The 133,052-nt window shown below is 39.4% G+C and overlaps 3 protein-coding genes, 2 non-coding genes and 2 pseudogenes across 27 annotated transcripts; 4 read left to right on the forward strand and 3 right to left on the reverse strand.

Annotated features, from left to right (window-relative positions):
• Positions 1-624: 624 nt before the first annotated feature.
• Positions 625-49,597, reverse strand: ZNF565 (zinc finger protein 565). 11 transcript variants are annotated; one of them, XM_071209567.1, is made up of 9 exons: positions 49,341-49,463; positions 48,316-48,377; positions 40,578-40,610; positions 39,623-39,717; positions 34,848-34,920; positions 29,444-29,570; positions 23,060-23,130; positions 14,882-14,977; positions 625-3,076 (listed from the first exon to the last, which is right to left on the reverse strand). In XM_071209567.1, the coding sequence occupies exons 8-9, from the start codon at positions 14,901-14,903 to the stop codon at positions 1,809-1,811; spliced, it is 1,290 nt and encodes a 429-aa protein (XP_071065668.1). In that variant the 5' UTR covers positions 14,904-14,977; positions 23,060-23,130; positions 29,444-29,570; positions 34,848-34,920; positions 39,623-39,717; positions 40,578-40,610; positions 48,316-48,377; positions 49,341-49,463; the 3' UTR covers positions 625-1,808. The 11 variants fall into 11 exon arrangements, with proteins under 11 accessions (XP_071065668.1, XP_058135349.1, XP_058135350.1 ...); XM_058279366.2 differs by lacking the exons at positions 23,060-23,130; positions 49,341-49,463 and adding an exon at positions 49,477-49,597; XM_058279367.2 differs by lacking the exons at positions 23,060-23,130; positions 49,341-49,463 and adding an exon at positions 49,477-49,562 and having other exon boundaries at positions 39,623-40,020.
• Positions 25,192-27,442, reverse strand: LOC139436914 (zinc finger CCCH domain-containing protein 15 pseudogene; annotated as a pseudogene).
• LOC111758844 (small nucleolar RNA SNORA31) lies at positions 41,707-41,836 on the forward strand. The gene has a single exon (XR_002792996.1). It is a non-coding gene; the product is annotated as a small nucleolar RNA SNORA31 (small nucleolar RNA).
• On the forward strand, positions 45,614-45,719 carry LOC111758836 (U6 spliceosomal RNA). Its single transcript, XR_002792989.1, has one exon. It is a non-coding gene; the product is annotated as a U6 spliceosomal RNA (small nuclear RNA).
• Positions 49,598-49,735: 138 nt separating the features above from the next.
• Positions 49,736-72,599, forward strand: ZNF146 (zinc finger protein 146). Of its 10 annotated transcripts, XM_058279389.2 has the most exons (4): positions 49,964-50,041; positions 53,921-53,964; positions 63,259-63,355; positions 69,544-72,599. In XM_058279389.2, exon 4 carries the CDS (start codon positions 70,327-70,329, stop codon positions 71,203-71,205), a length of 879 nt encoding a protein of 292 aa, XP_058135372.1. In that variant the 5' UTR covers positions 49,964-50,041; positions 53,921-53,964; positions 63,259-63,355; positions 69,544-70,326; the 3' UTR covers positions 71,206-72,599. The 10 variants fall into 10 exon arrangements, with proteins under 10 accessions (XP_058135373.1, XP_058135367.1, XP_058135374.1 ...); XM_058279390.2 differs by lacking the exons at positions 49,964-50,041; positions 53,921-53,964 and adding an exon at positions 49,736-49,867; XM_058279384.2 differs by lacking the exon at positions 53,921-53,964 and having other exon boundaries at positions 49,802-50,041; positions 63,132-63,355.
• A 16,364-nt stretch (positions 72,600-88,963) lies between these two features.
• On the forward strand, positions 88,964-116,623 carry LOC101416741 (zinc finger protein 383). Of its 4 annotated transcripts, XM_058279352.2 has the most exons (8): positions 89,143-89,298; positions 90,523-90,623; positions 92,640-92,824; positions 100,748-100,821; positions 106,392-106,479; positions 108,483-108,609; positions 108,893-108,988; positions 112,556-116,623. In XM_058279352.2, exons 5-8 carry the CDS (start codon positions 106,471-106,473, stop codon positions 113,944-113,946), a joined length of 1,623 nt encoding a protein of 540 aa, XP_058135335.1. In that variant the 5' UTR covers positions 89,143-89,298; positions 90,523-90,623; positions 92,640-92,824; positions 100,748-100,821; positions 106,392-106,470; the 3' UTR covers positions 113,947-116,623. The 4 variants fall into 4 exon arrangements, with proteins under 4 accessions (XP_058135336.1, XP_004448969.2, XP_058135335.1 ...); XM_058279353.1 differs by lacking the exon at positions 100,748-100,821 and having other exon boundaries at positions 88,964-89,298; XM_004448912.3 differs by lacking the exons at positions 90,523-90,623; positions 92,640-92,824; positions 100,748-100,821 and having other exon boundaries at positions 88,964-89,298.
• Positions 89,104-104,586, reverse strand: LOC131274159 (STE20-related kinase adapter protein beta pseudogene; annotated as a pseudogene).
• Positions 116,624-133,052: the final 16,429 nt, after the last annotated feature.

Consider the following 133,052-nt stretch of genomic DNA (forward strand, 5'->3'; position numbering starts at 1 on the left):
CATTAATGACAATGAACTACCATTTGTTTTTCAAGCACTATCTTTATCTAGTTTTGTTATTGGTATTTTATTTAATCTTGAAAATGAACTGGCAAGCTTCTCTTAGGGATTATCTGGTCCTTGAAATTTTTGTAGGTTAAACTGTTTTCCTGAAGGGACAGAGCTTTAATGACCTTTTATTTTTCTACAATCACTGATTTATTTCTTGAATCAATTTTGATATTTTTATAAAAAATCCACTCTCTAGATTTTCAAGAATATTTAAAATATCTCCACCCCCTTCCTCATTCAAAATGCTAAATGTGTGTTGTCTTTTTTCTAAATCAGACTTGTCTATAGTCTTTCTTATTGTTAAATAAACAGCCTTTGGATTAAGTCTACTATTTTGTTTTGCATTTTATTTTTCTTTTATTTTTAATAAGCCTTCTTACTGTTGACTTTAGGGTATAATTTTTTTCTAACCTTTAGAGTTGACATTCATTCATTCATTCTATATGCTTACTGTGTGACTGGCAATGACTATGTGTAGAAGATTCATACTTGCCTTCAATCTTTGGGTTCTGCTAGGAATACTGCTTTAGCCAAACTGAACCGTTTTTGATATACAGAATCCACAGTCATTCATTTCAGTTTGTAATTTTAGTGTGTTCTTTTTTTAATCTTTAACCATCATGCCAGGTACAAATCAAACAGTAAGGAAATTATGAGAAGAAACAAATTGTAATGTTAGGTATAAATACATTGATAAGTATTATTTTTTTCTTGAGGTACTGGGACCTGGAATTGAACCTGGGACCTTGTACATGGGAAGCCAGTGCTCAACCACTGAGCCATATTGTCTCCCCTGAGTTGTTTTTTTCATTTGTTTGCTTCTTATTTGTTTTTTTGTTTTTAGGAGGCACCGGTAACCAAACCCAGGACCTCCCATGTGGGAAGCAGATGCTTAACCACTTGAGACACATCTGCTCCCAATTTTAGTTTTTATTTCCTTTAATCTAAGTTATACTTAGAAGTGGTTTTAGATTTCTGAATGGCAAATTTCTTTTGGCTACTCTTCATTTCTTTTCTTTCTCTCTCTTTCATTTTTCTTCTAATTTCTAATCTTCTGAATTTCTCACCTTTTGAATGAAGGCCTTCTAACAATAATTATCCTTTACTAATGTTTTTCAGAATGAATTATTCTAACAAGTGGTTATAAAGGCTTTTTGACATTCAAAAAGCCCTCCTCTTACATGAATTCCTTAACAGTAATACTGAAAACTTAATAAGAATGATAGCTAATATTTACTGAGGACATGTATGTCCTAGATACTCTTCCCAAGGCTTTATATAAAATATCTGATTTAGTTTTCACAAAAACCCAGTTAGGTAGGTGTAATTAACACCACTTAAAAATAAGTAAACTGAGGGCCAGAGAGATTGTGTAATTTGCCCAATGCTATACTGTCGGTAATTGGTGGAAAAATATGCCAGGGCTAAAGGCACCTTCACAGAATATTTTAGTAGGTCCATTCTCTGTTAGGAATGCTTAGAAATCTAATAAAATTTGAATGGTAATAGAAGACTTTTCTACATTCATATCAATATTTATCACAAATTCTCTGATGCTTAGTAAACAGTGAGTATGCAGCAAAAAGAATTTCTTATACTAAATTTTCCTCTGGTCTGAATTATGTGATGTTCCATAATGGAAGTGAAAAATCAAGGTTTTCTGACATTATCTACATTACTGTAAGAATTATCTAATACTGAGTGAAGTGTTAACTCCATATAAAAAACTTTTCTATATACTGAACATTCAAGGCTTTCTAACCAATATGAATTCTGTAATGTTCAATGAGCTGTGAGCCAAGAATAAAGGCCTGCCCACATTCTCTACATTCATAGGGTTTGATACCAGGATGAATTCTTTGATGTTCAGTAAGTTGTGAACTACGAATAAAGGCCATTCCACATTCTCTACATTCATAGGGTTTCTCACAAGTATGAATTCGCTGATGATGAGTCAGTTGTGAAACACGAATAAAGGCCTTTCCACATTCCTTACATTCATAGGGTTTGTCACCTGTATGAATTCTTTGATGTTGAGTAAGATATGAACTACGACTAAAGGCCTTTCCACACTCCTTACATTCATAAGGTCTGTCACCAGTATGAACTCTCTGATGTCGAGTAAGCTGTGCATGCTGTCTAAAGGCCTTCCCACATTCCTTACATTCATAGGGTTTTTCCCCAGAATGAATTCTTTGATGTCGAGTAACTTCTGAGCTATGAATAAAGCCCTTCCCACATTCTTTACATTCATAGGGTTTTTCACCAGTATGAATTCTCTGATGCACAGTAAGTTGTGAATGCTGTCTAAAGGCTTTCCCACATTCTTTACACTGATAGGGTCTAGCACCTGTATGAATTCTCTGATGCACAGTAAGTTGTGAGCCACGAATGAAGGCCTTTCCACAGTCTTTACATACGTAGGGTTTCTCACCTGTATGAGTTCTTTGATGCAGAATAAGTTGTGAATGCTGTCGAAAGGTCTTTCCACATTCTTTACATTCATAGGGTTTGACACCAGTGTGAAGTCGTTGATGTAGGATAAGTTCTGAAGTACGACCAAAGGCCTTCCCACATTCCTTACAGTCATAAGGCTTCTCACCTGTATGAATTTTCTGATGTTGAACAAGATGTGAGGCACGACTAAAGGCCTTCCTACATTCCTTACATTCAAAAGGTTTTTCACCAGTATGAATACTCTGATGTTGAGTAAGATGTGAGCCACGGCTAAATGCTTTCCCGCATTCACTACATTCAATCAGTTTCTTACCAGTCTCATTTCTCTGATGAAGAGCTAGGGAAGTATTATGTTCAAAAGAAGGCATGTTTTCATAGGTGATTCTCACTTCCTTGAAATAGCACTCTTGATTTACTTGTCTCTCAAACTGGCCTTTGCATTTCCAGTCATCTCTAAACCTGGAGTCCTGATGATCACAGCATTGAAGGCTTTCTATTATCTCCCAATTGAATGACTCTATTTCAAAAATATCTTTCTGTGGGAATTTCTCATACCGGGACTCCAAGTCTGAAAAATAAGAACAAAAGTTAATACAAGCTGTTCTATTCTATGTGAAAAAACTTCTACAGTAGAATAGGGAGAAAAAATGAAAATAATAAGCATAAAAAGTAAATGGCTTAGATAAGTCTCGCATATTGCTGTGCAATTTCTAAAAGGCACATGAAAGCACAAATATGATGAGAGCATATATGGTGCTAGAAGGGAGCAAGAAAACAAGTTATGCTAAGGGTTCTCAATTTTTATATGATCAGAATCACCCAGGAAGCCTGTTAACAATACAAATGGCCAAGCATCCTCTTAGACTGACTGAAGATCTATAGCAGCAGGGCCAAGATATCTCAATCTCAATCTCTCTCTACCTATTTACCTACTGACCAATCAGCTTACTGACCTAGTGATTTATCTATCCATTAACATGTGTCTGATCCTGGTCAAAATGAAACTCTCAACTTAAACTTTTCCACTGCCTTCTCACTGCACTAAAAATAAATTCCAAACTCATTGCCATGGTTCACTCATTGCATATGACTCTGCAGAGCTAGTCCCTCCTCGTCTTTGTTGTCACTCTGTCTCAACCAAGGGCAATGCATCTTCATATTGACCATCCTTCCCTTTCTTCCATGTGTACTAAACCACAGGCCTCTTCCGTCTCCAAACTCTCATCAGCTTCTTCCATGTATCAGAAATCCTGTCCTGGACTCTTTCTATGGTTGCTCTTCTCATGCTTTAGGTTTCAGATTAAAATTCACACTTTCTCTCCCATGTCTTGTGCCCTGTCTCCATAACACTTTCAGCGATTGTAATTATATTTTCATTTACTTGCTAATCTGTTAATCTGTTCATTTTTTTACTCCCAGAGCTCCTCAAACGCAGAAGTAATGCCTTTATCACAATCAACTGTAACCAACATGGGAAGCAGGCACTCTATCACTTGAGCTATACCTGCTCCCACCAAATAGAGTTTTAACATTAAAAGACAGTAGAGGGAAGCGGATGTGGCTCAACTGATAGAGCGTCTGCTTACCATATAGGAGGTCCAGGGTTCAAACCCAGGGCCTCCTGGCTCATGTGGTGAGCTGGCCCACACATAGTGCTGCAGTACGCAAGGAGTGCCATACCATGCAGGGGTATCCCCCATGTAGAGGAGCCCCACGTGCAAAGAATGTGCTCTGCAAGGAGAGCTGCCCCGCGTGAAAGTACAGCCTGCCCAGGAGTGGCACCACACACATGGAGAGCTGATGCATTAAGATGATACAACAAAAAGAGACACAGATTCCCGGTGCTGCTGACAAGAGTGCCATGCCATACACGGGTGTCCCCCACATTGGGGAGCCCCAAGCGCGAGGAGTGCCATACCACACAGATTCCTGCTGCTGATAAGAATACAAGCGGACACAGACGAACACAGCAAATGGACACAAGAGAGCAGACAATGGGGTGGGGGGAGAAGGAAGACAAAGAAAAGAAAATAGGAACCATACAGATACTAGAAGGAATGTGGATTTTTATTACCTAGGTGTGGGAAAACGTTTATAACAATGAAACAGTGACACACAATCTAAAAGCAACAAAAGAAGACTGATAAATTCAACTATGCAAAGGTGAAAAAACAAACTTTGCACATGACCCAAAACTCCAAAAGCAAAGTCAAAAGATAAATAACAACCAGAGAAAACATTTGAAACTGACCTCATGAATAAGGGGATAATCTTCCTGATTTATAGAAAGTGCTTAAAAACTGAGAAATAAAACCACCAAAATCTAATAGAAAAATGGGGAAAAAGACATCAACAGAAAGTTCACAGAAGTTACACAAATGAAAAGATGTCCAGCTTCACTCAAGATAAGGGAAATGCAAATTAAAATTACACTAAAAGACCCTTTCTCAGCTATCAAAAAGCCGACAACATAATTTATTAGTGAGACTGTGGGAAAATAGGCACTATCACAAATTACTGAGGAGAAGTAAAATGGTGTGACCATTCATACTGGAATGAACTTTACAGTGCTCAGTAAATTGCAGCAGTTATTCTCCCATCGCCGAAAGTATATGTGTGGTTTCACTGGAAAAAAGCATAAAAACAAAACAAAATAACTGTTCATCAGTAGGATGTGTGAGTAGTAATACAAAGTCAAGTGAAAATAAACCTTCTCAGTACAATAGTTGAAATAAGGAGATAAAGAAAAGACAACTGTGTCTTTACAAGTAAGAGAATAAGTGAGTGGTTTTGGCAGTCCCACTCTTATTAATAATTAATTTTCCTATCCTGCTCAATCATCCCTACAGACATTTGAAAAGTACTATATTTTCCCAGAAAAACCTTCTCAGATTGTGGGTCTCCCTCCAGTTCCTGCCTAATTTTCTGCATGAGAAAAATGCTCTAGAGACTTATCTACCCTCACTGTCACCACTGCTTCACCTATCACTTTCTCTTTAAGTCTCTCCTCAAAGGCACACACCTCAACATCCCAGTGCACCACTCCTGCCAAAGCTGTGGACACCTTCACTCTTATTGAGGTTGACGATCTCATTTGCTTAATCATCATGTTGCCAAATTTAACAGACAATCCTCAGAACTCATCCTAGTAGCAGGTGACTGCTCTCCCTTTGCTCAGTTCTCAGAATTCTGCACTCTTCTGGTAATCCTTCTACTTCAATGATCACTCCTTGGTCTCTGAGGCTGCAGCCTTCTCTTTTTCCTTCTAATGTCCCAATGCATATGTGCTCCAGGGCACAGTCCTTGGTCTCTTTCACTCCTACTAGGTGATCTCAGCCACATGGATGGCTTTAAAAAATCACCATCATTTCTATCTCTGGTACTACTTTCTATCCTGAGCTCTGGACTCATTCATTGTGCTGCTTGCTACCATCCCAATGTGAATGCCTAACAGGAAGCTCTAAAACAATATGCCAGAAGCAGAATTCTTGTGTTCTCCCTTCTGGACCCACACTTCCTCTCCCTTACCCCATATCTCAATATGACTACCTTTCACAAGGCTGTTCAAGTCTCCAGAAACTAGAGGGTCATTCTTTATTCCTTTCCTTCCCTCAATTATGGTAAAAATTTAATTGGAAACACTAACAGAACAGAAATATAGAATATAACTTGAAAACCAATAGAGAAAAAGGGAAAAAATTCAGTGGGAAAAATGAGGAGACAGAGCATATTTTGCATAGTCTCAAAGTATCTCCTCCTAAGATATTTACCAATTACAAAGGGAAAAATATAGGGGAGAAACCTGACAGAAATGACCTTACCCAAGTGATCAAAGTTAACACCAACAGTAATAAGCCATACTGACATTAGGTAACTCCCGCTATGATGCACTGAAAAAGACAAAATATAACTTCTGTGGAATTCTAACAAAAATGCATAACCTCAATCTAATAGTGAGACATCATCAGGCAAACCTAAAGTGAGAGACATTCTACAAAATAAAATTCATCAAAAATATCAAGGTCAAGCCAAATGTAGAACTGCCACATGACCTGACAATCCTGCTACTAGGAATATATTCAGAAGAACTGAAAAGTAGGGATGCAGATATTTGCACACCGATGTTCATAGCAGCATTTTCCACAACTGCTAAAAGATGGAAACAACCTAAGTGCCCATCAACCAATACATGGATAAACAAAATATGGTATATACATATGATGGACTACTATTCAGCTATAAGAAGAAATGAATTGGGGAAGTACATGAAAACATGGAGGAAACTTGAGGACATTATGTTGAATGAAATAAGCCATACACAAAAGGATGGATATTGTATGGTCTCATTGATATGAACTAAATATGATGAGTAGACTTATGGAGCTGAACTATGAAGTATAGGCTGGTGGGAGACAGAATATGGGTTGAAGTGGGGAGCTGATGTTGGATGTATATAGAATGTTAAATAAGGTCAATTGTAAATAATGGATGGAGTTGATGATAGCATATTATAATGAGTGTAACAAACACTGGATTTGGATGTGATTGTGACTGAAACAGATAGTCTAGGGAGGTTAATGTAGTTGGAGGACAGCTGGAGGATAACCTAGGGACTGTATAACAGTGATTTTGGCTGTAGATGAGGATTGTGGTTAATAATATAAATACAGGAATATCTACTACAAGGTGTTAAGATGGTAATACATGGGAAAAATATAACTGATATAACTTATAAACTTACAGTTAATAATGTACTATTTTGCAGCAAAAGCAAAGAAAGTACTATATTAATGCTAAAGGTAAAAAAATATGGAATTTAGTTTTATGAGATATGAATATGATTAAGCATTTTCTCTTTATTTTCTTCATTAACAAGGAGAACTTGAACATGCTATTTAACCAATTTGTGTTCATCTGCCTATCTTTCTAAATACTCGAGGAAGAACTGAATATGTTTTTAGGATAAAATGCCTAGACAGAATTTTTTGGAGTAATGCTTCTATATCTTGTAAAGCTGCCTTTTGTTAGTTATTTTAATTTCTGAATTTGAAATAAAGTTTACTAAAAAAAAAAAAAAATCTACCACACTAATGAAAGAAGTTGTCGATGTGGGAAAAGTGGGGAGTGGGGAGAGTGGGGCATATGGGAACCTCCTATATTTTTTAATGTAACATTTTGTGATCTATATATCTTTTAAAAATTAATTTAAAAATATTTTAAAAATATATCAAGGTCATGTCATTTGCATCTATAGTTATGCTATCTGTAATAACTTGTCAGTGCTTGTGGCTCAAGCAGTTGACTGCCTGCCTCCCATATGGGAGGTCCTGGGTTCAGTTCCAGGTGCCTCCTTAAAAAAAACAAAAGAAAACGAGAAAACCAACTCAAGGGAGCTGATGTGGCTCAGTGGTTGATCACCAGCTTCTCATATACCAGGTCCCAGTACCTCAAAAAAAAAGATATTTTGCTTCTGTGAGAACATTTATATACTCACAACTATGTTTCTGTAAACAGCTGCAGTTAAAAATAAAACACTGAAAATTTTCATTTAAAAAAAGTATCAAAGTCATGAAAGACAAGGAAAGACTAAAGAACTGTCACAGATTGGAGGTAGCTAATGAAACACAACTAAATGTAATGTGTGATCCTGAAACAGAAAAAGGATATGAGAGAAATAGAGATAAAATTCAAATAAGATTGGTAGATTAATTAATAGTATTGTAACAAGGTTAATTTCCTGGTTTTGATAACTGTACTATGGTTATACAAAATGTTTACATTAGGGGAAGATAGGTGAAGGACATATGAGAATTCTCTAATAATTTTGTAAATTTTATATAAGCCCAAAATTAATTCAAAATATAAAAAGTTAAAAGCAAAACATATCCTTATCTTGAAATCAATTCCATTTCCAATAGGATCTAAAAGAATAAAATATCTAGGAATAAATTTAACCAAGGATATAAAAGATGTAGACATTAAAATCAATAAAACAGGGAAGTGATGGTTCAAGCAGCTGGGCTCCCATCTACCATATAGGAGGTCCAGGGTTCATGCCAGGGCTCCTGGTGAAGCCAAGCTGGCCCGTGTGGTGAGCCGGCCCACGCGGAGTGCTGGCCTGCGCAGAGTGCTGTCCCATGCAAGAGTGCTAGCCCACGCGGAGAGCTGGTACATCAAGAATACACAACAAAAAGAGACACAGAGGAGAGAGTAAGAGGCACAACAGATGACGGAGCTGAGGTGGCACAAGAGAATAATCGCCTCTCTCCCCTCTGGAAGGTCTCAGGATCAGTTTCTGGAGCCGCCTAATGAGAATATAAGCAGACACAGAAGAACACACAGCAAACGGACATAGAGCAGACAATGGGGGAAGGGAGAGGAATAGATAAAGCTTTAAAAAAAAGAAAACTACAAAACATTGCTAAAAGAAATTAAAGACCTAAATAAATGGAAAGATATCTCTGCTGATGAATTGGAAGACTTAATATTGTTAAGATGACAATATAGGGAAGCAGACTTGGCCCAGTGGTTAGGGCGTCCATCTACCACATGGGAGGTCCGCGGTTCAAACCCTGGGCCTCCTTGACCCATGTGGAGCTGGCCCATGCGCAGTGCTGATGTGCGCAAGGAGTGCCGTGCCACACGGGTGTCCCCGTGTAAGGGAGGCCCACGCGCAAGGAGTGCGCCCCATAAGGAGAGTTGCCCAGCGCGAAAGAAAGTACAGCCTCCCTAAGGATGGTGTCGCGCACACGGAGAGCTGACACAACAAGATGACGCAACAAAAAGAAACAGATTCCCATGCCGCTGACAACAACAGAAGTGGACAAAGAAGATGACGCAGCAAACAGACACAGAGAACAGACAACCGGGGTGGGGGTGGGGCAGGGGGGTGGGGGGGGGAGGTGAGATAAATAAATAAATAAATCTTAAAAAAAAAAAAAGATGACAATATAACTCAAAGTGATTTACACAGTCAATGCAACCACAATCAAAATTCCAGCAGCCTTTTTTGCAGAAATGGAAAAGCCAATCATCAAATTAATATGGAAAGGCAAGGGGCCCCAAATGGCTGAAACTATCTTGAAAAAATAACAAGACTGAAAGACTCACACTTCCTGATTACAAAATTTACTACAAAGCTACAGTAATCAAAACACTGTGGTACTGGTACAAGGACAGACATACTGATCAATGGAACAGAATTGAGAATTCAGAAATAAACTCACAATTCTATGATCAACTGATTTTCAACAAGGGTGCCAAGTCCACTCAATGGGGGAAATAATAGTCTCTTCAACAAATGGTCTTGATAAAATTGGGATATCTACATGCAAAAGAATGAAATTTCACATCATATTTAAAAATATTAACTCAAAGGGGATCAACAACCTAACGTATAAAAGCTAAAACCATACAACTATTAGAAGAAAGCATAGGGGACCTTGTATTAAGCAATGGATTCCTAGGTATGACATCAGAAGCACAAGCAACAAAAGAACAAATATACACATTGGACTTCATCAAAATAAAAAACTTTTGTGTGGGAAGCAGATTTGGCTCAACTGATAAAGCATCCACATACCACATGGGAGGTCCAGGGTTCAAACCCAGGGCCTCCTGGCCCATGTGAAGAGCTGGCCAACACGTAGTGCTAATGTGTCCAAGGAGTGCCCTGCCATGCAGGGGTGTCCCCTGCGTAGGGGAGCCCCATGCACAAGGAATGCACCCTGTAAGGAGAGCTGCCCTGCACGAAAAAAGTGTAGCCTGCCCAGGAGTGGCGCTGCACACATGGAGATCTGATGCAGCAAGATAATGCAACAAAAAAGAGATGCAGTTTCCCAGTGCTGCTGGATAGTGCAAGCAGATGCAGAAGAACACACAGTGAATGGACACAGAGAGCAGACAATGGAGGGCGGGGGAGAGAGGAGGAGAGAGAAATAAAATAAATCTTAAAAAAAAATAAAATAGGGAAATGGACTTTGGCCCAGTGGTTAGGGCGTCCGTCTACCATATGGGAGGTCCGCGGTTCAAACCCCGGGCCTCCTTGACCCGTGTGGAGCTGGCCATGTGCAGCGCTGATGCGCGCAAGGAGTGCCGTGCCACGCAAGGGTGTCCCCCGCGTGGGGGAGCCCCACGCGCAAGGAGTGCGCCCGTGAACGAGAGCCGCCCAGCGTGAAAAGAAAGAGCAGCCTGCCCAGGAATGGCGCCGCCCACACTTCCCGTGCCGCTGACGACAACAGAAGCGGACAAAGAAACAAGACGCAGCAAATAGACACCAAGAACAGACAACCAGGGGAGGGGGGGAAATTAAATAAATAAATAAATCTTTAAAAAAAAAAAAATAAAATAAAATAAAAATTTTTGTGCATCAAAGATCATTACCAAGAAAGTGAAAACATAACCAACAGAATGGGAGAAAATTGTGAACCCTGTATCAGATAAAGGTTCAATATCCAGGATATATAAAGAACTGCTGTAACTTAACAACAAAAAGACAAACAACCTAATTAAAAAATGGGCAAAGACCTTGAATAAACATTTCTCCAAAGAAGATAAACAAATGGCTAATGAGGACATGAAAAGATGTTCAACATCATTTGTCATTAGGGAAATACAAATGAAATCCAGAATGAGATACCACTGTCTACTCTCTAGAATGGCTAGTACTTAAAGGAAAATAAGTGTTGGCAAGGATGCAGAGAAACAGGCACCCTCACACATTGTTGGTGGGAATATAAAATGGTACAGTTGCTAAGGAAAACAGTTTGGCAGTTCCCCAGAAAGTTAAGTATAAAATTACCGTATGACCTGGCTATTCTACTTTTAGTTATATACCCAAAGAATTGAAAACAGGGACTCAAACAGATATTTGTACACCAATGTTCATAGCAGCTTTATTTACAACAGCCAAAAGGTGGTAGCAACCCTAGTGTCTATCAACAGATGACTGGATAAACAAAATGTGATACATGCCTACAATGGACTGTTATTCAGTCATAAAAAGGAACGAAGTTCTGATACATGTTGCTATGGATGAACCATGAAGATGTCATGTTGAGTGAAATAAGCCAAACACTAAAAGGACAGATATTGTACAACTTTACTTATAGAAATAACCACAATATGCAAATTCAGAGACAGAAAGTTGATGACAGGTTACCAAAGAACGGTAGAGGGGAAATGGGGAGTTAATGCTTTAATGGGTGCAGAGTTTCTGTTTGGGGTAATGGAAAAGTCTTGGTTTGGATGATGGTGATGGTAGCACAATATTGAGAGTGTAATTAATATCACTGAATTGTACACTTGACAACAGTTAAGGTGAGAAATTTTGTGTTACGTATATTATCAGAATAAAAATTTAAAAACAAACAAAACAAAATAAAACTGCCAAATCCTTACAAAAGAAAATATAAATTCTATTTTGGACTTGAAGTTGGTGGAGAAAAAAGGCTTAAGCACACTTTTAAAAGTCAAATTAAAGACTATTCTATTACAAAGCAATAGGAAATAAGACTTCAAAATCACTTGAAAGAAGAAAGAGCAAAATAGGAGTAGCTGGAAATAAAGAACATAAAATATAAAACAAAATGGCAGGAATAAGAACAGACATATTAATGATCACAATAAATGAGAATTGATTCAATTCCTTTATTAAAGTCAAGAAATGTCAGATTATTCAAAGAGGAAACTCAGAATCCTGTTAATCATGAACAGACACTTAAAACAAAGTGGCACTGGGAAGCGGACGTGGCTCAACCGATAGAGCATCTGCCTATCATATGGGAGGTCCAGGGTTCAAACCCAGGGCCTTATGGCCCATGTGGTGAGCTTGCCCATGCACAGTGCTGCCACATACAAAGAATGCCGTGCCACGCACAAGGAGTGTTGTGCCAAGCAGGGGTGTCCCCCATTTAGGGGAGCCCCACATGCAAGAGTGAGAAAAAAGTGCAGCCCACCCAGGAGTGGCACCACACACACGGAGAGCTGATGCAGCAAGAGAGCGCAACAAAAAGAGACACAGATCCTGGTGCTGCAGAGAATGCAAGCGGACACAGAAGAACACACCGCAAATGGACACAGAGAACAGACAATGCTTGGGGGCGGGGGGAGAAATAAATAAAAATAAATTTTTTAAAAAAGTGGCACTAATTTAAGAAAAAGGATACACAAAGATATGTCATCATTATTTAAGCCAATAAAAGGAGGGCATTTGATATTATTATCAGAAAAAAGAATAGCAATCAGGTTAAAAACAGTAAGTAGGAAAATAAAGGATGGAGTCTATTGATAATTTTCATCTTTACAAAAATGTAAAATGTAGTAGCAAAATATATAATGTTAAGAAACAGGGAAGTGGATGTGGCTCAAGGGATAGGGCTTCCACCTACCATATGGGAGGGCCCGGGTTTGATCCCTGGGGCCTCCTGGTGAAAAAAAGAAGAGAAAGTATGCCTACACAGTGAGCCAGTGCCCACGTGGTCAGCCAGTGCCCACACAAGTGAGTCACGCAGCAAGATGATCACACAACAAAAGAAAGAAAAAGGGAAGAGTCAAGGTGAAGCACAGCAGAAACCAGGAACTGCAGTGGTGCAGCTGAAAGGGAACCTCTCTCCACATCAGAGACCCCCAGGATTGAATTCCAGTGAATCCTAGAGGAGAAAAAATGAGAAGACCAAAAAGAGAAATAGATACAGAAGATCACACAGCAAATGGACACAGACAGCAAAAACAGCAGGGTGGGGGGAGGGAAGAGGGAATCGATCAATCAATCAATCTTTAAAAAAAAACAGTTCTCAAAATCTAACAGTACAAGTACAGAGAAAGCTAAAAGGATATGCAGATTCTAACTAATATAATCACAAGGCTCAGCGTTAAAAAAGTGGCAAGTACCCTATCCAAGGAACACTCTTTTTAAATATGCAGGGAATATTTTCCAAATCTGGAACACCTTGACTTATGACAGGTAAGTGGAAGAGAGAAGGTGGTGAAATGATTTCTTCTCTGGGCTGAGAAAAAATACCTGCCACCAAAGAATTCCATACACACTGGGAAGTATCCTTCAAGAAAGAAGGTGGGATAAAGACATTTTCAGGTAGTCAAGAAACAGAGAATTTGCCAAGAGCACATCTTTTTTTTTTTTTTTTTTTTTTAAAGATTTATTTATTTATTTAATCCCCCCCTCCCCTGGTTGTCTGTTCTCGGTGTCTATTTGCTGCGTCTTGTTTCTTTGTCCGCTTCTGTTGTCGTCAGCGGCACGGGAAGTGTGGGCGGCGCCATTCCTGGGCAGGCTGCTCTTTCTTTTCACGCTGGGCGGCTTTCCTCACGGGCGCACTCCTTGCACGTGGGGGAGGGCCCCACGTGGGGGACATGCCTGCGTGGCACGGCACTCCTTGCGCGTGTCAGCACTGCGCATGGGCCAGCTCCACACGGGTCAAGGAGGCCCGGGGTTTGAACCGCGGACCTCCCATATGGTAGACGGACGCCCTAACCACTGGGCCAAAGTCCGTTTCCCAAGAGCACATCTTGAAAGGAAATTTCAAGGGTGAAAATAATCTTGGATAAAAATAAACATGACAATAATAGCAGAGAAGTCGGAAGGGGGTTAAATGATAATATTAAGTATTCTAAGATTTTAATATTGTCCAGGCAAAGAATATAAATGCCAATAATAATGCCAGCCAGCATTTAGATAGTTATCATTGTTAGCTGCCATTGTTGTAGGCACTTTCACATCCTTATCTCATGTAACAGCCCCAATAACTATATGAGGTAAATACTATTTTTATCCCATTTGCAAAAGGAGAAAACTGAGGCACAGAGAACTTAAATAATTTACCAAAACTCAAAGAGCTACTAAGTGGCAGAGGCAGAATTTGAACTCAGCTGACTCCATGCTGTGCCCTCAACTACTACACAGCCCTACCTCTCAAAGTTAATAGAAGTGAATAAATGAATTGCTTAAGAAGGTAAAATGAGAAGCAATGTTAAGAAAACAAGTATTTTAAGGAATGAAGATACTTGTGTAAATCTACATGCAGCAAGCAAAAGGATCCAAAGTACCAGTAAAGGGCAGCCACTGGGGAAGAAGTAGGAGCAACGTGGGAGGAAAATGCGAGTGAAGAAAAGAATAGAGGGGAATGAATGAGATAAGAGGGAGGTTTCTTTAGTCGCTCATGCTGACAAGGACTTCCGGACTTCCATCTTCACATCTTCACATATCAGGCCTTTATTCCATAGCTTTGGGTAGGGCTTTAAGGAGTCCTTCCCAACAATATTAACTAAAGTTCCTGCTATCAGTTGACTCGCCCACTGGGCAATTATCCCCAACAACCTCCCCCCCCCCCCCCCCCCGGATCAGCCAGTTCTTGCTTACCTGGGCACCACTGTCCTGTCATACCATTTGCAATCACCCAGGGCTCTTTCCCTTGTTCCAATAAGGAGATGACATCAGGCTTAGAAATGGAAAGTCCTGTTTTAGGAAAAGAAATGGGACATGATCATGCTGTTCAAAAACTCGAATCCAGTTCCTTGTTCACCAGGGAAGAGAGGAATGAAGATGGGCAGGTGGAGGTGCCCAGTGGAATTATCTATTTCCAAATCCCGCAAAATGGTTTTTTGGTTTTTTTTTTAGTGTTTGATGTTATAGCTTTTATTTTATTAAAAAAAAATTTTTTTTAAAGATACATAGATCACAAAAAATGTTACATTAAAAAATATAAGAGGTTCCCATATACCCCATGCCCCACAACCCCTACTCCTCCCACATCAAAAACCTCTTTCATCATTGTGGCACATTCATTGCATTTGGTGACTACATTTTGGAGCACTGCTGCACCTCATGGATTATAGTTTACATTGTAGTTCACACTCTCCCCCAGTCCATTCAGTTTGTTATGGCAGCATATATAATATCTAGCATCTGACCCTGCAACATCATTTAGGACAATCCAAGTCCCAAAAATGCCCCCACATCACATCTCTTCTTCCCTCTTCCTGTTCTCAACAACTGCTGTGGCCAGTGTCTCCACATCAATGATACAATTTTTGTCCATTGCTAGAGTCACAATAGTTCTATAATAGAATACCAGTAAGTCCACTCTAATCCATATTTTATTCCTCTAGTTTAAAGTGAATACAGGGAAGCGGACTTGGCCCAATGGATAGGGCATCTGTCTACCACATGGGAGGTTCGCGGTTCAAACCCCGGGCCTCCTTGACCCATGTGGTGAAGCTGGCCCACGTGCAGTGCTGATGCGCACAAGGAGTGCCGTGCCACGCAGGGGTGTCCCCATGTAGGGGAGGCCCACGCGCAAGGAGTGCGCCCCATAAGGAGAGCCGCCCAGCACAAAAGATAGTACAGCCTGCCCAGGAATGGCACTGCACACACAGAGAGCTGATGCAACAAAAAGAGACACATTCCGGGAAGCAGACTTGGCCCAATGGATAGAGTGTCTGCCTACCACATGGGAGGTCCGCGGTTCAAACCCCGGACCTCTTTGACCTGTGTGGAGCTGGCCCATGCGCAGTGCTGATGTGCGGAAGGAGTGCCCTGCCACGCAAGCGCGAAAGAAAGTGCAGCCTGTCCAGGAGTGGCGCTGCACACACGGAGAGCTAACACAACAAGATGAAACAACAAAAAGAAACACAGATTCCCAGTGCCACTGATAAGGATAGAAGTGGTCACAAAAGAACACAGTGAATGGACACAGAGAGCAGACAACTGGGGGGGGGGAGGGGAGAGAAATAAATAAAAAATAAATCTTAAAAAAAATAAAAATAAATAAAAAAAAAAAAGACACATTCCTGTGCTGCTGACAACAGAAGCAGACAAAGAAGATCATGCAGCAAATAGACAACTGGGGTGGGGTGGGCGAGAAGATGGGGAGATTAAATAAATAAATGTGAATACAAATGCCCACAAAAGTGTTTTGACAATTCCCGTGGGAACAGAGAGCTGGAATTCAGTCAGAAACATGTAAGTCTCCGTAGACATTCATAATGAACTAGAAATTCCAGAAGGCCAGTCCTAAATTATTTAGGTAGATTATCTATGGTGGTTATTCTCCATTTGCCTCCCTCACCTGCAATTCATTCCTTGTGGCTGCTTGTCCTGCTCTGTGCCCCAGACAGCTTATCTAAGGACTATATTACCCTTGCCCTACAATTTCTCTTTGGGTCTGACAGATGGGAAGTGTCAGCAGGAGGTCAGTGGGCAAGAGGAGAGAGAGCCAAGTGTTATTTCTTATCCTCTCTCTCTCCCTACTTTTAAAAAATTTTTGCTTTAGTTGTATTTTTGCCTATTATTAACATCTTCTAACATTAACATACATTTGTTTAGTTTCAAGGAAAAACAGCCTTATATATGCAATATTACACATATTCATATTTCACATGAGGTTTTACAATACTACAGTCCCGTGCTACATTTTTTAGCTTTCCTTCTAGTAATAAACATGACCTTAGTTCTTCCCTTTCAACCACTATCATACCCATATTCTAGCATTGCTGGTTACAAACACTATGATGTGCTTTCAACATTTCTGTTCATTTCCAAAGATTTACAAACGATGTTTTTACCAATTCTGCACATATTAACCCCCAGCTTTCCATTTGCTAACCTCATTCTCCTTCTGGTGACCTATATTCTAGTTACTAATGCCATAAGTTTACACAATATATTTAGTTCATAATAGCACAATCATACAGTATTTGTCCCTTTGTGTCTGGCTTGCTTCACACAACATAATGTCCTCCAGGTTCATCCATGTTGTCAATATGCTTCACAACTTCATTTTTTCTTACAGCTGTATAATATTCCATCATATGTATACACCAAAATTTGTTTATCCTTTTGCCGGTTGATGGACACCTGGGTTGTTTCCATCTTTTGGCAATTGTGAATAATGCTGCTGTGAACATCAGTGTACAGATGTCTGTTCATGTTACTGCTCTCATTTCTTCTGGGTAAATATATATCTAGCAGTGGTCTTTCCAGGTCACATGGCAAGTCTACATTCAACTTTCTTAGGAACTGCCAAATAGTCCTCTGTAGTGGCTGTACCATTGAACATTACCACCAACAGTAAATAAGCATTCCTATCTCTCCACATCTTCTCCAACACTTGTATTTTTCTGTCTTTTTGTTTGTTTTAATAGACTATAGATGATTTTTAAATTAAAAAAAAATTTTAAATAGAACACAAGGAATGTTAAATAAAAAACATAAACAAAAAACGTAAGAGGTTCCCATAAAACCCACTCCCCACATCATTTTTGTAAATTGTATTTTTTTGAAGATATGTACATCACAAAAAAACTGTTACACTAAAAAATATAAGAGGTTCCTGTATACCCCCCACCCCCCACCTCACTCCTCCCACACCAAAAACCTCCCTCATCATTGCAGCACCCTCACTGCACTCAGTGAACACATTTTGGGGCACTGCTGCACTACACAGGTAATAGTTTATCCTGTAGTTCGCACTTGCCCCCATTCAGTGGGTTGTGGCAGGATATATAAAGTCCAGCATCTGACCCTGCAATATAATTAAGGCAACTCAAAATCCCCAAAATGCTCCCACATCACATCTCTTCTACCCTCTCCCTGCCCTCAGCAACTACTGTGGCCACTTTCTCCACCTCGATGCTAAAATTTCTTCTACTACTCGTCACAATAGTTTTATAGTAGAATATCAGTAAGTCCACTCTAGTCCACATTTTATTCCTCCATTCTGTGGACCATGGGATGGCAATGTCCCCTCCACCTCTAGATCAAGAGGGGCTTAGATTTCACATGGATGATGGATGCAATTCCTCTGCTTACAGTTGTAGGCACTCTTGATTGCCTGGTGTGGTAGTTGACCATCTTCACCTCCCTGTTAGCTGACCTGGGTAACACCAACGAACCAGAGAGTAGGCGTCACCACTCTGCTAAGGCTCAGGGCCCAGCTGGCACATGGGCAATCCAGAGATTCAAGTCGCCTGAGCACGGACCATCCCTAGCGCCAACCACAGGTTCAGTAAAAGTGACAGAAAAGGCATGTGTAGAAAAGCCACATCTGAGTCCAGCTCCGTCACACTCAGGAGCACAAATTCCAAAGTCGGGCCCTCTGTCATGGCACAGAGCTCCAAATCCATCTGCCATGATGATATACCTTGTGGATCTCCACAGCCTTCAGAAGAACCAGTACCTAGGCTTGTATCTATTTTGGCTTTTTCTGGGGTCCTGCTGAGGTGTGTGTAAGCGCGACCCCTTGGATGACCGCCCAACTCTTTTTTGAAGACTTAGCCATATCAGCTCATTTGTCTTTGTCATTACCCCCTTTTATTCTAGGTCAAAGAGCAGTTTTTAACACTTGATCCAACATGTAGGCTGAGATATTCTGCTGGTCTGAGTTGACCCTTTTATTTGAGGTCTCTTTGTCTTTTTAATAGAGGCCATTCTAATAGGTGTGAAATGATATCTCACTGTAGTGATAATTTGCATTTTCCTAATTGCTAGAGATGTTAAACATTTTTTCATGTGTTTTTTCATCATTTGTATTTCTTCTTTGGACAAATGTCTGTTCAAGTCTTTTGCCCATTTTTTAATTGGTTCATTTGTCTTTTTTTGTTGAGTGTAGCATCTTTTTTTTTTTCATTTTTAAAGAAGTTTTAGATTACATAAATGTTACATCAAAAATATAGGGGATTCCCATATACCCTACTCTCTCTCCCTCCCACACTTCCCCATTAACATCTTTCATTAGTGTGGTACATTTGCTAAAATTGATGAACACATATTAAAGCACTACTAGGCATGGTCTATGGCTTACATTATGGTTTACACTTTGCACCACACAATCTTATAGGTTTTGAGAAAATGTATAATGGCGTGTATACATCATTGCACTTTCACATATCATCTCTTTATATATTATGGATATTAAACCCTTATCAGATATGTGATTTCCCAATATTTTTTTCCCATTGAGTCACCTCCTTTTTATCCTTTTTTTAAAAAAAATTATTTTTATTTATTTCTCTCCCCTTCCACCCCTATCCCCACCCCAGTTGTCTGTTCTCTGTGTCCATTTGCTGTGTGTTCTTCTTTTTGTCCACTTCTGTTGTTGTCAGTGGCACGGGAATCTGTGTGTTTTTTTTTGTTGTGTCCTCTTATTGTGTCAGCTCTCCGTGTGTGTGGCACCATTCCTGGGCAGGCTGCACTTTCTTTCACACTGGGCGGCTCTCCTTACAGGGCACACTCCTTGTGCGTGGGGCTCCCCTATGCGGGGGACACCCCTGCGTGGCAGGGGACTTCTTGCATGCATCAGCACTGCACGTGGGCCAGCTCCACACGGGTCAAGGAGGCGTGGGGTTTGAACTGCGGACCTCCCATATGGTAGATGGACACCCTATCCACTGGGCTAAGTCTGCTTTCCCAGCCTTTTTACCCTTTTGATAAAGTCCTTTGAGGTACAAGTGTTTAATTTTGAGGAGGTCACATTTATTTATTTTTTTCTTTTGTTGTCTGTGCTTTGGGTGTAAGTTCTAAGAAACCACCATCTACCATAAGATTTTGAAGATATTTCCTTACATTTCTTAGTAGCAGTTTTATAGTCCTGACGTTTATATTTAGGTCTTTGATCCATTTTGAGTTGATTCTTGCATAGGGAGTAAGATAGTGGTCTTCTTTCATTCTTTGGGTTATAGATATCCAGTTCTCCCAGCACCATTTGTTGAAGAGACTATTTTGTACCAGTAATGTGTACTTGATAGATTTGTCAAAAAATAGTTGGGAGGGGGAGTGGATGTAGCTCAGTGGTTGAGTGCCTGCTTTCCATGTATGAGGTCCTGGGTTCAATCCCTGGTACCTTCTAAAAAAAAAAAAAACCAGTTGGCCATAGAGGTTTTTCTATAGAAAATTCTGTTCCACTATAGAAATTCTATTCCACTGATCAATGTGTCTATCTTTATGCCAATACTATGCTCTTTTGACTACAGTAGCTCTGTAATATATTTCAAGATTAGAAAGTGAGAGTCCTTCCACATCACTCTTCTTTTTTAGGATTTTTTTTTTGGCTGTTTGGGTGCCTGTTCCCTTCCAAATAAATGTGGTAATTGCCTTTTCTATTTCTGTAAAGTAGGCTGTTGGAATTTTGATTGGTATTACATTGAATCTATATATCAGTCTGGGTAGGATTGACATCTTCATGATGTTTAGTCTTCTGATCCATGAACATGGAATGTCTTTCCATTTGTTTAGGACTGCTTTGATTTTTTTTTAAACAGTGTTAGGTAGTTTTCTGAATATAGGTCCTGTACATCTTTGGTTAAATTGATTCCTAGGTATTTCAGTCTTTTTTGTTGATATTATAAATGGAATCCTACCCCTCCCAATTTCTTCCTCAGATTGTTCAATATTAGTGTACAGAAATATTTCTGATTGTTACATGTTGATCTTGTATCCTGACACTTTACTGAACTCATTTATTAGCTCAAGTAGCTTTGTCATAGACATTTCAGAATTTTTAAAATATAGGATATTATCTGCGAATAGTGAAAGTTTTACTCCCTCTTTTCTTATTTGGGTACTTTTTTTTTCTGTCTAATTGCTCTAGCTAGAACTTCTAGTACAATACTGAATAACAGTGGTGACAGTGGGCAAACTAGTCTTGTTCCTCATCCTAGAGGTAAAGCTTTCAATTTTTCCCCATTGAATATGATGTTGGTTGTGAGTTTTTCAGGGATGCCTTTTATCATATTAAAGAACTTTCCTATTATTATTTTTTGAAGTGTTTTTATCAAGAAAAAATGCTGGATTTTTCTCAATGCCTTTTTTGAATCAATTGAGATGATCATGTGGGTTTTTTTCCTTCAAATTCTTAATGTGGTGTATTACGTTAATCAAGTTTCTTCTGCTAAACCACCCTTGCGTACCAGGATAAAATCCACTTGGTTGTGGTGTATAATTCTCTTAATATGATGTTGGATTCTATTTGCAAGTATTTTGTTGTGAATTTTTACATCTATATTAGAGAGACTGTACTGTAATTTTTCTTTCTTGTAGTATCTTTATCTGGCTTTGATATTAGGGTGATATTGCCTTCATAAAATGTGTTGGGTATTTTCTCTTCTCTTCAATTTTTCTAAGTTTAAACAGGATTAGTGTTCTTCTCCAACTGCTTGGTAGAATTACCTGTAAATCCATCTGGTCCTGAACTTTTTTTGGACTTTTGTTGATGAGTTTAATCTCTTTAAAAGTGATTGTTATGTTGAGTTCTTATATTTCTTGTAGAGTGAATGTAGGTTGTTTGTGTGTTGCTAGGAATCTGTCCATTTCATCCAGGTTGTCTAATTTGTTAGAATTAAGATTCTTTTTAATTTTGTGGGGTCAGCTGTAACTTCCCCCTTTTAAATTCTGTTTTGTTTATTTGCATCTTCTCTCTTTTTTTCTTTGTTAGTCTAGCCAGGAGTTAGACAATTTTATTGATCTCAAAGAACTAGTTTTTGGTTTTGTTGATTTTCTCTTTTTTTGTTATTGTTTTTGTTGTTCTCAATTTCATTTATTTCTGCTCTAATCTTTGTTATTTCTTTCCTTCTACTTGCTTTTGGGATTGATTTGCTGTTCTTTTTCTAGTTCCTCCAGGTGTTAGTTAGGTCTTTCATTTTAGTTCTTTTTCTTTTTTATTATAGGTATTCAGAACTAAAAATTTCCCCCACAGCACTCCCTTTGCTGTATCTCATAAGTGTTTTGTTTTGTTTTGTTTTAAAGAAGGTACCAGGGATTGAACCCAGGACCTTCTACATGCGAAGCAGGCACCCAACCAATGAGTTACACTCGAGCCCTGCCCATAAGTTTTGATAAGTTGTATTCTTGTTTTCAGTATCTTGAAATATTTCCTAATTTCTCTTACAATTTCTTTTTTTTCAGTTAGGCCAGTAAAAAGAATTTATTGGGAATGGGGGAATAGAACAAGCTTGCTGAGAAGTAAGAGAGAAGGACAGAAATATACACCGAGATTTGGTGCGGGCTCCTCTTGGCAGAGAGAGAGAGCTCTGCCTTGTGTGGTTACCTTTTAAACTATTACTTAGTCCTCCCCCTTGCTAATGCTAAGTGGAGGGACCCCAGATGTTATTGGTTACCTCTCCAATGGTAGGGGCCAATAATGAAGCCTGTTTGGAATATCCAGCGCCAAGGGGAGGTCCCAAAAAAGAAACTGAGACCTCAAGATTAAACTCAAGGTCTCAGCAGGGTTTTTGCAGCCATGTTGTCTGTGAACCATGTTGTGGCTTGTTCTCTCCTCATTTCCCTGGCTAACCTGCCTCAACTCCCCCCTCAGAGAGTTCATGCCCTTACTCTTAAGGAGGTGCTAAGGGACAGTGGTTATTATTCTGTAGTTACTTCCTGCTGTTTACGGCAGTAGTTCCTGCTGACAGGGCGTAAACCTCTCTGGCTATTCTATTGAGGTTGAGGAAGGATGGGTCTGACACTGTGGTTGATGCGTGACTAATATCTTATTCTACAAGGTGTTAATTCAGTCTCCAGTGGGGGTCGGGGAGCACCACTCACTTATCTGCCTCTTCGCTGGCTTTCCAAATGAGGACAGGAAAGTGTTGGATTCCTCCAGGTTCTTGGCTATGCTGCATAAAAGAATTTAAGAACATGCCAGTTTAGTTAGGCCTGTAAAAATAATTTATTGGGAAACAGGGGAAAAGAACAGAGCTTGCTGAGAAATGTGAGAGGAGGACAGAAATACACACCAAGATTTGATGTGGGCTCCTCTAGGCAGAGAGAGCCACAATTTCTTCTTTGATTTACTGATTGTTTAGGAGTGTGTTGTTAAGCCTCCACACATTTATGAATTTCCCCCTTTCATGTCTATGATTGATTTCCACCTTCATCCCATTATAATCTGAGAAAGTGGTTTGTATAATTTCAGTCTTTTTATGTTTATTGAGACCTGTTTTGTCACCCAACATATGATCTATCCTGGAGAAAGATCCATGAGCACTTGGGAAGAATGTATAACTTGCTGATATGGGATGCAACATTCTGTATATGTCTTTTAGGTTTAGCTCATTTATCATATTATTCAGGTTCTCTGTTTCTTTGTTGATCTTCTGTCTAGTTGTTCTATTTAATGATGAGTGGTGTGTTGAAGTCTCCAACTAAAATTGTAGAGCAGTCTATTTCTCCCTTCAGTTTTACCAATGTTTGCCTCATGTATTTTGGGGCACCATGGTTAGGTGCATAGATATTTATGACTTATTTCTTCCTGGTGGATTGTCCCTTTTATTAATATATAATGGCCTTCTACATCTCATAAGTTTCTTGCATTTAAAGTCTATTTTGTCCACTATTAGTCTAGCTAACACTGCTCTTTTTTGGTTACTCTTTGTATTGAATATCTTTTTCCAACCTTTCACTTTCAGCCGACTTATATCCCTGGATCTAAGGTGATCTCTTATAGACAGCATATGTATGTTTCATGTTTTTTAAGTCTAGTCTGTCAGTGTATCCTTTTTTTAAAAAAGATTTTATTATTTATTTATTTCTCCACACCCCCTCATTGTTTGCACTTGCTGTGTCTGTTCTTGTTTCTTTAGGATGCACCAGGAACTGAACCCAGGACCTCTGATATGGGAGGGAGGTGCCTAATTACTTGAGCCACCTCCATTCCCCGGTTTGTTGGGTCTTTGTGTTTTTATTCTTCTGTTTCTCGCTGTGTCATCTTGCTGTGCCTGCCCGTTGCATAAGCTTGCTGTCTTGCTTGTCCTCTTTAGGAGGCACCAAGAACTTCTACTCCCTGCTTTGTTGTGTCTCTCACTGTTTTCTTCTTGTGTCTCTTGTTGCGTCAGTTTGCTGCACCTTCCTGTTGTACCATGTAGTAGGCAGGAGCTCAACTGCTTGAGCCACATCCTCTTCCCTGTCTATATCTTTTGACTGGGGAGTTTATTCACATTTAGTGATATTACTGTAAATGCATTATTTACTTCCACCATTTTATTCTTTGGCTTTCATATATCATATCTTATTTTTGTCTGTTTTTTTATTCTTTTGGTTATCCTTTCTGATAGTCTTCCCTTCTACACTCTCCTCTCCTCAAGTCTCTGTCTTCTGTCTTTTTCTTTCAGGCTGTAAGGCTCCCTTTAAGGCTTTCTGCATAGCTGCATTCTTTTTTTGTTTTTATTTTTTTGATTTTAATGTATGATAGTCTTTATTTACAACTTTATTCACAAAAAGGAAGAGAGAAATGTTTAAAACAGTTTAACACAGGGCATTGGAGCATGTCCTGTCAAATTAAATAAGTTCCATTTTAAAAGTCCATTTGACTAATTGTCCAAAGATATACAACACAGAATCTGCATATGAAATTTTCTTTATGAAGTACAGTGCTCATACGGTCTAATTAATATATAAAAACATAAGAAATCTAATCACTCATTAAAAATTGCATTAAATGAAAGGTATTTAAAATTTAAATTTATGTTGTTCCTGGTAATAACACATGTCCAATGAAAATCAAAATTGGAAAAGTAGTTACACTTGCCACTTGAGTGGACAGTTACAACAATCATTTTCTGCAATGACCATTATGTTTCAATTTATCATAAACTACTCTGAAATTACTATGAGATGTAGTCAAAGTCAGAAGAGAAGATGTAGGAGAATATTCTTTTTTTGGAGAAGCATAAGCCCTCCAGAATCAGCATGGGAAATAAATATCCTGATGTAGAATTCTAAGTGGAAGAAATTAATATAGTAAATTTTAACTCATGTAGAGCTGACAACTTTTTCATTGACTTGTTTGGTGTCATTCTTCTAAATCAAGATGTTTAATTCTTTTTCTAGTTCATCCAAATCTTCCCCAGTAAAAAGATTTTCATCAACAGAAACAGCATTGATGGCTCCATTTTCCTTTCCCTCTCCTTTGTTGTCCTCTTCCAAATCACTTCTTTCATCATTTTCAGCCCTACCAGCAGAAGCTTCACTTAATTTGTTTCCATCTTTTTCTGAAGTATACATGCTGACCCTTTCAAGACCGGCTACAGTAATACCTGTCTCATCTACATCTCTTAGAACATACAGGCTTAAATCTATGTCATTCATGCTCACATAATCATCAACCTCATCACCACCTGATCCCTGGATGTAATGGGTGTCATCTGCTTCCTCATCATCATGAGTTCAGGACAACATTCAAACCCTTCATGACCAATGATCACTACTGCTTTCCCTACTTTGAAGTCTGCTTTCCTTCTTTCCATATCCTGCTCAAATTTATCAATCTTTTCTTGTCCTTTCCTTTTCTTCCACATAAGAAAAGATTCTATAGTGATTTTGGTATCATTTGGACCTAGGGCAGAACGCTCTCTTTCAATTAGATCTTCTAATGAAATTTTTTTTTTTTTTTTTTAAAGATTTATTTATTTATTTAATTTCCCCCCCTCCCCTGGTTGTCTGTTCTTGGTGTCTATTTGCTGCGTCTTGTTTCTTTGTCCGCTTCTGTTGTTGTCAGCGGCAAGGGAAGTGTGGGCGGCGCCATTCCTGGGCAGGCTGCACTTTCTTTTCACGCTGGGCGACTTTCCTCACGGGCGCACTCCTTGTGCGTGGGGCTCCCCCACGCGGGGGACACCCTTGCATGGCAAGGCACTCGTTGCGCGCATCAGCACTGCGCATGGACAGCTCCACACGGGTCAAGGAGGCCCGGGGTTTGAACCGCGGACCTCCCATATGGTAGACGGACGCCCTACCACTGGGCCAAAGTCCGTTTCCCCTAATGAAATTTTATCTCCTTTCTTTTTATCTTTTTTCAAAATAAATCTAGGAGGAAATGCATGCTGATACACGCAAGTATCACTCCCTCCAGGGTACACCCCAAACCAGTTATTGTTGTTTTCAATAACTTCGAGGAAGTACTTGCACACTATTTGAGTTTTTGGGTTTTTTTCTTTCTGCCTCACCATGTTTCTTGTTCACTATTTCTTCCAGCTTTTTCTCATTCCAATTATCCATGGTATCTTTCTCAAGTTCTTCATCTCTTACATCAATGTAAATACTTTGCTTTTCACATTTTCTCTCCAAAGTCAAGTCATGAGAGAACTTACACTTATCCCCTTTAGTACACTGTCCTTGCTTGAAGAAGGCACACACCACAGATTTGGGATTTGCACCTTTATTTAATTTTTGAGTAGCAGCTACAGGTTGAACAGTTCATTTAGCTCCTGCAATTCTTTCTTCTTGTCATCTTTCTTCAATTTCTTTTCAGCTTCACTTTGTGCTACCTGATGAGGATTTTGTTGGCCAAACTTAACTTGATGAATGACAGCTTTGAAAAACTTCTGTTGCTTTGCTCCTTTCTTATTCTTTAAATGTTGTTGGCCCCGTGGCAGGAGGCAGGAGAACACCAGGGCCACCTTCACTTTTGCACAGCGCAGAAGGCAAGGAACTCACTCTGCATTCTTTTTTAGGAACTCACTTAGTTTCTGTTTATTTGTGAATATTTTAAAGTCACTTTCATATTTGAAGGACAATATTGCTGGATAAAGAATTTTCAGCTGGCAATTTTTCTCTTTCAGTACATTAATCATATCACTGTCTTCTTGCCTCTATGGTTTCTGATGAGAAATCCACACTAAGTCTTACTAGGAGTCCCTTGTACGTGATGGTTTCTCCTTTGCTGCTCTGAGAATTTCCTCTTTATCTCTGGCATTTGATATTCTGAATAGTATACGTCTTGGAGTAGGTCTTCAGATTTATTCTGTTTGGGGTACTCTGTGCTTCATAAATTCATTTCTTTCATGAGAGCTGGGAAATTTTCAGCCATTATTTCCTCAAATACTCTTTCTGCTCCTTTTCCCTTCTCTTTGCCTCTGGAACTCCCATGGTATATATGCATTTGAGCTTCATGCTATCATTCAATTCCTTGAGCTCCTGCTCAATTTTTTCCATTGTTTTCTCTCTTCAATTTCAGCTGCTCTGTCTTCTCCATCATTTATTCTTTCTTCTATCATTTTGAGTCTGCTCTTGCATGTTTCTAATGTGGTTTTTTTTTTTTTAAGATTTTTATTTATTTCTCTCCCCTTCCCTGCCTGCCCCCCCCCCAGTTGTCTGCTCTCTGTGTCCATTCACTGTGTATTCTTCTGTGTCCGCTTATATTCTTGTCAGCAGCACTGGGAATTTATGTCTCTTTTTGTTGTGTCATCTTGCTGCGTCAGCTCTCCATGTATGCAGTGCCATTCCTGGGCAGATGCACTTTTTTCATGCTAGGCGGCTCTCCTTCTGGGGTGCACTCCTTGCGCGTGAGGCTCCCCTACGCAGGGGTCACCCCTGCGTGGCATGGCACTCCTTGTGCGCATCAGCCCTGCGCATGGCCCTGCTCATCACACGGACCTCTGGTTTGAACCCTGGACCTCCCATGTGGTAGGCGGACGCTCTATCTGTTGAGCCAAATCTGCTTCCCTCTAATGTGTTTTTATCTCACCTACTGTGCTTTCATTCCTATTAGCCCTGTTATTTTTCTATTCAGATTTTCAAATTCTTCTTTGTCCTTGCCCACTGTCCTCTAAATGTCCTGTATTTCTTTAGCCATAATATCTTTCAACTTGTTGATTTGATTTAGGAGATTTGCGTGCACCTCACTGATAAGTTTTATGAAATCCTGTATCTCATCTTGGACTTTGATAGATTTGCTTGGGCCATGTCTTCTATTTTCTTAGTATAGTTTGTAATTTTTTGCTGATATATAGGCAACTGATTATGATGGTAAGTTTACTCTGATGCACAATTTCTCTCTCTTGCATAGGGATTTGTTGGTGGGAGGCTATGTGTTACTGCCATTCTTTGATTCTTGGTTCAACCTGTTCTAGCTCTTTAGGATTATTCCTATTTTGTTGATCAAATCTGGACACTGGATCCAGTAATGGGTTAAAGACTCACTTTCAAGGGCCTTAGGGAGGGAGGCTGTAAAGGCCCGAAAAAACCTCTTATTTATTTACTTTTAATTTCCTCAAATGCACCTTCCTTGGTCTGCCAGCAGATGGAGGTCTCTGGCAGCCCTCTCAGTGCAAACGCTGGTGGGAATGTGTTCGCTGGAACACTGACTGCAACAATGTGACTATAGATCCTGCCTTCAGGCTATTCAGAGCCTCACAAATCAAACTTTCTCAGAATCTGTTCTCCAGCCTTTGCCAGCAGCCCCCTCCCTTTTCCCAAGTAGGAAATAATTCCACTCCCCTCTGTGTCCTCCACAACCAGTCCCAGTCAGTAGGGAGGGTTTTTGTGAGAAATGGATCTCCTTCACCCCCTGCCGACTCCCAGTGTAAACCATGGCACAGCCCCACCCAGCCTGGAAGGACTCATGGGACCCAGCAGAGCAAATCTGTTGGCCAAAAGCTCAATCAACTTTAGGTTGTGTCCCTCTCTCGCCCCTTTGCTGGGGAGGACCCCTGCAGCCCCTTCTGTCCATAGCTGCTGGCCAGAGGTCAGAGAATTCAAAGCTGTCTCCTCTGAAGATGGGAAGGGGATAATGTGCCAGCAGCTGCAGCTGCAGCTTTTATTCACTGAGTTTTCAAGATTCTTTTCATTTGTCCCTCTATCTTCTGGGTGGTTTTCAGCCTTCCCCTGGTACCCTAAACCCTAAATTTTTTTTTTTTTTTCAGGCCATTTCTGCCAATCTTCTAGGGAGAAAAGTGAGTCCTGTATTAGAGTCCTGTATCTCTCTAATCCTCCATCTTCTGGGAAGTCCCTTTCTTCCTGCTTTGACCGAGGAGTTCTGGTAGTAGCTACAGTTTCTGCTGGCTCTTTGTGCCTCTAGTTCTCAACATCCCAGTGGGATTGTTTCTTCCCTTCACCCCTTCCAGCCATAAGTAATATCACCTTCCCTCTGTTGTAGTCCCTGGGTGCCTTGTTTCCTGTCTGGCCCTTGTTTCCTGTGTGATAAAATATCCTTACCTAGTGAGACCAAGTTACCAAAATTCTCCAAAGTCACATCTTTATACAAGTCCCTTTGGGCAGGTTCCAGGCACTTCCATTCTTCCTGAGAGAACTCTATGGCCACATCCCCAAATGTCACAAATCCCTGAAACAATAAACCCATGCATTACTAGTAAATTAAGGAACTTTTTATTACTTTAAAACATTTCAAAATACACAAAACTACAGAGAATGGTATAATGACCTCATTAATCTATTATCCTACTTCAACAACTAACAAGATTTTATAAATCTTGTTTTATTATCTCTTGCCTCTCATCTTTTTTCCCAGTGTACTCTGAGGCAAATTCCAGATACAAAATATCACAGTATTTCACCTACAAATACTTTAATAACTAACAGATTCGATTTTTTGTTAAAAGCATTTTGATGGCTAATTTTATGTGTCAACTTGGCTAGCTTATGGTGTCTAGTTTTTTGGTCAAATACTGGCCTGCTTGTGACTGTGGAGATATTTCATAGATGGGACTTATACCTACAATCAGTTTATTGCATCTATTATAATCAACAAAGGAGACTGTCCTCAGCAATGTGGGTAATCTCATGCAATCAGCTGGAGGTCTTAAAAGTAAGAACTGAGGGTTTCAAAGGTCAGAAGAATATCTGTATCAACTTTAACACTGGCTTTTGACAGAATTTCCATCCAGGCACCATCCCCTGGGGAATCCAGACTAAGGACTTCAACATCATCTTTATTTGAGTTTCCAGTATGTGGACTGTCCTATGGAATTGGACTTACCAGTTCCAATGGTCATGTAAACCAATTCCTTATAATAAATCCCTTAATATATATAAAACATATATCCTGTTGGTTCTATTTCTATGGAGAATCCTGGCTAATATAAACATAATAACCACAATATTATCACTCTTAATAAAATTAACAATAAAATATCCAACTAACCAAGAGAAGGTGCTGGCTATAATGGAGTACAAGAGAATTCTTTGGGGTAATGTGTTGAATGTGTTGGTTGTTACCTTACAGTATAGTTTGTCAAAACAAATGGAGCTGTGCCCCCAAAGGGTGACTTTTATGTATATAAATTACACCTTAAAAAAAAAGGGAAGCAGATGTGGCTCAAGCTGTTGGGTGCCTGCCTACCCCATGGGAGGTCCTCGGTTCAGCGCCTGGAGCCTCCTAAAGAAGACAAGGAAGACAGCAAGCTGACATGACGGGATGGCGCAATGAGATAACACAATGAGGAAACATAACGAGAGACACAACAAGCAGGAAGCAGAGGTGGCTCAAGTGATTAGGTGCCTCCCTCCTAAAAAAAACATGAGCAGACAGAGAGAACACACAATGAACAGACACAGAGAGCAGACATGAAGCATAAACAACAAGGGAGTGAGGAGAAATAATTTTTTTTTAAAACAGCACCTTGTAAATACTCAATATTATTTAACTGTTAAACAAATTAAATAATATATATTTCTAGAAAAGAAGTTGTTTGGCAAAAGGCCTGAACATTCTGAATATGAACAAATATGATCTACTTGGCTTTAAGAAGGCCAAAATAGTAACATTTTACGAATGGTGTAAGAGGGTGATAATATCTCCACATTATCATTGAAACTGTACATCATCAACTTCATGACTTTTTATAATTTTGCTTATTTGATGAACATAAAATGGAATTTCATTCTTATTTGGAAAAAAGAAAAACTGCCATTCGTCAAATTTTGGTATACTATCAAAGAAGAATATCACAATTATCTAGAAAGGATATTAAACCCCTTCTCAAAGTTTTATTGCCAATTATTTAATAAAGAAACATTTGTCTTAGTAGAATTTCCCACATTCTGGATTTGGCTCATTGTGTCTTCAACGTATAGTTTAATATGTTGATCTTCTTCCATATTTTCTGTGAACTGGTAGTTAGGTCTGAAGGCTTTGATTGACACTCTTTTGGGGAGCATAAATATATCATAGGTGATGCTGTATACTTTCTGTAATCTCCCACCAGGAGGCACAAAATGACTGACTCTTCCATTTTTAACGAGGTTAAGATTGATGGGTAGGTTCAGATTTTGACAACCCGATCCATGAAGGAAAAATGTATTTAAATTGGAAAGAGAGGAGATGGAAAAGGTCATTGTAGGAAGTAGGCAATAAAGAAGCAAGCAAGTTAGAGCTGAATTTCCAATATACTACCCAAAGTAGTACACAGGTTCAACATAATCCCAATCAAAATGCCAACAGTCTTCTTTATAGAAATAGAAAGTCAAGGGGCCCAAAATACACAAAATCACTTTGAAAAGAAGAACAAAATTGAGGGACTGAAATTTTTCAATTTCAAAACTTATTACAAACCTACAGTAATCATAACAGTACAGTAGTGACACAAGGACAGACATATAGACCAATGGAATAGAACTGATTTTTGAAACGGGTGCCAAATTCATTCAATGGGGAAAGAACAGTCCCTTCAAAAAATGATGCTGAAAAAACTGATATCCACACACAAAAGAATGAAAGTGGAACCTTACCTCTTACCCTATACAAAAATTAACTCAAAATGGATCAATGACCTAAAGATAAGAGCTAAAACCATAAAATTCTTAGAAGAAATCATAGGGAAATATCTTCAGGACCTTGTATTAGGCAATAGATTCTTAGACATGATACCAAAAACCTGAACAACAAAAGAAAAAATAATAAATTGGACTTCATCAATATTAAAAACTTTTGTGTATCAAAAAAAGTGAAGGAACTGGATGTGGGTCAAGCTGTTGGGTGCCTGCCTACCACATGGGAGGTCCTGGTAAGTTTAGTTCCTGGTGCCTCCTAAAAAAGGAAGATGAGCAGATAGTGAGTACAAACAATGGGGGAAGGGGCAGAAATAAATAAATAAAATAAATCTTTTTTTAGAAAAAGCAAAACGACAACAAAAAAAAGGGGAGAAAAAAATTGGAAACCAAACAGTTTATAAGGGTTTAATATTCAGAATATATGAAGAACTCCTACAACTCAACAACAAAAAGATTAACAATTAAAAATTGGGTTAAAGAATTGAATAGACATTTTTCCAAAGAAGATATACAAATGACCAATAAACACATGGAAAAATGTTCAAATCATTTGCCATTAGAGAAACACAAATCAAAGCCATGAGACACTATCTCACACCTACTAAACAGATATTATTTAAAAAACAGAAAATAACAAGTGCTGATCAGGATGCAGAGAAATAGGAAACTTTGTGCACAGTTGGTGGCAATGTAAAATGGTGTGGGTGCTATTGATAACAGTTTGGTGTTTTTTCAAAAAGTTAAACAAAAACTACTGCTTTACCCAGCAATCACACTTCTGGCCAAAAGAATTGAAAGCAGGGATTTGGACAGATATTTGTACACCAACGTTCACTGCCTCATTATTCAGAACTGCCAAATGATGGAAACAATCCAGGTGTCCCTCAAACAATGAAGGAATAAACAAGATGTGGTATATACACACACGGTGGAATATAATTCAGCTGTAAAGAGGAATGAAGTTCTGATATGTGCAACAACATGGATGACCCTTGAAGACATCAAGTCGAGTGAAAAGGACAAATAATGTATGATGTCTGAAATGAAATGATTAGAATAAGCAAATTCAGAGTCAGTAACTAGAATATAGGTTGCGAGGGGCTGTGTGTGGATAGGGAATAGGGAGTTAAGGCTTAAATTGTATGGTGTTCCTGTCTGGAATGACAAAGTTTTGGTAATAGATGGTGGTGATGGTAACACAACGTTGTGAATACAATTAGCAGCAGTGAATTATACATGTGAATGAAGTTAAAGGGGAAATATTAGGTTGTACATATGTTACTAAATTTTTGAAAATATCCATAGGTCTGTACAATTATAGTCAATGGTACAATTAGAAAATATTCTTTCATCAATGGTAACAAATATACCACATTAATGTCAGGTGTTAACAACAGGGTGGTATATAGGAACTCTGTATTTTATGCATGATTTTTCTGTAAACCTTCAATTTTTCTAATAAAAAATAAAAAGGAATGAAGTTCTAATAAAAAAAGAAATGGACATGGATGAACCTTGAAAATGCTATGGTGAGTGAAATAACTCAGACACAAAGGGACAGATATTATATGATTCCATTTATATGAAATAGCTAGGATATACAAATTCATAGACAGAAAGGAGATTACAGATTACCAGAGGCAGGGGGAAGGGTAATATGGAATGAGTGCATAATGAGTACAGGTTTCTGTTAGGGGTGATGGGAAAGTTTTGGTAATGGATGGTGGTAGTGTAGCACAACATTGTGAATGTGATTTATCCCACTGAACTGTATGCTTTGGAGTGGTTGAGATGGGAAAGTTTATGTTGTATATATATGTTTCCACAATTAAAAAAAAAAAGAGATTAAAGAGACAATAGCAAGTAAAGGCAATACATGATCCCAAACTCGATCTAGTAATAAGAGGAGAAAATGCCCCAAAGGATGTTACTAGGCAGATGAAAAAACTGGAGTATAGACTGTAAGCTTTATATCAATGTCAAACTTCTTGATCTTGATAGCTGTACTTTAGGTTGTTACATAAGTAAGTATCCTTTTTCTTAGGAAAAGTATTAAGTGTTCAAAGAGATTGATGTATACAACCTACTCACAAATATTTAGAATATAGATAAAAAAAGATTGATGGATGAATAGATATAAAGAATGATACAGTAAATGTGGTACGATGTTAAAGGTTGGTGGATCTGGGTATCTGGGTAGGGGGTGTGTTGGAGTTTTCTATGTGGGTTTTATATCACTTTTGTAACTGTCCTGTAAGTTTAGAATTATTTCAAAATAAATACATGGAAAAGGTTAACACAGAATTACCATGTAACCTAGCAATTCCACTTCAAGGTATAAACGCAAAAGAACTGAAAACAAGGACTTGAAAAGGTATTTGTATGCCAAAGTTGACAGCAAAATTATTCACAACAGCCGAAAGGCGGGGACAACCCAAGTGTTCATCAATAGATCCATGGATAACCAAATTCAGCCATTAAAAGGAATGAAGTTCTGATACATGCTACAACATAGACAGACCTTGGAAACATTATGCTGTGTCAGGCACAAAAGGGCAAATATTGCAGATTCCATTTATATGAAGTATCTAGAATAGGTAAATTCACAGAGGCAGGACGTGAATAGCAGAACTGAAGGGTTAGAGGGAGCAGGGATTTGGGAGTTATTGCTCAATGGGTACATAGTGTCTGCTTGAGATAATGAAATATCATGGAAATAATTACTGAATGTGGCTCAGCAAAACAAGGAAGTTTCAGGAGAAAGAACATAAATGTCCACATGCTCTGAAGGGCAAGCATTATTTCAAGGAGAGAGTAAATTCCAACTTACCTGGGCCATGAGACTTAAACTGCCTGATCTGATCCAATTTCTCTGTAGTCTTCTCTTGGACAAGTGTGGAGTCCTGTAAAAGTAGAGGGTGGGGGAAAGGGGCATATCGCTGATAAACTGAGCTTGCCTAAGGATTCCCAAATATATAAGCTTCAAACAACTGTTCATTCAATGTACTGTTCTGCTTTCCCGTCTCTCCCTTGTGCTACCACACAAACACTAATATTAAGAACTAAAAAGTTAACAAAACCCAGTCCCTTCCCAAATGCTAGGAAATTCAAAAGCAGCAAGATGGATTCAGTGCAGATGTGCTCCAGCAGTGACAAAGGGTGCCTCCACAGAAGGAATTCCAGCTGGGATAGTCCCCCATCATGTTGATGCTAACGTATACCCTAGATGAGGCGTAGATGGCTCCCACCTACTCCAAGCAGATCCTCCTTTGCCGCTGTAGCAAGGAAGATAATAACTCAGACTCACCTACTTTATCCCCTAGGGATGAGGGCAGATAGCACGCTTAGGTTAGGAGCATAGCACACCTATGCAGGCCAAAGCTTGAGAAAAAAGACACCCCTAAACAAAGTCTTCTAGCTTTTCCTGGGCCTGACAGGCAAAACCTCTTGGGTATGTTCCAGGTTCTACTCCCTCCTTCCAAGTCCAAAAAGGAGCCACACCGTCCATACCAGAGGGTCTAAAATGCCATCAGCCCTGCTGTATTCATCAGACAGTAGTAAGAAAATGACAGTAACACAGGCATCTTACAAGCATGCCTGCACATCTGGATTTTGACCTGAGTGTGAACTCAATTCCTAGAAGCCTCCTGGCCCAGAACTGCTTATTTCTCATCTAAGCCCTCCCTATAGCTTTCCTGCAGGTATCACTTTCTCACTGACAGGGAGGGCTGGCAGGAGCTGAGCAACCTGTGGAAGATGACCTGCATCTCAATGTAATAAGAATTCAGGAACTGGGAAGCAGATGTGGCTCAAGTGATAAGGCCTCTGCCTACCATATGGGAGGACCAGGTTCAATCCCTGGGGCCTACTGATGAAAAAGAAGAAAAAGCATGCCCGTGCAGCAAATCAGTGCCTGTATCGCGAGCCAAGTGACTGTGTGGTGAGCTGAGTGCCTGCTCAGCAAGCCAAGTGCCCATGTGGGTGCCCACGTGGCAAGCTGAGTGCCCATGCAAGTGCCCATGTGGCGAGCTGAGTGCCTGTGCAATGAGCCAAATGCCTGTGTGGTGAGCTGAGTGCCCGTGTGAGTGCCCATGTGGCAAGCCAGTGCCTGCGTGGCGAGCTAAGTGCCTGTGCAGCAAGCTGAGTGCCTGCACAGTGAGCCAGCGCCCATGTGGGTGCTCACATGGCAAGCTGAGTGCCCATGCAAGTGTCCATGTGGTGAGCTGAGTGCCCATGCGATGAGCCAAGTGCCTGCATGGTGAGCTGAGTGCCCGTGTGAGTGCCCACGTGGCAAGCCAATGCCTGCGTGGCGAGCTAAGTGCCTGCGCAGTAAGCCGAGTGCCTGCACAGTGAGCCACGCAGCAAGAAGATGATGCAATAAAGGAGAGACAAAGGGGAGTCAAGGTGAAGCGTAGCAGAGACCAGGAACTGAGGTGGGTGCAATTGACCGGGAACCTCTCTCCACATCAGAGGTCCCCCAGGATCAAATCCCAGTGAATCCTAGAGAAGAAAGACAAGAAGAGAAGACAAAAAGAGAAATAGATACAGAAGATCACAGAGCGAATGGATACAGACAGGAAAAACAACAGACGAGAAGGGGAGGGGAAGAAAATAAAAGTAAAAATAAGTAATTCAGGAATTTAAAAAACAGTAGTAAGGCTGATTCTAATTTGAAGTACAAGAAGCTTCTTACTGGGGAATAGAAGAAAGACGAATTTAACCAATGGGGAGTGTTTCAAGGCAAATTCCCTTTAAGATGTATGATTAGGACCTAAAAATCAGAGAATTTTAATAGGCAGACAAGGAACAGAAAAGTGTTCTGAGCATGGTGAAGAGCCATGGCAAAAACTATGGACCAAAAACAGAATAATTTGGGATGACTTATGTGGGTTGGGGAAAGGTCTACCAGTGCTGCCCAAGAGAACTTTCTGCCTTACCTGAGCGGTCCAATTCAGTTGTCGCTAGTTACATGTGGCTCCTGATCATTTGAATTGTGGTTAGTATGTCTAAAGAATTAACTTTTTAATATTATTTAATTTTAATTAATCTAAATTTAAATTTAAATAGCTTTAGAATCTAGAGGCAGATAATGTTGGAGACAACATCAGGGGCTGGAAAATGAAGGTATATGAATGAAATAACTGTGGCAGTTGCCACAATGTGTGGAGGATAAAGGTGATCAACATATACTGAATATTTAAAAGTTTGGTTTTCACCAAGTAATGCAGGGAAGGCTCCTGAAGAGTTTTAAAAGAAAAGTTATATGTTCAGATTATTTTATTGTAAAGGAATAAAACCGGAGCAAAAGAGACTAAATTGGAGGTGCTTGTATTTTTCCAAGCAAACAAAGAGGGTATTTCTATTTAGATGTTAGGGGGCAAAAATCGTATGAAGTAAAATAAAGCAGGATAAGGGGGTAGGGAGCTTTGGAGGAATGGAGGGTGGTCTGAGAAAGCATCACTGAGAAGGTATTATATAAGCACAGCCTGAATGGAATGAATGAGCCATGTAGACATCTGGCGGGGGGGGGGGGGGGGGGGGCGGTGTGTGAGGTAGGGAGTGGGAATGGCACTCCCAGCAAAGGGACAGCACCTGCAAAGGCAGGAGCAGGCTTTCTTTGATTAAGGAAGAGGAAGGAGACTAGAGAGGCTGGAATGGAATATGTGATAGGAAGACAGGTCAAAGAGGTAACTGAGGCCATCACATGAGGCTCGCAGGCCATTGTAAGAACTTTAGTTTTCACTCTTGAGTAAGCCAGGAAGCCACTGGAATGTTTTAAACCAAGGAATGACATAATCTGATTTACATTTAAAAGGATATTTCCATTAGAGAATGGACTACAGGGGGCAAAGAGGGAAGCAAAGAAATCAGTGAGAGGGTTACTGCAGTAATCCAGGCAAGGGGTGGTGGTGGTTTACATTAAAGGAATGGTGGGGAAGGTGATAAGAAATCAGTGTCTAGATATACTCTGAAGGTAAAGGTGACAGGATTTACTCAGTTGGGATATAAGAGAAAAATAGAAACCAAGATTACTCTCTGGTTTGGCTGGAGCAACTAGAAGTACAAAGTTGCCATTTTTGAACATGGAGAAGACTGAGAGTAGCAAGTATGGGTAGACTAATTGGTACCTCTGTGGTAGCACTTAACACTTTAGATGTTTATTATATTTCCAAGTGGAGGTGTCAAGTATGCAGTTAGACATTTGATTCTGGAGTTTAGGAGAAAGTTCCTAATCAGGAAATATAAAATTGGTAGTCACTGGTACACAGAAGGTTAAGTCCTAACACTATATAAATTAATCTACAGAATGAGTGAAGGTAAGGAAGAGAAGAAGTCCAAGGATGAGTCTAGGGGCTCCAATGGTTAGAAAGCTGGGAGAGGAAGAGGAATGAAGAAAGGCGTCTAGAAAGAAGCCACCAGAGGGGTAGAAGGAAAAATAAGAGAATGTGGAATCCTGGAAGTCCAATGAAGGAAGTGTACCAAAAAGAAAGGTGAAACAATGGCTGAATGCTACTCCTACTAATCGGTCAAGTAAGATAAGGAATGAGAACTGTCCAATGGATTTGGCATTATAGAGATAAGAAGTCTCAACAAAAGCTGATTCTCTGGAGTGGAGGGCACAAAAGCGTGGCTGTAGTGGGCTCAAGACAGAATGGTGGGAAGTAGATGTGGCTCAACTGATAGAGTGTCTGCCTACCAGATGGGAGGTCCAAGGTTCAAACCCAGGGTCTCCTGGCCTGTGTGGTGAGCTGGCCCACGCACAGTGCTGCCACACACAAGGAGTGCCATGCCACGCAGGGGTGTCCCCTGCGTAGGGGAGCCCCATGCATAAGGAGTGTTCCCCGCAAGGAGAGCCACCCCACACAAAAAGCACAGCCTGTCCAGGAGTGGCACCACACACATGGTGAGCTGACGCAGCAAGACGATGCAACAAAAAAGAGACACAGATTCCCGGTACTGCCGAGAACGCAAGCGGACACAGAAGAACACACGGTGAATGGACATGAGAGCAGACAACGGGGTGGGGCGGGGGGCACAGGAGAAGGGGAGAGAAATAAATAAAATAAAAATAAATCTTAAAAAAAAAAGAGAGAGAATGAAAGGAAGTGGAGACAGAGAGAGCTAAGCCTTTCAAGTTTTGCTAAAAAGAACAGAGATGGAGCTAGAGGTGGATAGAGAATCCAGGTAGAGCTTTTTGAAGATGAGAGAGATTATAACACCTTATATACTAATGGAAATAATCCAGTAGAGAAAAATTAAAAAGGGAGGGATAAAGGAGACAATTGTTCTTGAGTAGGAGAGAGGGGATGGGAAGCAGTACCCAAGTGTTGGGAGTTGAATTACTCAGGGTCATCCCTAGGGAAGCAAAGCATATGGGTAAAGCAATGATCCTTAGGATTCTAGGATGAGGCAGTGTGGTGCCAGTCATACACTTTCTTTTTTTTTTTTGAGGTACTTGGGCCAGGGATTGAACCTGGGACCACATGTGTGGGAAGCCGGTGCTCAACCACGGAGTCCCACATCAGCTCCCCCCTGCCCTGTTTTGTTTTTTTGTTTTTAGAAGGCACTGGGGACTGAACCCTTTTCCTTAGTTTCCTTATTTACCTGTGTACAGGCCTCCTGTCAACTCTCTCTTCACTGTTCAGGGATGTCTTCCTTGGTCCCAAGAGGAATCACACCTAGTATATATAAGGAACTTCCTACACATAGCAAAAGAAAGAAATGGGTCTTAGCATGGTAGACATTACTGTTTCACCATTATCCAGTTTTCATTTTCCATCCCCTTAGAAAGCAGGGCCATGCACTGGTTTTGGCCAATGAAATATGAGCAGAGGTAGTATGTGTCACTACGCTCTGAGGCACGGGAAAGACTGTGCACAGTTCTCCAATCTTTCACTTCTCAGATGTGGTGACGAAGGAGGCTGTTTCAAATGGTACAGGTTCTGATGGTATAGGATGGCGGAGCCTCATTCGGTCTAAGACCCTGCCAGTGTTGACCCATACTGGAAATGCAGCACAAGAAAGAAAGAAAATGTTTTGTAAGCTACTGTGATTTGGGGGTCATCTGCTACCACAGCATAACAGATTGTCCTACCTAATACACTAATTCAGCTGTACTATGGCTATATAAAAATTCAGACTCAGGACCTTGGTCAAGACAAGAAAGGGCAATACAGAAAAAAAGAGAAAAATCAGAGGAAGTGTTATACATCAGAGCTGTCCATTTCCAACTCTATGTCCCAAAGGGATTTTTCACAAACCCACAATATGAAATGAAAGGACCTATAAAGCAGGTTATGAGTTATGGGGCAAGTTAATCTTGACTAGCAAAACCAAGTTCCTCTAGATCTGTAACATCAAATCTTTGTACAAATCTTTCTGAGCAATGTTTAGCCATCTATACACTACCAGTAAAGCTTAATGCTACATCCCTGAGTAATCTCTATCTCTGAACTGACAAAGCCATTTTTATTCTTTAGATGCCATCGTCCCAAATCCCACAGGACCTGGGCTGAGGAACTGGTGGAAGCTGGCCAAGTCAAGGGAACTGGATACTTACAGTTATCTCCTCATTAACATTAGTATTCCATTCCTGGAAAAAACAATAATTTTGAGTAGAAATCTTAACCAGAGACCTGTCCTCCAATATTTTAAATGAAGAAAATATAAAGCTTCTTATTTCAATAGCAGGTCCCCAAATAATTTCCTAAAACCTAACTAGCACACAGTAAAACACCTACATGTAAGTAACAAAAGATCATATTAGGATGAAAAATTCTTAATACATTGCTTTCTAATCATCAAACAATATAGTTAACCAATAGTTGCTTTGTATATAAAAACATGGCTTTTCTTACTATCTTTGCCAACATGCCAATCTATGCAACAGTCAAAATATTTACAAGATTCTGATGTTCTACTAATTGAATTCGGAATGTAACTTAAAAATTTCTCTACGTGTCATTTAAAAACAAAAGGCTATATTGAGTTTTGTGGACATAAGCAAATTTTTTCCAGTATAAACATTAGCCAAGAACCAATGCACTGAGAGATATGTACATTCTCAGCAATGTTTGGTATTCTGAGTCAGACAATAGCAGACTGGTTAGATAAGTTAAAGATTTCTATGTAATAGGAATTCTTAGTACTCACAAATTAAGTAGTAAGCTAATAGTTAATAATGAGGAAAATGGTGAAGATATGGTTAGTGGGAAAAAAGCAGTTTATAAAACAGGACATCATATGGTTCTATTTGTAAAATACATGGAAATATCAATACAGACAATATAGGCAGACAAAATCAAATGGAAAATGTCTGGAAGTTTTATACCTAAAGATAACTTTGGTTATCTCTGGGCTATGATCTTGAATTTTCTTAAGTGTTTTCCTTTTTTTTTTTTTTTTGGTTCATGATCATTAATTTTTAAACATTTGTTTTCAAATTCTGTTTAATATAATCCACTCCCACATAGGAGATGAGAAAGATTTTCTTTTTTTTTTTTAAAGAGTCATCCGTTGAATATTAAATAATAGCCCAGGATATTCTAAAAACAGTTGTATTTTCACAGAATGGCTTTTGTTATTTTTGCTTCTTCAGCTCCCAAATACTGGCAAACTCTCTTCTTTTCTAAGTACATTCATGTGTGTTAGAATCCTGTCTAGAAAAAAACAACTAAGAGTCACTTGGAATGCATCTCTGTCAGACCTGGAGCAGTTAATGTCTGCTGCTAAGGTTTCCACTACAGTTGCAAGAAAAAGGTCCTCGCACTTTCTGTCTGTCTGGTTGTGGCAGCCAAGACTGAATAGGGGAATACAGGAAATTCTTAAAACGGGGAAGGGGAAATAATCTTTGCAACTCAGAAATAAACTTAAAAAGAGTAAAAAAAAAAAAAAAAAAAGGTCACTTGGGCCCTGTAATATACATTGTTATTGGTGATGTTTCCTTTAATCTCTTCTTGCCAGGTGGGTTTATTACATTTCTGCACTTGCCCTATTTGCCCCCATATTTTCTAAACAGCTGCAGAATCATCTTGCTCTATTGGTCATACTTTGAATTTCTGATGATTAGAATGAAGACTGCAGGGAATACAGGTACTCCAAGGAAACTAATTCACCTTTACATAGTTCTTTCTTATGGGATCAGTTTGACCTAGACGTGACATGATAATGGCTACTCTGACCATAGATAAAATTCCCTCTTCTGAATACTCAGCATATCACCAGGGCAAACTTTATCACCCTCTACTTTAGACATTTGTGTACAAGTTTTATCTCCCTTATCATACTAGCTTCAATTTAAAAACAGAAACTGTAACTTTTTAAAAGTATTTTGCTTCCCAAATTCTAGGTTAGGCTCTTGCATATTTGCAAATTTTTATTAAATATCTAATGGCTAACACAAAGGTTCAATTTTGAGTATTTATTCTAAAGAATTCATTATAAAAACATACAAAGTTGATGCACAAGATATTTTTGGGACTATATCACAACTAGAAAATGGAAATATAAATGCTCTTTAGTTGGCAATAAAATGAATAAATTAAGGAGAATCTCGATGACAGAATACTATACAGTGATTTTAAAACAATAATGTCATAGTAAAGGACTATTCAATAATATATTATTGGGTGAGGCAAGCAGGCTACAAAATTTATTTAAAGTGATATCTCTATAAAACCTTATATAGTAAAACCACAGAAAAATATTTGAAATATATTCATCAAAATAATAGTGCTTATCTCTAGATAATAGACAAATAGGGTTATATTTCTACTACGTTCCTAGATCTTTTGCACTGAGTCTATACTAATTTCATAATAAAAATCCTAACAATACTGTTTCCATTTAAGTAAAAATAAACAACCAGAGGGGTAGCTGATATTTTCCTGGCAGTAGAGAAATTATGGGCAATCTCTATGACTTGAAAAGAGACAAAAGAGGAAATTGGTGTGACTGAAATAAAACAATTCAAAGTTCTTCAACAGTCCTTTAAATACATTGTGATAACTTCATTATCTGTGATCATTCTGTTAATGATCAATTTTCACATAACCATGGGAAGCGGATTTGGCTCAAATGATAGAGCGTCCGCCAACCACATAGGAGGTCCAGGGTTAAACCCAGGGCCTCCTGACCCACGTGGTGAGCTGGCCCATGTGCAGTGCTAATGCACGCAAGGAGTACCATGCCACGCAGGGGTGTCCCCTGCGTAGGGGAACCCCATGCGCAAGGAGTGCACCCTGAAAGGAGAGCTGCCCCATGTGAAAAAAGCACAGCCTGCCCAGGAGTGGCACCGCACACATGGAGAGCTGATGCAGCAAGATAATGCAACAAAAAGAGACACAGATTCCCGGTGCTGCTGACAAGAATATAAGCAGTCACGGAAGAACACACAGCGAATGGACAGAGAGAGCAGAAAATGGCAGGGGGGAAGGGGAGAGAAATAAATAAAAAATTAAATGAAAAAATCTTAAATTTTTTTTTCACGTAACCACAATTTCCAGATTAAATAAAACAGTATATGCAAAGCAAAAAGTATGGTGCCAGGAACACTGCAGGTTTCAAAGAAATACAGATTCCTTCTTCTTGGTCAGTCAATCACTAATTTAAGTTTTTGGATGGAATCTTTGAAAAATTATAAGTCCTTTTTGTTTATCATTTTGCAAAAGTATTTTCATTGTTCTAATTAACTCTCTGTAAGCATATTTCTACCAATATTAGCTGTACAATATTCTATCAATTGAATTTTTTTTTTCTTCAGCAATATGTATTGGAAACAGTGATGCTTCCCATGGTAAGATTTATAAATTAAGCAGTAAGATTTGCCTTTCAATCCACTTCCCTATTGTTGGGCATAAATTTTAGACAGCATCTCAAGGGCTGTTTCTAGATATTACACTCTTTGAATCTAGACCTGTGGTTCTAAGTTTTCAGGGAATATGGACCTCTTTGCAAATCTCACAAAATCATACAATTTTTCCCAGAAAAAAACTTAAATGAATAAAAATATTCAACAATTGTGCATAAACTTTCACAGACTTTGCAGAGCCCTATAGTTTAAGGGTGAGGTCCAGGACCTTGTTTAAAACCCTTACAGGGGAGCAGATGAAGCTCAGCGGTTGAGCATTTGCTTCCCATGTATAAGGTCCCGGATTCAATCCCCAGAACCTCCTAAAAAACAACAACTACAAAACAAACAATCAAAAAGAAACAAATAAAAACCCTCTATTATGAACTATTGGAGCATCAGGTTTATCTTCTTATCTATAAACATCAAGTACCACTAGCTGCATTCTTATATTGTTGCTGATTTATCAAGAGAATAATGGGGATTTGGTTTGAAACAAATTTAAAACATGACTACCTGAATGCAAAAATGCCCCAAATCAAATTAGATCTGGCTGCTGAAAGAAACACTACTTTTTTTTCCTTAAGATTTATTATTTATTTATTTATCTCCCTTTCCACCCCGCCCCCCAGTTGTCTGCTCTCTGTGTCCATTTGCTGTGTGTTCTTCTGTGTCCGCTTGTATGCTTGTCAGTGGCACTGGGAATCTGCGTCTCTTTTTGTTGCTTCATCTTGCTGTGTCAGCTCTCCGTGTGTGTGGCACCACTCCTGGGCAGGTTGCACTTTTTTCGCGCGGGGCGGCTCTCCATACAGGGCACACTCCTTGCACATGGGACTCCCCTACGCAGGGGACACCCTTGCGTGGCACAGCACTCCTTGCCGGGATCAGCACTGCTTGTGGGCCAGCTCACCACACGGGTCAGGAGGCCCTGGGTTTGAACATTGGACCTCCCATGTGGTAGGCAGATACTGTCTTGTATTCCCTGGCACTGTCTCAGCCTGCTGAATCCAGACCTCTATGATAAGTCCCCCATCACATTCTCACTCCCTATGAGCCAGGGAGAGCAGAAGACCTGTTCTTCTACCTTGACTGTGAAGATCAGAGATATCTGTAGTGCAGTGGTACATGAGCCAGGGTATCTCCATACATTTGTGCAGGGCCCACCACAAATGAATAAACCAATCATAATCCTCCAAAAGACGTGATCCTATGCCACCAGAATTCTGGGGGCAAAAATAGTGAAAAGGAGAAACTGAACAAATTGGCAATCAAAAATGAACATTAGGATTCCAGACGTACCAGATATTAAAACTATCACTATAAGCTTCCATAATTCAAAGTATGTGGTAGTAGTCATAAACAGACAAATAGATCATGGAGTAGAATAGAAATCCTAGAAACAGGCACAAGTACACACAGAAATTTAGTACACGATAAGAGGTGGCATCTCAAATCATTGTGACAAAACCAAAGTGGTGCTGGAATATCTGAGCAGCCATTTGGAAAAAAGATGAAATTAGAGCCATACCTCATACTATAACTAAGAATAAATTCCAAATGGATCAGGGACCTAAATGTGAAAAATGAAGTCACACAGGTATTGAGGAAAACTCAGGTAAAATCTTCTTTAACTCTGGGGTAAGGAAAGGCTTTCCAAATATGATTCAAAATATACAGGCAATGAAAGAAAATATTGATAAATTTGACTATAAAAATTTTTAAATGCATGGCAAAAAATAGTATGAAAAGTGCTTACTTTGGCAGCACATACACTAAATTGGAACAATAAAGAGAAGATTAACATGGTCCCTGCACAAGGATGACATGCAAACTTGTGAAGTGTTCCATATTTTTGTGCTTTATTAATATGTATTAAAAAAATTGATTCATTAAAACACTATAAACAAAGTCAAAAGACAAATGACACACTGGGAGAAAATATTTATAACATAATTCACAGATAAAGGGCTAATATGCCTAGTATGGAAAGAATTCTTAAAAATTGAGACAAATCACCAAAAAATCAATAAATAGGAAAAGGTATAAATAGACAATTCACAAAGAAGATGTAAAAATGGGCCTTAAATATATGAAAAGATGTTCAACCTAACAATAAATGCAAATTAAAACAACATTGAGATAACGTTTCTCACAATCGAAATGGTGGAAATTCAAAAGTACAACACAGGGAAACAGATTTGGCTCAAGAGTAGTTTCAATTCTGAAGCTACTCTTTATACACAGGACTAAGCAAATAACTAAAATATATTGTAGTTAATGAGAGCCAACTTCCATATTGTCAGAGAAAAGAGTTACATAAAGGAAAAAAGATAGAAGTAGAATGTCCCCTGTGGTGGTGAATGGGATTGGAGATATCAATATGACATAGTTTACCTATATATGTGTATATATAGATAAATATAGATATGTGCATGTATAGATACATATATTTCATAGCTGAGGGGGTCTAGAAGGAATGACATCCATACAGCAATGAGTACACCTAATCCTGGTTTCTAAACACCATTCTCCAATAAATGGAATCAGTGCCCCCGGGGAAAAAGCTGATTCCACAACTGGGGCAGACAAAGTATACTAGCCTGGAACATCTTGTGATGCCAAAAAATAAGGAAGTACTAACAACAAAAAAAAGGATATTGTTGGAAGGACACAGGAGTCTTTGAAGGGGCTCCCAGTGGCTATACCTAGGCCAATTTGAACAACAAAATGACAGCAATGAATTATAATCCATTGAATAAAAATATATAGTCTATACATATATAAACTTTTTTAATAAAAAGGGGGGAGGAAAGATCTCTCTTACAGTCAAATTCTAATTAAAAATATAGAAGGAATGATAGAAACAGAAAATAACCATTTGGGAAATAACCATGGTAATAACTCTTTCCAGCAAGAATAATCAATGGGCACTAAGATTAGCAGGTGAAAATGGGATGAGTAACAGGATAATTACATAGGCTAAAGGTATTTTTTCCACAAGATGCTTATTAATTATAAAGAGAAAAAAATAATTTTTAGGTGAGAAACCTGGCAGATACTTTAACCAGGTGATTAAAGTTATCACTACTGGTAATGAGACAAACTAACCTCATAGGTCCCCAATATGATGCACTGAGAAAGGCATGTCATTTCTGAATAACCTGAATTTAATCACAAGGAAGCATCAGATAATCCCAAATATTGAGGAACATTCCACGTTGTAGAATCCAGAAAATAAATGGCTGGTTTTTTTGTCTAGTTCTGACTCTTAGAACCATGTTTCTATGGTACTTTTTAAAAGTGTCAAAGTTATGAAAAGAAAAAAAAAAAATTAAAAAAATTGAGGAACAGTGCCCGATCAAAAGACCCAAAGCAGACTTAAGTAAATGTAACATAATTCTGGTCCACAAAAAGGACATTAGGGACAAAGATGAAATTTGAATAAGGTTTGTAGATTAGTTAGTAGTATTGTATCAGTGTTAATTTCCTGATATTGATCACTGTACTGTGATTATGTATGTAGCAATTTGATATTGTTTACGAATTCCAAGAATAGATATTGTTCCTCTGGGTGTATTAGATTGCATTAACTTCAGAGGTTTCACTTTTATTTGATTAAATTATGATTAGGGCTTTGATTGGGCCACATCAGTGGTAAGAAGGGACTAACAGAGAAAAGGACATGGAAGAAGAGAGTTTGGAGTTTTGATGTTGGAGCCTGGGGAAGTAAATACACAGAAGGAGAACACAGAGGAATAGAGATGGCTCTAAAGACACAGCAGAGACCCTGGGAAGAGAGAGCCTGATAGTCTACAGCTGGCCTTGTGGAGAGACCAGAGCAGCAGAGCTTGGAGAGAAACGAGCCTGGGAGAGAGATGAGACTTATTCCAGCCTACAGCTGAGCCTGGAAGGAGCTAGGACCACAGACCTTGAGGAGGAAGAGGAAAGTTGAACCCTTGGAGAGACTGGCAGCCATCTTGCTCCAACAGACTTTGGTGAGGGAAGTAACTTATACTTTATGGTCTTGTACTGTAAGCTCAAATAAATACCCTTTATAAATGCCAACAGATTTCTGGTACTTTGCATGAGCACCCCTTTGGCTGACTAATAAAATGTAAGATGGTAACATATAGGGAATCTCAGTGAAGAGTATAAGGGAGTTTTATTTTGGCATTTTTAAGTCTGAAATTAATTCAAAATGAAAAGTTTAAAAAGCATCTTAAAAAATGAACAGTAGGTGTGCAGGGAGCAGGGAAGTTATGAGCCTTTTGTCCATCTCCAGGCACTCAGTAATTTATTCCAATGGCAAATAATGGAGACCAGGTCACTTTGGGGGAGTCTCCATTATGCAAGAAGTTTCAGGAGAAGGAAAGACAATTAGTCTCTAAAAACATTGTGTCCCTTTCCTTCAGGGAAGGGAAAAGAAACCCTGATGCATTTTTGAACTTGCCTTTTGGATGTGAAACAGCAGTTCTTTCCTTCTCTCAGTACCTTGTTTGGAGAAGATTGTAACTGGGGTAAGAAAAAGGAATCATGAGCAACCAGGCCCTTATTGAAGGGTCACCTTCCTACCTCCAACACAAGAAGGTCAGAGAAGACTGGGTGTCCTCTCCAGTCCCAGTGTCAAAGGGAAAGGCTGAGGTCACCACAGTTCAGGGCTAGAATCTGTCCTAACTTCACAGATTATGCAGAAGACAGAGGACTGGAATCACAGGCACCTCATACCTATGAACTTGGCACTGCACACATGGTGACAGTGTCAAAGTCACACACCCATTCTTGAGACACACAAAGACACAACCACACAATCACAGACACTCCCACTTTCTTATACACTGTTACAATCACACACTCACTGTTCACACATCTACTCACCATAGTGACATAGTCACACCCCATACAGTCACAGGCTCCCCATTAACATCCACAAATGCCCATATTCACTCTAGGGACGTTCACAATCATTGGCACCCCACTCTGGGCCACTCAAGGCCCTTCAGTCATAACTGAACACTCACTCTGGAGATACAGTCTCATGGGCAAAGGCACTCCACATCTGCACACACAGTGCCACACACGGTTACATAGTCATGATTTCACGCACATGAACAACATACAACGCCCCAAGAAACACAGCACGCAGTCATAGAAACGTTATGGTCTCAGCCACAACGGGGATACACATGCAGTGTTGCCTGCACAGTCATAAGCACACAACCACAACAGTACCCACAAACGGTGACAGTGTCATACAACCACAACAATATATACCCACCTTAGAGACTTGGGATCGCAACCGCACAGGCACCCAGACCGGTCACAAATTCACAACTACACTCACGCCCCAAGGGAAAAGGCGTACAGTTATATATCCACAACAAGGACACACGCAGCACCACTCCAACAATCAGAAGGATTACACTAGTACGACCACACATACACCTCGGAGACAGATGGCCACAACCGCATACTCACAGGCATCCGTACCCAGTTACACTGCCACAAAAACAAACATTCCGAGTCGCTCAACTTCAGCCCGCTCCCGACTGCGTGCACAGACCCGAGGCTCTGGACACGCCCCGTCCCCGCCCCGGACTCAGAGACCCCTCACCTTCGGCCTCCCCTTGGTCGCGTCCGGGTCCCCGCGAAGCTAAATATCTCGCCAAGACGTCAAAAGACACGTAACGTCAGGCCGCTGTGGCCTCTGGGAAGCGCAGTCCAGAGCCAGACCCGCCACGGACAAGATGGCCTCTTTCCACGTTCAAGTCTGGGCTGGGCCCGTTTGACACTGCGCCCCGGGAGGCTTCAGAGAGGGCGTTTCCACTCTAAACTTCCCAGCAGGCTTGAGGCGATCTTCCTTCAGGGAAGGCCTACTCACCCCGAGAGTTCCCAAAATCACAGAAAGAAGCAGCCAAGTTAGTTTGGGGGAAACAGGGAGACCAGCAAGGGCTTCTGGGAAATGAAGTCCAAGGCGGGAAAAGCGGCGCAGCTAGCAATAGAAGGTAATCAGATACAGCCTGGGCCTGGCCGCTGTGACAGAGCTGGGCCGCGTCGCTGAGATTTCTGGGAGTACTCTCTCGCCTTTGCGATGCGCAGGCGCAGCGAGCCGAGTGGACATTTTGGTCTTTGTCCGCGGGTCAGTTCTACCCGGGGTCCACGTGGCGCAAAAGTAGGAGGTGGGACCTGGGGGTCTTGGGCTGGTCGGGCCGGGGAGGCTGGAGGAGAGGATTCCCAATCTGAAGGGGCGCAGCGCGGGGGTGGGAGGTGGGTTTAAGAGCCTCTGGCCTGTGTGTAGGACGCGGGTGCGGGCCTCTGAGAAGTATCCGAGCGTGTGTGACCCTGAGTTTGACCGCAAGTTTACCGTGTGTTTGAGGTTGCTGAGTACGTAACGGTGGGTGCCGGAGTGTGTGTGGCTGCGCTTGAGAAGATAGTGTGGGAGGCCAGGATTGAGGTTATAAGATCTGAGCCTTACTTCCCTTGTCGAAAGTGCTGACATTTATAACGGCGCATCTTCCTAGACCGTCTAATTTACTTGATTTGAAAGAGGAAAAAAAAAGGCTGAGTGGTAAATAATGTAACAACTGATTTTTCTATAAAAGCGGGACCATATACTTGGGAAGCAGGCGCTCAACTACTGAGCTATACCCGCTCCCCGCATTTCTTAATTGGCACAGAATGCAAGTCACCGTGGTTTCTTTTTATTTTTTAAACAAGCAAGAATAGTTCAAAGGAATTTTTTTTTTAAATGGGTTGCTTGCTTCAGATTGTCTCAAATCCCCATATCTTTTGAGTACTTTATTAGGGCTTTTAAGCGAAGTCCTAGAATAAATACCAGCTTTGCAGTTTGAGAAGCAGTAATAACACAGAAATCCCAGGATTAGGATTCGGAGTACCAGGTCGAGTATAGTTTTCCACCCTCATTTTTTTGGTTATTGTTGCTACGTTTATCCATGAGTCTGGACTAGATTCCGGGTGTCTTTAAGTTCTAATTGAATCGAGGTGTTCCCGGGCCCCATGGATTTTCTGAAGTAATTAAGAAAATTACTTCTGTTTGAGAAGTTGCTTTTTCTAAGGAATTCACCCGCAGTAATCCTTCACATAATGCAAATTAATACTTAGAAATTCAGCCTTCCAAAATACAAACATCATCAGTTAGAGGAAGTAATAGAAGAAAAACACTATTTACCATAATAACAGAAAAGCCAGAATATTGAGAAATAAACTTCAGGAATGGTCAAACTATCAAAAAAATTAAAAATAAAATACTTCTAAGGGATGTAACAGAGGACATGGACAAAGAGATAAAACTAGTTTTTTAACAGGAAGACATCCTTAAAAAGTACCATCAAACAAGTACATTTATTAAATGAAAGGGATCCCAATAAAAAGATCTATGGATTTTTTTTCTTTTGGAATTAGCCAAGATAATTTGTAGTTCTTATGTAAAAATGGAAAAGCTAGACTAGCTAGTGGACCTCTGAAGAAGAAAACAGATGGGGTGAGGTGAGAGGGCAAATCAGCCATAACATTTTAAAATATAGAGACTCAAAAATTAAAATAGTAATGGTATTGTCAAGAACAAAACTTACAAAGGGCAATTTGGCAATATCTATAATAACTACAAATGTTTTTGACTCAGCCATCCCATGTCTGGGAATTTATCCTGCAGATGTAGCTGCATATGTGTGAAATGAACAGGTGCAAGGTTGCTCATTGCTGCAGTGTTTGGCATAGAAGAGAAACATTTCATGCCCTTCAGTAGGAAATTGGACCTATCAAATTTGGTACATCAATACAGAATAATAGGAATATACAGAATAATAGGCTGCTGTGTAAAAGTAGGAGGAGGAAGCTTTCTACTGACACTAAGTAAACCATAAAAATAAGTGAATAAAAGCAAGATGCAGAATGGTTTGTAGAGTATGCTTTATTTGGAGTAAGAAAAGGAGGAAAGTATATATTTGTATTGCCATTAAAAACTCAAAAAGATAAGAAACAATAAAAGTGGTGACCTCTGTTGGTGATGGGTGAACGGGGATTGATAGGGCAAGAGTGAATACCTTTATTATAAAAATTACCAACATGAATTTAGTATATATTAAACAAAATTTATTTATTTGTTTGTTTGTTTATTTATAAAAGACAACACAGGCCATGGAGCCAGACTGTCCATGTTAACCTTGTCCTCTGCCACATTTTACCTTGATGACCTTAGGGAGGTACTTAAACCATGTACCTCAATTTTTCTTCTATAAGTATGGAGATAATAATAGTGTTAGACTCCTAGGGTGACTGCAGATCAAGGAGTTAACACATGTTAAGTAAATTTCTTTCGGACATTTCCTCTTTTAACTGGGGATTGAGGAAGTCAGATTTCTGTGGTCAAGTTGTAGTCCTCTTTAGAAACTCTTTACTACCTCCTTCATTTGATTTGTTCTTTGATTTCTGTGATGATTACTCTCACAAGGTTCTAATTCAGAACCTCTGATGATTGATATATATATATATATATATATATATAAATTGCTTTTATGCCTGTTTTTGGCCAGAATATATCATGGGTCACATCAGGGGAGTCATACAATATGGCTGGTCTACCAATAATGATCATATTTTTTTCCTTTACAACCAAAATGTAATCTGCATGGTTTGATACCATACAAATATTGATTCCCCATCAATCATTTAACAGATGATTTTAACACCAACAGTCCTTGCCTGAATATAATTTCTTCAGGGCTTGCAAAGTAATGACTTTCTGGATTTTTCCTTCTTTCTACGTAACATCGAATGGTTACCTTGAATTGCATGTTTTTCTTGTCTTTTTCTTTTTTAAGCATCATTTTAAAGTTGTTTAGATTTAGTGTGTTACAATCAACCAGAACTAGTTTTCTTTCTGTTGCCCGTATTATCAGTTTTAGCCAGTGGGTGTTCCTTCAAGCTGACTCTCTCTTGACACCATTTACCTTTGAAAGTTTCCTTGCACTCCAAGCTCATCTGGTACTTTGTACAAAGTCTCTCATCTTGTCCCAGATCTGGACTTGGCCATTTCTCCAACGAGCTCTGGTTCCTTTTATTGAAACCACGATCTGAGTGCTACGTCCTTATTGCTCCAAGGATAACATTGTTTTGAGGCCATTTCACAAATTTTGTGTTGGTATTTCCAATTTGATATTTAAATGAAATATCAAATATAGTATTTTTACATAATTTCTTAGCTTAAGTATTTAATGCTACAAATCTTGAAACAAATTAACCTAAGTACTTATTTGCTTTGCATTATTCTGTAATATAAAGAAAATGGTTTCAGAATAACAGTAACCATAAAAATGACTCATGTTAAAATTTCTCTAACACTGTTTTTGTCCTTAGAATGCATCTTGCAAAGATGTGTAGTCAAAGTTCTATGTTCTAAAGTCAATTGAAATACATCCTTTCTCAGAAGAATTTTGTTACCCAGTTAATATACAGTTGGGTTCATTTGTTCCAATTAGTTTTCAGGTTAAGCCACTGTTTTCTTTTGTTGTTTGTTTTTTATGAATTTGATTTTTTTTTAAAGTAATGCATTTATGTAACTTTTAAATTACATAAAAATAAAAAATATATATCTCACAAAGACATTTTATCTCATTCTTACACTCTCCCTTTCCTATAACATTCTGATTTGCCCAGCATGAGTTTAGTTTCTTGATTTTTTTGGTATGGTTTGTTTGTTTATTCTTCAAATGAGTCTTGGTTTATTTGGTCAGTAGTGTATACCTATCCTTTTTTCCTCTCTCCTACCCTCCATATATGAAAGGTAGCATACAACATATAACTCTTTCTACCTCACTTTCTTTACTTACCAGTGTGTCCTGGAGATCTCCCTTCTTAACCATTCTCTATCTTTTTTTAATCACCATGTAAATAATATACTATTCTATGGATGTACTGTAGTTGATTCAATCAGTCCTCTGTTGTTGGACAGACATTTGGGTTGTTTCCAGTCTTCCACTCTTAAACTAACACTGCAGTAATGAATAATTTTTTATCTGTGTCATTTTGTGCTTATACAGGAGTATTTCTAAAGTAGATTCCTACAAGTGGAATTGCCCAATGGGTAAGTATTTGCACTCAACTCCCACCAACAGTGCACAAGGCCACCTTTTTCTTTAGAACCTCACTATCAGTGTAGTGTTGAATATTTGATTTTTTTGCTAAAGGGATAAGTGGCATTTCAGTGTAGGTTTAATTTAACATCCCTTATCATAACTGAGGGTGAGTATCTTCATATGTTTAGAAACCATCTGTATTTATCTGGAAACTTCATATCCTTTCTCCATTTTTCTGTGGGGTGTTTTTTCCTTTTAGGGTCTGTTTATACATTAGCAAAACTAGCCTTCTATGAAGTGAGTTGCAGATTTTATTTTAGTTTCCCCCCGCCCCAAGTTTTCAATCTGTTTTTTGACATTGCATTGGTTATTTCTAATTTTAAACAATGCAGAATCAGGGTTTTATTTTTAAGGAATTTAGATTTATCAGTCTTTTGATTTATGAAAAGTCATTCATGGTCAGAATGACTTCTCCATTCCAGGTTTCAAATTCTACAAGATTATAGTTTTTATAGGGTTTCATTTTGATATTCATATTTTTAGTTCATTTGAAGTTTATCCTGGTATATGCTATCAGATATGCATCGTGGTTTATTTATCTTTCCAGTTTGCTGCTCAGTTCCTAGATGCCACTTTTGACATTTACTAAATTCTCATATGTATTTGAGTCCATTTCTGAACTTAATATTCTTGTCCATCTTCCAGTCTATATTCAGGTACCAATATTTTATCTTTTTATTGTGGCTTTATAATTGGGTTTTAATATCAGGTGTACCTTCTCTCTTATTGCTTATCTTTTTTCAGAGTTTTTCTGGCTATTCTTGCTTGTGCTTTTCTGTTTGTTTTTATTTTATTTTTTAAAAGATTTATTTATTTCTCCCCACCCCCTCATTGTTTGTGTTTGCTGTGTCTGTTTGTTGTGTGCTGGTCTTTTTTAGGAGGCACCAAGAACTGAACCTAGAACCTTCCATGTGGGAGGGAGGTGTGTAATTGCTTGAGCCACCTCTGATCCCTGCTTTGTTATGTCTCCTTATGTTTTCTTTCATGTGTCTCTTGTATCAGCTCACCATACAAGCCCATTGCGTCAGCTTGCCATCTTGCTTATCTTCTTTAGGAGGCACCGGGAACCAAACCCGGACCTCCCAAGTGGTAGGCAGGAGCTCAGTCACTTGAACCACATCTGCTTCCTTGTTTGTTTTTAAATGTAAACTTAAGAATCTTTTCTACTTCCAGGAAAAAAGTTGGCATTTTTATTGGAATTGCATTAATTTTATAAAGTAACTTAGTGAGTAGGGACATTTATGATGATAAATATTCCTAATATAGGATATGTATTTGATTTCAATTACATTTTTCATCCTTCTGGACTGTCTAAAAATTTTCTTCATATAGGTTTTAAGTACTTTATAAAGTTTATTTCTACGTATCTTATCTTTTATGTTGCTCTTATGAATAGAGTCATTGTTCCCATTGTATCTTCTGACTGGTGGTGGTGGTAGTGAATATATATGACATTTACTGATTTGAAGATTTCTTTATATTAATATTTTAAAACTTAAATTAATTTCTTTCTTCCCACCCTGTCATTGTTTGTACGTGCTGTGTCTGTTCATCTTCCTTTTGTTTCTTTAGGAGGCACTGGGAACTGAACCCAGGACCTCCGATGTGGGTAGGAGGTGCCTAATCATTTGAGCCACCCAGGTTCCCCGCTTTGTTGTGTGTCTCATGCTTTTTTTTTTTTTAAGATTTATTTACTTATTTCTCTCGCCTTCTCCCCACTCCCACCCTCCGCCCGGGTTGTCTGTTCTCTGTATCAATTTGCTGCGTCTTCTTTGTCTGCTTCTGTTACTGTCAGCGGCATGGGAATCTGTGTTTCTTTTTGTTGCGTCATCTTGTTGTGTCAGCTCTCTGTATGGGCGGCACCATTCTTAGGCAGGCTGCACTTTCTTTCACACTGGGCGGCTCTCCTTATGGGGTGCACTCCTTGCGCGTGGGGCTCCCCTATGCGGGGGACACCCCTTGTGGCAGGGCACTCCTTGTGCGCATCAGCACTGTGCGTGGACCAGCTCCACATGGGTCAAGGAGGCCCGGGGTTTGAACTGTGGACCTCCCATGTGGTAGACAGTCATCCTAACCACTGGGTCAAGTCTGCTTCCCTCTCGTGCTTTTTATGTGTCTCTTGTTGCATCAACTTGCTGCAACTGCCAATTGCGTCAGCTCACCATCATGCTTGTCTTCTTTAGGAGGCACCAGGAACCTCTCTGTTTCCTGCTTTGTTGTGTTTCTTACTACGTTTTTCTTGTGTCTCGTTGCATCATCTTGTTGTGTCAGCTTGCTGCACCTGCCTGTCACGCCAGCTCGCTGTCGTCTTTAGGAGGCACCAGGAACAGAACCATGGACCTTCCATGTGGTAGACGGGAGCTCAGTTGCTTGAACACATCTACTTTCTCCTTGCTTAATTTAATTCTTATTATTTATAATTACATTAAATAATAATTGAGACATTGGTCTTTATTCCGAACTTAATAGAAATACCTTGAGTATTTTTGCATTAGATATGATGATGGCTTTTGTGGTCAAATATAGATTGTTTTATGGAATTTATTGATCACATTTATAAAAATGATCATGTGATATTTCCTTATATCTATTTGAATATGTATTATGTTAATAGATTTCCTAATATTTAACTTTTTTTTTCCTGGAATAAATATCACTTGGTCATGATATGTTATTCTTTCAATGTTGAATTCTGTTCGCTAATGTATTTAAAGATTTCTGCAGTGTTATTTATTAGCAGGCCTGTAGTTTTATTTATTTTATATTCTTAATCAGTATTATATTTGATTCATGAATATTATTTCACATTTTATTCTCCTCTCCCTCCCCTTGATCTTTTATAGTTTAAATAGTATAAGAATTGTCTGCTCTTTGAATGGTTGTTATAATTACTCTGAAATTGTCAGGACTTGAGGGGAGATGGTTCTTTGATAATTATTTCTTCTATAGAAACCACTATGTTTAACCTTTCTGTTGCTTCTGGTGTCAGCTTTGATCTTTTTTTTTTTTTTTCCATAAAAATTATCCTTTTTACCTAGATTTTCAGATTTGCTCAGAATAGGGCAAAGTAGTCTCGTAAGATTCTAAATTTTTTTCTGTGTTGGTAGTTCTTTTTCCATTTTTATTTTTATTTTTGCTGTGTATTTATACTTTCTTTTTATGGCTAGCATCTTTTAAGCTACTAGTTTATGTTATTTTGGGGGGTATTTTTATTTAAAAACACTTTTTGAGTTTTCTCCTTTTTTGTTTATAACTCATTAATTTTTACTTTTAACTTCATTTAATTCCTTCTTTCCGGTTTCCTTTGGTTATATTATTCTTCTAACTTTTGGGCCAGATGCTTAATTAATTGCTTTTCACTCATTAAATTTTATTTGTATAAGGATTTAAGGGAATGAAATTTCCTCTGAGAACCTCTTAAGCTGCATCCCATAAATCCTGATATATAGTGTTTTCATTATTAGTGTTTTCTAGAAATTCTACAGTTAAGATTTGTATTTCCCTTTTGTTCTGTGAGTTAATAAGCTTTTTTTTAATAGCAAATTTTCTTTCTTAATTCTTTTTTTTTTAAAGATACATAGATCACAAAAATGTTACATTAAAAAATAGGGGTTTCCAATATACCTTCCCCACCTCCCCCCATGTTAATAAGCTTTTTACTTTCCCAAGAAAAGGAGTGTTAATCACTTTTTAAAATTTTGTTAATTTTTTATTATATAACATTTTGGTCAAGGAATATTGTTTGCATTATTCCTACTTTTTACAATTTATTGATGTTTTCTTTGTGAGCTTAAATTGGTTAAATTTCATAAATGTTCTGTTATCAAGGTATAGAGCTACTTTACTAATTTTTATTGTTTAGATCTTGTGTTGTTCTTTTTTATTTTCACTTCATGTGTCTTAAATTGAGAGAACTGTATTAAGTCTTGTATTAGTGTGTCTTTTTACATTGTCTTTCGTTTCTGCTTTATGAAACCTGCTATTGTGTTGTTAGGTTTGTTAATATTCACAGCTGTCACATTTTTATTCTAAATTATTTCCTTTAGCAATAATGTTCTTTTTTGTCTCATTTAATGCTTGTTGACTTGAATTGTATCTTATGTGATGATCAGTGCTTTCTTTGGTTTGCATTTGAGTGGTGTATCTGCACAGCATTTTGTCCTTTACCCTTCCAAATTTGTTTTATATAATGTCCTTTTATATCTTTATCATCTTGTTACGTTTTGCTTTGTGTGCTAATCTAAATATTATATTCTTTGAATAGCCTGTTTTCACTTATTGATATGGCTAATATGTTTGGGCTTAGCTCTCATACTACTTTATATTGTGCTTATTGAAAATATAGGTACATTTGTCTTTTTTCTTTATATATTCTTTCACTATTTGATTGGTTTTCATTCTGGGGATGGTTATTTTTCTGTTATTTGGAAAAGTTTGTATTTTTGTTCTGTAGTTACCTTTAACACCTTTATACCCTTAGATCCCCTTTCTTTATCAACACTGTTGGTTCCTTATCATTAGCAACAATTTATTTATTAGATTTATTTTTTATTTATTTCTCTCCCTTTCCCCCTCTCCCGCCAGTTGTCTGCTCCCTGTGTCCATTCACTGCATGTTCTTCTGTGACCGCTTCTATCCTTATCAGTGGCACCAGGAATCTATGTTTCTTTTTGTTGCGTCATCTTGTTGTGTCAGCTCTCCTTGTGTGCGATGCCATTCCTGGGCAGGCTGTGCTTTCTTTTGCACTGGGTAGCTTTCCTTACGGGGCGCACTCCTTGCCTGTGGGGCTCCCATACACGGGGACACCCCTGTGTGTCAGGGCACTCCTTGAGTGCATCAGCACTGCGCATGGGCCAGCTCCACACGGGTCAAGGAGGCCCGAGGTTTGAACCGCGGACCTCCCGTGTGGTAGATGGATGCCCTATCCACTGGGCCAAGTCCGCTTCCCAGCAACAATATAACTTACCCTTTCTTCTTCCCTTTTCTCTTCCCAACATCTAATTTTAGAGTTTTTCTTTGGACTCTTGAATATGCTTCAAATTCTACTTCATTTCTCTGCTTTAAATAATATCCTTTTTATCTCAACAGATATCTAGGGGTAGTCTGCATGCTGTCTACTTTTCCCTTCTTCCATTTTTAGTCAGTTTTATTCTTTTATTGTTTGTACATTGTCAGAGCCTTTATTTTCCTACTATTTGGAAACCCTCATTTAATCCTAGTTCTACAGTTAAATTTTTCTTCTTTGCTCATCCCTGGTCCTTATGCTTCTTTAAATCATATCCTGATTGTCTGGAGCTTGTCCTTTAGTGGATTTCTCATGGAAGTTTCGTGGAACCAATAAGCCCTGAGTTCTTGATCATTTCCTATGTTCAAAATATTTGGTTGTAAGTTACCTCTTCAGAGGGGCCTTCCCTTATCACTCTAACTTAGTAGGTCCCTGTGTCATTCTTTATACTGTACCTTGCTCTTCTCCCTTCAGAGACCTTATCACATCTGCAATTCTTCATGCCTCTGTCCATATAATTCTAATAATAGGAAACTTTTTTTAAAATTATTTTTATTTTTTTTATTATTGATTCTGTAAAAATATTACATTAAAAAAATATATATGAGGACCCATTCAACCCCACCACCTCCACCCCACCACTCCCCCCCCCCCAGCAACACTCATTCCCATCATCATGACACATCCATTGCATTTGGTAAGTACATCTCTGGGCACCTCTGCACCTCATGGTCAATGGTCCACATCATGGCCCATACTCTCCCCCATTCCATCCAGTGGACCCTGTGAGGATTTACAATGTCCGGTGATTGCCCCTAAAGCACCATCCAGGGCAGCTCCAAGTCCCAAAGACGCCTCCACATCTCGTCTCTCCTGCCATTCCCCATACCCATTAGCCACCATGTCCACTTTTCCCACTCCAATGCCACCTTTTCTCTGTGGACATTGGATTGGTTGTGTCCATTGCACCTCTATGTCAAGAGGAGGCTCAGATTCCACATGGATACTGGATGCAATCCTCCCGCTTTCAGTTGTAGGCACTCTAGGCTCCATGGTGTGGTGGTTGTCCTTCTTCAACTCCATCTTAGCTGAGTGAGATGAGTCCAATAAATCAGATTGTAGGTGCTGGAGTCTGTTGAGGCTCAGGGCCTGGAATAGGAAACTAAATATATATGTATATAGTTTTTTTAGCCTTTATACCTGTAGAACAATGTGACTTATATTAAAGTATCTTGTAGAGGTTCTTCCACTGTCTTTCATTGTTGAATTTTGCTCTGAAGAATTCTGATGGCACCCTGAGTCTTTTTTCCCTTGGGTTTTTTGCCTCGATTTCCAAAGATTTCATTCCTTATATTTAAAGTATAGAAGTTTTACTATAGGCTGTGTTGAATATTCTGGGTCAGTTTCCCCAGGTACATGTTGTGCCTTTTCAATGTGCAAATTCAGGTTTGTTTTTTCTGTTTCTGGAAGGGTTGAATTAAAATTTTAACTATTTGCTCTGTTTCATTATTTATGTATACTCTACACAGCTCTAATTATACATGTGTTGGCTTTCCTTTAACTGACATATCACTTTGTATTGCTTTGTTTCTCTTTCTTTGTTTTCTTCTCTCTATCTTCTATATTCCTCAGTGTAGTTTTTGTTCCTCTTGTGCTTCTTATATTTCAATCTTCATTTCTGAAATGGTCATGCTTTTTCTTAGATTCGTTTCCTGCCTTCTGTCCATTTCTATATCATATTCTTCTGTTTTCTTGCCATTCCCTTCTTTTGGGTGATCTATTTCTCTACTCAGTTCTTCTTTCTCATATGTTATTCTTTTTATAGTTTGATTACTTTAAGTTTTTGTGTCTTCGTTTAAGTTCGTTTTATGTTGTACTTCAATTTTCATCTTCTTTGTGGCAATATTTTTCGGATAAGTTAAACTGTTGGAAAATTATGTGCTCGTCTTTATTGTTTATCTTAGTATCCTAAATGGGCACAGATGAATTATTTTTTATGTTATTCATGTTTGCATCAGGTAGATTTTCTTAAATAACTACCAAGAAAAGGGAGGGTTGGTAACATCCTGTGCTTCAAAGCTCCAATTCCTCTTCTTCTGGTGTTACTTCAGAGGATTATATGTTTTTTTTCAATAACTAATCCTTCTTTGGCTGTCTGACCTTAACCTGGTTGAGGCAGGCTTCTACTTCCAGCCATGTGTTTGCCATAATTCTTCACAGTACTTTTCCTTCCAGGATGATGCATTCACTTTTATGAGTTGCTAAATCTGCCACTTTTGGGCACTCCACTCCCATATACTTTGCAAGCATACTGTTTCTGCTTCCCCCTGCAGTCCTTTTTTCTTTAATCAAAGCACTTTTGTCATTAGTGTTAAACCCTTACATTCTGAAAGGAAATATTTGCTAGAGGTTTCTGAACTCTTCAAGCCCTTAGAATCCCCCTCATCATTCCCGGTTCTTCCTGAGATCCCTTTGCAACTCCGTATTTAGGCCTCCTGTTGAGTAGGCTTTAGCAGAGTTTAACTTGAGCTTTGGGTTTTTTCTGACCCTTGTTTTGTTGTTTGTTATTAGACTTGGGTACAACAGTTCTCACTCAGTGGTTCCTTCATTCTGAGAGTGACTGTTTTGCTACTTATTTCTGAGGTCTCTTACTTCTCACCATTATTTTATCTTATGATAACGTATTATTGTGGTTTTTGTGCCAGTTTTGCTATTCTGTGTGTTTGGGGCCACACATAAATTAAGAGTTAACATGTTTTCTCTCTACTAGTTTCATTAAAGTTACAGTATTTGATTGGCTAGTTATTTTTTTCCCCATTATTCTTGCTTCTTTGAATAGTTTTCAGGAAAAGTACTTGAGAATTTGAAACTAAGCAGCTACCATGCATGCTACTATTAAAACCGTTGCTTACCTCCTTGACTGTTGGTGTTCCTAGGATTCTGTCCTGGCCATTTTCTCACACTGTATACTCTGTGTGAGCAGCCATATTCCACATGTCTCTTCAGCAGTAATGATATTCTGACAAATTCCCATTTCTATTCTAGGCCTATCCTGAACTGTTGATTTATATATCCAGCTGCCTAATGGATCTCTCTGCCTGCGTATTCCTGAGAAAACTGATACTCTTGAGTGGTCATAATACCAAACTTGATCTCCCTTCTCTTGAAGGCTGCTTCCAGCCAGCTTACCCTCTCACATTTCCTGTGTACATTACTTTTTAAATTAAGCCCTAAGCCTTCCATCCCTGCCACACCCCAGTATGAACTGTGATTAAGCTCTTTTAGCACATAGTAGATAGAAAAGTTGGTATAGTACAAGATTCATGCCTTTTACTCAAATTTCCCAGTCATTTACATTTTGGTTTTTTGCTTTCCTTTTCCTTCTCTTTCTCCAAATATGTATGTATATGTGATTTTTTTCCTTTAAACTATTTGAGAGTAAGTTGCCAAACAAGCCCCCTTTATCCATAAATACCACAATGTGCATTTCCTAAGAACAAGAACATCTTTCATAATCAAACATTACTATTGTCTAATCCAAAGTCTATATTCAGATTTTGTCAGTTGTCCCAATAATGTTATTTGTTGATTTTTTAAAAATGTTTTTGAGTGAATGGATGAACATAAATTTACAGAACATTTCTAAAATGATATGCTTTCACTAAGAATATAATGCAAACAAAATAAACACTAGGACTCTCGGAAAAGGTTTTAAGTTTTTATTCTTGAATACTGTCAGAACAACTTTCTACACATTGTACCCATATGGCTTAGTTCTGTTAGGCATACATTACCTACTCAAAGATGTGAATATTGAATTCAACCAAGAATAAGAGCCACAGTTAAAAATCTACTCAGGAACCTGTGCGAGAGTGTGGTGCTAGAGAACGATAGCACCCAGTCAGGTAGGGCATGGAAAGCTTTCCCATGTAAGTTAAATTCCAAAAGTAAATGCTTCCTCCTCCCATTTCTGAAATGTGGAGAGACTAACTGGTTTTAGGAATATGGTCTTAAAATGCAGGACTCAACTAATGCTGGGCCCTTTGCCCACATGATTATGCATGTTCCACTCTCTAAGGTAAAAGGTCATTACTTTGTTCTTTTTCATAGGGCTGGTTCCTTGTGCATCTTTGGAAACTGCACCTTCCTCGTCCTTTAGATCAGGCTCAGCCTGAGTTCTAGGATGGTACTTGGTCCCCAGCATTAACATTCTAGTGCTGTGTCATTTCCCCAATAGCAGGTTATAAGGTGACCAAACTGTATGTGATGCTCCATTGAATTAAGAAGACAAGCCCTGGATGGTGGACAAAGAAGAGGAAAGAAAGTCTGTCCAGGTGAGTGAATGACAACAAGGCAGATCAGAGTTGTTCAGTTAATACTGACATCTCTAAAATGTTCATTTTCTTATTGACCCTAGTCCTAGAGTGTCACTTAGTGTGAATTCCTTAGGTATCTGAATGACATTTCCAGCCATCATTTTTTCTGTTTTTTGTACTCTACTTCCTTCATCAGATTCTAGATGGCCAGTTACCCCTCTTACGTCTATTTTGAATGTCAGCACTTCATACTTCATTTATACTGTTTGGATGTGATTGTTTTATCTTTCATTAATACTATCAGTCTCGTATCTCCTTATGTGTATAGATGTCTTTCTTTATACATTATCTTGTATTCTTACTTTTCCCATCATACTTCAACAAACTCCTCCCCCTCCTTCACTCCCACCTTTGTATACTTTCAGAAGTTGCTGCCTTAGAAATCAGTGTTTCCTTTCTGCTACATATGTGTGTGTATGTGTTTTTTAATGTGATACTTGAACTTGTAAATTTTTGAACATTTAAAGAGTGAAAAGTCTTGTCTGACTCTCAGTTCTACAGTTATATTTCAAAGGTGTATATACTTGTAAGAGTTTAACATGTATCCTTCTGGAGGTAGTCTATGAATAAATCAGCTTATGTTATGTATCTATGCTGCAAATATGAATGTATAAACCCTCATTTTTTTTAATATGAATGATGATGTATTTTACATTCAGTAGTGTTTTTTTGTTGAATTATGTATCTATTGATCTATTGATACATAATTTCTATTAGTAGACGTTTACATTGTTTCCAGGTTTCTGCTGAAGGCACAAGTATATATCCTTGTTTATATTGTTTTGCAGAGATGTGCAGGTACAACTGCATAGTAATTTAAGTGGAAATTCTGGGTCAAAATTACGTTTATAAATTGGATAAATAGATGCATTGTTCTTAAAAAAAAAGTAAATCAGTTTACATTTACACCAATATGTTATATTTATATATCCAGCAATTATTGAATGATATGTATTAGTTGCCATTTCAGATATTAGGGCAGTGCCAATGATAAAAATAGTAAAAAATTTCTGGGAAGGAGATGGGGCTTAAGCGGTTGAGTGCCTGCTTCCCACATGAGATGTCCTGGGTTTGGTCCCTGGTGCCTCCTAAAACAGAAGAAAAAAACAAAAACAACAAGCAAATCAATGAAAAAACCAATTCAGGGAAGCCAGTGTGTCTCAGTGGTCTAGCGCTGGCTTCCACATACAAGGTCTGGGTGTCAATCCCCAGCCCCTAGGACCTCAAAAAAAAAAAAAAATATTTCCTCCTTCCTGTGACCTATATTCTCATTAGAGATAAAAGACTGTAAGTAAATAAGTAAAATATGTGTTCTATCAGATGATGATAAGTGCTATGGAGAAAAATAAAGCAAGGAATTTGAGCATGGGGGCCTTGTAGTTTTAAATAATTTGGCCAGGGAAGGTCTCACTGAGATTACATTTGAGTAAAGATCTGAAGAGTGTGAAAGTGGGTCATGCAGCTGTTTGGTAGAAGAGTCCTTTAACCAGAAGGGCCAAAAAATGTAAAGGCCCTAAGGCAGGAGCTTGCTGTCATGTTCAAGGAATAGTGATCAGGACAATAGACTGGATCAGAGTGAGCAAAAGGGACTAAGAGTAGTTTGGTTAGGTAACAGGCCAACTAGACTTTGGCCTTTATTCTGATTAATTTGGGAGACAATTAAAGGATTTGTGACCAGAAGAGACATAAGATCAGAGTTACATTTTGAAAGGAATACTTGGGCTGCTGTATCGAGTATAAGTTGAAAGAGGTCAAGGCTTAGAAATCAGCCAGAGGCTATTGCAGTAATCCAGGTGGGAAGTGGGGTAGTTGAACTAGTGACAAGTAGTCAGATTCTTATGATATTTTAAGGGAATAGCTGACACGCTTATCGGATTGCATATGGGTTATGAAAAGAAAAGGAGTCATTGACAACTTCAAGGTTTTGGTCTGAACAACTGGAAGAGAATCGATTACCTTTTACTGAGATAGGAAGACTTATAGGAGTTCTGAGAGGGACATCAGGGATTTTCCTTTGGACATGCTTATTGTGAAATGTGTATTGCTAGTCTAAGTGCATATTCAAATAGGCAGTTGGAAAATTGTGACCTTTTCTGTCCTGCTGTCCTAACAGACTGCTTTATTCAAGGATGAGGTATCTGTGTATTTCTTTGCTTAACCACATATTTCCTACCATTCAAGAATGCCAAGTCTCTTTCAGTCAGTCTGATTATTGGATTTCATTGTTGCAAATGAGGAGCTGGTGAATTTGGCCCTTGAGGGTGTTTGTCATGTCATGTCACTGAACTTGAAGACTGACTTAGAACTGCAAGAGCATCTGCCTACACTCTTGGCCTCTTTCTCTACTTTAATTCAGTCCTCTGGCAGCCCTTTCTCATATGACATTAGAGTTATAGATACTTTCTAGTTTTATCAGTGAGGCAATTTCTTTTCTATTTCTTATTCTTCATAGATATGAAAAGTGGGCAGGGATGCCCTTATTCTACAATCTTAGAAGAAAGGAATATTTATTTTACGTTTGGATCACTCCTCTTGGAATTCTCCTACTTGTACTTAATTGAGTCTTTGATGACCTGCTATTTTGTTTCCTCTTTCTAAATGTTCTCTCATCTTTGCATTTCTTTTTTTCTCCCTATCATCTTAATGGTAATGGCTCCTAGAACCCTACATTCTGCCTTTCCTTCTTCCTTTTGAATTAATTAATGGACAGTAGTCATCCATTCTGAAGTTAGAAGTAACTCTTTCTATAACATCAGTTTTTATTTGACATTTCCAGCCTTTCTGTCTTGCCTGCCATAATTTTACCTGTTTACAGGATGGGCAAGTGTCTGACTGATTTCATTCTCACTATGTGAGACAGTGAAATCCTTAACAGCCTACCCAAACAGTAATTTCATCATATTCTTTTCAGGCCCATAGAGATCCCCACCTCAAACCAGTTTCATATTATGTCTGGATTCTTTCATTTCTTATAGTTCTTTTTTTTTTTTTAAAGATTTATTTATTTTATATAATTCCCCTCTCCCTCTCCCCCCGTTGTCTGTTCTCTGTGTCTATTTGCTGCGTCGTTTCTTTGTCCGCTTCTGTTGTCGTCAGCGGCACGGGAAGTGTGGGCGGCGCCATTCCTGGGCAGGCTGCACTTTCTCTCACGCTGGGCGGCTCTCCTTACGGGGCGCACTCCTTGCGCGTGGGGCTCCCCTACGCGGGGGACACCTGCGTGGCAGGGCATTCCTTGCGCGCATAAGCACTGCGCATGGGCCAGCTCCACATGGGTCAAGGAGGCCCGGGGTTTGAACCGTGGACCTCCCATGTGGTAGACGGACGCCCTAACCACTGGGCAAAGTCCGTTTCCCTCTTATAGTTCTTATGATGTGCTCAGTAAAGCTTTTTTTTTTATTTCTCTCCCTGCCCCCCCCCACCAACCCCGGTTGTCTCTTCTCTATGTCTATTTGCTGTGTCTTCTTTGTCCACTTCTGTTGTCCGTGGCACGGTAATCTGTGTTTCTTTTTGTTGCGTCATCTTGTGTCAGCTCTCTGTGTGTGCGGCACCATTTCCTGGGCAGGCTGCACTTTCTTTCACGCTGGGCAGCTCTCCTTATGGGGCGCACTCCTTGCGCATGGGGCTCCCCTATGCGGGGACACCTCTGCCTGACACGGCACTCCTTGTGCTCATGGGCCAGCTCCACATGGGTCAAGGAGGCCCGGGGTTTGAACCGCGGACCTCCCATGTGGTAGACAGATGCCCTAACCGCTGAGCCAAGTCTGCCGCCTCAGTCAAGCTTTTAAAAATTATACAGGCATACATCAGAGATATTGCAGGTTTGGTTCTGAACCACCACCATAAACTGAGTCACACAAATTTTTGTTTCCCAGTGTGTATAAAAGTTATGTTTATACTATATTGTAGTCTGTTAAGTTTGCAATAGCATTATGTCTAAAAAAAAGTGCATACCTTAATTAAAAAATACTTTATTGCTACAAAATGCTAACCATCGTCTGATCCTCTGGCAAATCGTAATCTTTGCTGGTGAAGGATCTTACCTCAATGTTGATGGTTGCTAAATGATCAGGGTGGTGTTCCTGAAGGTTCTTGTGGCTGTAGCAATTTCTTTTTTTTCTTCTTTTTTTAAGGAGGTACTGGGGATTGGACCTGGGACCTTGTACATGGGAAGCAGCACTGAGCTACACCCACTCCTGAAATTCTTAAAATAAGACCGCAGTGAAGTTTACCACATGCCTTGGCCCTTTCTTTTCACAAAAGATTTCTCTGTAGCGTGCAATGCTGTTTGTTATTTGCTGGCATTTTATTTTGACCCACAGTAGAGCTTCTTTCAAAACTAGAGTCAGTTCTCTCAAACCCTGCTTCTGCTTTAATTAACTAAGTTTATGTAATATTCCTAATCCTTTCCATTACTAGGAGTCAATTCCCTCTGAAGACATCACTCTCTTTGTTCATCCATAAGAAGCAACTCCTCATCTGTTAAAGTTTTATCATGAGATTGCAGCAATTCAGTAGAATAAGAGAACTTATTCTAGTTCTCTTGCTTTTTCTACTGCATCTGCAGTTACTTCGTCTACTGAAATCTTGAACCCCTCAAGTTTATCCATGATGGTTGGAATCAACTTTTTCCAAACTCTCATTAATGTTGATATTTTGACCTCCTCCCATGTATCACAAATTTTTTTTAATAGATTTTTAAAAAATTTTAGAAGAGACATAACTCATACAAAATGTTACATTAAAAAATATAAGAGGATCCCATTTACCCCCATTCCCCATTCCCTACACTCCACCCACATCACCAGATTCTTTAATCAGGTGGCATAGCACATGTGTTCTTAATGGCACCTAGAATGTTGAATTCTTTCCAGAAGGTTTTCAATATACTTTGCCCAAATCCATCAGAGAAATTACTATCTACAAAGATTCTTCCTTTCAATTGAACACTTAGAGGCCATTGCAGTGTTTTGAATTGGCTAAATTTCGGTATTTTTGTGTCTCAGGGAATAGGAATTCCTGAAGAAAGAAAGAGAGGTGGTGGACTAGCCAATTTATTAACTTTGCTGTCTTATATGGAATGGCACCTTAAAACAATCATAATAGTAACATTGAAGACCACTGATAACCAATCGCCGTAGCAGATAAAATAATACTGGAAAAGTTTGAAATATTGTAAGAATTAACAAAATGTGTCTCTGAGACAAGAAGTGAACACATACTTTTGGAAAAATGGTGCCTATAGACTTGCTTGCTGCTGCAAGGTTGCCACAAACCTTTAATTTGTAAAAAATGCAGTATCTGGAAGTGCGGTAAGCACAGTGCAATAAAACGAGGTATGCCTGTATTTCACTGTACTCGACAGATTATATGAATATGAACATGCACATATTTCCTTCTTTCTATATACAATTCTTTGAATCTTAGCCTTTAATTATGAAAACTACTTGTTCAGGTCCTACTTATTTAAACTTTAGTTTTTGTTAAAATATTCCTATTTCCACCTTTATTAATCTCCCTCCCATCTGATCTTCCATCTTCTTCATGTCTTCCAGTGATGATGACATCTTCTGCAGGTGCCTTTTATTTTATTTGAACTTCTTTAGTTCTGTGTATTGAAAAATCTTCCACATACTTTCCAGCATCAAGAAATTTGTTAATGTCTGTTGTGTACTGATGTTTCCTATCGTATCCTACTTTTATTGTGTTTTACCATTTTTCCCTTTCTTGACATTTTGATGGTGTTTGAAAGGAAGTAGTTGTTGGTTATTACTTGCACTTTTTTAGGCATCTCAGGTGGACTTTCTAATTTTATGTGGTCATCTTTTATCCTATTTAACTCCTTTTCATTGTTTGCGGTGCCCAATTTGCTGATATCTAAATGGACAAGATTACTTTTCAAGAGTCATCTAAGCTTTGTGGACCTATTCTCCACAAAAGTTTCCTTCTTTCATCCTGGGAAACTGGTTACCAAAGTTAATCCCACAAAAGCACCATCTGAAATTTTATTGCTAGTATAGTCATGGGAAAATTCATAAATATTAGTGGTAGCATTAAACTAATGTTTCTTGAGTACTTATCATGTGCCAGACATGATTCTAAAATGTTTATTAACTCCTTTCAATGATGATTCTTTGTACTCCTTTTAGAAGAAGCCTAAGAAAATAATGGGGAGATAGAGAGGCTACACGACTTGGCATGCAAGTTGCATCATCTCCAGTAAAGAACAGACTGAGGAAAAAGGCAATGAATGTGAAAAAAATGGAAAAATACTTCATCTGACTTCAGAACTTTTTTTTTTAAGGCAACACCTCCTTGAACTCACCTAGAAAAAATTTGAAATACAATTTAGACTTACTTCATTATGAGGGAAACTGTATGGGAAGGAATCATCAAAGTAATTAGTTAAATCCTTCTGCCACAGCTTACCCCCTGTAAAGTATAATCATTGTGGAAATGCCCTCCATTAAAAAAATTTGAACCCCACTGATACTAAAGCATTCATATTGGAGAGAAACCCTAAGAATTTACTGAATTTCAGGAAGTTTCTTTCATTCATGTCCTAATTCATTAAATGTAGATGTCATGCCAGAGAGAAGGTCTGTGCTTCTAAGGAATATTGATATGCCTTTAGCGAGATGACCCATCTTGTTGAACAGAAAAAAATTCATACTGGAGAAAAATCAGTGAATATAACAAAACTTCACTGAGCATTAGAAAGTTCATGCTGGACAGAAACCTTTGAATATACTGACTATGATAAACTTTTCTCTTGAATATCATTTCTTGATCTACATTTGAAAGGTAATACAGGGGCAAAACTTTATAAATATAGGAAATGTGGAGAAATCTTCAGCCAAAAGTAAATCTTCATTCATCAAAAAATTCATACTGGAAAGAAACCTTGTGAATGTGGGAAAGCTTCCATTCAGATGTCCAACCTCAATCAACAGAGAATTTATAGTGGGGGAAACCCCTTTGCCTGTAAAGTATGTGGGAAAGCCTTCAGCCACAAATCAAACCTCACTGAGCATGAACATTTTCATACTAGAGAGAAGCCTTTTGAATGTAATGAATGTGGAAAAGCCTTCAGCCAAAAGCAGTATGTCATTAAACATCAGAACACTCATACTGGAGAGAAGCTTTTTGAATGTAATGAATGTGGAAAATCCTTTAGCCAGAAGGAAAACCTTCTTACCCATCAGAAGATTCACACTGGTGAGAAACCATTTGAGTGTAAGGATTGTGGGAAGGCTTTCATTCAGAAGTCAAACCTCATCAGACACCAGAGAACTCACACAGGAGAGAAGCCCTTTGTATGTAAGGAGTGTGGGAAAACCTTCAGTGGCAAATCAAACCTTACTGAGCATGAGAAAATTCATATTGGAGAGAAACCCTTTAAATGTAGTGAATGTGGCACAGCTTTTGGCCAGAAGAAGTACCTCATAAAACATCAAAACATTCACACTGGAGAGAAACCCTATGAATGTAATGAATGTGGAAAAGCCTTCTCTCAACGAACATCACTTATTGTACATGTGAGAATTCATTCAGGTGATAAACCTTATGAATGCAATGTATGTGGTAAAGCCTTCTCTCAGAGTTCATCTCTTACTGTGCATGTGAGAAGTCATACAGGTGAGAAACCCTATGGTTGTAATGAATGTGGGAAAGCCTTCTCTCAGTTTTCAACTCTTGCTCTACATTTGAGAATACATACAGGTAAGAAGCCTTATCAGTGTAGTGAATGTGGGAAAGCTTTCAGCCAGAAGTCACACCACATTAGACACCAGAAAATTCATACTCATTGAAAACCCTATGAATACTTTGAAAATGGGAAAATTGCCATCAGAAATAATTATTCTGAAGCAAAGAACCATGAATGAAGGAAACAAAAGCTAAAAATTTATGGGACACCAGAGATTACATACTGAAGAGAAGGACATTCATATGATAAACATCCTGTGATCAACGAAAAACCTATAGCAAACCACAAAGGTAATGGTGAACCTTTGGAAGCATTTCCACTAAAATTGGGAACAAGAAGCAGATGCCGCTATCACTGATGCTGCTATCACTGATAGCAGCATAGACATGGCCATCCTAACCAATGTTAGAAAAAAAATTGTAAGTGTTAGAAAGCAAGAGACCAAACCAGATAACATCTAAAAATAATGCATATAACTCTTGAGGTATTGGAGCAGCAGAAATGAGCCAAGAAACAGACTTATGCATTTATTAGGATTTAGAGTATGACAGAAATGACATCAGGAAATTATGAAGTAATAGAACTATTTTAAAATTAGTTTGGAGGTGCATAAATCATACAAAAATAAAAGTCAAGGGGATTGAAAACAGGAATATGAAAAAACTATATAATTAAACGATCTTGAGAATAGGAGAGCATTCCTGAAATCCAAAAATACCTAGCAGTTCTACTCTTGAGTATGTATACTCAGGAAATATATACGCAGGAGGATATTTACTGTGGCATTATTTGTTGGAGCCAAAAATTGGAAACAACTTAAATGCTCATCAGGAACAAAATGGAAAATGCTTGTGATGGAATACTGTTTCTAGAAACTGCAACAAATGAGACATGTTTTAGTAGAGGAAGATGTCAAATCATTTGGAGAGGGCAAAATCAAGTTGCACAATGATGCATATAGTACAGTGACATTTTTGTATATTTGAATAGACTTCTCACAAAATTCAGTAGTTTATATTGGTAATGGATGCATATTGTATGTAAATGTTTCTGAAATGGATTAGGAGGATAACAGACCAAACTCTTGGTAGTGGTTGCCTGTGAAGAGTGGAGGAGGGAAGGGAATGAATATGGGAGGTGGGTTGAGGATTGGTAAAAGGGGACTGCAACTTCATATATAAATACCCATTTCTCTTAAAAACAAAAAAGACTGCAAGTAAATATATCAAGATACTGGTTAATTCTGGATTGTGGTATATGGATATCTTGTCTTATTTTTTGTACTTTTCTGTATTTTTTAAATTTCTCAATAATAATAGGGGTAGGGATGGGAAAGCTGTACCTATAGAAACAATGTCATAATGAATTCATTCCCAATCAAATACTAAACTTTTTATAGAAAATATTTCTAAAATTTTATCAATGGTGAGTGGATGAATTTGTTCTCTTATGTAATATGAAATTATCTATTTTATTAAAATTAAAATGACAGCATAATCCAAATGTGTTTAATTTATTTCAGCATGTTATAGTATGTACTATGTGGTGTCTTCACGTTTCTAAAGATATTTTGCAGCATATCATTTGGGCTAACTGGACTTTTAGTTAAATAAGGATACATAGACTTGATATAATTTGCCTTTTTCGGATACACTGATAAGGAATATCAGTTTTCCTGTTTTGTATATTTCTATACATTCAAAATTAAATTTTGATCATTACTTTTTTTCCTCCTTTTTAATTATGGAAGCATATACAAAATAAAATTTTCCATTCCAGCCATACCCAGGTAGTGGGATTTAACCACAAGCACAGTGGTGCTACCCTTACCATCCATTACCAGATATTACATTTTTCAAAGAGAAAAACATTCAGCTTCCCAGAACTTCCACAATTCAGTGAGTTAAATGCCAGCACCTGCATCTCAGTCTTAACCTGCAGATTGTTTAATTCCTTCCACTACTTTGACAGAAAGAAACAACAGCTCTTTTGTTTGTTTCTTTTGAAGAGGTGGGAGAGAGGGTGCGATAGGAATAAGAAAAGCAACTTAGATGCTGGACAAAAGTCTCTTCCTTAAATCATTCCTTTCTGAAGGTACTTTTTTATAACATCAGCATATTTAACTTGATATAATGAATCTTATGAAAGGTTTTCATGAAGAATAGTTAGCCATGAGTAGTACACAGCATGTGAGGATTCCAAAACTCCTTTAAAAAAAAAATCAAACTCAGTTAAATGCTACTACATTACTGTTTATCTTTTATTAGCCACTTGGTATGAGTGACCATAAATTATGTACTTAAATATCTAAATCAGTCCATTCTAATAGGAAATGTTTTGGGGTTTTTTTTTTTGTTTGTTTAAAGGTTATATACTAAATGTGTGGAGTTGTATATTATGTTTGTGCAGTGTTTTTAATTGCCTCCATTTATCACTCAAAGAAGGAGGAAAATCTGTATAAATATTTTAATTACAAGGTATATTTTCCTAAACTACTTTTTCCCTCCTATCACACAACTCTTCTCTTAAATCTGTTCCTGTCTTTGTCCAGTTTTGGAGTCACTGAAGTAAATCAAGCCTGACTCTTTAAGAACCAGGAAGAATGCCTTCATATGTCTATTGGTCATGGCCCAGGATCTGCTGACAAGAATGATTGTCTTGGTCCATAGAGAATAATAGAATCTGAGATTCAGAATTACTCAGCACGTCAGGAGGCAGATTATCTGAATCCTCTTTTTTTTTTTTTAAAGATTTTTTTTTCTCTACCCTTCCCCCCCACAAACACACACACAGTTGTCTGCTCTGTGTCCATTCTCTGTGTGTTCTGTGACCACTTCTGTCCTTATCAGTCACCCTGGGAATCTTTCTTTTTGTTGTGTCATCTTGTTGTGCAATTACCCATTTTATATCTATTAACGTAAGAAATAAGTGACAGGCTCATAGTGTCACATCTACTTAGTGGGAGAGCTAAGATAAGCAAGTTATGACCACTATTTCAGTGTAATAGGAAAGAAATCTTGTAAACATTTATTTGACAAGTACTTGCCTAATACATGTTACATGCCAGACATTAGATACATAGTATGAGGACAAATAATCCTGCTACCCTCTTGAGACCTTCCTTGTCCTAGTGTGCTGTGTGGTGGGGGAAGGGATACAAATTTCATTTTGTGAAAAATGTTATGAAAGGAATTTCAGTAACTAGACAGGGAAAAGCGTGAGAGGTTGAAAATACAGGTCTGGACCATATGATACAAGTTATGCCACTGTGGTAAAGGACCTGGATTGTATTCTTAAGTGCAATGATAGTGATATGATTAACATTTTGAAAAAAATCACTTATTCTTCATGAAGAGTGGATTGAAACAGAGCCAGAGTAGGGGCGGGATACCCCTTTAAAAGGATAAATAATCCTGAAGAGGCTGCAGTAATACTGAATAAAGGCAATATAGTGGTTAGAATAAGAGATGTTGCATTGGTTGATGAATGGAAATGGGTAGACCTGAGATTTATTTTGGAGATGAACTGGCAGAACTTGTTGAGGTGCATGGATGACAAAGGCACTGAGGACAATGCCAAAGTTTTGTTGTTGTTTTTCTCTCCCCTTCTCCCCTCTCCACATTGTCTGCTCTCTCTGTCCATTTGCTGTGTGTTCTTCTGTGTCTGCTTGCATTCTTGTCAGTGGCACCGGGAATCTGTCTTTTTGTTGTGTCGTCTTGCTGCATCGGCTCTCCATGTGTGCGGCGCCGCCACTCCTGGGCAGGCTGCGCTTTTTTCGCATGGGACAGCTCTCCTTGAGGGGCGCACTCCTTGCACATGGGGCTCCTCTATGCGGGGGACACCCCTGCGTGGCACAGCACTCCTTGAGTGCAGGAGCACTGCACGTGGGCCAGCTCACCACACAGGTCAGGAGGCCCTGGGTTTGAACCCTGGACCTTTCCTATGGTAGGTAGATGCTCTTTGTCAGTTGAGCCAAATTTGCTTCCCAATGCCAAGGTTTTTAACTTCTACAGTTGGCATGATGCCATTTAGTAAGATGCTGGAGGCCATGGAGGAGTAGTTTGGCAATGAATAGAATGAAGAATTGGTTTGAGATATATTAAGTTTTGTTAATCAGAGGAGACTTCCTCAGTAACTTGGGAATCTTATGAGTCCCTTTAGATGGTATTAAAGCCAGAGAATGTGATGTAATCAGTTAGGGAAAGTATATTTAGAGAAAACGAGGAAATGTAGATTTGAGCCTTGGCAGTCTCCAACATTCAGAAGTTAGGTAGAGGAAGGAAAGGCCAGTCTTCTAGCCTAAGGTCACAGGAGGATGTCTAGTCTAGAATGTGTATCTTAGAAACCAAGAGAGCAAAGAGTATGAAGATTAGAGATGGTCACCTGTGTTGACTGCTGCTACGATCACCACCAAAAGTGTCATTTGGATTTGGAAATATGTAGGCCCTTACAGACCATTTCAAAAGTTGTCTCAATGAATTGCTGGGGTCTTAACCCAGTTTGGAGCAGCATAGAGTAATTTATAAGAGCATAGGCTCTGGAATCAGCCTGCCTGGTTTTAAATTTGGCCCTGCCACTGTTAAGGCTTTCTGCAAGTTTTTTAACATTTGTGCCTGTTTCCTTAATCCTGGTGCACCATCTTCTCATATGTTACATTTTTAAAAATCTTAGAACAGCACTCAGACCATAAATATTTATAGTTGTTATTAGAGTTAGAGTGAAAACAAGGATAGGAAGAGGAAACATCAAGTCCAGAGGTTAGTCAATAGCTTGAACTAGATATGAGACTAAGGAAAGGAGTTTTGGTTCTCTGTTTTTAGTTTATTATTAATTAAAGATGGAATATATAGTTTATGTTTGTAAACTGATGGTAATGACCCAATAAGAGAACTGGCAGGCTGGGAGAAGATGAGGCTGTTGCACAAATGGTTCATGTTTGATAGGAACTGGGATACTTCTATGGACAGGAGGTTGAGAGAATATAGATTTCAGTGCAAGCAGATCTAAGAATATGATGGTGGGATGAATAAAAGGAGTTCCTATCTAATTGTACTTTCTTAATGAAATAGATGAAGTTGTTTGCTTAGAATGAAAGGGGAGAAGAGTATGTGCAAGGAGGGGAAGAAAAGGTATATTATCTATACTTAAGAATTGAAGCATGCTTATAGACCCTCTAATAAAGAGTATCTTGATTAAGTCTGAAAATTTTTTTAGTAAAAGTTTCTTCTTCCTCATCAGACATCTCCCATTTCAGACATCCCTTACATGTATCTAATGTGAGTAGAACTGCATCCCTCAGGGAGATTTGCTGAACTCACCTAGAACATACTAATGGCGGCTTTCTCGGATGATTATTTTTTTATCCTACAAAGAGTATCAGATTTGAGAGACCCTTTTATTTTGATATCCTGCCCTATGAAGGGAAATGTTGAGAGTACATTATTGAATGAAAGCTGTACTATATAATGATATTGTACAAGATAAAATGCTCATGGTTGTAGGAATAGTGAACTTTTAGAGCTGCTGCATTAACTGGGTAGAGTTACTTATAGCAGTGCTACATCAGGAATCTGGTAGAAAATAGGTTAATATGTAAAATAGAAAATACTGGAGGCCAGAGCAATCTTGTGAGAGAGGTACTGGGTTAAAGGTACTGGATTGAGTTTAGTGTGCATGCTAAAATAACCATGATAACCATTGAGAGAAAGATGAAGTGAGAGTACTAAGCAGGAAGGGAGAGAGAGAACACTTTCAAACTAGAAGAAAATAATGGAGTGGGGAAAAAATCATCCCAAAAGCAGGCAAGAAAGGGAGGAGAAAACAGAAAGAAAAAGTGAGGTAAACAGAAATCCCATAATGAATAAACCCAAATACATGTCCCAATAAATGCAAATGCACCCAGTGTTTGAGTTAAAATCAAAGATTATGAGATGGATTTTTGTGTTTTTTTTTAAGCAGCTAAGGGCTCTTTACAAGGGACACATCTATAAAACACAAGAACTCAGAGAGGTGAAAAATATAGAAAAAGATATACCAGGCACATAGTATCTAAGAGAAAGCTGTATCTAAATAAAAGACAAAATAGACTGTAAGGCAAATACATTACTAGAGATAAAGTCACTAGAGAATGATAAAAATTTCAATTCCTCAGGAAGATAAAATGATTCTAATCTTAAATGTTCCCAAATAACAGCCTGAGAATATTCACAAAACAAATATTAAAATAACCAGAGAGGGAAATTGGCAGAGAGCAAAGCCAATTAATAATCATTACTATCATTTTTTAAATTCTTTATTATTTTAGAGAAGTTGTTAGTTTACAGAAAAATCATACATGAATTGTTTATTTTGATGCTTAAGAAGAGGGGAGATGGAATATTTTGGGAGAAATGGAAGCAAAGCCCCAGTCAACCCCAAACTGTGCCATAACCTTGACCTGATTCTTCCTATGCTGGGTGCTGTTTTCTCCCCCATCCAGTTATGGATAACCATCTAGGCCCAGCCTTCTGAAAGGACCATGTGTAAGTCGAATTGTTAACACCCTTGGTGACAACTTGTATCTCACTGTTCCTTGAAGCAAGAGCTCCTCTGTCTCTGTATCTCTTTCTCCTAACCCTGGGGAGTGCCAAAAAGCATGAACAGAGTGAAGTGGGAAACCACATGGCAGGTAATTTACATTATTACCCTCAGGTCACTTTTTCTGTTGCCTTTGGTGTTTTTACAGTGCACCAAAAATATGTAGATCAGAGCATGGATGTGGCTCAAGCAGTTGAGCAAGTGCCTGCCACACGGGAGGTCCCGGGTTTGGTTCCTGGTGCCTCCTAAAGAAAACAAAACAAAACAAAACAACGAGCAAACAAATGAGGGAGCCAACTCAGGAGCTGAGCCAATGTGGCTCAGTGGTTGAGTACCAGCCTCCCTCATACAAGGTCCCAGGTTCAGTCCTCTGTTCCAGTACCTCAGGGAGGAAAAAAATTAGATCACTAGGTATAGTAGGGAAGCTAGCAAAACCAGATGTAATGTAAGTAGCAGTTGCCATACAAGATACCCTTTCTGTGTATATTCAGAATAAAATATGAGGCTAGATGGTTAGCAAATTTTAAGAGTGATAATCATGACTAGCTGGAATTATGAGTTATTTTTTTCTTCATGCTTTTGTATTTTACAATATCTTATTGAAATATTTTCAACTTTTTAAATGACATGTATTGTTTAATAAAAATAAGCAAGCAAAAGTCCTTTTCATTGTGTTCCTTGTAGAAATCCTCCTTGGCAACTTGAATTTCTTTTTGACTCTTACTGGAGCAAGTTCGGTAGTATTTAAGCTTTCAGAATAGGTTGCATAAGTGAAACTGATAAATACTTTCCCCTTTTAACTTAAATTTATAATATATAAGCTATTTTCTCATTAATTCTTATTTTCTACCATTGTTAAAAGTATATATATGGGAAGTGGATGTGGCTCAAGTGATTGGGCTCTCATCTACCATATGGGAGGTCCAGGGTTTGGTTCCCAGGGCCTCCTGCTAAAGGCAAGCTGGCTTGTGTGGAGTGCTGGTGCAGCAAGATGATGCAACAGAAAGAGACACACAGGAGAGACCATAAGAGACGCAGGAAACCAGGGAACTGAGGTGGCACAGGAGATTGAGCACCTCTCTTCCACTCTAGAAGGTCCCAGATCGGTTCCTGGTGCTGCCGAAACAGAAGACAAGCAAACACAGAAGAACACACAGCAAATGGACACAGAAAGCAGACAGCACAAAAACAATGGGGGGAGGGGGGTAAATAAATAAATCTTTTTTTAAAAAGTATATGTGAGAAAAGGAGTGCCAACCAACTGGATAAGTTTCATGCAGATAATGATAAAGGAAAGAGAAAATTTAACAACTGGTATTAAAGTCTTCAGTGAATGAGGGGTAAAGACCTGGAGATCAGTGAACCTAGCTGAAACACAATTTCTGTGAAGATGAGCTTAAATACAGAGGTTCTTAAAAATTAAGTTAGCATCATGAGTTTGAGCAAATTAAGCTGAAACAACAGTTTCTGTAAAAATAAGCTTAGGTCGATATGTTCTTTTCAAAACTGTTCTCAGAATGAGTGTGGGCAGTGCTTTAGTTTCCTAGGCTGCCTAAGTAAATACTGTGAAATGATTTGGCTTAAACAATGGGAATTTCTTCATCAATGATTTTGAGGCTGGGTAAATGTCCAAAGCAAGGAATCATCAAGGCAGTGCTTTCTTTCCAAAGATTGGCTGCCAGCAATTGTTGCCTCCTCTGCCACATGGCAAGGCTCACAGCGGCTTCTGCTGGTCTCTCCCTTCCCTTCTGGGTCTCGTTGATTTCAGCTTCTTGCTTCAGTGGCTTTCTCTCTTGCTCTGTGAATTTCATTCACTTATAAAGGACTCTAACAGGATTAAGACCGTCCTAATTGAATTGGATCACACCTTAACTGAAATAACTTCATCAAAACATCCTATTTACAATGAGTTCATATGCACAGGAATGGATTAGATTTAAGAACATGTTTTTCTCTGGTACATATAGCTTCAAACCATCACAAGCAGATTACAGCAGTTAGGAATTATAGAAAGGGGTATAAGCATATGACCTGGCTCTTACAGAAGAAATTTTTATGTGAAGACAGGGGATGAAAATGTGGAAGCAATAAAAGGAAATAACATCCACTTTTCTTTCTGGGATCCATGGGATGTGGGGCAAGGGAAATGAGCAGCATCAACTCTAGAGGATTTTAGGGGAAGAGAAATCCTCAGAAAAAGCATGGCATTAGTGATGGCAAAAAGTGGGGTAGAACCTTCAGTGATGAATTTTAGCACATCTGCAGTGTTTATGATATCACTGGTATTTCCAAAGGCAAAAGGGAAAGGTTGGCATAGATAGTAGTAAGAGGAAGGGGCAGTATGGTTTAGGATGGCTGGGCCGACAGAACTGAAAATTAGAGCTGAAGAGGCCTCATAGTGATGATTGGCTCTCTGGCAGAAGGTCTCTGGACCATTGCACACAGTCACATCCAACATTTTCACTTGTAAAACCAGAACCATTTCCCCCCCTAATTCTATATATGTGGAAATGTTTGAGTGTCTGGCTGCCTGAGTTGCTAAGAAAATCAAAGGATTCCAGGCTAAGACATAATCCAGAAAGGAAATGGCAGAAGAAACCAAATTTTTGAGATGATAGAGAGGATGTGGCCATTGGATAAACATCCCATCACCATTTATCTCCCAGAGAAATCTAAAAGATAACCTTTGGGGAAGCGGACTTGGCCCAATGGATAAGGCATCCGCCTACCACATGGGAGGTCCGTGGTTCAAACCCCGGGCCTCCTTGACCCGTGTGGAGCTGGCCCATGCGCAGTGCTGATGTGCACAAGGAGTGCCCTGCCATGCAGGGTGTCCCCTGCGTAGGGAAGTCCCATGCACAAGGAGTATGCCACGCAAGGCGTGTGCCCCTTAAGGAGAGCTGCCCAGGAGTGGTGCCACACACACGGAGAGCTTACAAAACAATATGACGCAACAAAAAGAAACACAGATTCACAGTGCCGCTGGTAAGGATAAAAGTGGTCACAGAACACACAGCGAATGGACACAGAGAGCAGATAACTTGGGGGTGGGGGGGGAAGGGGAGAGAAATAAAAAATAAATCTTAAAAAAAAATAAAAAATAAAAATCTTTGGTTGTCTCACTACCACGCTAAAAACAAGGGTCTATCATTCTTCAGTTTCTGTAAAGAGCAGTCTGAACTTTCCCCAATATTTAAGGTCTGTCAACGGTGACTCATGAAGAAATGAAAAATCATGCAGACCGGGGTTTCAGGGGATCAGAGCAAATGCTACTGACAAGTTTATTGTACAAAGTCATAGTATTTGTACAATTCCAAACAATGCTCTATTTAGCAAAAAGACCCTTACAAAGCTATTATTAAAAACTTGGCAAACACTACGCACATTGACCTTAACACGTACCCATAAAATGAGGAACAAGAAGCCATCTCCTTTCACTGACTTCTTTCTGAGTCATTTATTTCCATGCCAAACCGCACACATTTCTATTTAAAGCAGTCATGCCAAGTACCCCAGCATGCTTTATGCAGGCTAATACTCCAACAAAGGTCTTTCATATTTTGTTCACTTTCTACATTTTTAGTTTTATCTATCACTCATTTAGAACATGTACTTTGTATATCATGTAAAAATAGATTGTTTTACAGTCCAAGAACTTGCATTAAGCTTTTCCACATTAACAACTTTTCTTACTTCTGTCTGGAATGTCTACTCACTTTAATTTTTAATTAGCAGTTATCAAAATATATTCATCTGGGAAGCAGATTTGGCTCAACTGATAGAGCATCCACCTACTATATGGGAGATCCAGGGTTCAAACCCAGAGCCTCCTGACCCATTTGGTGAGCTGGCCCATGCGCAGTGCTGATGTGTGCAAGGAGTGCCATGCCATGCAGGGGTGTCCCCCATGTAGGGGAGCCCTACGGCAAGGAGTGTGCCCCACATGGAGAGCCACCCTACCCCCAAAAACAGCACAGCCTGCCCAGGAGTGGCACCACACACACAGAGAGCTGACACAGCAAGATGATGCAACAAAAAGAGACACAGATTCCCAGTGCTGCCGACAAGAATGCAAGTGGACACAGAAGAACACATGGCAAATGGACACAAGAGCAGACAACAGGAGGGAGGTGGGAAGGGGAGAGAAATTTAAAAAAAAATCTTTAGGGAAAAAACTGTATAAATAACCAAAGGCAGAGATCAGCCGCTATGCTTAGCCTTTCCTGTTCCTCTCTACCTTGTGTCCCCCTCTGGAATCATAGGGTTTTAAATAATAGCTACGAATAGTTGAATATTATTTATTGGACATTACTCTAAAAATGCTATGTCAGTATTCACATCATTTCTGTAATATAGTCACTCATTCTCATTTTACATGTAAGGACATAGAGCTTTTAAAGTTAGTTAATAATGTTTAGTTCTGTTATTTTAATAGGGTATCTTTAGAGATGAATAGTAAGTTAAAGACTGTCTAATCCATTTCCATTATTTTATAAGTGAACAAACTAAGGTCAATAAGGTGAAACAATTTGACTTAGGAAATATAATTAGCAGCATAGATATAGCATAGAACCAAATCATTTAGTCTTAAGAATAGCTTGATAAATTATCACTGGACTCAGAAAAATGACAGATTTGAAATTGTGAGAGAAAGGGAAAAATATAAAAATAGATGTAGAATATCCTTTATATGTACGATAGATATTTAAAAGGGCAAGGAAAGAACATGTACAAGATAGAAGTAATAGTTTAAAAATAATAGAAGAAGGACTTCTGCTTCAGGAAAGATGGAGAAGACATACTTTTCCCTATTTCTCCTGATAAGTACAACTAAAATTCTTGGTCATTATATAGAAAACTAAATATAAAACTCTGGAAGTTGGAGATAAGAAAGCAGGCTGGGTAGAGACTACGGGACCCAAGGGACAAGATGGTGATGAATTCACTGGGTCTTCTTTTTGCTTCATATATCCCAGGCTTGGAACTGAGGAAGATGGCAACCCAGAAATGCCAACTGGTATGGGCAAAAAAGACCAAACAAAAGCATACCCTCTCTAATCAAAGAACAAGGGTAAGGGAAACCTGGCAAGACAGAAAACTTTTAGATAATGACTGCTCTACTCTAGCCAAATATCACACACACAAAAACTGGCCCCATGCCTACCCACATCAGCAGAGGCCAGGTGCAGAACCTGAACTTCTACCCACATCCAGCAGTAAGAAGGTGGCATCTCTTCCACTGCACGAACAGTGTCAGAGGAAGCCACCTAGTAGGGTTTAAATAAGATCCAGAGTCTCATCACATAATGGCCCAAATGTCCAGATTTCAGTAGAAAATTATTCATGATGCCAAGAACCAGATATCTCAACTTGAATGAAAATCAACAGATGCCAATTCACAGATGAGGGAAATGATAAAATTATCTGACAAAAATTTTAAAGCAGTCTCCACAAAATGCTTCACTGAGCAATTACAAACACATTTGATACCAGTGAAAAATAGGAAATCTCAGCAAAGAAATAGAAGACATAAAGAAGATCCATTGGAAATTTTGAAACTGAAAAATACAACTGAAAAATTTTAAAAACTGAATGTGAATAGGCTCTACAGCAATGTGGATGGTTGCGGTAAGTTTGGATTCACGGATTTCAGAGCTGATCAGAAAAAGATTTGACCAATATATGGCAGTTACACACAAGACTTATACAGGTGGCTCTTGGACAGATTATCTGGGAAGGGTGATCTTTTCTAACAGCAGACCCTCCAGAAGCTTTCAGGGACCACTAGAAGGGGAAGAGGGCAAGAGAACTCCCAGGAGAGAGGGAAATGGGAGGGGGAACTAAGTCTCTAGGCAAATGTTGCAGAGTTGACGTGATGGGGAGTCTCTGGATCAGAGAACTCCAAGAGACAGACGCATCTTGAGGTCTTATACCTACAGGGCTTTATCTATGGCTAGCTGATGTTGAGTACAGTCTCTCAGGACAAACAAAGCAGGTGAACTCTAAATGGCTAAACATTGCTTATTTGGGCTTTTTTTTTTTTTTTTTTTGCCATTGGATGTCTAAGAATTTTAGTTTAGTGCCAGTGAACTTTTTGGGCTAGTGAGACCAGGCTGCTGTGAAGTTAACAACATACAGGACCACAATGTCCATCTTTAGCTCATCTTTGTAACAAAGGTACAGAGGAAAGAATCAGTGAATGTGAAGCCCAGAACAGTAGAAATTATCCAGTCTAACAACAGAAAGAAATAGCCTGGGGAAAAAAAGAATAAACAGAGCTTCAGAGTTTTTGGTGTGAACACCTCTTTTCAATTCTTTTGGATATATATCTCGAGAGGAATGTCTGGGACACTCAGTAATTCTATGTTTAACTATGTTTAACTTATTGAAGAACAACCAAACAATTTTAATGATATAAAATACACCATTTTATATTCCCACCAGCAATGGTAAAGGGGGGTCCAGATTCTCAACATCCTTGCTAACCCACAAGGGTTATAAATAACAATATTTTCCACTTTTGTTGTTATTGTTATACAAAATCCATACAGAGATCTCCCAATGCAACCCAATCTGGAAGCCAAATTCACCAACTTTCACATTTTGCCATATTTACTTTGTGAGTCTATCTATCTATCTATATCTATCTATCTAATCTACTAAACATTTGAAAATAGATTGTATACACTATGTTCCTTGAACTCTTAATACAACCATGTACATTTTCTAAGAACAAAAATACTCACATAACCACTTTAAGTACAGATATCAAGTTCAAGAAATTTGATATTGATATAAAGCTTACAGTCTATATTCCAATTTTTTTCATATGTCCTCACAAGGTCCTTTTGGACTTTTTCTCCTCCATTATTAGATCCAGTCCAGAATCAGATATTGCCTTGATCTGTCATTGTCTCTTTAGTCATTCCTTTTTTTAAAAAGTGTGGAAACATACCACATAAAATTTCCCATATCATCCACTCCCAAGCATATACCATTTAGAGATTAACCACATTCACAATGTTGCTCCACCTTTACATTATCCATTACCAGACCTTTCCCATCTTCCCAAACAGTAACCCTATATCCATCATGCATTAATTCCCCATTGCCCCCTGCCCCGCATGCTCTACTTTCTATCTATGAGTTTTCATATTCTAGCTTTTTCAAATAAGTGAAATCATATAATATCTCTCCTTTTGTGTCTGACTTATTTCACTCAAAGTGTTCAAGGTTCATCCATGTAGTGGCAAGTATAAGGGCTTAAATTCTTCTTAAAGCTGAGTTATATTCCATTGTGTGTATGTATATGCGCATACACATTATGTTTATTCATCTGCTGATGGACCTCATTTGGGTTGCTTCCACCTTTTGACTATTGTGAATGATGCTGTTGGTGTACACATATCTGCTTGAGTCCCTGCTTTCAATTCTTTGGGGACTATACCCAGGATAGTGAGCCCATGACGAATGTCCTGATTCATTTCCCTCAGGATGCCTCCAGATTGACACAGACATATATGCACCTGGTATGTACACAAGGATTTCTCTTTCTCCTCTGGAAGTGGGCCCAGGAACCCTCCCTGTGGATGCAGGCCAGTTCAGACCAAGCCAGTGAGAGGGTGGGGAGGGGGAGAAAGGCCAGCAAGGACATCATGAGATTCAACCATTTTTTTATTTGTATTTTTTTTGAAGATACATAGATCATGAAAAATGTTACATTAAAAAATATAAAAAAACTCCTACACTCTGGTTTATTGGACTTACCCCACTCAGCTAACATGGAGATGAAGAAGGTCAACCACCACACCAGGAAGCCAAGAGTGCCTACAACTGCAAGCAGGAGAATTGCATCCAGCATCCATGTGGAATCTAAGCCCCCTCTTGATATAGATGTGGAGTGGACACAACCATTCTAAGGTCCACAGGATGGAGGAATAAAGTATGGATTAGAGTGGATTTACTGATATTCTATTCATGAACTATTGTGATTCGTAATCGAAGAAAATGTGGCATTGGTGTGGAGAAAGTGGCCATGGTGGCTGCTGGGGGTAGGGAGTGGGAAGAAGAGATGTGATGTGGGGGCATTTTTGGGACTTGGAGTTGTTCTGGGTGGTGCTGCGGGGACAGTTACTGGACATTGTATGTCCTCCCATGGCCCACTGGGTGGACTGTGGGAGAGTGTGGGCTCTGGTGTGGACCATTGACCATGAGGTGCAGAAGTGCTCAGAGATGTATTCACCAAATGCAAGGAATGTCTCATGATGATGGAGGAGGTTGTTAAGGGGGGAGGAGTTTGGTAAGGGGCATGAGGGGTATATGGGGACCTCATATTTTTTTAATGTAACATTAAAAAAATAAAGACAAAAAAACATGATATCATCTATCTATCTATCTATCTATCTATCTATCTATCTATCTATCTATCTATCTATCTATAAAAGTTTCCCACATACCCCACACCCTCACCATTTTTAAGTTGACTTTTTTTTAGATTCAGTCCTTGCACTGTTTCTATAATGCTTTAACAGTTTTCTAGAGCTTTGAGAAAGATGTTTCTGCCAGTTCTTGCTGGTTGCTCAAAGTTTATGTACGGGGATAAAGCCCTGGAACATCTTACACTGCCATCTTGATTGGGGCAGAAGAACTTGTAAATTTTCATCTTTCACTACATTTTAGAAATTTTTGGTCATTATTTCTTCAAATATTTTTTCTCCAAAATCTTCCTATCCTTCTGGAACTCCAATGACACAAATTTTAGAGCATTTGATATTGTCCCACAAATTGCTAACCACCTGGTTTTTGTTTTTTAAATTTTTCTCTTTTCTTCCAACCTTTCAGTTCCTCTGACATCTTTCTTCTGTTGAGCCCATCTATAAAAAAATAGATATGGTATTTTTTCAATTATAAAATCTCCATTAGGATCTTTTAAATAGTTTGTATGCCTTTTGAGAAATTCTATATTTCCATTCACTTTAAGAGTGTTCACCTTTACCTCATGTAGCATAGTGATAAAAGCTATCTCAAAGTCTTTGATAATTCCAACATCTGGCTCATTTTGACCTTGGCATCTGTTGATTTTTTTTTCCCTTGAGAAATGGTCACATATTCCTGGCCATTTGTATATTAAATAATTTTGGATTGTATCCTGGACTTTTTGGAAAATTGTTTTCTGAAACTCTGCATTCTGATAAAATTATTTGGAGAATGTTGTTTTTGTTAATGTAATATTTAAACAGCAAGTTCTGTTTCACCTTCTGTGGGCAGTGGCTCCAATATCAGTTGTTTCCAAAGGCTCTGCTCTGCTGCTTTGGGTCCTCCACACATGTGCCACATTGAGGTTTGTCTGGGACACTTATTGTGATCTATATCATAGGTCAGTTCTCAGAGTTTTTATTATGCTTCTTTGGATCTGTTCCACTCATGTACAGCTTGGGGTTGAATGTGGGACTTGTGTCAGTTCATTCACATAATTAGGGAGCCCCCTTCCCTAGATTTCTTCTCCAGGATTTCCACCATATTCTCTAACTGCCAGGGGCCAGTTTTGCCTGTCCTCTAGAAAGAGTGCTACGAAAAGTGGGGTTCTGTCAAAGTTTCAGCCCCCCTCCACCATGCTGTCACACACTTTTGCAAATCCTGGTCTACTTTTGTGGTGAGATGGCAAAAGTAAATAGAGAAAACATAATATACTCTTTTCAGTACTCTTTTACTGCATCCACTGACAGATATGGCAGTGGTAGTGCAGCTTCAGGACTGGGGCTGGCCTTGCCGCAAGGCCAGGAGAGAAAAAAAAGAAGAAAAGAACTGGGATCCTACCCACCCCCACCCACACACAGAAACACACTCTCTGGCATGCAGGAGTCCCTTTCTGAGTCCTCTGGCTGGAGCATGTTTATTGCTATCTGTACTCAGTGCACTTTTGAGACTTGCCTGCTTTCTGGTCAAAGCCAGGTAATAAAGCAGGATAATACCCCAGGGAACTTGCCATCATATACTGTTCATTCTTCATATTTTGCCTGCCATCTGCCTGCCATTATTTATTTTTCTCAGTCCTCAGGTAGTTGCTAGGTAGTTGCTTTTTTATTCTTTCCAGGGTGTTAAATTATGATAAATGAAAAATGTTTCATGTATTTTAGGATCTCACAGCTTTATTGAGTGGTTCGTGAATCAGGCAGCATCCTATTTAGAAAGTAAAAGGAACTTTCACCCAGGGAATGGAAAGGAAAAGGGCAGGTGGGGCAAATGCAAAGCAAGGGAGGAAATGTTCAGATTGGCTGACGTTAAGTTTCCATTTTACGTGGGAAGTAGTCCTTACAAAGTGGGGACAGATATACATTGATTAGTATGGTATACTTGTTCATTCTGACAAGTTATTTCTACTGTAATGAAACAGTTTTATCACCAGGTGTTGCTTATCTGTAGTTCTGTAAGATGCATTCCATTTTCTTGGAAATCCCCTGCAGGTCAATTATTTTTGTCTTCTGGAAAAAACCCTTCTATAAACTGGGGTCCCATCCCTGCACAGTCCGATCCAGGGGGCCATTTTATTTTATGCAGCAGTTGTAATCAATGAAAGGAAGACATTATATAGGCTTATTCTATCTTGGTCAATGGTGGAAGTCTGCCATCCCTGATGATTTGACATTGCCCACTTATATATCTTCCAATGGATCGTCTTCGGCCAATGTGCTTGGTACTTAATGTACTCTCATCTTGTTGACTTGTCTGTCATCTTTGAGAAATAGTCTTGTGTTATTTGATAATTTTCACCGTTTTATTTTTTCATTGTTATCTCTTTTCGGAATCTCTCTTGTCCAGTAGTGGGAAAACTTTTGAACCTCTTATTCTCTTTTTACTTTTGGTTTGGTTTGCTTCTTTTGATTTTATGATCTGTGGTCTCAGATATGGAGCTCCCCTTTCCGACCCCTATAGGGGGTCAGTCATTAAGAAGCCTCAGCTCTCCTATGAACCCCTTTGCCTCCCCACTACACCCCAAGGACTATCCTCTTAAGAGCCTCAGGTTTCCCCCCTCCCCTGAGACTCCCACATGCCTTAGGGGTGACTTCAGTCAAAGAAAGCTCAGTTCTGCGCGGAAGCGCCTCGGCAGGGCACCAAGTTTCATTTCTAGCCGGTCTTGCGGTGGGACATCAATGCAGCCAGTAGGTTCCAGCCTACAAGAATCAGAGCAAGGCCCCGAGGTCGGAGGACTCGGGACTACATTTCCCAGAGACCACCGCGCCTCCAGGAGAGGCTTTGCTCTAGACTACATTTCCCAGGACCCCCCTGACTCGAGGCTCCTACTAGTCCACATTCGTGCTTTGGTTAAATTTCTGGTGCCGGGGTGAATGGCCTGAAGATTTGTTAAGTATCTGGTGCCTGACTTTCCGACCCATCTTGGCTCGGACCCGGCTTTCCGGGCTTTGGACTACATTTCCCGGAGGCCTCTGCGCCGGGGGCTCCTCTCAGTCGGAGTTCTTTCGCCCAGGAGCGCCTGCATTTCCAGCGGGGTGGCTCTGCTGCAGGGCATGGCTGGTTGGGCTGCGACCTTGCGAGACTGGACCGACAGGTGGTAGCCTGGGGGTGAGGGAGCCTGCGAACGGCGGAGCTGGGAGGGAGGCAGGTAGGTGTGTGTGGCGGTGGTGGGGGGGGGGGGGGTGTTGTGGTTGGGACTGGGTATCTCCGTGCCCGTCTGCCGCACTAGCTGGCGGCATGATTGTACATGATTGTGACTGCAGGAGTGTATGTGTGGCTCTTCGTGACCACGTGAATGGCGTTTATGTGCCTGTGACTCTTGTCTATGTTATTGGCTCTGTATGTGGAAGGGATGGGGAGACCGTGTCTTTATATCCGTATTGTCCAGGCTGTGTGTCTGTCCGCGAACCTACAAAATAGTTTCCGCCCAAGTTGGATAGGCACTTCAGACCCCCCAAAAAAGAAGCAGGGCACTCCATCTATTAAAATAGTAAGTTTGTTAGGGAACTTACAGACCGGGAAGCTGGTCCTGGCTTATATTGGGCAAGAACAAAGAAGGCCCAGAGCCAAGTTGGGATTTTTAAAGATCTTGATCTTGTCTCTTTGAAGTTACTGAGCAGAAGTGTTTTGGTAGAGATAGTTATCATGCTGAGGAACGTACTCGCGGGTTTTACGATGCCCTTTCGGGGGCGCGGGGTTTGCCTTATCTAGGAATTTATGGCTTCTCCAGTTTGTGACCTCACATTGTGAGATTGTGATAGGCTGCTTGTGGTTCAGACTGTGTGATTGTGGTTTTCTGTGACTGCATGGTTCTGACTGGTAAGAGTTTGACAGAGATGGAGAGTGGAGATAGAGCATGTCTTCATTTTTGCTTTTCTGGGTTGTGGCAGTATGATAGTACTTACGTGGATCTTTGAGAATGTATGACAGGGTGTGTGTGGATGGCTGTCGGGCAACATCTGGGTTACTGACTGGGTAGGTGTTTGGCTGTGAACCGTTTGAAGTGGGAGGAGAGTGCCTTCATTTCAAGTTTCTGGGGTCTTTAATGGAGGGCTTGTGGCTGTGTGGTGGTGCTGTTGTGCCTCTGTGAGGGAGACAATGAGTGGTCAGTGTGTTACTGTTTGTTTTTTCTCATTCAAATAGGAGTCTGGGTATGAAGTGAGTGGATGTGGGAGGATCTTGTCTTCATTTCATTGTTTCTGGGATCTCCGTTGGCTTATGATGGTGCTTTTGCAGATCTTTGGGGGAGACTGTGTACTCATGTGCATGTGACCATTGGTCAGTGTTGACTCAGGGGATGGGTGACCCTGAGAAAAGGATTCTCATTTTTTTTCTGGGATTGATATTAGTGTCTGTCCCATTTTCACAACAGTGCCTTCATATCCTCCCGGGAGCAGGTCCTCTATGGTTTTCTCTTGGTATTTCCTTTTCCTGTACCCAGGTGGGAGCCAACACAGACTGGGCATCAAGGACGTAAGTTGTGTGCACTCTGAAGCTAATTGTGGGTTGTAGAGTTCCTAGGAGCTTGTGGCTGTGAGGTCTCTGCTGTTCCTCCTCCTTCTCACCTTATTGTGACAGGGCCTCAGTTCCACAGATATGGATCTCTCTCTTATAGGAGAGTTGCAAAAATAATTCGAAACCCAAAGATCTCCAAAAATATCCCACTCCCTCAGATACCCAGATTCACCAATTTTAACATTTTGGCGCATTTGCTGTGTTAAGTGTTATAATTTCTTGGTTGATCTGGTCCCTCTCCTGTATAAGGTAGAAAATAAAACCCACTTCAATAAAGAAAAAGAATGAAGAACAAAACAACAAAAAACACCCCACTTCACCTAGTCTTCAGGATTGTTGGGAAAATGAAAAGAAGCAATCAAATCCCTGAGTAACACCTTCATGCACCAAGTTTGGAAATCTGGAGTCATCTCTGACTCCCCCCTCCAGCCATCTCTTCTTATGCAATTAGTGGCCAAATCCAATTGATTGTACTTCTGAGCTATACTCCCACCCCCAGCTTTTACCATGAAAAATTTCAAACATACAAAAAGTTGAAAGAATACTTATATACCCTCTACCTAATTCAAGAATTATTTACCAATTATCTCTCTCTAAATATATTTTTATATACTACTCTACATAAATACACACATATATACACATTCACATACTTGAGTACACATTTTTTGGAGTGTGGCGGTGGAAAGTAAGTTGTAGACATCATGCCATTTTATTCTTAATACTTTAATATGCATCTCCTAAGAGTAAAGATAGTCTTCCATATAATCACAGTACTGTAATTATACCTAAGAAGATTAATAGTAATTTTCTAATATTATCTATTATCTTGTTAATGATCAGATTTCTCAGATTTTCTGGAGAATGTCTTTTGTAGCTTTTTTTTTTTTAAGAACAGGATCAATCAAGCCTCTTTTGTGTATTTAGTGATTATGCCTCTTTAACTCTTTGAATCCAGAAGAGTTCCCTTACTTTTAAGTTTTTTCTATGACATTCAGTTCTTGAAGAGTCCAAGTCTGTTGCCTTACAGAAATGGCCTACGTTCTGTAGTTACATGATTGTTTCCTCATGGTATAATTTAATTTATTCCTCTCTATACCTTATATTTCCCATAAACTAGAAGTTAGGTCTAGAGGCTGAATTAGATTCAGGTCAAATATTTTTGGCAAGAATACTTTGTAGATAATTTTTTTAAACAAATCAATTTTATTGATACATATTAATAAAGCATACAATTAATCCAAAGTATACAATCAATGGTATTTGGTATAATCACATACTTTGCATTCATCATTTCAATCATTATTAATAATGAAAAGTGTAGCCTGCCCAGGAATGGCGCCACACACACGGAGAGCTTACACAACAAGATGACGCAACAAAAAGAAACACAGATTCCCATGCTGCTGACAACAACAGAAGCGGACAAAGAAAAACATGCAGCAAATGGACACAGAGAGCAGACAACTGGGGGGGGGGGGTGGGAAGAGGAGAGAAATAAATTAAAAATAAATCTTAAAAAAAAAAAAAAAGAAAAACTCCGTACCCCTTAGCACTTCTTCCTCAGCTCTACATAACCACTAATCTAATTTCCTCTTTAAAATTGATTTATATTTACATTTTATATAAATAGAATCCTGCAACATGTAGTATTTGTGTCCGATTTCTTTCAATTAGCATAGTGTGTTTTTTCCATCTGATATTACATCTTGTAATAGTAACATACTTTTGTTCGATTTCAAAGAAAAATTGTCTTATATATGTAATTTATGTGGAATACAGCCCCCATGTTAAATTTTTTAGCTTTCCTTTTGGTAATATACATGACCTTAGACTTTCCCTTTAAACCACTTTCTTTTTTTTTTAAAGATATATTTTATTTATTTCTCACCCCTTCCCTGCAACCCCGCCAGTTGTCTTCTCTCTGTGTCCATTCGCTGTGTGTTCTTCTGTGTCCTCTTCTATTTTTATCAGAGGCTCCAGGAAACTGCGTCTCTTCTTTGTTATGTCATCTTGCTGCGTCAACTCTCCGTGACACCCCTGCGTGGCACAGCACTCCTTGCATGCATCAGCACTGTGCATGGGCCAGTTCCACATGGGTCAGGAGGCCCTGGGTTTGAACCGCGGACCTCCCATGTGGTAGACGGATGCTCTATCAGGTGAGCCAAATCCTCTTCACTTTAAACCACTTTCATACCCACATAATGGTGCTCCTAGTTACTAATATTATGTTGGACTTTACTTTTTTTATTCATTTGCAAAGAGTAACACACATCTTTTTTACCAATTCTGCACAAGTTAACCCTCAGCTTTCCATTTTCTAACCTCATTCTATTTTCTGGTGACCCATATTTATGTTATTAACCCATATTTATGTTAATAAATATATTACACAATATATTTAGTTCACAGTAGCACACTCATACAGTATTTGTGCTATTGTGTCTGGCTTGCTTCACTCAACATAATGTCCTCCAGGTTCATCCATGTTGTCATATGCTTTACAACTTCATTTCTCCTTACAGCTACATAGAATTTCATCGTGTTAATACACCACAGTTTGTTTATACATTCATCAGTTGATAGACACCTGGGTTGTTTCCATCTTTTGGCAATCATGAATAATACTGCTGTGAACATCAGTGTGCAGATGTCTGTTCATGTCACTGCTCTCTGTTCTTCTGGATATGTACCCAGTAGTGGTCACATGGGAAGTCTATATTCAACTTCGTTAGGAACTGCCAGAGAGTCCTCCACAGTGGCTGTACCATTCTACATTCCCACCAGCAGTGAATAAATGTCTCTATCTCTCCACGTCCTCTCTAACATTTCAAGTTTTCTGACTTTTTAATAGTGGCCAGTCTAATAGGTGTGAAATGATATCTCATTGAAGCTGTAATTTGCATTTTCCTAATTGCTAGATACTGAACATTTCTTTCATGTGTTTTTTTTTTTTCCATTTACAAATGTCTATTCAAATATTTTGCCCATTTTTTAATGTGGTCCTTTGTCTTTTTATTGTTGAGTTGTAGCATCTCTTTATATATCATGGATATTAAACCTTATCGGACACGTAATTTCCAAAAATTATCTCCTATTGAGTTGGCTGCCTTTTCACCCTTTTGACAAAGTTTTGTGTGGTACAAAAGTGTTTAATTTTGAGAAGGTCCCATTTACCTATTTTTTCTTTTGCTGTATGTGCTTTGGATGTAAGGTCCATGAAACCACTACCTATCACGAGATCTTTAAGATGTTTTCCTATATTTTCTTATAGTAGTTTTATGGCCTGGCTTTTATATTTAGGTCTTTGATCCATATTGAATTGATTCTTCTATTGGGAGGGAGATAAGTGTCCTCTTTCATTCTTTTGCTTATGGATATTCAGTTCTCCCATCACCATTTGTTGAAGAGACTGTTTTGTCCCGTTAACATGGACTTGGTAGGTTTATCAAGAAACCATTTGGCCATAGAGGTGAGGGTTTATTTCTGGACTCTCAATCTATTTCACTGATCGATTTGTCTCTCTGTAGGCCAATGCCATGCTGTTTTGACCACTGTAGCTCTGTAATATGTTTCAAGATCACGCAGTGAAATTCCTCCAACGATCTTTTTTTAGAATGCTTTTGGCTATTCAGGTGCACTTTCCCTTCCAAATAAATTTGATAATTGCCTTTTCTATTTCTGTAAAGTAGGCTGTTGTAATTTTGATTGATATTGCATTGAATCTATAAATGAGTTTGGGTAGGGTTGACATCTTCATGATATGTAGTTTTCCAGTCCATGAACATGAAGTGTCTTTCCATTTGTTTAGGCCTTCATTGATTTTTTAAAAATGATATTTCATTTTGTTACCATCCCATTTATTTTTTTCTTCCTCTCCCCCTCCCCCCACCCTGCTGTTTTTGCTGTCTGTGTCCATTCACTGTGTGCTCTTCTGTATCTACTTCTCTTTTTGTCTTCTCTTCTTGTTTCTCTCCTCTAGGATTCACCAGGATTTGATCCTGGGGACCTCTGATGTGGAGAGGGTTTCCCTTGTCAATTGTACCACCTCACTTCATGGTCTCTGCTGCACTTCACCTTGACTCTCTCCTTTGTCTCTCTTTTGTTGCATTATCATCTTGCTGCATGACTCACTTGCTTGGGCACTGGGTCACTGTGTGTGCACTCGGCTTGCTGCACTGGCATTCAGCTCACCACGTGGGCACTGGCTCGCCACATGGGCGCTGGCTCACCATGTGGGCACTCATACGAGCACTTGGCTTGCCACTTGGGCACTCGGCTCACCACTTGGGCACTGGCTCACCACATGGGTACTCATGTGGGCACTTGGCTTGCCATGTGGACACTCTTGCAGACACTCAGCTGACTGCGCAGGCACTCAGCTTGCCACACGGCTCGCCATGCAGGCTTTCTGCTCACCATGTGGGCACTCAGCTTGCTGTGCAGGCACACACATGGGCACTCAGCTCACCACGTGGACACTTGGCTCACCACGTGGGCACTCAGCTTGCTGTGCAGGCACACGCATGGGCACTCAGCTCACCAAGTGGACACTTGACTCACCACGTGGGCACTCAGCTCACTACATGGGCACTTGGTTAGCCTCGTGGGCATGCTTTCTCTTCTTTTTCACTAGGAGGCCCCAGGGATCAAACCCAGGTCCTCCCATGTGGTAGGTGGAAACCTTATCACTTGAGCCACATCCGCTTCCCCTTCATTGGTTTTTTTAAGCATTGTTTTGTACTTTTCTGCATATAGGTCCTGTACTTCCTTGGTTAAATTGATTCCTAGGTATTTGAGTCTTTTTGTTGGTATTGTAAATGGAATTTTCCCCCTGATTTACTCCTCAGATTGTTCAGTACTAGTGTACAGAAACATTACTGATTTTTGCATGTTTATCTTGTATTCTGGCACTTTGCTGAGCTTGTTTATTAGCTCAGGTAGCTTTGTTGTAGACATTTCAGAATTTTCTAAATATAGGATCATGTCACCTGCAAGTACTGAGTTTTACTTTTTCTTCCTATCTGAATGCTTTTTATTTATTTCTGTTTAAAAAAGATTTTATTTATTAATTCTACCCCCCTCATTGTTTTGTGCTCACTGTCTGCTTTCTGTGTCCATTTGCTGTATTTTTCTGTATCTCCTTGTTTTCTCTTTAGGTGACACTAGGAACTGAACCTGGGACCTTCTGGAGTGGAAGAGAGACACTCAGTCTTGTGCCACTTCAGCTCCCTGGTCTGCTGCATCTCTTATTGTCTCTTCTCTGAGTCTCTTTTTGTTGCATCATCTTGCTGCACCAGCTCTCCACGTGGGCCAGCATACCACGTGGGTCAGCACTCCACGCAGGCCAGCACTCCATGTGGGCCAGCTCTCAACTCAGGGCAGCTTACCATGTGGGCCAGCTTGCCTTCACCAGGAGGCCCTGGGAATCAAACCTGGATGCAAGCCCAATATGGTAGATGCAAGCCCAATCACTTGAGCCATATCTGCTTCCCTTATTTATTTTTTCTTGTCTAATTGCTCTAGAGAGCTTCTAGCACAATGTTGAATAACAGTGGTGGCAGTGGGCATCCTTGTCTTGTTCCCAACCTTAGAGGGAAAGCTTTCAACCTTTCCTCATTGAGTACGATGTTGACTGTGGGCTTTTCATATATGTTCTTTATTGTATTGAAGAATTTTCCTTCTATTCCTATATCCCAATGTGCTTTTATCAAGAAATGATGATGGATTTTGTCAAATGCCTTTTTTTTTTTTTTTTTTTTAATTGACTTTGTAATAATATTACATTAAAAATATATATGTGAGGTCCCATTCAACCCCACCCCCCCACCCCCCCTCTCCCCCCCCCAACAACACTCGTTCCCATCATCATGACACATCCATTGGATTTGGTAAGTACATCTTTGGGCACCTCTGCACCTCATATACATTGGTTCACATCATGGCCCATACGCTCCTCTATTCCATCATGTAGGCCCTGTGAGGATTTACAATGTCCGGTGATTACCTCTGAAGCACCATCCAGGGCAGCTCCATGTCCCGAAGACGCCTCCACCTCTCATCTCTTCCTGCCTTTCCCCATACCCTTTGTCCATTATGTCCACTTTTCCCAATCCAATGCCACCTCTTCTATGTGGACACTGGATTGGTTGTGTCCATTGCACCTTTATGTCAAGAGGAGGCTCAGATTCCACCTGGATGCTGGATGCAATCCTCCCATTTTCAGTTGTAATCACTCTAGGCTCCATGGTGTGGTGGTTGTCCTTCTTCACCTCCATCTTAGCTGAGTGTGGTAAGTCCAATAAATCAGATTGTAGGTGCTGGAGTCTGTTGAGGCTCAGGATCTGGCTATCACATTGTCAGTCCAGAGATTCAAATCCCCTAAATATATCTTAAACCCCAACATTAACTGCACCTCCAGCACATTAGCATGAAAGTCTTATGAAGGGAGATCCCATCTGAGTCCAGATTCATCACATATAAACACCATTTCCAAAGAGGGGCCATCTGCCCTGGTAGTTAACCCCATCGGCCATGACCATAACTCCCATGGGTCTCTTTAGCCCTCAAAGGAACCAATATCTGGGGGTTGTATCTGCTTTATCTGTCTCTCTGACTCTGCTCAGTTGTGCATGAGGGCAAACCTTCTGCCAGCCTCCAGACTCTTTTTTAGAAACTCGTAGCCATATAAACTCATTTCTCCTTTCCATTTCCCCCTTACTTTAGGTCAAACAGCATTTTAAAGTCATGGTATTTTATGTAGACATGGATATTCTGCTGATCCGCATTGAACCTTCCGTATAAGGTCATTTTCCAGTTGCATCATCAGTTGGTAGTTGATAGTGGTCCCTCGTTGCCAGGGAGGCTCATCCCCGGGTGTCATGTCCCACGCTGGGGGGAAGGCATTGCATTTACATGCTGAGTTTGGCTTCGAGACTGGCCACATTTGAGTAACATGAAGGCTGACAGAAGGAAATTCCCAGGCACAAAGTTGCTCTAGGCCTTGTTATTATTTTGGGTTTATCAGCTCACAAGCATAGTCATTAGTATCAGGGGCTCACTGTTGAACCCTCACTCCCTCCCGGTCCCCACCACTGTACCTGGGAGACTGTCGCTGCTCCCCTAGGGACCACGACAGAGCACCACTGGCCAGGAACCCAGTACCCCCCCTACTGTGGTTTTTAATTGTTGCCACTATGAGTATATCCAAACATTACCATGCACCCTGGACATATGTTCTGTACAGCTCCCTGTCAGTCATATATCATCTGTCATTGGTATCCCATACCAGTATCCCTCCATTGCCATTGTTGAAACACTCTGTGATCCAGAACTCCCCGAAATTTGAAGCCCAATATAATGTCATGGTCCCTTACTAGGGAATGGCATATAGCGATGAGTTTAAAGGATAGATAAAGAACTTGGATAAAGTTAGATAAAGAACTTAGATAAAGAATGTTGACTTGAAAAAATTCCACATCCTATTTTTTTTCCCCCCCCCCATCAAATGCCTTTTATGCATCGATTAAGATGATCATGTGGTTTTCTTCCTTCAATTTGTTAGTGTAGTATATTATGTTAATTGATATTCTTATGTTGAACCTGCCTTGCATACTAGGAATACCACTTGATCATGATGTATAAACTTTTGATGTGCTGTTTGATTCGATTTGCATGTTTTGTTGAGAATTTTTGCATCTGCGTTCATTAGTGAGATTGGTCTGTAATTTTCTTTTCTTCTAGTGTCTTTATCTGGCTTTGGTATTAGAATGATGTTGGCTTCACAAAATGTGTTGAATAATTTTCCCTCCTCTTCAATTTTTGGAAGATTTTAAACAGGATTCATGTTAATTCTTCTTGAATTGTTTGGTAGAATTCACCTCTGAAGCCATCTGGTCCTGGGTTTTTCTTTGTAGGGAGATTTTTGATGATTTATTCTCTTTAAATGTGATTGGTTTTATTAAGTTCTTGTATTTCTTGTAGCGTCATTGTAGATTGTGCATTTCTGGGAATTTTTCCATTTCATATAGGTTCTCGTGTGTTGGCATAATGTTTCTCATGATATCCTCTTATGATCCTTTTTATTTCTGTGGGGTCATAACTTTGCCCTTCCATTTCTGATTTTATTTATTTGTGTCTTCTTTTTCTGTTGTTAGTCTCACTAGGGGTTTCCGGCAGTTTGGCATTGGTTATGAATTCCATAAATAGACATTAGATTGTGTTTGTATACTGGTCTGTTCCTCTCGGCGTATTAGATTGTATTAAATTCAGAGGTTTTGCTTTTGCTTGATTAAATTATGATTAAGGCTTTGATTTGGCCATGTAAGTAGGTTGTTGAGTCCCTGCCCCCTTGGTAGGCAGGGACTCACAGATAAAATGACACAGCAGCTCGAGCCTGGGGAAGTAAATACACAGGAGAAGAGCACAGAGAAATAAAGATGACTCCATAGATACAGCAGAGGCCCTGGGAAGAGAGAGAGCCTGATAGTTTGCAGCTGACCTTGTGGAGAGACCAGAGCAGCTGAGTCTGGGGAGAAATGAGCCTCAGAGACAGACAAGCCTTATCCAGCCTACAGCTGAGCTTGGAAGGAGCTGGGACCACGGACCCTGAAGAGGAAGGCTGAACCCTCACAGAGACAAAGAGGCAGCCACTTTTTTTTTCCTCTTCCCCACCCCTGGCCCGCCCCGCCCTTCTCCCTTCCCCCCCAGCTGTTCTTGCTGTCTGTGTCCATTCCCTGTGAGATCTTCTGTATCTGTTTCTCTTCTTGTCTTCTCTTCTCGTCTTTCCCCTCTAGGATTCACCAGGGTCGATACTGGGGACCTCTGATGTGGAGAGAGGTTCCCTGTCAATTGCACCACCTCAGTTCTTTGTCTCTGCCGCGCTTGACCTTGACTCTCCCTCTTTTGTTGCATCATCGTCTTGCTGCGTAACTCACTTGTGTGGGCACTGGCTTACCACGCAGGCACTCACATGGACAGTTGGCTTACCACACAGGCACTGGTTTGCCATGCGGGCACTGTCTCACTGCACAGGCATGCTTTCTCTTTTCTTTTTCACCAGAGGCCACAGGGCTTGAACCCGGGTCCTGCCATATGGTAGGCGGAGGCCTTATCACTTGAGCCACATCCACTTCCCTCTGGCAGCCATTTTGCTCTAATACGTGGCAACAGACTGGCAAGAGAAGTAATTTACTCTTTATGGCCTTGTGACTGTAAGCTTCTACCCTAAATAAATACCCTTTATAAAAACCCAACAGATTTCTGATGCTTTGCATCAGCACCCCTTTGACTGACTAATACAGGGTTTGTCAATTTTATTGATCTTTTCAAAGAACCAGCTTTTGGTTTTATTGATTTTATCTGTTGTATTTTTGTTTTTAATTTCATTTACTTCTGCTCTAATCTTTATTATTTCTTTTTTATTCTGCTTGTTTTGGAAATGGTTCGCTGTTCTTTTTCTAGTTTCTCTGGTTTTTCAGTTAGAGCTTTGATTTTAGCTCTTTCTATTTTTTTTAGGAGTTACTGAGAATTGAACCTGGGGCCTCATAAATGGGAAGCAGGATCTCAACCATGGAGCTATACCTGCCCCCCCACCTTTAGGAGGTACTGGGATTTGAACCCAGGACCCAGGACCTTGTACATGGAAAGCAGGTGCTCAACCACTGAGCTACACCCACTGCTCAGGACTACCTTTGCTGTATCCCTTAAATTTTTTTTTTTTTAGATTTATATTATTCATTTATCTCTCTCTGCCTCCTCATTGTTTGCACTTGCTGTGTCTGTCTTCTTTGTTTCTTTAGGAGGCACTGAGAACCAAACCCAGGACTTCTGATGTGGGAAGGAGGCACCTAATCGCTTGAGCCACCTCTGTTCCCTGCTTTGTTGTATCTCTTGTTTTTCCTTGTGTCTCATGTTGTGTCATCTTGTCGGGTCAGCTTGCCATGCCTGCCCATTGTGCCACCTTGCCATCCTGCTTGTGCTCTTTGGGAGACACCAGGAACTTCTGCTCCCTGCTTTGTTGTGTCTCTTATTATGGTTTTTTTTTTCTTTTTGTCTCTTGTTATGTCATCTTGTTGTAGCAGCTTGCCGCGCCTGCCTTTCTTGCCAGCTTGCTGTCTTCTTTCAGAGGCACCAGGAACCATGGACCTCCCATGTGGTAGGTGGAAGCCCAATCACTTGAGCCACATCCACTTCCCTGTTTTTTGTTTTATTTTTAATTTTATTAAAGTATATCATTCATACATGAACATATGTAAACAATAAGTGTATAGTAAAAGTGAACTTACAAAAGAAACATGCATAATATCATGAAAGGGTCCCGTACATCAACCCACCACCACTACCTTACACTGTTGGGAGACATTAGGTACAAATTATGAAAGAATATTGTCAAAATCTTACTAACTATAGACCATATCTTATATTTGGTGTATTTTTCCCCCAACTCACCCTATTATTATTTTTTAGAATGTATTTTTATATACGTATTACAAAACAATCATGCACATGTTTAGAATTTCCATATAACACCCCTTCATCAACACACCACACTGTGGTAGAAGATTGGTTACAGATTACGAGGTAATATCAGGCTATTACCACCAGCTATGGTCCGTAGCGTACATTTGGCACACTTTTTCAATACTCTCCCATTATCCACACAGTACATCTTTGGCATAGATTCATGACTATTACAGTATTGCTGTTATCTACAGCCCATATGTCACACCAGTTATATTTTTCCCGTGCTTCTCCACATTCCCACCACCCTGCAATAATGACATATATCTGATCTAGCTCATGGCAGGACACTCTTGCATCTGTACCATCAACCACAATTCTCATCCACCTCTGTGTTTACTGTGTTATTCAGTCCCTAGATTGTTCTCTAGCTTTCTTTCAGTTGACATTTACATTCCTAGACTACCCTTTCCAGTCACATTCCCATTTATAAACCAGCTGTTATCACTATAATGTATTACCATCAACTTCATACATTTCCACACTTTTATAGTCAGTAAATTAAAACTTCTACATACATTAAGCATCAGTAGTCCTTATCAGCCCTCCTCTTGTCTTCTAATAACCTATACTCTGGGTTTTAACTCCATGCATTTATTCTTCATACTTCATTCATATTGAGACTATGCAATATTTGTCCATTTGTGCCTGATTTACTTCACTTAACATAATGTCTTCAAGATTCATCCATGTTATCCTATGTGTCCCAATTTCATTTCTTCTTAATGCAGAATAGTATTCCATCATATGGATATACCACATTTAGTTTATCCATTCATTGGTTGGTGGACACTTGGGTTGTTTCCCTCTTTTGATGCTGAGACCAGCTCAGCAATAGGTTTGCACAAAGGGAAGGCAACGCAGAACTGAAGAAATAAAAGGACAGAAAGAAGGACACAAGAGAGGAAATAAAGATGGGACCAGGACTCACAGCTTCTGAAACTGAGAGCCTCAACTCTAGTTTCCATATCGAATTTATTTAGGAACCAACAAGTAGGTGTTTGTTATTTACTATATAAGGGACAGGTGTGACATTTAGAATAATAAGGTATAGGTCATACAAAGTTCAAATGTCTCCTCACGCAAACATTTTTTCATGCTAACCAGACGGTGTTCCATCTAGTCAAGGCCAGGTGTTCCTAAGCCCGCACTTTTTGTCTGCATTATGGAAACATCTCAACTTCAAACCATGTTCCTACTGTTTTCCCACAACATTCTGGCAATTGTGAATAATGCCACTGTGAACATCAGTGTGCAGATGTCTGTTCATGTCACAGTTTTCAGTTTTTTTTTTTAATAGCTTTGTGTGGTATAATTAACATACAGTAAGCTGCACATGTTTAAGCTGCAGGACATGATGTTTTCAGAAATTTTTATCACACACACAAAAATTCTTTTTATCTCTCATGCCCCTTTGTAATCTTTCCTTTTACCATTTCCTGCCCCTGCTATCTACTGGCAATCACTGGTCTACTTTTTGTCATTATAGATAAATTTGCATTTTATAGAATTTTATATAAATGTAACATACTGAGGGTACTCTTTTGCCTTTTTTCATTCAGCATAATTACTTTGAAATCCATCCATGTCGCTGTGTGTACCAGTAGTTTATTCATTTTTAATTTTGTGTTGTATTCCATTAAAAAGACATAATACAATTTGTCCATTCACCTCTTAAAGGACATTTGAGTTGTTTCCAGTTTTTGGCTATTTAAAAATGGGCTACTTTAAATATCTGTGTACAGTTTTTATAAGGAAATATGCTTTTGTAAATATGTTTTCATAAATACTCAAGACTATAATGGCTGGGTCATATGGTAGGTGCTTGATAAGTTTTTAATAAACCTCTAAACTGTTTTCCAAAGTGACTGTGCCATTTTATATTCCCACCAGCAGTGTATGAGAGTTCCACTTTCTCTTCGTCCTTGCTGTTTGGTATGTTCATTCTCTCATTGTGGTTTAAATCGGCATTTTCCTAATGACTAATGATGTTGAACACTTTTTTTAAAAAAGATTTATTTATTTATTTCTCTCTCCTCCCCCACCCCCAGTTGTCTGTTCTCTGTGTCTATTTGCTGCGTCTTCTTTGTCCCTTCTGTTGTTGTCAGCAGCATGGGAATCTGTTTCTTTTTGTTGCATCATCTTGTTTTCAGCTCTCCGTGTGTGTGGCACCATTCCTGGGCAAGCTGCACTTTTTTTTTTTCACGTGGGGCAGCTCTCCTTACAGGGCACACTCCTTGTGTGTGGGGCTCCCCTACTCAGGGGCACCCTGTGTGGCACAGCGCTCCTTGCGCACGACAGCACTGTGTGTGGGCCAGCTCACCACATAGGTCAGGAGGGCCTGGGTATCGAACCCTGGACCTTTCATATGGTAGGTAGGTGTTCTATCAGTTGAGCCACATCCACTTCCCCAATTTGATTCTTTTTCATCAGGAAAAACACACTCTGGCTCAGCCCAAGGTAACACTGGAGGCACTGCTCTTGATGGGTTGTTGTAAACCATAGGCAACTGCGAAAGTATTGAATCCTAATTTTGCATTCTCATCTGTTTGAAGATGGTCTTTTCTCAGGATCTTGTTGCAAACAGAGTTGTGCTAAGATAAAGAAGGCAGGAGAGACTTTTTGAGGATGGTGTCTGTAGTCTGTCACTATTTACCGTGCATGCTCCACTGGACACAAGTATACTTTTTCTGGTCCCAGATTTTATACCAGATTGGGAATTTTTCATTCTAGATTCTGACTGAGGAAAAATACTCATATCCAATAGGTTATAAGGAGGACCTTTCAGTTTCTATCACAGCATCTAAGCCCTATGCATGTCCTAGAAAGGTACTTGCCCGCTGGTAATACATAGGCTGTAATCTCTACACTGTAAATATCTGACTTCACATTATATCCACGTAAATCCTGTCTCAGTAGTTCTGGACTCATCCAAGGCTGCACTGATGTGCCGAACTGTGGGAAATCATACGCAGCCTCTGTCCATGCTTAACCAAACTATGCAGATTGGACAGACCAGAGAGGGTCACTAGGCCATCACCACAAATGAGGCTATGGCTGGCTTTTTTTTTTTTTTAATGTGCTTTCATATATCATTTTTGCTCATTTAAAAAAATTGGGTTGTTTACTTTCTTATCAAGTTTTGAGAGTTCTTTATATATATATATATATATATATATATATATATATATATAGCGTGTGTGTGTGAATATTTTCTCTGTGCCTTGCCTTAACAGTGTCTTTCAAAAAGCAGTTTAAAATTATGATGGAGACTAAATTATCAGTATTTTCCTTTATGGATCATGCTTTTGATGTCAGAGCTAAGAAATATTTTTATGAAACCAGGTCACAAAGATTTTCTCCATTGTTTTTAAGTTTTATATTTAAGTCTATTACACATTTTGAGTTAATTTTTATGTATGTGTGAGGGATGAATCCAAGTTCATTAATTTTACATATGGATATCCAATTGTTCCAGCACCCTTTGTTGAAAAGACTGTACTTTCTCCATTGAATTGCCTTTGTAGTTTTACAAAAAATTAGTTATCTAAAAATGTGTAGGACTATTTCTGGACTGTGTTCTGTTTCTTTGATTTGTCTATTTTGACACAATACTACACGTCTTGGTTACTGTAGCTTTATAAATAAGTATTGAAATAAGTGGTATGAGTCCTCCAACTTTTATTTTCTTTCATGGTACTTTAGATCTTTTGCATTTCTATATGAATTTTAGAATCAGCTTGTCAACTTCTACCAAAAAAGTCTTCTGGGATTTTGACTGGACTGTATTCTACGTATAGATCAATTTGGTGAAAATTGACATCTTAACAATACTGAGTTTTCTCCTTTTATTTAGGTCTTTAATTTTTCTCAGCAATGTTTTATACTTTTACTGTATAGGTCCTGCATATCTTTGCAAGATCTATCTGTACATATTTCATATTTTTTGATGCTATCATAAACGGTGTTTTTTTAAATTTTAATTTCCAATGGTTTGTTACTAGTATACAGCTGATTTTTTGCATCTGTCTTATATCTTGCAACCCTGCTAAACTTCCTTACTGGTTCTTTTCACTTTCTTTGTAGGTTTGACCAGATTTTCTACAGACACTGAAGTTGTCTAAGAAAAAGTTTTAGTTCTTCCTTGCCAATTGGAGTGCCTTTTCTTTTTTCTGCATTAAAGCATTCCTAGAACCCCCAGTACAATGGTGAATAGAAGTAATTAGAGCAAATATCCTTGTCTTCTTTCTGATTTTATGGAGAAGGCATTCATTCTTTTACCATTAAGTATTATTAGGTTTTTTGTTGGTGTCCTTATCAGGGTGAGGAAATTCCCTTGTATTCCTAGGTTCCTGGGTGTTTTTATCATGACTGATGGTAGATTTTGCCAGGTTCATTTTCTCTGTCTATTGAGATGGTTATATAATTTTTCTTCTTGAAACTTAACATGGTGATTTACATTGACTGCTTTTCAAATATTAAGCCAACCTTGTGTTCTTGGGATAAATCCAACTTGATCATGATGTACTAACTTTTTATGTATTTTTGGATTCAATTTGTTAAAATTTTGTTTTAAACTTTTTATATCTAGTTATATGCATGATACTGGTCTGTACCTTTCTTCTAATGTCTTTGTCAGGTTTTAGTATCAGGATAATACTGGCCTCACAGAATGAGTTGAGAAGTAGTTCTTCCTCCTCAGTTTTTGGCAGTGGTTTGTGTAGAATTGACATTTATTTTCTTATTCACTAGTGGAGTTTTCTGGGCCTGGAGTTTTCTCTATGCAAATGTTTTAATTACAAATCAATTAATAGGTATAGGGCTATTCATGTTCTGTGGCCATGGGGTGCTACCTGGGCAAGTCTGACTCAGAGTTTACAATGGTAGAAAGAATGTTTAGTTCAGCAAAAATTTTTCAAGTGTTATATTTTGGATCCTGGTCAATATTATGGGGTTGATAAATTTCTCCTGTTAAAGTGCTTGGTTTCCAAGGTCTATTAAAGATCTTACTACCTTGGATCCATGCTACTGTAGCTGGGTTCCTTGAATTTTTGATAGGACTGAGATTTGTCCAAATGCCTTCTGATTTCCCTTATGAAATATCAGTGGAGGAAAGGGGTGGAGGGAAAAAAGTTCGTTCTAACATCAACAGTCTAAAAGCTCTGAAGAAAGTCTGGTCTCTAATGCCCTCTTTCTTTTCCCTAGGTCCACCTTCTCAGGACCCTGCTTCTCCAAGAAAAAACCCAGATGAAGCTGCTAATTAGTTCTTGGAACTCAAAAAGCAATGACCTCTGTGAGTTGGAATTATTTCTGTCCTTCCTGAAATGCAATCTTTTTTTTTCCTAGGTCACATCATTTTTATTTCACATTTTAAAATTTCCTACCAAACTGATCTCTCTACCAAGGACTTGCTCTCCTATTTAATTCAATATTTTATGATACATTACTCTCATTTATTTTCGTTTTCAAATTATCCCTGATTTGGCAGTAGGAGACCTTTTAAACTGGATTCTGTGTCCTTTGAATATGTCCCCATCAGTCTTTTAGCACTTTCTTATTTCCTACATAATGAGATTTTCCATGCTTATCTTGTGCTTTAGCCCTAATACCTGCCATTTCTCTAAGGAGCCCATTTTCCACTTAATGGGAACTAGTACTTATTGCTACTAATTTATATATCTAACTGTATAAGTTGGAACCATGAGTCCACACCAATTTCATTCTAACACCATTGTATTTTTTCTAGTTTTCTCCCTTTCCATATTTGTAACTCCTTTCTCCCACAGTGAGAAACTATAAATCCATATTGATATAAATAAATAAATGAATATATTGAAAGTTTTACGAGGAATGGGATATTTACATATTCTCAAAATTCTTCCCTTGGATATGTCTGACAGAAGCCGCCTTCATTAAATGGTCAAGTGAATATCATTATTAGTCATGGGACAAACCGTGTGCCACCTGATATGATATACTGAGAAATTATCATCAAGTTCTGGGACATTCCTGCCAAAGATGTATAATATGGGGAAACGGACTTGGCCCAGTGGTTAGGGCGTCCGTCTACCACATGGGAGGTCTGCGGTTCAAACCCTGGGCCTCCTTGACCCGTGTGGAGCTGGCCCACGTGCAGTGCTGATGCGCGCAAGGAGTGCCCTGCCACGCAGGGGTGTCCCCGCATAGGGGAGTGCCATGCGCAAGGAGTGCGCCCGTAAGGAGAGTCACCCAGCGCGAAAGAAAGTGCAGCCTGCCCGGGAATGGTGCCGCCCACACTTCCCGTGCAGCTGATGACAAACAGAAGCAGACAAAGAAACAAGATGTAGCAAATAGATACAGAGAACAGACAACGGGGGGGGGGGGGGGGGGGGGGGATTAAAAATAAATCTTAAAAAAAAAAAAGATGTGTAATATGAATCTAATCATGAGGAATCTAATCATGAGGATATATCAGACAAAATCATATTGAGGGATAGTTTACAAAATGGCTTGTAATCTTCATAATTTTCAAATACGTGAAAATCAAGGAGACTGAAGAAGGGTAAAGATATGTGACATGATTTTGAACTCCTTTTGCAATAAAGGACATTATTGGGTCAATTGGCAAAATTTGAATGATTTATCAATGGACAGGTGATGGTATATCAATGTCAATTTCCCTGTTTTGATAATTATATTGTGTTATATAGGGAAATATACTTGTTTGTCAGAAACACAGTTTAAATTGTCTTGTAAATATTCTGTAAGCTTCAGTTTGCTTTTTAAAAATTACAGTTATAGGAAAGCCTTGGTCTTAGTCTCTCCAATTCTGAAGATCTTTTGTCCCTAGGTCCAGCCACACTTTAGTTCCTGGTTCTTGCAACTCCTGTGTTACAAGAAAGAAATATTATGTTTTGGAAAAATTCCATTTTTCCTTCAAGGGAGATGAGGGATTCATATTTTTGACTATTTGTTCATTGACAAGCTTACTTTGTATTTTGTAAACAAGAGATTGTTTATTTGGGAATCTCCATATAGATTTTGTTCACTCCCAAGCATGAAAGGAGGATAATGGAAATCCCTCACATTAGATAATGGAAATCCGTTACATAGATAATGGAAATCCCTCATATTTGCTGCAGCAACTAGAATGTACTTTTAATTTTCTCACTGTGCTCTACCACAACACAAGCTTCTAGCTCTAGCCTATTTTACCCTTTCTCTTTTTTCAGTACCTTCCTATTCTCCATCTCCTATTCTTTCATATTAAAATATTTCTTTTAATTGCACTGGTACTACATGAGTTTGTTATTTCAGGGGTTGGTGATATTCAAGGATGTGGCCGTAGACTTCTCTCGGGAAGAGTGGGAATGCCTGGACTCTGCTCAGAAGGATTTGTACAGAGATATGATGTTACAGAACTATAGCAACCTGATTTCAGTCGGTAAGCATGTCCATCCCCAAATATTTCTTGAATATCTTCTTTCTTTATACATTTCTGGGTTGTTTTCATTTAGATAGATGAGTTTCTCTTCCATTTTTTAAAGGAAGTGTTTTGTGCATGGTAGATTTGGGAACAAGCAGTTCCATTGGGCACTTTGGAAAACTTTTCTTCTTCCTTCTTTTCCTTTCTGTATTTGCCTCTTTTCCTTCATGTCCAAAGAACTGCATCTGAGTTCTGAAACCTCTACAGCATGATAAAGTTCCATTTCTTTTCTTGTGAGCAGGATGTTCCATTTCTAAGCCTGATGTGATCTCTTTATTGGAGCAAGGAAAGGAGCCCTGGATGGTTGCAAGGGATGTGACAGGAAGACAGCACCCAGGTGAGTGAAGAATGATTAGATGGGGGCATGTCCCAGCAACACTTTTGAGATCTTTATTGGGAAGTTTCTTTCAAAGGTCATGCATGGCCTATGGAGGAAAGGCCTGACACCTTGGGAGGAAAGTAAGGTCTTTTCAGCATAATCTGGTATACCCAGTGACCATTCTCTGTGCTATCCTTATCTCAGTTTCCCTTCCATTTCAAAGAGGAAAGTACTCTTGTTCTTCCCCAGTGGACACTCTTTATAGGTTCTTAAGTTCCAGTTCTTTTTCCTTTGCTCTTTTATATTTATGCTTAAGTATATTCAACCCTCCCAAAATACCTATTTTTAAAAAATTTTCTGATCATTTTTCTTACTGTCCAATGACTTGTTTCTTTTTTCGACCAGTAATTTTTGATTCAGCAATCCATAATTGATTTATTCGCTCATTCTTTTAACCACCATTTATTTATCAATTTTTTTTTTTTTTAAGATTTATTTATTTATTTAATTTCCCCCCCTCCCCTGGTTGTCTGTTCTCGGTGTCTATTTGCTGCGTCTTGTTTCTTTGTCCGCTTCTGTTGTCGTCAGCGGCATGGGAAGTGTGGGCGGCGCCATTCCTGGGCAGGTTGCTCTTTCTTTTCACGCTGGGCGGCTTTCCTCACGGGTGCACTCCTTGCGCGTGGGGCTCCCGCACGCGGGGGACACCCTTGCGTGGCAAGGCACTCCTTTGCGCGCATCAGCACTGCGCATGGCCAGCTCCACACGGGTCAAGGAGGCCCGGGGTTTGAACCGCGGACCTCCCATATGGTAGACGGACGCCCTAACCACTGGGCCAAAGTCCGTTTCCCTATCAATTTTTTAAATTCATACAGATCTCCTGTAGGGTCTTTCATGAGAAGTAGAGTATAGTGGATAAGAACCAGACTGCTGGTGTTTGAATTCCAGCTGCACCACTTGCTAGCTTACCTTGGACAACTTGCCTTAGTTTCCTCATCTGTAAAATAGTGATTAATATAATACTTACCTGATAAGGATTTAATGAGTTAATATATGTAGAGTATTTTGAACAGTGCTAGTAAGACCACATAAGTGTTCTGTGATAGTACTGTTATTATAATTATTGTTATTCTAGGTTCGAGGGGCTAAAAAAGACATGAATAAGCTATTAAGAAGTTGGCAGTTGAAGAAGGAAGACAGGATGTGGTCATAAGTAATTTCTATAAAATAGACATTTCTATAAGGGAAGTGTGATGAGGACACTGAGTTAAAGGTTGGGACTAAAGATATATATATGGTAGAGTGTTAGGAGAAGATGTTTTGTGTCTACTCTGAGGAGGAAGAGATGGTAGAGGAGTGATTAGGGGCAAAACAAGTTACCAGTCGAGGGCAGTGTCATGGGAGACAAGACCTAGCTGTCTAGGCAAGAGTGGTATGGTTGATATTAATGACCTTCATGGTATGAGCAAATGCCATATTTAAGCAGCATACACTGATTGATGTTCTTCATTTGAAAAACGAGGAAAAGACAGAACTTTTAATTTCCTTTTTTAAAACTTAAATTCTAGAAATAATATCCATGTTTTAAAATTGTTTTAATCATAGACTGTATTTGATTTTCTATTATATTTATTCTACTGAACACTTACCTTATGCTTTCTTATTTTGGCAAAGTTTTAAGTTTATGTATCATTGTACATTTTTAAATCAAAATTACCATTGTGAAACATATCTTTATTCATATGGATCTTTGTGGTTTATTCCAGGTGTGGAATTCTGTGCCAAAGTATTTAAAACTTGTTAAAACTAATGATATAGTGTCCCCAGCAATGTATGATAATTGTGACCAGTAGTTGGAGGATACTACAAAAAGACACAGACTTATATTAAACATTTATTTGAACTTATAACATTCATTTGCCAGTTATTTGATGAAGGGCTAAGGCCTTTACTTTGAGATGGATTACTGGGAGTTAAAAGGCTGTGAGAAAAACAATTTCAAAACAAACTATGTGAAGAATATCTTTAGAGATATTTTAAATTTACTGATGATAGAGTTGACACCTTCAATCCACACTGCTCCTGTATTTTTCCATTTTTGTTGGACTATTTTTCCATAGCAATAAGAATAATAACTACCAGTTATTGAGCTATATAGAGATGGCTTGAAGCTGTTTCTCTTGCCCAGTGTCCCTGTGGGTACCAAACCATTTTCATATTAGTAAGGGTAATTATAACAACACTAACTGAACACTTTTCCATGTGCCAGGTGCTTTATATATTTTATTCCTAATCTTCAAAACCCTATGAGTATGGATTTTTTTATCCTAATTAATTATAGGAGGTTATAGGCAGTCAGATAGCTTAAGTAATTTGTCCAAGACATAAAACCAATAATGAGTAGCTCTGGGGCTTGAAATTGTAGTCTGTCCAATTTGTTTCTGTCATCTTTATAATATAACACGTTACTGCTTATTCCTTTTTGGGAACCAACCCACAGCTGCCGTTCCATTCAGGGAGTCACTTGCTAAAAGAACTTTCTCAGTTCTTTCCTCTCTTCTCCCAGTTTATGATAAAGCATACATTTAGTTTCATTGAATTCCAAAACTAGAGCATTCTACAGGTGTAGAAGAATTCTCCCATTTCTGCAAGACCTGCTCAGCACTTAAGACTTTTCTTACTCCACTTCCTCATCTGGATTACTGTATTAATTACCTTTAGCCTAAATTGAGCATTTCCTCTGTTAGAGAGTCCATGACCCACTGGTCACCTCAGACCCTTCCCAGGATTGAACATTTACCTTTCTCTCTTCAACATCCCTGACTCTTTACTTCTAATTACATAAACCCTTGCTATATGCCTATTAAAATCCCTGGAAAATTTTAGATACATTTTTATTAGAAGTACCAATAAAAAGGCCTTCATTAGAAGGGATGGAAGGAAAAAAAGAGAAATGAGATGAAAGAACAAAAGGATTTGTGCATACATAGGATTGGTAAGTAATAAATGAAGTGAGAAAAATCAATCACACATTCATCTTAGTGCCATGTCAGGTAGTATGACAAGGAAAAAGACAACTATGGCTGGGTCCAGGAAAGAATGAGCAACAGAAAAGGTTCTGCCTAATGAAGGGAAGAGGCAACTTTGTGTCCCTCTTCCTAGTCGTCGTACTTTTCCTTAGGTTCCTCCCACCCCTTTTTAAAAAAAATGCATTCGCTCAGCAATTACTTATTTACTGAATGCTGTCTGTCTGCTAGGAGGCTGGTTCTATAATATTGGATTTAATAGGCCCTAATATCCTCTAGCTTCTGATTCCTTTGGTCTGGTTGGTACCCAAATATCCAGATTTTTTATGAACTCCTTATTTGATTCTGATCCTTATCTAAATTGGAGAACCACTGACTTAATCTGATTCCTGATCATCTGAATCACCTTTTTATATGATCTTTGTATGTTCTTATAGCTCATTTTTAAAATACTGCATGGCAATATTTGAGATTAAGCCTTTTCTTCTTTTTCCCATTTCTATCTGGAAATTTTCTTTTCCTAAAAAGAAAAACAGTAATTGTTTATTTTATTATATTTCAGACTTGCAGTCTAGTTGTGGGAACAAGGAATTATTTCCAAAAAAGGACATCTATGAAAAAGAATCATTCCAACGGGAAAGAAAAGAAATACTTCCAAGACATAGTTTCAGGGATGAATGGGAAAACAAAAGCCTGTTTGAGAGAGAACAGGGAAATCAAAAGGAATATTTTGGACAAATGATACTCTCCTGTGAAAACATGCCCACTTTTAGCCAGCACACAACTGTTACTCTACAAGAGAACATTCATACTGAAGAAAAACCCTACAAATGTAAGGAATGTGGGAAGGCCTATAGACGTGGCTCATTCCTTGATCGACATCAGAGAACTCATACTGGTGAGAAACCCTATGAGTGTAAGGAATGTTGGAAGTCCTTTAGCAATTCCTCCAGCTTTGCTTACCACCAGAGAGTTCATTCTGGCAAGAGACCTCATGAATGTCAGTTTTGTGGGAAGTTCTTTATTCGTAGCTCACATCTTACTCAACATCAGAGAATTCATACTGGTGAGAAACCCTATGAATGTAAGGAATGTGAAAAGACCTTTACTCAGTGCTCACAGCTTATTATACATCATAGGATTCATACTGGTGAGAAGCCTTATGAATGTAAAGAATGTGGGAAAACCTTTATTTATGGCTCCCAACTTTCTTACCATCAGAAACGTCACACTGGTGACAAGCCCTATGAATGCAAAGAATGTGGGAAGGCTTTTATTCGTGGCTCAGAACTTATTCGACATCAGAAAATTCATACTGGTGAGAAACACCTTAAATGTAAGGAATGTGGAAAGGCCTTTAAACGAAGTTCCTATCTTGTTCAACATGAAAGAATTCATACTGGTGAGAAACCCTTTGAATGTAAAGAATGTGGGGAAGCTTTTATTCGCAGATCTCAACTTATTCACCATCAGAGAATCCATTCGGGTGAGAAACTCTATGAATGTAAAAAATGTAGCATGACCTTTATTCATAGATCACAACTTAATGTACATCACAGATTTCACATAGGTGAGAATCCCTATGAATGTAAAGAATGTGGAAAGGCCTTTACTCTTAGCTCACAGCTTACTTGCCATCAGAGAATTCATACTGGTGAAAAATTCTATGAATGTAAGATATGTGGGAAGGTCTTTCTTCGTGGCTCACAACTTACTGAACATCAGAGAATTCATTCTGGTGAGAAACCTTTTGAATGTAAAGAATGTGGGAAGGCCTTTAGACGTCGCTCGCATCTTAAGGAGCATTATAGAATTCATACTGGTGAAAAACCTTATCAATGTAAGGAATGTGGGAAGGCCTTTAGTCGTGGCTCAAAACTAAATCGGCATCAGAAAATTCATACTGGAAATGCTTTTAAGCCTCTGAGGTATTTTTCTCTTATTTGCAGCTGATTGCAATCCTGATTCAGTGCTTTAGCTTAGCATTTCTTAGAGTAGGTCCCAAGGAGCACTAATCCCCACAATAGTATCTGTAGAAAGATTCTGAAGCAGTGAATACTGCATCCCCTTCTAGAAAAAATAAGATGGACATTGTCACCATGCCAAAATGCTGTGAGAACTCCAGGAAAGAAATTGTTAATTTTATTTAACTCCATATACCCCCAAATTACTTGATCATGAAAACCCTTTATTCTAGAACCTCATGACATCTTTGGGATTGGAATACTCTTTGGGAAATTCTACTTGTAATTGGTCATCAATACTGGTTATGGTGTAGCAATAACTCCAAGATCTCAGTGACTTACAAAACAAACACTTTTTCCTCACTTCTGCATATTGGCTGTGGCACTATTCTACTTACCTTCCTTTTTTGGGACATGCTGGTCGAGGGGCAGGAGAAAAGTGAGGAAGAGCTAGCAAAAGTATACAATGGCTGTTAAAGCTTCTGGTCAGAATTTGCAGAAGTATCTCTTTTTATTTCATTAGCCAAAAGGTTATACAGCCAAGCCATTTGTTAGGGGGCCAGGAAGTATGTTTCTTTATGAGGATAAAGGAAGTCACCTAACAATGGGCATGCATATATAATCCATATATATGCATATGAATAATTGGAAATAAATGATAGTCTATTTCCTAAACAAAATTAGTGACCTTAAGGATGGAAATGTCAAACATTAAGGAGGAAGTTAGGTGTAGAGAACAGTACATTCTCCTTCAATGACATATCACACTCCTATAGCCACCTACAGCAAGCTATGATCAATGACCAAATTCATCCTCTTTACAGAAAGAAATCCACCTGCCCCACATTCTCACAGATCTTTCCTATTTTCCCCTATTTCTTCCCTTTCTGGTCAAGCCTTATGTAATAGATTTTTAAATTTTTATAGGAATTTAAAATAAATGAAATATTGAGTTGCATTCAGTAATGGTTTATTTCATAATTCGTCTTGAAAATGAGAGCACTTTTCTAAGTTAGAAAAACATACACTAATGGAAGAGTTAATAGAAGTTTGTAAAAGTAGCTATGAAGGCAATACTTTTTAAGTCTTTACTCAAGTTGGTGGAAATAGGTCATTAAATTTCTCTTCTCAAATTACATAACCTTGCTGACTGAAACAAGTGACATATTGCAAAGATAATTAAAGGCAAACTCTCCTCAACTTCCCAAGGCAATCAATTTTAAAAACCTGTTAAGTATCTTTCTTTATCTTTCTTCTTGCTCAATATGCATACACATATATATCAAGTAGCTTTTATTTTGTTTTGTCTTTAATGAGATCGTATGACATTTTTCTGCAGCTTGAATTTCTGGCTAAAGACCTCATAGACATCCTTCCAAGGCAACACTTACTCTAGATCAATGGTTGTCAACCAGGGGGTGATTTTGTCCTCCAGGGGACATCCAGCAACATCTGGGGACATTTTTTATTGTTACAACTTTGGAGGGGGCAGGGCAACTACTGGCATCTATTGGGTAGAGGCCAGGGATGCTGGTAGACATCCTACAGGACAGGACAGCCTCCAGAACTAAGAATTCAGCCCAAAGTATCAATAGTGCCAAGGTTGAGAAAGCCTGATATAGAGGCTTGATCAAATTCAAGTTCAGCACTCATCCAATGTGTGCCACCAGGGAGGGGGAGCTGCACACTGGGCCCTGCCTTCCAGAGAAGGACACAAGCATGTTTTGTAAGCCCAGGCACTTGTGAGAACTGACTGAAGATTTTCAGGGAAACTCCAGTATATACCAGAGTCAAATATAAGGTCCAGACTCACCTGAAGATGTGTTGCTACTCTGACATCCCAAATTTCTATCCAAACATTGCATGAATAGTGTCCCACACATCAAATACAGTTCTATAATTTTTACAAGGTCATATAGCATAGCTTGGATGCATAAGAAAGCTCTGTTTTTTGTTTTTTATAAAGACTTATTTTTTATTTATTTCCCCTCCCCCCCCCCGCAGTTGTCTGATCTGCTCTCTGTGTCCATTCTCTGTGTGTTCTTCTGTGACCGCTTCTATCCTTATCAGCGACACCAGGAATCCGTGTTTCTTTTTGTTGCGTCATCTTGTTGTATCAGCTCTCTGTGTGTGCTGTGCCACTCCTGGGCAGGCTGCACTTTCTTTTGTACTGGGTGGCTCTCCTTACGGAGTGCACTTCTTGTGCGTGGAACTCCCCTACGCGGGGAACACCCCTGTATGGCACGGCACTCCTTGTGTGCATCAGCACTGCATGTAGGCCAGCTCCACATGGGTCAAGGAGGCCCGGGGTTTGAACCGCAGACCTCCCATGTGGTAGACGGACGCCCTATCCATTGGGCTAAGTTCGTTTCCCAGTTCTGTTTTTAATATAAACATTTGAGCATTGTATTATTTGCATCTCTTGAGAGCACTAGATTTTTTTCTATTTTAGTCAGATTTTTCTTTTGAAAATTTGCTTTTGTACAAAACAGAAAACTTTGACTTGTAGTTTTAAAGAGTAATCTTCAGAGTTCTCTTCATAACTGCCTTGGTAGTTTAGGTTCTGTTCTGTTAATTTTCTTTTTTGTGTTTTTTGTTTTTACTTTTGCATTTAAGATCAGCAAATTTAATTTTGTTTTGATTAAAAAATTCAATTGTTTTGTCAAGATTTGCTTGCCTCCTTTTTTGTGATAAGATTATTTAAGTGGGTTTAAGTATCAGTCTGATTCATCCACTAGGAATGTCTTGGATGAATCAGTATAAAGTTACCACCTTTTTGCATACTGTTTTATGCATCCATTGATTATCATTGCCTATATTCATTATATTAGTGGGGTTGCAAAATGGTAATTTTCTTATTTTGTCACTCATTCTGCGATTATTATTGAGATTCTTTTATAAAAATAAACTTCCCTACATCAACTACTTGATTATTCAGAGGTACAGTAAGTAAAGTAAAGGCAGAATAAGTGCTTAATTCTTTCTCCTTTTAAGGATTCTCAGAACAAAGAGTTTATTTCCTAGTTTCCATAGGTTACTTTGGCAGGTGCTATCTTCCAAATATGACCACAATAACATTGCTTATTTCACATACTGTCCTAGAATCTTGCCATTTCCTCTTCAGAGGTTGAGTCTAATTCTTCTGCCCTTGACTTTGGGTGGGCCTGTTAATTATAACTAATAGAATGTGACTGTGTGACTTACAAGACTAGGTTTTAAAAGGCAATGCAGTGAAGAGATGTGGCTCAAGTGATTAGGCTACTGTTTACCACATGGGAGGTCCCTGGTTCAGTTCCCAGTGCCTCCTAAAGAAGACAGAGAGCTGGCATAACCAACAGGTGCAGCGAGTGGACACAACAAGATGACACAACAAGAGACAAGAAGAAAAAATATAGTGAGAGATACAACAAAGTGGGGAAATGGGTGGCTCAATTGATTAGGTGCCTTCTTCCCACACCAGAGGTCCTGGGTTTGGCTCTCAATGCCTCCTAAAGAAACAAGACAGACACAGGAAATGCAAACAATGAGGGGGTAGGAAGAAATTTTTAAAAAGGCAATGCAGAGGGGAGTGGCTATTGGCTCAAGTGGTTGAGCTCCTGCTTCTGATATGGGAGGTCCTGGGTTTGGTTTCTGGTGCCTCCTGAAAAAAGCAAAACCAAACAACATGCAAACAAACAAACAAACAAAAAACAGGGAAGCCAATGTGGCTTAGTGGTTTAACACTGACTTCCCACATATGAGGTCCCAGGTTCAATCCTTGGCCCCTGGTACCTTAAAAAAAAAAAAAAAAAAGGCAATGCAGTTCAATCATTCTTGTTTGTTGTTTAAAACTTTTGTTGGGGAAAGAAGCCAAGGGCTTCTTGTTTAAACAAGAAACAAGAATTGGCAGAAACATCTTTCTCAAAGCTCAGTTTTGAAGGGTTGCTGCAACAGGGTAAGAATCAAGAAAAGGCAACTTAAAAATGATAGGATCTCATGCTACTCTTGCTGGCCCCTCCTCTAGCCCATCAGTGTGGGTCCATGTTCCCAGTTGTGGAGGGAGCAGAGTAACCTTTGGGTACATACTAGGGTGCATGTGTTTCTTTGCCAATCTGTCTAGTGGCAGCCTGAGGGACTGAATCTGGACACTTACCACAGGCTTGCCATCCCCGAACTTGCTGTGCCTATAGAGGTGGCTCACAGAACTTTCCTATAGGAGAATAGTCAGATTGCAGCTGCTTGGGAGTGAAAAGTGGCTGTGAATGTACAGGTTAGCGCCTTTGGTGTGAGGAAACACTGTTTCCTAGGGGGATGGGGACATTTGTACTCATGTAAATGGGGCATTGCTAGGGTCATGTGAACATGCCCAGGACAAGATAGAAGAGCCATGAGGGCCCTACACTTTGCCTTGGGTTCATTTCTAGAATTATTATTAACAGGACTAAGTTCCAAAGGAGAGTACTTGCAGAGGCCAATCTGCAAAGGCTGGGAAAGGTGATTTCTTTTAATTTTTGTTAGCTTCTTGCACTTAAGAAGCTCTGTTATAACACTAGCTGGGTACAAAATAAGGGAAAATGCCTCAGTGTCTAAATTCTGAGACAACCATTAAAATATCAAGTGTCCAAGTTCCAACAAAAAGTCACAAAACATACAAAGAAACAGGAAACAATAGCCTATGCAAAGGAGCAGGATAAATCATTAGAAGCCATCAATGAAAAGGAACAGTCCTGGGATATACTAGACAAAAATTTCTAAAATATTGTCCTAAGTGTGTTCAAAGAACTAAAGGAGACAGAAATGATATGATAAAGGGAATGTCATCATTTGAAAAGCATTGCAATAAGATGCACACCTTGTGCCGCCACTGTGGCTCTAAAGCCTACCACCTTCAGAAGACGACCTGTGGCAAATGTGGCTACCCTGCCAAGTGCAAGGTGAAATACTATTGATACAGGTCGAATGAGGCACCTAAAAATTGTATACTGCAGGTTCAGGAATGAATTCCATGAAGGAACTACACCTAAACCCAAGAGAGCAGCTGTTGCAGCATCCAGTTCATCTTAAGGATTTCACTGATTAGTTGTGCAATAAATATTCTGATTTTAAAGATAAAAAAAATTAAAGAAAATCAGGAAAATGGTAAGTGAACACAAAATGAATGTCAATATAGAGATAGAAAATATGAAAAGGAACCAAAGAGAGCTAAAGTCTATAGTGGGGGGGGGGGGAGGGGGAATCCCCTTGAGGGGTTCAGCAGCAGATTAGAGCTGGCAGAAGAAAGAATCAGAGAACTTGAAGATAAGAAAATTGAAATCGGGATGCAGACTTGGCCCAATAGATAAGGCATCTGCCTACCACATGGGAGGTCCATGGTTCAAACCCCTGGCCTCCTTAACCCATGTGGAGCTGGCCCATGTGCAGTGCTGATGCATGCAAGGAGGGCTGTGCCATGCAAGGGTGTCCCCTGTGTAGGGGAGCCCCCATGTGCAAGGAGTTCACCCCATAAGGAGAGCCGCCCAGTGCAAAAGAAAGTGCAGCCTACCCAAGAATGGTGCCGCACACTCAGAGAGCTGACACAACAAGATGATGCAACAAAAAGAAACACAGATTCCCAGTGCCACTGATAAGGATAGAAGCGGTCACAGAAGAACACACAGCAAATGGACACAGAGAGCAGACAACTGGAGGGGGGGGGAGGGGAAGGGGAGAGAAATAAATAAATATTTTTTAAAAATTGAAATCATCCAGTCTTAGGTGCAGAAAGAAAAATGTAAAGAAAAATGAACAGAACCTGAATAACCTTGGGGTAACATCAAGCATACCAATATGTGCATTGTGGGAGTCCCAGCAGAATAAGAGAAAAAGGAGCTGAAATAATATTTAAAGAAACAATGGATGAAACATTACAAATTTAATGAAAGACATGAGTTTACACATCCAAGATGCTCAACAAACTCCAGATAGTATTAACCCAAATAGGCCCACACCTAGCCATATTATAATCAAACTGTCGAATGCCAAATGGAGATAATTCTGAAGCCACAGGAGAGAAATATTTTATCAAGGCAGCCACAAAATGTTGTGTTGATTTCTCATTGGAAACCATGGAGGAAAGAAGACAGGGATACATATTTAAAATGCTCAAAACAAAACAAAACAAAACAAAAAACCTGCCAACCAAGAATTCTATATATGGTAAAACTGCCTTTCAAAAATGAAGGTGAGATTAAGACATTCCCAGATGAACAAAAGCTAAGGAAATGCATCACTACGAGACTTGTTCCTACAAGAAATGTTAAAGGGAGCTCTTCAGGTTGAAAAGAAAGAATGCCTGATAGTAAATAGAAACTCCATAGAGAGAAAGATTGTGGGTAAAGGTAACTACATGGGTGAATATAAATGCAAGGGCTACTGAATTTTTTTCTAGCTTGATCTTTTACTTCCCACAGGATCTAAAATTCAAAAGTGTAAAAAGTAATGAAAAATCAATAGTTCTGGATTCATATAAATATGTAATTTAAGACAAGAACTACATATTTGTGTAAGCTATTGAAGTTAAGTTAGTATGAAACCAAGTGAGATTGTCTTAAATTTAGGATGTTAAAGTTAAGCTCCATGACAAAGAAAATATCTGAAAAAATATGCACACAAAGAAATCACCTAGGGAAGTGGATGTGGCTCAAGCAATTGGGCTCCCATCTACCATATAGGGGGTCCAGGTGCAATTCCTGGGGCCTCCCAGTGAGGGCAAGCTGCCCTGAGTGGAGTGCTGGCCCATGCAGAAGTGCTGGCTTGCATGGAGAGCTGGTGCAGCAAGATGATCCAAGAAAAAGAGACACAGAGGAGAGACAATAAAAGACACAGCTGACCAGGGAGCTGAGGTGGTGTAAGAGATTGAGCACCTCTCTTCCACTCTGGAAGGTCCCAGGATCAGTTCCCAGTGACGCCTAAAGAGAAGACAAGCAGACACAGAAGAACACACAGTGAATGGATACAGCAGACAGTGAGTGCAAAAACGAGGGTGGGGGAGAAATAAATCTTAAAAAAAACACAAAAACTAAATACAGAAATAGGTAGTAATGAAAGAATTGAGAGACAAAAATGGTATATGATTTACAAAACTAAAGAGTAAAATGGTAGAAGTCCTGTATTATGCATAGTTAAATGTAAGTAGATAAAATTCTCCAGTCAAAAGGGAGAGATTGGGGGAGCAGGTGTAGCTCAGTGGTTTTGAGTGCCTGCTTCCCATGTACAAGGTCCTGGGTTCAATCCTTGGTGCCTCCTAGAAAACAAAAAAAGGAGAAATTGATAGACTATATAAAAATGCATGATCCAGGGAAACGGCTGTGATTCAATCAGTTGGGTTCCTGTCTACCATATGGGAGGCCCTGGGCTCGTGTTTTGGGGCCTCCTTGTGAAGGCAGGCTCACCCACATGCTGCAGAGAGCCACCAGCCTGCAAGTGCTGTGGAGAGCCAACTCAGCAAGGTGACGCGACAAAAACGGGAGACAAGCAAAAAAAACCCAGAGAAGAGTGTGCAGCAAATGGACACAGAGAGCAGACAGCAAGCAAAAAGCCACAAAGGGGGGGGGGGGGGCGCGGTTAAAAAAGAAAGCATGATCCAACTACATGCTGTTTACAAGAGACTCACCTTAAATTCCAGGACCCAAGTAGGTCGAAAGTGAAAATGGGAAAAATATTTCATGAAAATAGTAACCAAAAGAGAACAGGGGGAAGCAAATGTGGGTCAAGTGTTTGAGCTCCCACCTACCACATGGGAGGTCCTGGGTTCAGCTCCTTGTGCCTCTTGTGGAGAAGATGAGCAAGACAGCAAGCTGGTGCAATGGGCAGGCATGGTGAGCTGTCGCAACAAGATGACACAACAGAGAGACACAAAGAGGAAAGACAATGAGAAACACAACGAAGCAGGGAGCTGAGGTGGCTAAAGCAATTGCCTCTATCCCACATGGGAGTTCCCAGGTTCAGTTCCCAGTGAGAAGAGAGGATGAGCAGACACAGCACACAATGAATGGGACACGGAGAACAGGCAGCAAGCATGAAACAATGGGGAAGGGGGTGGAAATGAATCTTAAAAAAAAAGAGTGGGTAGCTATACTAATAGACAAAATAGACTTTAAGAAAAAAAAAAGGGACAATGGCACTATATATTGATAAAAGGGTGAATTATCAAGAAGATATAAATAAATCTGCATCTAATAGCAGAGTTCCAAAGCATGAAGCAAACATTGACAGATTTGAATGGTTCTACATTATAGTCAGAGCCTTTACTACACAGCATTCAATAATGGTTAAACTATCTAGACAGAGGATCGATAAAAAAAAATAGAGGACTTAATACTATAAACCAACTAGACTTAGACATATATAGAACACTTTATCCAAAAACAGCAGAATACATATTCTCAAGTACACATTCAGCATTCTGTAGGATAGACCATATTTTAGGACATAAAACAATAAAGAAATTGAGATCATATGTTTCTTTTATAACCACAATGGAATGAAGCTAGAAATCAATGACAGAGGGAAAACTGGAAGATTCACAAATATGTGGAAATTAGACAATTCATTTTTAACCAATGGGTCAAAGAAGAAAGCACAAGAGAAATTAGGAAATAATCTTGAGATGAATGAAAATGAGAGACCAACATAAAGTATGGGATGGAGGAAAGGCAGTTCTAAGAGGGAAAAAAAATTTTTTTAAGATACCTGGGCCAGAGATTGAACCTGGGACCTTGTGTGTGAGAAGCTGGTGCTCAAACCACTGAGCCACATTGGCTCCCAAGTTGGGGTTGTTTTTTTTTTTTTTTTTTTCATTTTGTTATTTGTTTGTTTGGTTGGTTTTTGTTTGTTTTGTTTTTAGGAGGCACTGGGGACTGAACCTGGGATCTCCCATGTGGGAAGTAGGTGCTCAACTGCTTGAGCCACATCTGCTCCACCTCAGGGAAATTTAAATCTGTAAATGCTTACCTTGAAAAAGAAAGATGGGGGAAGCAGCTGTGGCTCAATTAGTTGGGCTTCCATCTACCATATGGAAGGCCTTGGGTTCGTGTCCCAGGGCCTCCTTGTGAAGGCAGGCTCACCTACATGCTTCGGTGCCATTGGGCTGGAGGGCTTAGACTCGCTCAGGCCCAAGAGTCGGGGGGGGGGCTCGCTCCTGCCGAACCATGGGCGGGGGGTACTCCCGAGGGGAGCACCGGTTCTCCAGGCGTGGGGGACGCGCGGTTGGGGAAAAAACCACGGAGACCGCTTGAGTGCAAGAACAGGTCTGCTTTATTACGGAAGTACACTTGGTTATATAGGGTTGGGTAGAGGGAGGAGTAAGATATAGGGAGGGCTAGCTACGGGGTAGTAGTGGACAGGCTGAAGCTGATGGACAGCCCCGAGGTAAGCAGTCACCGGGGAAGAGGGCAGACTGTACGCCGGCAACATGGGCGGGACTGGCGGAAAAGATAGTGAGGGCTGGCTGAGAGGTTTGGAATAGGGGAGGGGAAAGGGGGAGTGAGAGCTGGCGGGATGTTGGGCTAGGCGGGAGATAAAAAGGGGGAGGGCAGCGCCGGCCAGCCGCTAGCAGCAAAGGCCTAGTCAGGCGTAGTCACCTTATCTAGGCCCAGTGGGCAGAGGCGGTATCACCTCTTGCCGCACTGTTTGCTACTGTGGCAAGCCGGGCACCCTTCCTCCCACACTTCGGAGCGCCTCCCAGCCCACAGGTGACATGGAGCACTGCTTGGCCTGCAAGTGCTGCGGACAGCTGACTCAGCAAGGTAATGCAACAAAAAAAGGGGGAGACAAGCAAGAACACAGAGGAGCGCACAGCAAATGGACACAGAGAGCAGACAGCAAGTAAGCCGCAAGGGGGGAGGGGAAATAAAAAATACAGACATAGAAGAACGCCCAGTGAATGAACACAGAGAGCAAACAGCATGCAAAAAAGCCACAAGGGGGGGATTTAAAAAAAAAAAGGGGGAGTGGATGTAGCTTAGTGGTTGAGTGCCTGCTTCCCATGTACAAGGTCCTTGGTTCAATCCCTGGTACCCATTAAAAATAAATAAATAAATAGAAAGAATGATTGCAAATCAGTAACCTACTCACACCTGGAGGAACTAGAAAAAGAAGAGTGAACTACACTCACAGGGAGCAGAAGGAAGGAAATATAAAAAAAGATTAGTGTGGAGATAAATGAAATAGAGACTAGAAATACATTAGAATCAAGAAAACCAACATTTGGTTCTTCAAAAAGATCAATAAAATTAACCAACCTTTTTCAGATTCAGAAATGAAAGTTGGGATCTTACTATGATCTTACAGAATACATGGATTATGAAAGGATATTATGAACAGTGTAAAACAAAAAATTAGACAACCTAAATGAAATGGGCAAATTCTTAGAAACACACAACTATGTACACTGACTCAAGAAGAAATACATTATTTCAACAGAACAATAACAAGTAAAGATAATGAATCAGTGTGGCTCAAGCAATTGGGCTCCCATCTACAATATAGGAAGTCCAGGGTTCGATACCCAGGGCCTCCTGGTGAAGGCAATCTGGCCCATGTGGCAAGCTGGCCCATGAGAGTGCTGCCCCATGCAGGAGTGCTGCCCTGCACAGGAGTGCTGATCCATGCAGAGAGCTGATGCAGCAAGATGATGCAACAAAAAGAGACACAAAGGAGAGACAATAGAGATGCAGCAGACCAGGGAGCTGAGGTGGCACAAGAGAATAATCACCTCTCTCTCACTCCAGAAGGTCCCAGAATCTGTTCCCAGAGCCACCCAATGAGAATGCAAGCAGACACAAGAACACACAGCAAGTGGACACGGAGAACAGACAATGGAGGGAGGGAGGGGGGAGAAATAAATAAATCTTAAAAAAAAAAAACCTCCTAATAAAAATCCAGAATGAACTATTTCCACTGGTGAGTTTTATAAAATATTCATGATAAATTAATATCAATCCTTCTTGAATTCTTTTAAAATATCAAAGAGGACAGACTATTTCCTAACTTATTCTATGATGCCAGCGTTACCCTAACACCAAAGCCAAATAAAGACATTGAAGCCAGCTAGTAAGACAGGGAATCAATAGATGGATCTGGAGCCTGGCAAGAAGTGCATGTGAACATCAGTAACCCCCAAGATGGGTGCTGGAAGACCCTCCCCGAGATTCTGCCATTTAGTACAAGACTTCCTCCAGAAGCCAGGAGAAGCCCTGGATATTCCCCAAGGACTTTATCATTGGGCCATTGTGGGGGATTGATGGGTGGGGTAATTGATCAAAACAGCAAACAGCTGGAACTCCTCCCCTGCCATTGGCAAAGGGGTGGAATAATTAATGGTTCAAAAAGCAGTCACAGGAAGTGGATTTGGCTCAACTGATAGAGCATCTGCCTACCATATGGGAGGCTGGGGTTCAAACCCAGGGCTTCCTGGCCTGTGTGGTGAGCTGGCCCATGCACAGTGCTGATGTGCGCAAGGAGTACCTTGCCACGCAGGGGTGTCCCAGGTGTAGGGGAGCCCCACACACAAGGAGTGTGCCCTGCAAGGAGAGCCACCCCACATGAAAAAGTGCAACCTGCCCAGGAGTGGTGCCACACACATGGAGGGCTGACACAGCAAGCTGATGCAACAAAAAGAGACACAGATTCCCGGTGCTGCTGACAAGAATGCAAGCAGACACAGAAGAACACACAGCAAATGGACACAGAGAACAGACAATGGGGGGAGGGAAGGGGAAAGAAAGAAATAAAAACAAAAATCTTAAAAAAAAAAAAAAAGCAGTTGCAAGGCCTGAACTTGTGCTGTCTTGCCTTTGGACCCTGTTCCTGTCTTCTGCACCCTGTTCTTGCCATTCTTCCTCTGCCATAATGGCCACACAAGTAAAACCTGGGCACTTATAATCTGTAATGGGAAATTGTAGTTTGTAAATCAGCTCTCTTTATCACTTTTCAGCCCCTTCCTTTCTACCTGGGACCCATGATCTGCTATTTTCTCCCATTTCTTGTCCCTCCCTACCTGAATAAATTACTGGCATAACTTACCTGACATGCTTTTGAAATTAATTTCTGCAGCATAGTCAAGAACCTAGACAAAATCTGGTAACATACATGAAAAGAAAATTACAGACCAGTATCCTTTTAGGAATTAAGATAAGGATTATGTTTGTAAACTGGTCTGTTCCTTTGGGCATGATCCCCTTTGATTGTATTAGATTCAGCTGAGATCTCTTTGATTAAATTATGTTAAGATAAGGGCTTTGATTTGACCACATCACTAGGGTGTAAAGCAGGGTTGATTCTCTGCCCACTTGGTGGGCTATATAAATGGACACTCATGGAAGAGGAGAGGACTTGGTCATTTTGGTCCTGCCATGTAACAGAAAGAAGGCTCAAATAGCTAAAGCCTCAGGGAGAGTTTAGCCATTTACCCGATAGTTTGCAGCTGAAGAGACCAGAGCCCTGAGCAGCTGAGAAGCCCGGGAAAGAAATGAGCCCTCAAGCCTACAGCTGATTGGAAGAAGCTGGGCCCACATAGCCCTAAGAGGAAAAGGAAGGCTGAACCCTTGCAGAGATTTACAACCATCTTGCTTCAAAACTTGGCAACAGTGAGAAAATTTCTCTTATGGTACCTTGAGTTGGACTTTTTAGGGCCTTCTAACTGTAAGCTTTTACTGCAAATAAATGCCCTTTATAAAAGCCAACAGATTTCTGGTACTTTGCATCAGCACCTCTTTTGGCTGATTAATACACCACATTAAGAGATTGATGGGGGAAGTGGATGTGGCTCAGGTGATTGAGCTCCTGCCTACCACAAGGGAGGTCTGTGGTTTGGTTCCTAGTGCCTCCTAAAGAAGACAGTAAGTTGGCACCACAGGCAGTTATGGCGAGCTGAGACAACAAGATGACATAACAAGAAACACAAGAAGAAAAAACATGAGAGACATAACAAAGCAGGGAGCAGTTACTCTCAATGCCTCCCAAAGAAGATGAGGAAGACAGCGTGCTGATGTGGTGGGCAGGCACAGCACATTGACACAAGATGACACAACAAGAGTCACAAATAAAACATGAGAGACACAACAAAGCAGGGAATCGAGATGGCTCAAGTGATTAGACACCTCCCTCCCACATCAGAGGTCCTGAGTTCAGTTCCTGGTGTCTCCTAAGGAAACAAGGAAGATGAACAAACACAGCAAGTGCAAACAATGAGGGGGTGGGGAGAAATAAAAAAAATAAATCTTAAAAAAAAGATTGATGGGAAAACAAAACAAAACATGATCATCTAGATTGACAGCAGAAAAGACATTTGCCAAAATCTAGCACCCTTTCCTAATAAAAAAAATTCCAAAAACTAGGAGTAGAAGGAAACTTCTTCATCAAGATAAGGGGTGTATATGTAAATCCCATAGCTAATTTCATACTCAGTATTGAAAGACTGAAAGCCCTCCCCCTAATATCAGGAATAAGACAAGGATACTAACTTTTACTGCTGCTATTCAACAATTTACTTTTCAAAGTCTAGCCAGAGCAATTATAAAACAAAAAGAAATAAAGGGCATCCAAATTGGAAAGGAAGATGTAAAGCATATTTATAGATGACACATTCCTATATATGGAAAATCCTAAATATTCCACAAGAAAGCTATTAGAATGATAAGCAAATTCAGCAAAACTGGAAGGTACATGCTCTTTCTTTAACAGGGCAGCTGAGAGTACACAGAGATACAGATCTTCTTGAAGACCCTGATGGGCAAAACAATCATTTTCGAGGCTGATACATCGAGAATGTCAACACCAAGATTCAAAACAGGGAAGGCATCCTGCCTGACCAGCAGTGTCTGATTTTTGCAGGCAGCTAGAGCAGGAGTTCTTCTTTTTTTTTAAAAGATTTATTTATTTCTCTCCCTGCCCCCCCCCCCACCCCAGTTGTCTGTTCTCTGTGTCTATTTGCTGCATGTTCTTCTTTGTCTGCTTCTGTTGTTGTCAGCGGTACAGGAATCTGTGTTTCTTTTTGTTGCATCAGCTCTCCTGGGCAGACTGAACATTCTTTTGTGCTGGGCAGCTCTCCTTATGGGGTGCACTCCTTGCATGTGGGGCTCCCCTATGTGGGGGACACCCCTATGTGGCACACCATTCCTTGCGCACATTAGCACTGTGTGTGGGCCAGCTCACCACATGGGCCAGGAGGGCTTGGGTTTGAACGCTGGACCTCCATATGGTAGGCAGATGCTCTATCAGTTGAGCCAAATCTGCTTCCCTATTTCAAATACCTAGTAGCATGCAATACTAGAAACAGTCTTTTAGAAACAAGTTGGCAGGGGAGGCTGGCTGCCAACAAGTTTTCCTGTTATAAAATTACTTTTTGTTATTATTATCAATTCAGTTTTTGCTTAATAATGACTTCTTGGAATTAGCCATTTAAATACTTTAATTCAAACAATGCTTCCAAAAACAACTTTTAGTTATTTATAACTATATAGACTATAATTATTTCATTTTAAGACAAATTTCACCTTCACAGAACATATTGCCTTACTTAAAGTTACCACAATACCTTCAACATCTTGCCATATGCCTTCAAGTTCTGTCTTACATATTGATTTTATGCAAACTAGCCATCTTATTTTAGGACAAAACATACTTTTTTGAACAAACATTAAATTTCAGTCAGCACTCCCACAAAATTTTACCTTTTAAAATATTCATTTAAGTTTTACATCCTTCATTTTATCCTGTGAAGATAAATAAACTACTCATTTCAATTTAGGCAAGAACTATTTTTTATCAAGAGACTTATAGTAATTTCATTAATCAAGACTTACAATTTTTATCATAGTAGAGATCTTATTAACATTTAAACTTATATATTAATATAAGTGCTTATTTAATTTTTGACCATTTGAATAGAGCTGTTTAAGAAATTTTATTTATCAACTTATATTACCATCCAGAGGTATCAAAATATACACTGACATTGAACAAACAGACACAAAACAATTACATACATACAAAAAAAAAAAAAAAAAAAAAACCCAAAAAACAATTACAACACACCAACAGAAACATAAAGCTTACTAATTTGACCCATAAGTCTTACTCTTGATATAGCTGTTTCTAAGCCCTCCATCATTTCACATCTTTGATTTTACTTCTTTTAAGATTACTTCTGGAATCTGTGTTGCCTGTAACATGCAAGCTTGTTCTAAATAGCTAACACTTTTATTAATAATCAGCAACCAGTTAGGATAACTTGAGTAGTATAAATGCAATTAAGCTCTTATTTAGCAGTTTAGACAGACAGTTAACACACATTTTTTGGATTACTGCTCTTTAAGACTACACTGAGACTTGAAGTTCAGGAGTAAGCTATTGATTCAAAACTGAAAATTCCTTTTAACACCTTGATAAAAAATTTTTTAAAAAAGATTTATTTTTTATTTATTTCTCCCCCCCCCAGTTGTCTGTTCTCTGTGTCCATTTGCTGTGTTTTCTTGTTTTTGTCCGCTTTTGTTGTTGTCAGCGGCACACAGGAATCTGTGTTTCTTTTTGTTGCATCATCTTGTTGTATCAGCTTTCCATGTGTGCTGCGCCATTCTTGGGCAGGCTGCACTTTCTTTCATGCTGGGCAGCTCTCTTTATGGGGCGCACTCCTTGCGCATGGGGCTCCTCTGTGCAGGGGACACCCCTGCGTGGCACTCCTTGTGTGCATCAGCACTACACATGGGCCAGCTCCACATGGGTCAAGGAGGCCCGGGGTTTGAACCACAGACCTCCCTTGTGCTAGACAGATGCCATAACCACTGGGCCAAGTCTGCTTCCCTTGATAAAAATTTTGTACTATTTTTATTAATTTGGCTAAATAGGCCCAATCAGAATCAGCATGGAAATGAAACAAAACACCAGTGTTGTCATGTTTTCCTCCTCTTTCAGAGGCTTAATTTTATCAGCCCCCACTAGCCCCAGTCATGCTATCATGTAGGCAGCAGGGGGTTTGTACAGTTGCTGCCAGAATATTTTCCTTATCTTAGTCAATACTTTACCAGAGAGTTTTCTTACAAGCATGATTTCACTAACAAGGGCCTTATTTAGCACTTTTGCCTGTGCAGGATGTTGTGTTTGTCAATTAACCTTTCCTTGCACAAGTGGCTCAACATGATTTCCCTCTGTTCTAGCCTGCAAGATTCCCTTCTGTAAAGAGGTTAATTTAGGCTGGATATTTCCAGGCACAGGTGTAAGGGGTGGAGAAAGAGAAGGTATATCAGCTTCCTCAAAATTAATTAATGGAGGGGCCATAGGCAAAGATAGTTTGGAATCAAAACCTTTAGAAATTTTATAGGGGAACCTTTTCTTCATCATATTCTTTATCCTCTGTTTGTAAATGTTCTAGGATGGACTTAATAATAGTCTACATAGGCCAGATAGTAACAGGGATGGAAGCCCCTTGAACATGTAATTTTAAAAATTCCTTACCAACTCATTCCCAATCAGTTAATTCTAAACTACCCATTGTTGGGAACCATAAACAGTGAGCCTCATCAATCTGTAAAAGTTCCATAATATGGGACTCACTAGCTTTAGCTCCCCCTACTTCGAGGAGCTGTTTCAGGAGACAGACAAAAGGATGATACTTGGTTGCACTATCTCCATTTCCCATTGTAACCCTGTAAAAAAAAATAAGTGAGAACGTCATTACCAATTGAAGTCTTCAAGGCCATTGCAACCACTCCTGGCTCTGTGACCGATACACCAATTTCAGTTTCGCTCCCGCGATCTTATTCAAGCTGCCCCAAATGTTGAGACCAGCTCAACATAAGGAATGCTAGAATAAAAGGCATTGCAGAACTTAAGAAAGAGACACAAGAAGTAGGAAAAGATGGGAATAGGCAACTCAGAGACTCAAGGTCTAAGAGCCTCAACCCAAGCTTCCACATTGTATATACTGAATATCTCAGGGATGGGAGAATAGTTACTTTTGTATTCTTTTGGTACCATTTTGCCAGAGTAATCACTTTCTCATGCCATGCAAGGCTCAAATGTTTCTTTCTGCAAACAGTTACCAGTTTTTCAGTACAGTGTTGCGTTCTGGAAAGACCTGTTATTCTAAGGTCTATGCCCTCATTTGGATTATGGAAACATTTTAACCTCCAGCCATATCTCCACATCTATCCTTCTGCTTGGAATATTCTTCCACACTGCTGGCTTCTTAGCATATAACATATAACATATCATCTCTTAGTTATCTTCTCTAACAATTATACTTATTAATTTTTAAAAATTTTATTCCCTTTCACCCCCTGACAATGGCTCCCTTGTCTGTCTGCTCAACTTCTTTGGGAGGCATTGGGAACCTAACCCAGGACCTCCCATGTGGGAGGCAAGTGCCCAACCACTTGAGTCACTTCCATTCCTGGCTGATTGCAGCATCTGCTTCTTAAGGCATCTTGCTGGTTACAGCGTTTGCTTGTTGCAGCGTCTTCTTGTCTTCTTTAGGAGGCACCAGGAAATGAATCCAGGATCTCCTATGTGGGAGGTAGGCACCCAATTACTTGAGCCACATTTGCTTCCCATCTAACAATTATATTTAAAGTGTCCTCCAAGTTACTCCTTAGTATATCACCTATTTTAATAGTATTTGTCACAATATGAAATTACCTCATATTCCCTTACTTACCTTCTTTCTCTCCTGCACTAGAATGTAAACCTCATGTAAACAGCAGCTGTGGACACCTATTTCTTTATAAGTATGCTTTAAATAGGAGCAAAGAGAGGCTGTGTGCTTCAGACAACTTCCAACTGTCAGTATATGCATCTCTGTGTGGAAGGGATTTTTCCACAGCTGTTAAATACTTATCTGCCCACAAGGGAGCAGGAGGTCACAAGTGAAGGGGGATAAACATCCCCGGGAGTTGGTATACAACTATTCCATCTCCCTCACCTCTGAAAGGGAAGGGAAAATTCTGAGGCATGTGCTATATAACAAAAAATCTTTCTCAGAATTGGTGGAGATAAAAAAATAGTCTGTAAGTTAAGATTGAAGCTGAGATTACAGGGTTGGCATTTTTAAGCATGAAGACTAGAAAGTAGAACTGATTTTCTTTCAAAATATTGTAACATAAAAAAATAAATTCATAAACATTATACTATTCAAATTGAAATGAACAAAATCAGGAATGAACATACCGAAGTCATTTATCTGAAAAATTGAATTCTCTGCACAAAGACTATACACAATGTGTGAGTTTAACTGATCTGTTGCAAAACAATGCTAGAAAAGATGAGAAAATAGACTGTGCATAAGGTACCATGACATGCTAAAGCAGCAAATTAAAGTTATTTTATTTATTATGCTGCCATCTCTATTTTATTTTTAATAAAATAATAATTTAATTTTATATAGTAAAGAGTTACAAATGTTCAGAAATATTTTAAGGATTTTTAAATAGATTTAAAAAAAATTTTAAAAGATAAATAGATCATACAAAATGTTACATAAAAAAAATAAGGATCCCATATACCCTATTCCCCGCCCCTCCACTCCTCCCACACTACCAAATTCTTTCAACAGTGTGGCACATTCATTGCATTTGATGAATACATTTTGGAGCACTGCTACACAGCATGGATTATAGTTTACATTGTAGTTTACACTCCCTCTAGTCCATTCAGTGGGCTATGGCAGGATATATGATATCCTGTATCTGTCACTGCAATATCATTCAGGACAACTCCAAGACTTGAAAATGCCCCCATATCACACCTCTTCTTCCCTCTCCCTGCCCTTAGCAACTCCCGTGGCCACTGTCTCCACATCAATGATACAGGTTCTTCCACTATTAGAGTCACAATAATTCTATAGTAGAATACCAACAAGTTCACTCCAATCCATATTATATTGCTCCATCTTGAGGACCCTGGGTTGGTGATGTCCACTCCACCTCTAAATTGAGAGGGGGCTTAGATCCCACTAAGCCCACTGGCTGATGGATAAGATTCTCCTGATTGCAGTTGTAGACACTCTCAGTTTCCTGGTGTGGTGGGTCACCATTCTCACCTCCCCGTCAGCTGACCTGGGTACATCCAACAAACTAGAGTAGC

The sequence above is a fragment of the Dasypus novemcinctus genome, chromosome 18 (genome assembly GCF_030445035.2).
Source record: "Dasypus novemcinctus isolate mDasNov1 chromosome 18, mDasNov1.1.hap2, whole genome shotgun sequence".
NCBI classification, from domain to species: domain Eukaryota; kingdom Metazoa; phylum Chordata; class Mammalia; order Cingulata; family Dasypodidae; genus Dasypus; species Dasypus novemcinctus.

Coding starts and splice junctions, on each gene's coding strand:
- LOC101416741 (XM_058279353.1), top strand. Junction 108,610..108,892: donor TAGCAACCTGATTTCAGTCG/GTAAGCATGTCC, acceptor TCTTGTGAGCAG/GATGTTCCATTTCTAAGCCT. Junction 108,989..112,555: donor GACAGGAAGACAGCACCCAG/GTGAGTGAAGAA, acceptor ATTATATTTCAG/ACTTGCAGTCTAGTTGTGGG.
- ZNF565 (XM_058279366.2), bottom strand. Junction 14,978..29,443: donor TGGTAACTTGGTCTCACTAG/GTAAGGATATTT, acceptor TTCCTAAAACAG/GACTTTCCATTTCTAAGCCT. Junction 3,077..14,881: donor GACAGGACAGTGGTGCCCAG/GTAAGCAAGAAC, acceptor CTTATTTTTCAG/ACTTGGAGTCCCGGTATGAG.
- ZNF146 (XM_058279390.2), top strand. CDS start 70,327: ATGTCCAACCTCAATCAACAGAGAATTTATAGTGGGGGAAACCCCTTT.